The 144179-nt window shown below is 38.7% G+C and overlaps 4 protein-coding genes and 1 long non-coding RNA gene across 7 annotated transcripts in view; 2 read left to right on the top strand and 3 right to left on the bottom strand.

Annotated features, from left to right (window-relative positions):
- Positions 1 to 3935: 3935 nt before the first annotated feature.
- Positions 3936 to 6164, top strand: LOC311295795 (uncharacterized protein). Its single transcript, XM_084417312.1, has 2 exons — positions 3936 to 5374; positions 6092 to 6164. The coding sequence occupies exon 1, from the start codon at positions 4094 to 4096 to the stop codon at positions 5345 to 5347; it is 1254 nt and encodes a 417-aa protein (XP_084273438.1). The 5' UTR covers positions 3936 to 4093; the 3' UTR covers positions 5348 to 5374; positions 6092 to 6164.
- A 9919-nt stretch (positions 6165 to 16083) lies between these two features.
- LOC311296335 (stonustoxin subunit beta-like) lies at positions 16084 to 17459 on the bottom strand. Its single transcript, XM_084418041.1, has 2 exons — positions 17206 to 17459; positions 16084 to 17134 (listed from the first exon to the last, which is right to left on the bottom strand). The coding sequence occupies exons 1-2, from the start codon at positions 17225 to 17227 to the stop codon at positions 16590 to 16592; spliced, it is 567 nt and encodes a 188-aa protein (XP_084274167.1). The 5' UTR covers positions 17228 to 17459; the 3' UTR covers positions 16084 to 16589.
- A 937-nt stretch (positions 17460 to 18396) lies between these two features.
- LOC311305022 (protein NLRC3-like) lies at positions 18397 to 33400 on the bottom strand (the record flags this gene model as incomplete). Its single annotated transcript, XM_084432458.1, has 5 exons — positions 18397 to 18574; positions 24381 to 24554; positions 30668 to 30841; positions 31358 to 33295; positions 33396 to 33400. The coding sequence occupies 5 exons, from the start codon at positions 33398 to 33400 to the stop codon at positions 18397 to 18399; spliced, it is 2469 nt and encodes an 822-aa protein (XP_084288584.1).
- Positions 33401 to 71694: 38294 nt separating this feature from the next.
- LOC311295317 (NACHT, LRR and PYD domains-containing protein 3-like) lies at positions 71695 to 133099 on the bottom strand. Of its 3 annotated transcripts, none has more exons than XM_084416631.1 (11): positions 132998 to 133099; positions 131193 to 131551; positions 121608 to 121697; positions 118486 to 120390; positions 105553 to 105629; positions 105289 to 105412; positions 92368 to 92541; positions 88333 to 88506; positions 86171 to 86332; positions 73648 to 73703; positions 71695 to 72700 (listed from the first exon to the last, which is right to left on the bottom strand). In XM_084416631.1, exons 2-11 carry the CDS (start codon positions 131495 to 131497, stop codon positions 72141 to 72143), a joined length of 3627 nt encoding a protein of 1208 aa, XP_084272757.1. In that variant the 5' UTR covers positions 131498 to 131551; positions 132998 to 133099; the 3' UTR covers positions 71695 to 72140. The 3 variants fall into 3 exon arrangements, with proteins under 3 accessions (XP_084272757.1, XP_084272756.1, XP_084272758.1); XM_084416630.1 differs by having other exon boundaries at positions 105289 to 105478; positions 132998 to 133086; XM_084416632.1 differs by lacking the exons at positions 105289 to 105412; positions 105553 to 105629 and having other exon boundaries at positions 132998 to 133086.
- Positions 133100 to 134674: 1575 nt separating this feature from the next.
- LOC311296619 overlaps positions 134675 to 144179 on the top strand; it is a 13256-nt gene continuing 3751 nt past the window's right edge. Inside the window, exon 1 of the long non-coding RNA XR_014628638.1 lies at positions 134675 to 134771. This is a non-coding gene — a long non-coding RNA (uncharacterized lncRNA). The remainder of the gene's footprint in view (positions 134772 to 144179) is intronic.

The raw sequence follows: 144179 nt of genomic DNA, 5'->3' as shown, positions 1-144179 counted from the left end.
GTTGCGGAAGGAGACAGAGGAGTTGCGACGTCATTCCCATGAGCAGATAAAGAAACTTGAGGAGAGGAATGAGGCCCTGGAAGCACAGTTGAGTCTACTTACAGTGAGTGATCGTTCCAGTCGCCATACACAGAGTACATATTCCCCTGTTCCTCAACCCCGTGTCCATACTCCGCAGATCACTACTATTGACAGGCCCATCCCTCTGCCTAGATCCAAGCTACCTCAGAGACCAGTTGACAAACCAGCAGGGTTATTCAGACAAGATCGCCTGCATGATTTAGAACAGAGGCTTCAGCAGCTGGAGAGGACGTCACAGCCTAATTATGCCCGACCCACACAGCGTCAGTCTTTTCCACAGACATCTTACGACAGAGTTGATGATAGCCGAAGTGGTTACAGCTTAAACAGATTACGTATTCCTCCCAGTCAAGAGATTACCTATAGGGGACCAGCTCCCACCATCCCGAACTTCGTTAAGCCAGATCCTAGAGAGTTCTCTCGGCTGCGCATCGCTCTGGAGAACATTCTGCCAGCGGACGCTACAGAGAGGTTTAAGTACCAGATTCTTGTCGATCACCTGAAGTTTGAGGAATCACTACTGATTGCAGACTCATATTGCAACTCATTATTCCCTTTCTCAGAGACTATGGAGGCGCTTAATCAACAGTATGGACAGCCCCACCAGTTGGCACTCCAGCGAATAGCCGAGCTTATGGACGGTCCGAATGTCAGTCACGGAGATGTGAGAGCCTTCCGGATGTTCGCATTGAAAGTTCGCTCACTAGTGAGTATGCTGCAGCAATTGGGGAATAAAGGCTACGTGGAGCTAGAGTGTGGTTCCCATGTATCAAGACTGTTGTGTAAGCTTCCACATGATCTGCAGACAAGTTTTCGACGGTCTGTCCATCCCCAGCAAGTTCCTATACCCACTTTGCTGGATTTATCAGCATGGTTAGAGTTTGAGCTGCAAGTTCAAGAAGACAGCACCAGGTTCTATCCTCTATCAAGTAAATCTGTAACCATTCACAAGAGGGCACCCCAGCGAGACACGAGACAGCCATTCAAGGCCACGAGTATCTTCCTTGGCACTGAGAAAGATAACAGGGACATACCAGTTAAAGTTCCTGACCCTATGCCCAAAGACAGGAAGATATTCTGCCCATATTGCGATGCTCAAGACCACTACCTGAATGGGTGTGTTAGTTTCCAGAAACTAAACAGAGATCAGAAAGTACAGTGGATACAATCACACAAGAGATGTTGGCGTTGTGGACGAGCTCATCAAGCCGCACAATGTAACCTCAAGACACTCTGCAAGATTTGTAATCGCCGACACTTATACGTCCTTCACGAGGTTAATGATCGATCCTTTACTGAGAAACCTAAGATCGGACCATCAGAGAGCTGTTTGGTGAACACGACTGCAGAAACACTGTACCTAGATCGTCCCACTGACAGCCGGCGTGTCTTGTTGAAGATCTGTAAGGTACTATTAAGAAATGGCAACCACTGCTTAGAGACTTATGCCCTCTTGGATGACGGGTCCGAGCGCACAATCCTCCTTCATTCAGCAGCACAGCAGCTCGGATTGACTGGTCGACCAGAAGAGCTTGTACTACGTACAGTCCGACAAGACCTCCATATGCTACGAGGTGCTTCAGTCACATTCACAGTGTCGCCAGCGTCCCAACCTAAGGCCACATTCAGGATTCATCAAGCCTTTACTGCAGAGACACTGGGATTAGCTGAGCATACTTATCCAGTAGATGAGTTACAACGTAAATACAGCCATTTGCAAGGTCTACAATTGCCATATGTTGAATCCGTCCAACCTCTCCTCCTTATAGGGTCGGATTACCCTCACCTCATCACCCCAGTAGAGCCAGTCCGTCTAGGCCCACCTAATGGTCCTGCTGCCATCAAGACCCGACTAGGTTGGACTCTGCAAGGTCCCACTCAAGAGATCAAGCATCGCCTTCACAGCCAGCAGTGCCTCTTCACAGCTACTTCAGGCTCGTATACTGATCTGTTCAGACAAGTTGAGAAATTGTGGCAACTAGACGTGCTCCCTTACCGCAGTGAGAAACTCATTACCCGTTCGAAGCAAGATCAAGATGCTGTTTCACTGCTCGAGTACAAGACTACCAGAGTGACAGTAGATGGAGTAGCCAGATATGCCACACCCTTACTAAGAGTGAAAAATATGCCTCCCCTGCGAGCCTCCCCAGAAAACACTCTACCTTGCCTCCGAGGAATAGAGAGGAGATTAGCCAGGGATCCAGTACAAGCAGCAACCTACCAGGTGGAGATGAACAAGTTGAAGGAGGCTGGATATGCCAAATTGATACCTCCTGACCAAGTGGATCAAGCAGAAGAATCTTGGTATATCCCCCACCACATGACTCAACATAATGGCAAGAACAGAGTTGTCTTCAACTGTTCATTCGTGCATGGAGGGAAGAATCTCAACCAATTGCTCCTCCCTGGTCCCACACTAGGCCCTTCCCTGATGTCTGTGCTCCTGAGGTTCCGTCAACATACTGTCGCCTTGAGTAGTGACATTAGGGGCATGTTTCATCAGGTGCGACTACTGCCTGAAGACCGCCCACTGTTAAGATTCCTTTGGAGAGACCTCAACCGAGACAAGTCCCCGCAAGTATATGAGTGGCAAGTTCTTCCCTTTGGGACGACGTGCAGCCCGTGCTGTGCGACCTTCGCGCTCCAGAAGCATGTCATCGACCACAGTCAGCCAGGTGAAGACGTCCTAGAATGTATAGAGAAGTCCTTCTATGTGGACAACTTCCTTCAGAGTTTTAGTTCCCAGGAAGAAGCCAAGGTACTGGCGTCCAAGTTGCGAGATCTCCTAGCTACAGGAGGATTTGATCTGAGACAATGGGCCAGCAACGTCCCTCAAGTACTAGACCATATCCCATCAGAATCCAAGTCAAGTAGCCTGGTGTTGTGGCTGACTCAAGTGCAACCAGATGCGCAAGAGTCTGCACTCGGACTACACTGGCACTGTACCTCAGACACGCTGTCATACAAGCATCGTCCCATTGAATGCTCTGCCCCTACTATGCGTCATATATACAAGGTACTAGCCAGTCAATATGACCCCCTAGGGTACATTGTCCCTTACACCACAAGAGCTAAAGTACTGGTCCAGCGTCTGTGGGACAAGAAAAGGGAATGGGATGACCCTCAACTTCCAGACGAGCTGCTCCAAGCCTGGCGGTTATGGGAGCAAGAGTTACCAGACATTCAGCGCATCTCACTTCCCAGATGTTACTCCACGGTAGAGTTGGATAACCCAAAGAGTATCCGAGACATACACATCTTCTGTGACGCTTCCGAGCGAGCCTATGGCTCAGTAGCCTACCTCCGAACACTCAGTCTTCAAGGGTATGTAGAGATAGCTTTTTTGACTGCTCGATCCAGAGTTTCACCAAAGAAACAACAGTCCATACCTCGTCTCGAGTTGTGCGCCGCTCTGACAGGAGCCCAACTAGCCAGATTATTGAAGTCTGAACTCAGTGTCCCTATAAGTCAAGTCACACTCTGGTCGGATTCCACTACGGTGCTGGCATGGATCCAAGCTGACTCATGTCGGTTTAAAGTCTTCATCGGCACGAGGGTAGCAGAGATCCAGGAGTTAACTGACCCCAAGGACTGGCGTTACGTCGATTCCAAGTCGAATCCTGCCGATGATATCACGAGGGGTAAAACGTTAGCCGAGTTAGCTAAACCGAGCCGATGGAGTCAAGGCCCATCATTCCTCCTCCTGCCCCTAGATCAGTGGCCTCAAAGTCCTCTGCTACAGCTCCCTACTGAAGATACAGAACTGAAATCAGGCACATTTTGTGGACTTACAGTTCCTGTCACCAACCCAGCCTTACCAGATTGCAACCAGTTCACATCCTATAAACAACTGCTCACAGCTGGTGCCAGAGTCTTACACGGGCAGGCTAACCCTTCCGAAGCACTAACAGCTGAAGATTATCGAGAAGCCGAACTAGCCCTCCTTCAACAGGCACAAAGCCAAAGTTTTCCAGTTGAGGTGACTCATCTTAAGTCAGGTAAACCTCTACCAATGAGTAGTCGTCTCCTGTGCCTTGCGCCAGAGTATGATAGCACAACACACCTTGTCAGAGTTGGTGGTCGTCTCAGGCGAACAGAGCAGCTAGACGAATCCGCTATTCACCCCATAGTTTTGGACCCTAAGCATCCCCTGAGCAGACTGATTATCCAGGACTTCGATGAAACTCTACACCATCCAGGAGCAGAGAGGGTGTTTGCAGAAGTGCGTCGTAAGTACTGGATATTAAAAGGTAGAGAAGCTATTCGGCAGCACCAGAGAACATGCTTGGGTTGTAGACAGTTGAGAGGCCAGCCCAGCATTCCCCGGATGGCTGATCTACCTCCTGCGAGACTACGTTTGCTGCAACCGGCCTTTTACTCCACTGGAGTGGATTGTTTTGGCCCTTACCTCATCAAGATTGGGCGCAGACATGAGAAAAGGTGGGGGGTCATTTTTAAATGTCTGACAACGCGAGCTGTATACCTTGACCTGCTCTACCAGATGGACACAGATTCATTCTTAATGGCCCTCCGAAGATTCATCTCCCGCAGAGGCAAGCCATTTGAAATCATATCAGACCATGGTACAAATTTCAAAGGTGGCGAGAGAGCATTACAAGAGGATTTCGCTGAGCTCCATCCTTCCTTGCAGGAGCAATTAGCCAGCCACCAGATCAGTTTCAAGTTTAACCCCCCTGGTGCTCCCCACTTCGGAGGTTGTTGGGAAAGAGAGATAAGATCCCTGAAGTCTGCCCTCTGTTCTACTATAGGGGGACAAATTGTGACAGAAGAAGTCCTACGTACTGTGCTTGTTGAGATTGAAGGCATTCTCAATGCAAAGCCACTCGGATATACATCCTCAGACGTAGCAGACCCTGACCCAGTTACTCCCAACATGCTGCTCATGGGGCGGCCGGACGCATCTTTACCTCAAGTAATATACCCCGAATCAGAATTGCTGAGCAAACGGAGGTGGAGACACAGTCAGCTTCTAGCAGACCACTTCTGGAGACGCTTCCTCCGTAACTATCTTCCAGAATTCCAAGTTCGCCAGAAGTGGCGCAAAGAGGCAGAGAACCTGCAGCCTGGCACTGTTGTAATGATTGTTGATCATCAATTACCCCGAGCACTCTGGCCAGTTGGACAAGTGACAAAAGTCTTTCCAGGAGAAGATGGGAGAACCCGAGCTGCCGAAGTGGAAGTCAAAGGGAAATCCTATATACGTCCCATCACCCGTCTCATCAGCCTCCCAGCTCTACTGGACTGAGTACACCTTGGTACTATCCCTTACCTGGTATACCTTTTCTTATTTACACATTTACACCGCAAATGTGGGGGCGGCTGTTGAAAAGGCCAGCGATGCATATATTGAGACATTAGCGCCCCCTTGTGACTTTAAGACGCATTACTCTGATGACTCAGTAATTTTCCTTTTAACGGGTCAATATTGACCAGAAGCAGTTCGGAGAGCTCGTATAGAGACTTTGCTAGTGTCCCGCTGTTACTGTTGTTGTTGCAAAGTGCGTTCATATACAAGTGAGTGATTTGTTTTATGTTATTCATTATCTTTAAAGAGCTGCGTTTTGAATGTGAGATTGATTGTATCTGCGTTAGTTAGTTATAATCGCGTATGTACGCAACACGCATTGTCGATTGCATCATCCATATACGGCGCTAGTGAAAGCATACACAGACAGTTATATATTGATATTTACGTATTATATTGTAATTATGTGTCCCTTTGGGTCGTTTTGGTTATGTGTATGTTCTTGTTTACTTTGAAAAGGGAGATTGTTCATATTAATGAAACCATATGTATCGATTCCAGTCAGCTCACGTGTCAGAGAACGTGATGTCATTTTTCTTAAGTGCTAATATAGTCTCTACTTGTCTGAATCGATTGCTATGTGTATAATTATATACATAATGTACGTATAATTGACAGATTGTGTTCATTCTTGTTATTACTGTTCATGACTAATTTAGTATTATTATTTTCTGTTTGTTTTAGAACCACTCATACTACGTTACACTCCAAACTACTCTGTCATACCCTCTACTACTTGTACTGCAATTGTTCACTCAACTCAATTCTACGACTGTAATTGTCTCTACAAGCCTCAATCCATTAAAGTGTACTTCGTCTCTGACCGGACGACTTATGTCTGCTCAATATCCACCAGCACCACACTAGTCTACCCAACAATCACACTAGCAAGATTCTAAGTTCACTATCAATCAAGCTAATTGCAATAAACCATGTGATTTCCTTTAAGAGGCAAATCATATCCTGTAACAGGCACTTGCCACACTTTTCTATTCTGGGATGAATTCTGCTCTCAGCAAACTGAACAATGAATAATTGAGAAGAGAAAGTCTTTCCATCTCACTGAACATCATAAAACAGCACACACTATCCTGAAGAAGAGCATTTTGAAGCTGGTCAATTTCGTCATTACCAAAATATTCCACAATTCTCCAAAGTCAGTGTCTTTTTTGTTGATTTGTGTGGATGTCTTTTTTTCCAGAAGTTATACAACTACAATAAAGTAAATTGAATTGTATGTTTACTCAAAGTTTCACTGTGAGTTTTCAGATGGAAGATGAAAGAATGGAAGTGAAGATCTAAACTGATCCAAACACACATGCTGAGATGATGCAATCTAAGATGTGCAAGACTAAGGATTGACATTTCATACTTTTATAAGTGAAACCAAAGCTGTGTTAGAAATTGCCCCTATACCCTCATTCACTATTCCCTACATTACTCTACTAATGGGTGCCCCCCAAAAAGTTTCAGAAGTAATTAAAAGTGCCCCCCTTTCAAGAACAATACTGTGGTCAAAAAATGCATTTGAATTATAATGAATATGTGAATGTGTACAAAACAGCAATGAATATTAATACCTGAAAACGAAAATAGAATAATCCCCCTGTTTATAAATGCCGTTAGACAGTCATTGGTATAATGACGTGACGTCTCATGTAATGTTGCCATAAAGCGTTAGCGTTGATATTGGCGTAGCGTACTGTGTGAAAATAGCATGTAAACACGGAAACTTGCGTGATTCGTTACTGTTTTGTACAGTTAAGTACACGGTTTTATGGTGCTATTGCTTTTGTTTTGTACGCTCACCATCGGCAGATTTTTTAAATGGTTCAAGAGGGCAAGTAACCTACTCAACAAAGTTGTTAGTTACATTTCCAGATACAAGTTTGCACGCAAGCTCTAAATTAATGTTATAAAAGTAGTAAAGCCAAGATGCCAAACAAAGGACAAAAATGTGACACATAAATAATCCAGCGGCAGCACCTGGTTGACATCCCAAAGTACAATAGGTGGCGGTATTGCATCTTAACGGTGCCATTTGTCATAAAACAGAACGACACAGAACGAGAATATGACTCGTTAGACTCGTCGATCAAAAGTACGCGGAAAAGGGGTCAGACCACCAACTGGTTCACCCACCTCCGCGTCCATCTTCCTGCAGATTTCACCCCTATATAGAGAGTAAGCTGCAATTATTTTGCAAGTCCTGAAATGGGAAATGTCACATTAACCTGACAACAGCTGACGCCTCTCATCCCTTGAGGCTTTTAGTCAAAAAGTGTGCTCATTCGGATAAAAACTTATTTCTATTTAGAGAGGAATATTTTTGTTGTATTTATATCCAAAATAGGGCAATATGAGCATTATGGAACGCTAAACTCTAAGACGTAATTTGTTTTAATAAAGGCTTTCTGAAGCGAAGCCATGTGTTTATGTAAGAAAAATATCCATATTTATAACTTTTTAAACTGCAATCACTAGCTTTCGGTAACGTTAGTCCGCGCATCACAAGAGAGTCGAGTTCTGACGCATGACGTAGGATGTAGGAGTAGCATAAGCTTAGGTGAGAGTAGACACCTCACCAAACATATAGGGCTGGGCAACAAACTCAAGCTCCTCCCACATTTCTTGTTAAAAATTTGCATTTCTAATTCATGAACAGTGTTTTGTTTTTCTCTATCTTCTGCGCCTCCTCGTTCCTCAATACATCATGCGTCGAGTCAGGGTTCACTCTTTGGCTAGAACTTCAGAAGCCAGTGATTTTAGTTTATAAAGTTATAAATATGGATATGTTTTATTAATTCATCTTTTCTTAATCCGTCTGAAGCTGTATGGATTACTTTTATGATGGATGGATGCGCTTTTTGGGCTTTATTTTTCACTCCCATTATAAAGCTGGGAAGAGCCAGGCTGTTTTTTAATATAACTCCGAATGTGTTTGGCTGAAAGAAGAAAGTCATATACACCTAGGATGGCTTGAGGGTTGAGTACATTATGGGATATTCTTCATTTTTGGGTGAACTAACCTATTTTAAATATAAAACTGAGGCACGTCGCTCTATACCCTGCTGTTCACATTGAATATTACGCTTCACATTATTATGGTAAGGATAAACCAAGCTGATGCAGAATGATCTGACAGCTGCGCTCTGTAAGTCTAAAGGACCTGTTTGAGACATGCCTAAAACTCATAACATCCGAATCCTCCCAAGATGTCAGTGTTTACCACGCAAACAATGCATGGGGTTCAACATCACAGGACTGCGATTCAAGAAATGTTTCAAGAAACACGCAACATGTAGGCTACAGTATTTCCTCCATGATGTAAATCACAGCCTTGCACGTGCAATGCCATTTTTATCACTTTAGGCATGATGAAGCAGATATTCAAGCGTGTGTCCTACCGTAGCTCTCCTCATCCATCTTCAGCTGACAGACACTGACGCAGGAACAGTGAAGGAGCGTCAACAATAATGTGGAGGGATCCAGCTACTCTCTTCTGTCTAGCCCATGCAGTCTCTCTCTCTCTCTCTCTCTCTCTCTCTCTCTGCTGCAGCTCTGCTGCTGTTCAGCCTCAGACCGACTCCTCCTCAACAGATGAGATGACGTCACTCACAGCATGTGCGCGGGAGCACGGCTATCAGACTGTCATACATGTTGAATATCTCCAGTGGTGCTGGAATAAATATTTAGACAACACAATTAGGTGCAAACCAAAGCTTCAACTCTCGGACTGGGAACCTTCTTGCTGTGAGGAAACTGTCTTGGTCACAATGACATAATGAGCTCTAAAATATTAGGCTACTTTTAAAACAACTTTAAAATATGAATAATATATTTACATTATGTCCATTCATGAATGAATGTGAGTTGTGTTAAGCAAGTTGTCGGGCTGGTTGTCTGTTCAAAGGTTTTGGTTATACTCTTGTTTATAGCATATATATATATATATATATATATATATATATATATATATATATATGTTGTATAACATATATGTCATATATAACATGCTATAACACATTTAAAACACTTTTACGGCAAATTTTGCCTGAATGACTTTATAGGATATTTCAACATGATATTTCATGAGCTGAACTGTGGAATGTTCAGCTCATGAAAAATGGGGGCAAAAACAAAAGTGTTGCGTTTATAATTTTGTTCAGTGAATATACTGGCCCTGATAATCAGCATATTTACTTCCCACTAGCTCCGTTTCAGTAAATCAGTTATGGTGAATGAATGACTCTCTCACCCGTTGCTTTGGTCTTCGTCAACAGCCGCTTGCACCTCCTGCTGGTGAGCCGACTAACAGCAGATGGAGTTCATGCATCGGTAATCTACTGCTATTCCTGCAGTTGCCAGATGTGCAATGTTGAATTTTCTTATGAATTTGAACCACTGAATTTGTGGAAGTGAATATTCAGGCAGAATGGACTCCAAGAAGTTTTGCCAATATGCTCCCAGACACTTTCTCTCTCTTTTTATCACTCCTACTTTATAAAGACTTATAGATGCTCTAAAATAGGGACTCTTTTTATCCATTGGGATTTAATGTACATATTGTAATTACTCAGTTATCAGAATATTGACAGGTATTTTCTCCAGGGTTTGGTCTCCTGTTGACTTTCCTCCTTAATAATACACTGTATTTTTTATTTTATTTTATTTTATTATATATATATATATATATATATATATATATATATTAGGGATGGGACAGTATGAAAATTTCATATCACGATAATAATGACCAAAATTATTGTGATTATCAATATTATCACAGTTTTGTTGAAACGAGATGAAAGTGTTCAAATGTAACTGATGCTCACACTGAAAACATTTCAACAAGTTTTATATTTGAAAATCAACAAACAACAAATAAAACATGCAGCTATATGCACTTTTTAAAGCAAGATTCTATTCTGTGGCCTTTCCTTCCTTATAATGACCGTCGTCAATAGCAACGCATTATAACACAGCGCACATCCGTATCACAACGGACGCGCTCTCTCGTTTCATTCAAATACAACTTGAATTTCCATCTCCATTTTTGATATTGAAAATGAAATCAGAGTTGATTTATTGTTTACAGAGTTTGATCATATTTTTGTGATCATCTTGTCTGGACGATTGTTTGGTACGCTGTACAAAATGAATTTATAAACAGGTAAGATTTAAATCATTAATCTCAATTCAATATGTCCCCGTAATTATGTGCTAAAAAAATCTGTGTAATAAGTCTACAATGAATATACATTATTATCCCTTAAATGTCACTCTTAATAGTCTTGTTTGAACTTGTTTGTTCATCTTTGGCTCAAAGCCACTTGCTGCAAACTTTTCTTCGCGGAAGCTTCACGTTTATTTGAAGTGAGTGAGATAAAATATTTTAACTCAAAACAACATTTTGCGCCCAATTATTTCCCAGACGTAGTTTTGGTATTGAGGTCAAAGTTAACTTGCCTTGCGTTCGCTATACAACAGTGGGTGATGGTCGCACAAGAAAACTCGGCAGGTTTGAAGTGTTTCCCCCCATTGCAGCGACTTTTTTTTGTGCGTGTTTCCTAGGAGTGTTAGTAACGGCGCCAACTGTGCAACCCTTGATGTACCGGGATATATCCTGAGGCATAGTTGGCCACCAGTAACGTTGACGAAGGAGCGAGAGGGTACGTTGGCTACCTGGGTGTCCAAAGCTCGAAGAGGTGTGAGCTGAGTCCAGAAGGAGCAGGCGAAAGGTGAGTGGAACATAGAGGAGCCCTTCTGGACCTCCCGGTGGAGCAGGGTTGGAGCAATTAGCTTGGGAGATTTGCTTATCGATGGCCCATTTTACTGGACTGACGATCATGGCTGGAGGGAGGATGGTTTCAGGAGCAGGGTTGGAGCAATTAGCTTGGGAGATTTGCTTATCGATGGCCCATTTTACTGGACTGACGATCATGGCTGGAGGGAGGATGGTTTCAGGAGCAGAGTCATCAGGAGCAGGTTGGTAAAGATGTGATAAGGCATCTGCCTTATAGTTCTTATCCCCAGGTTGATATGAGACGGTGAAATTGAACCTGGTGAAGAATAAAGCCCATCGGGCTTGGCGAGGATTGAGTCTCTTAGCTTCTCTCAGGTACTTGAGGTTGCGATGGTCAGTGATGACCTCGAACTTGTGATGTGCTCCCTCCAGCCAGTGTCTCCATTCTTTGAGAGCTAGTTTAATGGCGAGCAGCTCTCGGTTTCCGATGTCGTAATTCTGCTCCGCCGGGGAAAGCTTCTATGAATAGAAGGCACATGGATGGAGTATGGGAGGATCACCCTGCCGCTGCGAGAGGACTGCTCCGACCCCAGTGGAAGAGGTATCTACCTCAGTGATGAACGGGAGATCAGGATTAGGGTGGACCAGGATCGGAGCGGTTTGGAAGGCCTGTTTGAGTTTCTCAAGGACCTGTGTTACGTGAAGGCGATGTTCGGCCAGGTTCCGGGAGTATATTAGGATGTCGTCTATGTAGACAACGACGAATCGGTTGAGGAAGTCCCGGAACACCTCATTCCTATAGCCTTGGAAGACTGCAGGTGAGTTGGACAGGCCATACGGCATAACTCGGTATTCATAGTGACCTGAAGGAGTGACAAAAGCAGTCTTCCACTTATCACCTCGGCATATATGAATGAGGTTGTAAGCGCTCCTCAGGTCCAGCTTGGAAAATATGCGTGCTCCACGGAGTTGCTCCAGAGCTGCCGGGACCAGATGAAGTGGATAGCTGTACTTGACTGTCTGAGAGTTGAGGTGTCGGTAGTCGATGCACGGCCTCAAGCCTCCGTCCTTGTTGGGAATGTAGATGGTTGGATGAACTGTTTCTGAAGTGCCCCCTGGATATACTCCTCCATGGCCTTCTGCTCCGGGATGGACAGTGGATACACTCTACTCTTGGGTAGAGTGGCCCCAGGTAGCAGGTCGATAGCACAGTCCCATGGCCGGTGTGGTGGAAGTTGGGTTGCCAACTGCTTACTGCTTACGTAATGCAGGCATCTAATGCGGAGCGTCATTGTGAGAGAGAGGTGTCCGATTCTACCACGCCCCAGCGGTTCTCCTTGGATGGTGTGGATTCTTAGATCCTGAGAGCAGCGTTTCTTGTGGACATTCAATTTCTGGAGGAGTTGGACTGAGATGAAGTTCCCCGTGGAGCCAGAGTCGATGAGGGCTTGCGCAGAGACACAGATATGGGGGGTAAGAATATGCACAGTGGTACGAGACAAGAAGGTTATTTGAGGTGGAAGTTGAATAGTACTCACCACGGTGCGTGGTGGTCGAGCAGGACAGGTGGTGATGACATGACCTTCTCTCCCACAATATAAACACAGTTGATTTTGGATTCTTCACTGACGCTCCACATGTGTGAGATGATATGAATCCACCTGCATAGGTTCAGGTGCTGGAAGGGCGACTGATGGTGCAGAGGGCGGAGGATATGCAGCGGGATTTAGGAGAGAACAGGTGGTGAGACGTTGAGAAACCCGGATGGTCTTTTGGATGAAGTTTTCTATTCCCATAGCATCGTCATACACCATTGAGCTGGCAGATGTTGGCATTGAGTCCCTGACGGAAAGCGGTGAGTAGTGCAGTCTCATTCCAGCCGCTGGTGGCTGCCAGTGTGCGAAACTGGAGGGCGTAAGCACTGACAGAGTTATTGGCTTGTCGCAGGTTGAACAACTGGTCGGGAACTGACAAATCTGAGGCAGTTTGGCCAAACACTTCTTTAAAGTGACTGAAGAAGGTGGATAGTGAAGAAATGATGGATGCGTTGGACTGCCAAAGAGATTGAGCCCACTAAAGCTTATGTCCAGACAGCAGGGAAATGACAAAGGCTACTTGGGCGCGTTCGCTGGTAAACTGGTGAGACTGCATCTCGAAGTATAGTGAGCATTGTAACAGGAACCCGCTGCAATCCTCCACCTCTCCGGTGAATGTCGCTGGTCGGGCCATGGGACTGGCGGGTATAGCGGGTGAAGCAGTGGGTGTGGAGTGCAGGAGAGATTGGCATGCAGCGTGAAGGACATCGGGTTGTCAGACAAGGTGGGCAGAAAGGCGGACTGCACGACAGCATCTTGAACAGATGCACAGAGTGGAACAGCAGATGAGACTGGTGAGTATGCAGTGGAGAATCAGAACAGGATAATGAACTTAGCTGTCTGTTTGCAGATGGCGGGACAGGATATGGCAGACTGATGACTGGAGACAGAAGACAGAAGACGGATGACGGACATTCAGAGATTCGAAGGTGAAGTTCAGGTAAGTGCTGACAGGTGAAGTGGTCTACAGGTGAGTAGAGGAGTCTGTACGTCAACGTAAGGACGAGACCAGACAATGAAGTGAAGGGGAAGTGAATCAGAACTCCGGGGAGAGTGAACGAGTGGGTGGAGTGTGCAGATCTGTTGACTCCGTGACACCAGTAGATTACCGTAAAATCAAGGAAAAACAGTAATATACTGTAAAACGTAACAGTCAGATTTACTAAACGAAAGAATTTAATTTCACTGAAATATTAGGGAAAGTTCATAGAAAAAAGTTATGCAAAGTCAATAACTGATAAGGAGAGTAAATATTAAACTGAAGTGTTTTATGTGTTTTTGCACAAGAGGATACAGGAGAGATCTGTTAGTTTAATTAATTAGTTTTGTGGGTCACCATTGTGCTGGAGTGTAGAGCCTGCGCTTCAGTCAAAGATGAGCAGAGAAACACTGATGTGATGCTGCCTGTTGCTTTATTTAAAAGCATTAACTGTGTAGTTGCTGATGCAGTGACAATCTCCTTGCTAAGTATATTAGCACATACATGTATTCTAATGTTCGCTAAATACGAACTGCAAAGATTTTAGTTAAAGTCATGTTTTTAATTAATTCACTATTACACATTAGGTGTTTGCAGTTTTATATCAAGAGATATTAATTTCCAGTGGACTCAAATGAAGTAAGTTCACACTATCAGTATAAATACTAGTTTTTAAACTCGAACTGTTTGAAGCAATCGGTTTTCCAAATGATATGAGTTACCTTCCATGGTATTTTTATGGTTACATACTGTAAAAAAGGAGAGCTGTAAATTAACGTTAAAGGGCTGTAAATTAACAGTACATTGCTGGCAACAACAGCTGCCAGTAGATTACCATTATTTTACAGCGCAATTTTTTACAGCTTTATGTTTGTATATATCGCTACTGTAAATAGAGCCTCGATATTGTACTTCCAGACTACTTGTCATTTCCATGCCATTGTTTATCCATTTCTGTGTTTGTTGTATGTCTTTTATTTCAACAAGATTTTAAAAAGAGGGAGAAAGTGTCTGGGAGCATATTGGCAAAATTTCTTGGAGTCCAGGCAGAATATTCCGAATATTATAGGTTGTGTTTTTAAACAGACAGAATATTTTGGAATTGAAATCTAAAAAGTGAATTTGGATTGTTCAATTTTAGATAACTAATATATGTTTGAAATGTTTTTACCCAAAGCTAAAAATGCAAGCCCTAAAAGAACAATGTATTAAATTCAAGCATGGTTAATTGCAATGCATATTTTATTAAGCTTACTAGTTTATTAAGCTCCTCCAGATCTAATTTAAAATAAACTAACATGGAAAACATAAACAATGAGCTTTTTTATTATTCTGATTTAAAATGCTAAATGCTTTTTTTACTTTGACTTTGATTATTTGTCCCAGACTCATTTACTTTCCTGTTCAACAGTTCTTCTGTATTAGATTCAATCCAAACTCTCTTTTGATGAAGTCAAAGTCAAGTCAAAACTGGACATTAACGTGTAAAATAGTGAAACTCAGGGTGACAAACGTTTATCATGAATGAAAATAACAGTCAAAGATCAACAACTGAAGAAACATGTTCAGACTGAAACAGGAACAAGTGTTTATTGACCACATTAACATGATTAAACTTGAATAAAACATGTCATGTGAATTAACAGCGAAATTCTGGCAGCAGAGGTGACAGTAGTTTAATATTAAATTTATAGTTATTTCTATGATTATACATATGTCATGTTATTAATTTCACATTGATTATAATAATGCTTTGATTCTACAGCATGAGATCCAGCAGTGTTTTTATCAGATAATCTCAAGGTTTCCAAAAACATATTGTGCACAAAAAAGAAAAAGAGACACACAGAGACATCAAGATTTAATCAATGAATATTAATAAACGGCCAGAGTAGGGTTCAGTTTGGCACGGGCGTGGTACACATGTAGTGTGATCGCTAACAAAGCCAGAGCACAGAACAGCTACTCTTGTGTGCGCTATTGTCATTATTAAAACAGCAACATTTTCTGACTATTATAGTACACTTTTCAATTAATTAAATTAATTTGATTTATAACGGTTCTGGTTACCTTATTGATGAACAGGAATTGTAGTTTGCGAGTAAAGCTGCAAATTCCTCCATCAACTTCAGCTGCCTCCGTAATAACCTTCTAATACAGTGGTTCCCAATTCCAGTCCTCGTGACCCACTGCTCTGCCTATTTTGTATGTCTCCCTTATTTAACACACCTGAACCAGATCATCAGCTCATTAGGAGAGACTCCATGAACTGAACTGAGTGTGTCAGATAAGAGAGACCTACAAAATGTGCAGAGCAGTGGGTCACGAGGACTGGAATTGGGAACCACTGTTCTAATACATGCAAATACAATCAAGTTATAATCACTGCACAACATAAATGATAAATCGATTAGGCAGTCTGCTAGTGAAAGTGCTTTTCTTCCTGTTTTCTTCATAAAGTTGCATAATAAATGACTTAATCGTGCTCCGGCGCGGTATGTTGAGTGCAATGTAAATCACAGTGTGAGTACGCCCTAGGAGACCTTGAGAGGTTTAATATCTTCTTTTCTGTTTGTTCAGTGATTCTGCTTGTAATGTCTTCAATAATGTTCAATCATCATTTATTTATATTTATGCATATTTATGGACATCTCAGGTTAAACTTTGTGACATTTAACAAGGCCTGTTTTTTCAGTGATCTGAATATATGTATTTTTAGGGGAATTTAGCAGTTTTATTGTAATAATTTTTCAGCAAATCATTGTTAGATTTTACTCTGTAAAAAATACATTTATTTCCCAACTTTGAGATATTTATTTTATGGACATCTCAGGTTAACATTAATGTGTGTTTGTCAGTCATTCAGTCAGTTTGTGTGTGTTGTTTAATGTCACACAAAGACACTGAATAATAAACACTAAATCCAGCATAAAGTGGTTCAGTGAATGTGGTGTTGAATGTGTGTAAGTGTGTGAGTGTGTGTGTGTCAGAGACGCTGTAGAAGGACACAGTGCCGGCCGACACATCCAGATACACTCCTACTCTCTTACTGCCTAAACCAGCAGAAACGGCAGTGTCTTGCATATTGTGATAGACAGTGAATCTCTGATCAGTGCAGATCATACACCAGGATATCTTATTGTGTCCAAACAAACAGTCATGCCCTCCTTTCCTCTGGATTCCTTTATATGTCACTGATACATCACAATGAAATCCACTCCATTCAGCCTCCCAGTAACAGCGTCCAGTCAGACTCTCTCTAGACAGAACCTGAGGAGGATGCTCAAATCTCTCTGGATGATCAGGATACGACTGATTCTCTTCCACACGCGTCATCTTTCTGTTCTCCTCAGACAGAACGAGACGAGTGTTTGCTGTGTTTGGATCCGGTGTGAGATCAACGGCATCTGAACACAACAGCACACATTACAACAACAACAAAACAACAAACACTAAAACTGTGTATTTGGGGAATTACATTTGTGTAGTCTTGATGCCATCCTGAACTCTCCTCCATGATCCACGCTAGAAAACACACACACACACACATTGTTTTTTTTTTTTCATGTTTTATGGGGACTTTCCATAGACATCATGATTTTTATACTGTACCTGTCACAGATCAGCCTAATCATCATCCTCTGCACTACATTTCCCATCACTCTCCTCGGTTCCCACCTGCACGTCATTTCCCAATCACTCATACCTGCACCTCATAATCACCCTCATCACTGCCACTACACAGCTTACTGTCTGGTCTTGTTGATGCCAAGTGGACTGTTCACCGTCTCTAGCGCTTTCATTCCTCTGTGTCTCCCTCAAAATTGCTCTTTGAACTCTCACTTACATGCTCACCTCTTCAATGCTCATTTATTGTTCAATAAACTCACTGTTCACCTTCCATCTTCCTCTCAGTGTCTGCATTATGTAACAGAAGACCGGACCAACACAGAAAATGGATCCAGCAGTGCTCTTACTTTGCCTGGACCAAGACCAGCATTCCCTCGAGGCCCACACCGCTGCATTCCTCGACCTGGCGTGACTTACCTCCTTCCCCAACAGATCATTAAGTGTTGTTTTTTTACCATACAAGCCTCAATGCGGAGACGAAGGCACGCCTGCCCGGTGTGGGACCTCGGGAGAATTTTGAGGCTTTTGTAGAGAGGGTATTATCCCACTGTGGATCTCAGTTCACCATCGGCCTTTCCAACAGCGGTGAACTTGAGACCATTCCAGAGTCTCGTACCATCATGGCCGCCATTCCATTCGCATCTACCCTTACCGCCGGCTCCGCCCTGGCCGCCTGAACCAGCACATTGACCATGGACATTCAGTTTACTTTCACAAGACAGCATTTCAAAGCATACAAAAATGTGTTTATGCAAGTGCATGTAAGTAACTCTACCCTTTCATTTGTCAGAGTCCACCGGTTTTTGTTCCGCAGTTGTTGTTGTTCGAACAAGATCCGCAGACTAGCATATCATTTATCAGTAAGAATGGGAATTAAGGCTTCAACGGCACAGCATAATGCTCTCATAGACCCCCAGTAAAGCACAATGTTTGGACGGAACCTGACAGTGATGTTTAGAGCCTCTTGTCCAATGACCATGGAACTTTACTCCAGTTTTCTTAAAATCCACAAAAACAATTAAAACAGAGAGGTTCATTCTTATGGGTCAACATACTTTAGTTTGTCCAGATGGCTGAGTGCTTCGGAGAGCAGCTTCAGTCCTGATTCTCCTGGGTGATTGTAGCTCAGATCCAGCTCTCTCAGGTGTGAAGGGTTTGAACTCAGAGCTGAAGCCAGGGCAGCACAACCTTCTTCTGTCACCATACAGCCAGATAATCTGTGACAACAGTGAGTGTTCATGTTAGTGTACTTCATTTGTAGAGATGGGAACTGAAAATCAAATACTTGAGATCAGGAGTAGGATAACATTTTGATTCCTCTCATTGATTCATTTTGTGTGCATTTTAATGACTTTAAACCATTAACCCTCTGGGGTCTAAGGTGTTTTTGGGGTCCTTGAGATGTTCTGACATGCCCTGACATTTTTGCTTTTTTCAGTTGCTTATAAACATATTAATGGCAAAAAAAAAAATACACACTATTTAGCACAAACAGGGCTACCATGAAATGTGAGCAACAAGAATGTACATGTCTGCATTTTTGAGAGAATAATGTTTATGCGTGGTTATTGAACAAACTAAAAACTAAAGTTTCTGAAATAAGGCCATAAAACACATTCTAAATATGTGGCAATAAGACTTTTGTCTAAAAGATGTCATCGCCTAGTGTTTTTTCTTCAAAATGAAGTGAAAATCACCCTGCCTTATCATTCACATAACACAATACATTGATTTGAATTTTGCAAAGCACTTTCTGTTTGGAAAGGCCATATGCGGAGTGGGCGTCAACGGTCATGCATATATAGTGGTTCACACCTGAGGAGACAATGGGGCCCGCATACTTAATTAGCCATTCATTCAGGTGAGTCACTGAGCCACAAGAATGCAAGAGCAACAGTTGGAAGCATCTCAATTCTTTTTTATTTTTCCTCATATTGTGCTTGCAATTTGGCCTATAATATCCAAGGAAAACATGTCTAGTAATTGTGCAGTTAATTCTCATACTGTATTTTCAGTTTTGGAATATTTATGCTCTCCCCAAATTTGTCAATAATAAAACACAATAAAAGTTATTTAAAGAAAAGGCTTATATTTACCTTTTAATAGTTTGTTTACATCTACCTTGTAAATATATTTTTTTATTAAAAAGGTTACAATTACAACAACAATTCAAGTGTTATCTTTCTTTGTAAAAACTAAAGTATACATTTTATCATACATATTTCAAAGTTAAGGATTTGATTGATTATTTGATAACTTTATTTTTGACAAAACATATTATATTTAACATAAGCAAATATTGGCAAACAAAAGCTTATTTGAGGTGGCAGATATTTTACATTAAAAATGTATAATCTATCCAAAACTAATCAACGAAATGTTGTCTTTCATATGTCTGTAACATAGGTCTCTCATTTTTATTATAAGAAAGATAAATGTTAATTTGCAGTTTAAATCCAGGAAATTTGTTAATGAAAAAATTATTAAAAGTAAGATACAATTGATACAAAACGAAATTCGTTTTAAAGAAAGGATTTGTACTTTCTGTTTTGAGGTCTCTGTGAAAGTTTGAAAGTCTTTTAGTGATTTTTTTAGATCGCTCGCGTCCATAATGGAGAACTGTCACGTAATATTGTTTTTTCCTCATAAATGCGAACACGAAAAATAAAAGACAAAAGACTTTTAAGTAAAACTTACTCCGAAATTGTGTTCTCGGCGGAATTCGCTCTTCAAAATGCTGCCGTTCGCCGTCTGAGTTACAATCTTCCTCTGAGGAAAAGGTGCATTCTTCCTCGCCGTCCAGAATCATCTGAAGGGAGTCTTTATTACCGGAGAAGCGTGTCATACTCAAAACGCGATGAACTATCAGTAAGTCTGATGAAGAAACTTTTTATGGCATTGATCGGGGGGCGGGTGCGCTGCATACTAGATCATCTAACGATTTACATGTGAATCGCGCGGGGGGCGGGGCGGGGCGGGGCGGGGCGGGGCGGGGCGGCCGCAGCTGATTATAGAGATAATGAGGCAGAAGGAAAAACGGTACCTCTCCTTGCTTTCAAACGGATTACATGAGTTGAAAACATTTGTTTTTTATATAAATTACTTCATTTAAAAGAGGAGATTTCAAGCTTCATAAAGACATATCTCACGTGCCAGTGTGAGAAGTATTCGCTGAGTTATGATTCATTTTCGGACGCGTTTCAGAATGGACTACACGGACAGAGAGAAGGCAGAACTCGCTTCGTGTTTATTTTTCTTTATTTGGCGAAAAGCACAACACTTTGTTTTTATTGTGAGTGTACACAAAAATAATACACACTTAACAGGATAGATTGATGTATAACACAAGCATATAAGATAAAAATTAATATTTTTATTTTATTATTTTTTTGCACTCATACGGAAAAAAACTAGCCTATCGCGCCGGCGCGATAGCCGACCTCAGGGGGTTAAAGCGCTAGACCCGTATGTTGTTTTCTGTGCTGAACACACACCCAAAGCACGCTCAGAGAAAAAGTTATTCAATGGGATTTTAAACCATTCACATGCAAGAAGACTTGTGTGCTGTATTAAGACCTACAATTAATTTGCCTTGCCTAATTTCATAATGGCATCATCACATAACCACACTTGCGACACTGACATGCACGGACTCCTCAATGAAAATGTTATTTAATATAGACTACAAAACTAGGTGATCTATTCACAAATTGTCAAGACTGCTTGTTATAAATCATTTTTCATCATTCTGATAAGTATAGTTGTTGTTTGATCCATGGCGAAAACGGCATTGTTGTTCGTCATGATTTTCTTTTGTTTCCATAATTAGCACATTATTGTTATTATTGTTATTATTATTACAACAATTATATAGGCCTAATAACATTCTTTAGGTCAGAACACAGCATAATCAGTCATAGATGACAATAAAAACCAGCTTCATATGAAGACTTAAAAAAAAAAAAAAAAACTTTTAGCAAGAAATATTGATTCTTCTAATTTTTTTCATTATCACTAATGTATGGTCCACAAGAGAAACATTTAGTCATTAAGATAATTGATATACCATTATCAGTAAATGTTGAGGTAGATTCAGCACTCATCTGAGAGAATTGATGCACCGTGCAGCGTCAGATGCCAAAATTATGCCAGATATTCAAATTTTTCGAGTTCACTTTCGGCGAATAATTGATAATATTGCCCAACACTAATGCAACCATAATACTGCGAGTTATGCAAAGATCTAACTTTAAACTTTCACTTCAAAATACAAACTCTATTTTTACCCAACAAATGTGTCCACAAATGCCCTATTAACAAATAGAACATGTATATCCAATATAAGCGTGATGGTGTGCGTAGCAAAATTACGTCATTGCAGTGTGGGCGGTCATGCATGTTGCGTGCACAAGCCCCCATTTCGCGTAGCAGTGTGCTCTGCATTTTTTGTAACTTGGTGCATGGCTCCAAAATGCACAACTTTGAAGCGACTCTGGCTCTGCAAGTAAATTGCTTACATTTACAAAAATGGGCCTACAATAGCAGAAATTTGTCTTTTAATGAAAATAAAGGTCCACCGCTGCTTCCTGATGGTTTAGCGGACAATAACTCAGTCACCCCCTGTCAAGTATAAATGCCTAGTCTGTTTGGGGAGGTACGTGCACAGTCAGTGGAGGCTCGCAGTACTGAACCAAGCATAAACAAGGCTTGAGGGACAGACACAGCAGTGCAGATCGCACATCTCTCTATATACTCAAGTAAATGGGAGTGGGAATTTCCCGCATTATGAACATGGCACTTGCCGGAGTTATTAACATTGTAAGCAATACCCACAACCTTACACAAAATTGCAGGCCTTGTAGCCTATATACAGATAATTTAGTAAGCAGAAATCCGAAATTCACCTTAACATGTTTCTTCAAATTAGAGTAAGATGCAGATATCTCGATTGAATTGATGCTTGAAGAATGCACTTCCACAGCAGCCATTATTAACAGCATTTGGCACCATCTACTGCTATGGATAAAGTTTTCAATGCAAGATTTTATTTGACGGAAGTCACAAGACCGATTACTCTCTTCCTAGCCAATCATGTTGATGGATAAACATAAAATTTAAACAAGCATGTAACGACCACAAATGGAGGGAAAATAGCAGAGTAAAAGTACAGATACATCACTTAAAATGTACTCAAGTATAAGTACTACTTAAACTACTTTAAAAAGTACAATTTCTTAAAAAGCAGGCTGCTTAGGTCCCATACCCGTCTGTGGCTGCTGCACCACAAGGGTACTGGAGAACAGTGCTTCCCTGACAGACATCTGCAGAGAGGCAGGCTGGGCTACATCCAATATCTATGCGAAATTTTATAATCCAGAATTGATAGTTTCGTCTTAAGTGTTAGTGGGCACAAATAGGTAATTGTCAGTCAACCAGTTGGGTGTATCGCTTGCACTCAGCGCCTTTCCCCTCTCTGAGGTGATAATGTGCACTTTTTTGTCCATGTTTTTTGGTCCTATTCTCCAGCACTCATTGGTAGCTGAATTTGGCGGATGAATTCGCTACCAGGCCCATTAGTCATGGCATGCCCCTTTTCAGGTGAGCCTGTGTACTTGGGTTAAGTGCTCCAGATGTGCTGATTCCCTAACAGTAAACTCATTTGATGCATTTTCACTTTTTGGTTTCTCTGTTAGTAAACCCTGTCTTGGTAGAGCCTTACTCTGCCACCAGTCACTGTGGCTGTAGAGTTTCTCCCTACTCAGGCAGAACCCACCACAAAAACGTCTTCCATGTGAAGCACTTCCCACTAGGGAAGTCCATGTGATGTATTCTCCACATGTTAGCCTCCCTTCAGGCATGATGATATCTCTGAGGTGTTCTTTTTTCTGCATAAGAAAAATAACACTCTCCCCAGCGCAAACTTCTGGTCTGCACAGCTGGATGTTTTTATCTTTTATTCAAAAAAAAAAAAAAATCAAAGGGCTATTTTTAAGTACGGTCCTTTATCACACCCCTTGTGGTACAGGCTACGGCAAATTGAGGTGTTGGGAAGGTTACGACGTGGCCTGGGTGCACTTGTCATTAGGCAATTCAATGCAAATTCCACTCGTTCATTTTCATTGGCCTTTTCTGAAGTTTCAGAGGTGTTTAGAGCTCTCAAAGGCATCCCCTAATGCCACTAAATAAACACACCGTCTCGTTCCCTTCATCAGGAAACGGAGGTTACAATAGTAACCAAGATGTTAGTTGACATGTAGTTGCAAAGTAACCTATATTTAGTAGAATATCTAAAGTGGAACATTGAAATAAAGAGTAACATTTATTATTACAGTGAGGACTATGCAGTGTTTTGTTTAACATTTCATTATTTAATATTTGTATTTCTAAACTGAATGCTCAAGTTAGATGGATCTGCTTTTGTTCTTATTTTATTACTAACCTGTTATCAATAATTAATTACTTGAGAACTTTTTACTTGTGTAAGGTAGGTTAGTATTAGTTTTTTCTGTGGTATTAAAATTGGTACAGAGAATTGTTAAATTTCACTTGCATCTAACATTTTGGTATTTGGTATTGTATTTCCAGCAGAAAAAAAAGTTTCATTTCATTTAATAACGTTAGGCAGTTTTGATTTATATGCTGTTTAATGTTGATGATCGTGTTATTTTACATATGCATATGCCTACATACTGTATATCACTTGTTTTTGCATCTCCTTTGCATGTGTTTTGATCGGGAGATTCAGTACTCTTTCAGAAGATCCATAATAGCGTGTGTAAAAGCGAAAACAAGGAAATCTGGAAATTTCCATCAATGGAGGAAAAGAGTTAAGAATAAAGAAAAGCATCACACACAAAAACAAAAACATTTTTTCTTTTGTAAAAAAAAAAAAGGTTGTAACTGGATATAATAACTGTTAGCCTAACATGTGTTAGAAAAGTCAGTTAATAAATCACTGCATTTATTGGCTGAATAGTTGATTAATCATTCTAAAAGTCATTAGTCTATTATCAAAATACATACCTCAGTATATTGAGTACACAGTTTGGACTCTTCAGTCCAGCACAGAGCAGCTTCACTCCTGAATCCTGTAGGTCATTGCTACTCAGGTCCAGCTCTCTCAGGGAGGAGTTTGATGATTGTAGAGCTGAAGCCACATTTTCACAGCACTGATCAGTGAGATTACAGAAGACCAATCTAAACAGGGTAATGAGATACAATCTATTAGAGATGCACCATATAGATACAAACTAATGTTTGCGGGAACTGTATGCACTCATAGTCAGCATAGTATGGAAAGGCTTACATCTCACTGTGATGCTCACAGTTATCATGTAATAATAACAACATCACATGGATTAAATAATAAATAAGCAAATTTCAGATTAAGGAAAATGTATCTAATGTATTTAAATGTGTAAGACAAAATACATATATGTAATAATATGCTTTACATAATTTTAATAAATTATCTTAAATTTAAAAAATAATTAATCGCTAACAAGAATTGGTCAATACTGAAGCCACTTTTTTTTTAAACTCTTCATACAGTCTGCATTGACAACATAATTCTTGACCAAAATATATCTTCTATTTTATTTCATGATTACTGCTTTTTATATATTAGTATTTACATATATTTTCCATATACAACATTTTCTATATAATTCAATTTAATTATACTAAAGATACTGCAGATACTAAATTTGCCATCATTCTGTTTTTAATGTGTTTTTACAGTTTTCTTTCACAATCGCTAGGACACATTTATCAATACCTGGGTCGCTTTTTCCAAAACTCTTCAAACAGTGAGCACAACACCAGTATATGGGCCAGATTTACTAACAGCTTGTGTCAGCGCAAACCCTCTTTGGGTGTTAAAAAACTACTTTCAGGAATTACTAAATACACGCAGTGAAAAAATAGTGCTGAAAAGGTGAGGACAGTTGTTCTGCAGCTGACCTTGTTTCATATGCATTTGTAGGAATTTCCCTTTCAGATGCAAAATGTATGGGAGAAGAGTATTTAAATGAATCACTCAAGGTGATTTACTAAGGTTTGCGCTTTTCAATTTACTGGTCTTTGCAGCATTATTTACCGCCCCAAAAAAGCACGTCTTAACCCTTTAGAACCTGAAGCTAAAATAGGTGTTTTTCACATAATTTGATTTTTTTACTGTAAAATTCTAAAACAATGTGCTATCTTCATGTGCAAGGTGTCATCTTTTTCAGAAAAATATAAGCTTTCAACAAATTACAGTTATTGACCATTATTGTGTGTGGTGAGTTTGTAAATAGAATTTAAATAGACAAAATAAAAAAAAACGAGAATAAATTTACTGATTTTTATTTAGAAAAAAAAACAGAAAAAATCATGAACGAAAGACGAAAGAAGCTAACACTTTAAAGTTGAAAAATGAACTATAATAATTTTTTTATTGTATTTTTTTTACTTTTATATTTTATTATATAGTTTATTATAGTTTTATCATATTTTATTTTATAGTCTATTATATAGTTTTTTGTAACATTGAATTGCACAGTTTTCATTTAGGACACTTTTTTTCATACACGCACACATACAAATGCACGCACTCATAGGCACGCACACATACACATACACATGCACGCACTACATGCTTAGATACGTGAAAGAGTAACGGCCATACGCCTCCAAAATTTCATTAAAAATCATCCGAATCCCCTCTTCTGCTGTCTAACACTTCTTTCACCATTTGTTCGTTTCTTTTATTATTTTATGCAATCCAAAACACTCTAACCTGCCGTGCGTCGTATCTCTCTATTCAAATCCTTCCTTCCCGCGCTGCTGTCATTTGCAGACAGAAAGCATGACATTACCGTAATAAGCCGTATATTGGTGAAAAGCGCATGTTGTCTACTTTCAGGAACTATTTGAATTATTTTGATAGTGCAAACGGTTGAAGAGTTACAGTGACATGAATACAGCTTGGTTGGCTGTGTCGTCGATGACACATCCGGTTTTAAAGGGTTAAACCAGACGTTCATTTGTGCTGCTCCTGGTAGAAATAGTACAAGGCATCAGTTTACTGTCAGGGATTTTGTGTTGTATCGCCCATTCGCGTCCAGTGTAGACTGAAACATTTACACTTATAATTAGTTAAACTGAAACATTAAAAATATAAACAAATTTATATTTATTTATAAATTACCAAATTTTGTGTGACGACTAAGCCTGTTTTTGATTCACTTTAACCATTTTATTATCTCTGGTACTCTTGATTTTTACAAGCCATCCGTTCATTTTGTTTTTAGCTCAAATACAGTTCTGAATTAACAGGTGCTCACACCCCCCTAGGGTGCCCCACAGGTTGAAAACCCCTGCTGTAGCCCATGAAAAAAGTTACTTGAATAACCTATACTGCTATATAACTATACACAGCCAAGATGGCTGACACGCCTGAGCCCTCAGACAAGATGGCTGACCACGCCTGAGCCTGTTACTGAGAGAAAGTTTCCCAAGCCTGTTCCTGAGAGAGAATTTGCCGAGTCAGAGTCCAGTGAAGGCTCCAGCTCCTCCTGACCAGAGTCCAGTGAAGGCTCCAGCCCCTGACTAGAGTCCTGTGATGGCTCCTACCCCAGACCAGAGTCCTGTAATGGCTTCAGCCCCTGACCAGCCCCAGAGTTCAGCACAGAGCTCCACTCAGTGCACACTCCAGCCGCTGAGTTCGCTCCAACCCATGAGCCTGTTCCAGAGTCCTCCCCAGCCCAGAAAACTCTCAAGAAAATTTTGGGAGTAGGGGGGCCAGGGGGCTATACGTCCCCGGCCATAGTGGCCAAGCCTGGCTCCCATGGCAAGGCCACAAAGGCTGATCCTCCCTGGCCTCCTGAACTGTCAGATCCGCCCTGTCCCCCTAAACTGTCGGTACCGCCCTGTAGGCTCCCTGTCCCGTTAACCCACCCCTGTGAAGTCTTTGCGGTGTGAGGACACGCCTTCCATTGAGGGGGCATTCTGTCACTGTGTCTGTTTGTTTTGATTTCTGTTCATGTCTGTGTTTGGGTAATCTGTTAATTAGTTCAGTTCTGTTTTTCTCCGCCCCCTGCCTGTTTTTTTTTACATGGTTACTGGTTTAATTTGAGTTTCAGTTCAGGTGTGTCTCTTTAATTAGTCTCATTAGTTCCTCTTTTTGCTGTCTATTTAATCCTTGTGTTTCTTTCAGTTATTTGTCAGTTCTACGTTGCGTTTAGTTGGTTGTTCTGTTCATGTTCCTGTGATTCTGTTTTGTGAAGTTTGTTTTTGAATAAAGCTGCTGCACTTAGATTCTGTTTCATCTCTGCTGCAACCACCTTGTAACATATACAATATTAGCCTGCATGGCACATATATTGTTATATCTTATCTCAAAGATTATCATAGACTAATATGAGCCATAATTTTATTACTTAATAATAATAAGGGAGGAGTTTACTCAAAATGGTAGTATAATTGCCCAGGCTAACCAAAAGCAGCAAATATATCATGAGTATTATGCAGTGTCCTCTGGTCTGATCCAAGTCTCTGTCAGGGACAATAGGCTGAGATATGAATGACTAGAATTAGATGTAATGAAATCAGCTTTGTTTACAGTGGACTGGCAATTCCAGAGGACACTGCAACACCTGTTGCCCTCTCCACTCTCTGACCGGATGGGGTGGAGGTACTGGTCTTCTCATCTCAAACGATTGAAAATGTTATCCTTTATCAACTCAATTACCATCACTAGGCCTATTAAAATCTATGTTGTTGTTGTTTATCGTCCACCAGGTCAACTTGGCAGTTTCTTGGAAGAGATTGATGTGCTACTCTCATCCTTCCTTGAGGATGGTACTCCTCTCGTAGTTCTTGCAGACTTCAACATCCACCTAGAAAAGCCTCAGGCTGCTGATTTCCACACTCTGCTTGCCTCATTCGACCTCAAACGAGTATCTACTGCGGCTACTCACAAATCAGGTAACCAACTAGACCATATTTACATGCACTACTGCTCCACTGACCATACACTGGTCCCTCCACTGCACACCTCTGATCACTTCCTCCTCACTCTCAACCTCAACCTGCCTCAGAACACAACTCCTTCACTCTCACCCTCTCGCCTATCCTCATTGGTCTCATCCACACTTCCTCCGCCTGATCAGCTCTCAACATTAGATACTTATAGTGCAACTGATACTCTTTTCTCCACCTTAACATCCTGCTTGGAAAACTTCTACCCCCTTTCCTCCAGGCCAGCCCGCGCCACCCCCTCTGCCCCCTGGTTATCTGATGTTCTCCGCGAACAACGTTCGAAACTCAGGGGTGCAGAGAGGAAGTGGTGCAAATCGAAATATCCTACTGACCTTGTTCTTTATCAATCCCTCCTCTCTTCCTTCTCTGCTAATATCTCTACTGCTAAAATGACTTACTATCACAACAAAATTAACAATTCTTCTGACTCTCGCATGCTTTTCAAAACATTCTCCTCTCTTCTCAACCCTCCTCCTCCTCCTTCATCAACCCTAACAGGGGACGATTTTGCCACATTCTTCATAAATAAAACAACCACCATCAGCGGCAAGTTTACCAAACCACAAACAGACACACACCAGCTAACTTACCAGCTAACACACACATTCTACCCTTCTTCTCTCTGCTTTCAGAGGAAGAAGTCTCCACCCTCCTCCTTTCCAATCACCCTACTACCTGTTCGCTTGATCCTATTCCCACTAATCTGCTTCAAGCCATTTCTTTCTTAGTTGTGCCCGCACTCACGCACATCATAAACACCTCTCTTCACACGGGTACTTTTCCCACAGCATTAAAGCAGGCTCAGGTAACCCCACTGATTAAGAAACCCACTCTAAATCTAGCACATCTGTAAAATTACAGACCGGTATCCTTTCTTCCATTTGTCGCTAAGACACTTGAACGAGTTCTTTTCAACTAGATCTATTCCTTTCTTACACAGGACAACCTCCTGGAAAACAACCAGTCTGGTTTCAAAAGCGGACACTCAACTGAGACGGTCCTGCTCTATGATGTCTTTCACAATTTAGCCCTTGGACCTGTATACCAGGTCTCGGTACCTATCCCTAGTTAATTTCTCAAAATTACAAACATGCACATACATGTTGCTCACATATTATTGTAGCAGTGCTGAATATGGTGTAATCAGACTTTATCCATTCAAATGTTCATAAGCAACTTAAAAACTGCACAAATGTCTCAAAACATCTCCAGGGCATATACACGAAAACCCATTTCTCAATGCAAACATTTGTCCTAAATGAATAGGGTTGGGAATCAAAAATCGAATACTTGAGGTCAGGAATCGGATACTTGTTATAAAAGTAAAATTTTGATTCCTCTTATCGATTCTTTTGTGAGCATTTCAATATGACTTTAAACAACTGTTTTCTGTGCTGCACACACATCCCAAGCGCACTCACAGAAAAAGTGATTTTTAACCATTAAACCGCGAGAAGACCCGCGCACTGTTTTCTGTGCTGGGCACATATATAAAGCGCACTCACAGAAAATGTGATTTTATGTACTGTACACACATCCAAAACATGCGCACAGAAAAAAAATATTTTAATGTGATTTTAAAACATTCAAGAGCTGTTCTCAGTGCTTCAGGTATGTGTAACTATATTGGGCAACTCTTAAAGTGACAGCAACTACCATCAATAACACTAATCAAACAAAGAAAATTCAATTGTTCTTGACTGAAAAACTTTTGTAACTATATTTGTAATGTATATTTTATTTATAAAGTGCAGTGTTATTTTACATTTGATTACAGTTTCTGTACTTGAATATTTGAAAATCTTTAAACTGTATATTTCAATCGTATCTTTGTTCAATTGTATTTATTTGCTGCGATTGCTAATTTTTTATTTGTTCTTTTTTAATTAATGAGTGTTTACTTGTCTTTAATAATGCTTGAAATTTATATTAGTTAGGATAGTTGTTTTTCTATGGTATTTCAAAAACCACAGGCAAACGTTCCTTGAGTAAGTGTTCTTTAGCCTGTTGATTTTTGTTCATGATATTCAGCTACAATTAAATGTTTTGCAATAAGACTACTGTTTTAAAGTTTTATCTAAGTTTTTTTTTTTTTTACCTTATTGAAATTGAAATTAGGAATCATTAAGAATCGGAATGCATAAGCAGAATCGAAATTGGAATCGTTCAAATTCAAACAAAGGTAAAACTGAAGATTATACCAGCACTAGAACCAACAAACGCAATGGTTAATTAATAATACATATATTTCCCTTTGAGCTAATTGCTACACAATGTGAAACTCAAACCTCAGTATGTTGAGTTGACAGCTTGGACTCTTCAGTCCAGTAGAGAGCAGGTTCACTCCAGAATCCCGAAGGTCATTGTTACTCAGGTCCAGCTCTCTCAGGGAGGAGTTTGATGACTGTAGGACTGAAGCCACAACTTCACAGTACTGATCAGTGAGATTACATTGTGCCAATCTGAAAAAATTGAGGACTCTGGTTAAAGAGGTATACTGGTGTGCTGATATCCCCACCAAATTGCAAGATTTCCTTGATTAACCAATTTTTAGCATACAGATAAAGATGATTTTTCCCTCTCTGGTCTTTACAGCAGAAGGATCCAACAATTAAAATAATTACAGTATGTGACATTTTATGAATATTATGTCACATATTATGTGCAAGCTTCAAAAAAACTTTCGTTAATTTAAAACTTTATTGTAAAAGGTCTTTTTAGATGAATTCTGTTATTACATGTTTTTAATAGACGTTTAATATCAGAAACTTAATATCAGAAACTGGTAATTGGCTGTGATTTTTTTTGTGATGTATTAATCAATAATTGGTTTGAAAATGAAAACAACACTTAACTACAGTCATTTGTGTTTTATGACCGTGAACAAAATTCCAGAAAACATTTATCAAACCTTCATTACAAATTTTGTTAAACGTAACTATGTTCATATTGTAATATCATTAGATCATCACACTCACAGGGCTTTTCGGCAGTTCCTCACAGCAGGTAACAGTCTCTTTTGACCTTCTTTTGATTTGAATGCATAATTTTTAAGGTCAAATTCATCCATCACCTCCTCTGACATCAGGATCATGTTTACCAAAGTTGAACATTGTGCAAGAGAAAGGTTTTTGTTTTTTGTTTCAGATTTGAAAAACGACTGCATTTTTTCAACAACAGAATTTTTCTTCATCTCAATCAAGCAGTATGACAGATTCATCCATCTTTCAGGACTGATATTGTTTTTTTGACCTCGTTTGAGGTTTTGGATTATTTTCTTGATGCTCTCTGGGTTGTTCTCTGTGTGAATCAGGAGATCCTGTAAGAGTCTCTGATTGGACTCCAGCGAGATGCCATGAAGGAATCGAAGGAAAAGATCCAGGTGTCCGTTTTTACTTGTCAAGGCTTTATTGATTGCTCCTTTAAGAAACACATCCAGTGGAACATTCCCAGACTGAGTTCTGGACTTTCCTGTAAGGAATATTTTCAGAACTTCATTGTTTTTGTGTAAATAGCAGAAAAACACATACAGTGCAGCAAAAAACTCCTGAAAGCTGAGATGTACAAAGCTGTAAACCTTCCTGTGATAAATCACAGATTCCTCCCTAAAGATCTCAGTGCAAATCCCAGAATACACTGAGACGTCCATGACGTCTATGCCACTCTCAATCAGGTCCTCCTCATAGAACATCACATTGCCCTTCATCAGCTGATTGAAAGCCAGTTCAGCAAGTTTCACAATCACTTCTCTGTTGGACTGCAGGAGCTTCTCTGGATCTCTCTCTTCATACTTCTGGTTCCTCATACTAGTCTGAATGAGGAGGAAGTGTATGTACATTTCAGTCAGAGTCTGAGGGATTTCTGCACTGAGATCTTGTTTCAGGATGTTTTGAAGCACAGTGGCTGAGATCCAGCAGAAGACGGGTATGCGACACATGATGTGGAGGCTTCTTGCTCTTCTGATGTGTGAGATGATTCTGCTGGCTTGATGCTCATCACTGATTCTCTTGCTGAAATATTCCTCCTTCTGAGGGTCATTGAATCCCCGAATTTCTGTCACAAGGTTGATGTATTTGGAGGGGATCTGATTGGCTGCTGCTGGTCTGGTGGTGATCCAGATGAGAGCAGAGGGAAGCAGATCTCCTTTCATGAGGTTTGACATCAACACACCCACTGATGAAGTCTCAGTCACATCAGAAACTTTCTCACTGTCTGAAAACATCAGTGTAATTCTGCTTTCATCCAGACCATCAAAGATGAACACAACTTTACATTCATCATAAATCTTTGGGTCCAGATCTTGAAGTTCAGGATGAAAGTCCAGCAGAAGTCTGTGAAGACTGTACTGATGATCTTTAATCAAGTTCAGCTCTCTAAATGGAAGAACAAACATGAAATCTACACCCTGATTGGCTGTTCCCTCGGCCCAGTCCAGAATGAACTTCTGCACAGAGACGGTTTTTCCAATTCCAGCGATGCCTTTGGTAAGAACAGTCTTGATTTTGTCCTTCTTCTCTCTTCTCTTCTCCTCATATCCTAGTTCAGGTGAAGGATCAAAGATGTCATTGCAGTTGATTGGAGTGTCTTGGAGTGTCTTGTAACTTTTCTCCATCTGTAGCACCTCATGTTCTTCATTCACCCCTTCACTCTCTCCCTCTATGATGTACAGCTGTGTGTAAATCCTATTCAGGAGGGTCTGATTCTCTTGTAGTTTGAATCCCTCAAATAAGCTCTCATACTTGTTCTTCATGCTGGTTTTGTGCTGGTCTTTGACTCTCTGCAGATCATCATGCACTGGCTGGTGAGAATCGAGCTGCAGGGCTGCTTCTGTGTCATGATGACTGATGTGTTTCTGACAGGAGGAGGATGTGCTGGTCTGACAGGACACATCTCTGATCTGGTCAGCTCTCACACCACTGAAAACACATTAAGACGAACAGAGAGACAAAAACAAACAGAAAATAATAGAGACATGTATTATATATTTAATATGAAATTTCTGATTTGAAATCATACCACATTCTAGAAAGAAGTGTTTATTAATAATGAGTCTCCTTTTAAATATAACATGATTTATATTTATTATAGCCAAATAATTTCTTGACATCCCATATAGAGTTTCCTCAAGGTTATTTTTAGGACCGATGGTAAGTTAGTAAGATACATGTTGCCCCCATTTGGGGTAGATAATGACCAGCATATGTAAAGGATTGTTTGAATATGATATTGATGCATCTAAGGTGACAAAAATAAGTTCAGTGTAAATAAACATGTAACAGAGAAATTATAGAAAGAAGCATAGAGCCCATTTTACACTAGAAGCGTAGCAGAGCAGAAGCAGCACAAAAGTTGTGAGTATGCAAAGATGAATTAGTGCATTCACACTGTGATTTCAGGACTAATCGCAGCATTTCTAGAGTCAACTGCAGCTGATGGTGTCAGTAATCCATTTTCATTTTGATCATGAAAAATGCACTGTTGCTTTAAGTGAGCGTGAACAGCACAGCAAAAAAAAAAAAAAAATAGACTCGACACAGAATCGTACACAGCACCACTGCTTTTGCTACGCATTGTTGTGTGCCTCACCGTGCCGTGTGAAAGTTCTAATCTGTTAACATGGATGTTGAAAATAATATGCACTGTTTACCGTTCTGGTGTCAAACAGACCTAAGAAAGCACACATATGCACATAACAACAACAGTATAATTAGTTTGTCAATAAATGACAATATTTATTTGTGATTAATCTAATACTGAATCAGTTCCTAACTATAATTATTATTATTAGTTATCAGGGGTGTAACGGTGCACAGAAGTCACGGTTCGGTACACATCTCGGTTTTGGGGTCACGGTTCAATATATGAGTTCAGCACAACAGGAAAAAGCAATAAATCCCCAATGCTAGTTTCTTTTCATATATTTTGAACAGACAGTGGTGCAAATTACAGTTTGTTCTACCTAGCAGCATTTAGTCTCCCCTGATGTAGCTGGTACAGTACAGCCTCCTTTAGTGTATGAAGCACTAAACAGTAAACAGAACGCACTCTTGCTTAGGTCATATTTTTTGTAGGACTGATAAAAACAAACAAAAGGTAATTGGTCATAATCAGCTACAAAAACTGAAAAGCACTTCTTGTGTTAAGTACAACATAAATAGAATAATGGAGAAAAAATAACTTTTGCAGAGATTAGTTTGCTTTGCGTATGAGAGTTCATTAACATGCAGTGACAATGGCAGATGCACAAAGTTCAAAATTATGCTTTTTCAAGAAATCATGGGCTGCGTTCGAAACCGCATACTCAATGAGTAGGTACTTAATTTCAATAAGTACTTACTTAACGAGCGCTAAAAGAGTAGGTACTTAATAGCCAAATCTCGTTGAGTATGAATGCGGTTCGGACGTCATCCGCCGTGTTGACGTTATCATGTGACCAATGACGTTATCACAAGCGCAACAATTTAAAAGTTATGAGCGACAGGTGTGCACCACCGACATCTGATTGCATCAGTACCACCTAACCAGTCCAGAACGGTTCAGGGTCTGAAATGGTTGGCATGTCATCAATAGTTAGAAGAATAATTTGTGCACAAAGGAGACATCGGGCAGCTGCTCGAAGATCTCGCCTTTGGAGAAGGTTGATGATTTTATATTCAAACAAGGCAAGTATTACTACTTAAAAAATGAAGACTACCCCAGAATGAATTGCATTACTAGCCCACCCCAACACTTATGCACAATACTAATGACAAATGCTGACCAACACTTATTTATATAACATTTTCTGGTAACACTTTACAATAAGGTTAATTTATTAAACATTAGGCTAGTTAATGTATTAACTAACATGAACGAACAAATAGCAATACATTTGTTACAGTATTTATGAATATTTGTTAATGTTAGTTAATAGAAATAAAGCTGTTCATTGTTTGTTCATCTTAGTTCACAGTGCATTAACTCATGTTAACAAGATTTTAATAAATTATTAGTAAATGTTGAAATTAACATTAACAAAGATGAATGAATGCTGTATGAGTGCAGTTCACTATTAGTTAATGTTAACTAATGTACCTTATTGTAAAGTGTTACCCATTTTCTTAATAAAAAATGATCTATTTTGGTAAAACAAGCAAACTGTTGTATTGTCATATGACATAGCTATGCATGAATACACACTAGACAAATGCAGCTGATGTGAATAATACATTTTTATTCAAGCAATGATTAATGCATGAAATTAATTGTTTTATTTACTGAAAACAATATGAAACATGAATAAAAATAAGTAAATGACTAAAATAAATAATCACAATAAATAAATACATATACGATTCAATACTACATGAAACAATACTACATGAAACATCGCTTTATTCAAGCTTTTTGTTCTAACAAACTATCATGTTTTTACAGGCAGTGAACCCCACATCATACTGCCATCTCAATGGAGCTGTTCCAATTCTGCAGTTTTATTTTGATGAAGCAGCTGACCACCGTGCCCACCTTCGCCTGTCTCTTCCATCCATCAGGTCCCTGATTGGTGCAGTCAGACAGGAATCTGACCATGGATGGGAAAGGGACATCGAGGTGCTTGTGTTCCTGCACTGGCTGGCCCATGCAGCATCTTACAGGGTGGTGTCGCAGGCCTTTGATATCCCCAAGACCTCTGTGCATGACATTGTGCACAGAGTAAGCAAGGCCATCATAGGAATTTTGAGGAGGGTGATTTGCTTTCCAACCGGTGATGACCTGGAGGCAGTGGGAGCAGGATTTGCACAGCTGTCTGGATCACCAGCTTTTAGCAGAGCAGTTGGTGCGATAGACGGCTGTCATATCCGTATTAAACCGCCAGCAAATAACTCCCACTGTTATTTCAACCGGAAGCTGTTTCACTCCATCCAACTCCAGGCCATCACTGATCACCGGGGGAAATTCCTAGATGTCTTTGTGGGATATCCTGGGTCTGTGCACGATGCCAGGGTGCTGAGGAACAGCCCTGTGTATGCTGAAGGCCTTTATCCACCTGCAGGCAAATGCATCCTCGGAGATGGAGGCTATCCTTGCCTGAGTGCACCCATCTGCCTCATCACACCATACAGAGAGCCTGTACAGAACCCTGTGCAGGCTCGCTTCAACAGCAAGCACTCCCGTGCCCGTAACATCGTGGAGAGAGCTTTTGGGATGCTGAAGACACGCTGGCGCTGTATCTTCTTCAAGGCCTTGGAGGTGAGCCCTGCCTTCGTGCCTGAGGTTGTTGCGTGCTGCGCTGTGCTTCACAATCTCGCTCTGGTCAATGGAGATATTGTTGAGCCAGAGGATGAGGATGACCATGATGACGGCCCCCCTGAGCCCCGCAACCTTGCAGCAAGAGTGGGAGATGATGTGCGGAACAATCTGGCTGCTGCGGTGTCTGCTCCAAACATCCCTGTGCCTGCTCTCCATGAGCATGACTACCTTTAAAATATTTAGGAAGATTAAAATGTAATTTTTTTTTTCAATTCATGTTGTCAGCATTCCGTTTCTTGTCAAATGTCATTTTATACACTGTTAAAAAAATCTGTAGAAATTACAGTATTATTGGCAGCTACTTGCCAGTAACTTACTGTAGATTTAAATTGATGTTATTTACTGGCAACAGTTTGTTCAAAGTTAAATGAACATTAAACATTAACAAGTCTTTATCTTTACAGAATAAAACTAAAATAACAGCCTCATGCAAAGCATTCTGGGAACCAAAATCTGAAGGAAAATAACAGAAAAAGGTTGATGAAGATTTCTGGTTCCCAGAATCCTTTGCATTAGGTTGTTATTTTATAGTTTTATTCTGTAAAGACAAAGACTTGTTAATGTTTAATGTTCATTTAACTTTGAGCAAACTGTTGCCAGTAAATAACATTGATTTAAATCTACAGTAAGTTACTGGCAAACAGCTGCAAAACTACAGCAAATTTTTTACAGTGTAGGTTAACAATTACATGCAAATATTTGTTAGAGCTTTACTACCTTTGTGGTGGAGTGGGCTAAACCACTGAACTGGTTAGCAGAAGATTGCTGGTCGATCAGCAAGGCTCTTTACTCCAGGTTTGTCGAGGGTCATTGTCCCTGTAATAAATGCATTTAGTCACTTTGGATAAAAACATCTGCCAAATGCATAAATTTGATGGATCTTTGTAAAGAAACCGTCTCGGGCATAAACGCTCAAAGCTGCTTATTTTCTTCAAGGTATTACTACAAAATACATACATTTACTACAATTTCTACTTAGTGGGAAAAAGGGTTAGTTCACCTCAACATATAAATACAGCCATTATTTGCTTGGGTTCACAAACCCCTTTAGTCACTATTTTACAGTGGGTAGTTAATGCAAAACTTAAGGTAGTTTGTGTAAACCGTCTCAAGTTCAGAGCTTTCAACCCTAATTATACACACCTGAATCAATTTAAACAATTAATAACAAATTACAGACAGGTGTGTTGGAACTGAACCCTCCATGACCTGCCTTGAAAATCCCTGCATGAGCTCTGAATGCATTTAGAAGTCATTTAATAAATTCCAATAAAACTGTTGTTTTAAAGTGTGTTTTGTTTTTTTTTACATTACACCACACATTCACTAATGATTCATCACTTCATAAATATTTAATTTATGAATTTTATCAAACTAAAAGTATGACTAAATTTATAGAAGTCTATAATGTACTGTGACTGCCTAGAAATAGTTTGTTTTACATAACATTGTACAAAAGTCTTAGGCCACCATTTGTTGTTGTTGCACAGTACTGTGTGTATATACATATATATATAAATTGTATTCACATTAACCCAAATGTGTAAATGACCATAAGAAGTTTTTTTTTTTCACAGAATTTATTTTTTAGCAAGGATTTCAAGGACAAATAAAAATCGTTCATCCCTTTCTGCAACTTCTCGTGCTCTCCTTTCCTCCTTCTCAATTGCCTCCCGGTGCCATCTCTCCTCTCTTTCTCTTACTTCTCTTTCTTGTCTTTCTTCTCTCTCTCTTCTCTCTTGTTCTCGTCGTTCCTCCTTCTCCTCCATTTCCCTCCAAAGCCTCTCCTCCCTCTCAGCAGCTTTCCGCTCTCTCTCCTCTTCTCTCTCCTCCATCTCCCGAAATAATGCCATCACGTCATTAGGCCTTTTCCGGGCTCTTGAGGGCTCTGGGCTCACCGAGGACGAAGATGCCACAGCAACATCCTGCCCACATGAGGCAACGAGGGCAGGAGGAGTGATGGAGGGTCTGCCCCCAATTGCCTCATCCATGGCAGTGTACCACTTCCAGGATGCTGCTGTGGTCTCTCCATCCTCAGTGCCCCTTCCTGTCTGCGGACATTTCAGATCCTGCAAAAATGCACAAGCATGATACAAAAGCATTCATTTTAACATCACAATATTTAAATTCTGTATTAGAAGTGACAAAATGATCTTACTTTGTATTTCTGTTTAAGGTTTTCCCATTTTTTTTTTACAAATGCCGCTGTCGCCTTACCATGTAGGTCCTGCTCAACCACAAAGGATCTGCAGCAAATGCAGAGAAATCAAGAATGAAAATAGTGCTGCAATATCTCTGTTTGAAAATACAATAACTGAAATATACTACAAATGAACAATTAAATAGATTTTTAATCATTTCTGTATACTCACTCAAAGCCTTTGATGGCAGCATTACGCTTTCCGGTGAAGAGTGCTTCATGAGCCACTCTCCACCGGATAAGTTTGCGTGTGTGTTCATCTGTCCCTGTAACATCCAGACAAGATTCACGTTACCTCTGTGATTTATGAGCTCAATACTACATTTACATGTTGAGGTTGTTGCTGATAAGTAACCTAGCTTTTTACCCATCATAAACGTTCCACAATTGTTCAACAGTAGGCTACTAATGGACAAATGAAATAGATTACTTATGTTTAGTTACTTAATCTAAATGTATTAAACATTCGTCTAATGAAAAAAAAATATTCTCCTAAACAATAGTACACATACATCACTCAGACGTCTATTTCATATTTATTAGACGTAGTAGTTATCTGCAATTCTTATAGAATATTTTCTTGCCAGATATTTAATAGACATTTAGTAATTTATTTAAGATGTATAGTTTAAAATGTATGCAAATCCACTTTGGAGACGTATGTGTCCTTACTAGAGCTCCTCTGTTAGCTATAGATAATAAAATGTAATTTACAGCAAAATCACAAATGAACCATATTATATAGCGTCTTTACACCTTCAACAATTCAACAGTTTACTGTACAGTATTCAACACATGCGATTTGGTTTGTAGGCTAATACTCACATTTGAAAACACTCTCCATTTGTTCAGCCATGTTTGAGTATGACGTATCTTTTTCTTCTTCTTCTTCTTCTTCTTCTTCTTCTTTTATGACGTATCCTCTCGCGTGGCCTCCTGGGATAGAAAAGTATCCATGGTGGAGCACTCAAAAATCCGGGCGGAAGTAGTAAGCCATCCGGGAACTTCTCGCCTACTCTTTTATGAATACTGACGTTTCGAACGTACTGCTTCCTTCACATACTGTTTTTGCCTACTATATAGTAGGAAAGTAGGCATATTCGAAAGCACTATAAGTATACGTACGTCCGAATCTCGCGATAATTAGTACGTCACCCAGGTAATTCTCGCCTACTCTTTTATGAACACAGAGGACTCGTACATACTTTTTCGCTCGCCTACTCTTTTTACCATACTATATAGTAGGGAAGTATGCGGTTTCGAACGCAGCCATGGAAAGATGAGTGAGAGGGAGAATATGTGCCATCTACATCTGAGCCTACTTCACCTTTCCACAAGGAGGCAGCAAATGAAGTGACAACTGAGGCTTCCCATTTCAAGAACATGCATGTTTCATCACAGGACTGTAGTGAGACTTCCACGAGTCACGACACAAATCGGCACAATGCCAAATGATTGTGTGTCATTATAACAGCAGAAACTACTTAAAATACTCTGTCATTTAAGGTCATACTGATAAGAGTAAGAATTCTTTTGTAAAATAAAAAAAAGACAAACAGGATGGCGCTTTCTGCCTCATAAAGGTCTTCCTCTATCCTTTACGGTAATGTTCAACCAGTGCTCTGCTAGAAACTCTTGTCAGTGTGTGTGAACAAGGACTCTCTGTGGTTCTGATCAGTTCTAATCACCTGTGAAGATTTTTTTGAAGATTTTATATTTAAAAAATATAAAACATTAAATGTGTAAACAAAATTTACTCAAATTAATTTAATCAGACGAGTAAACAGTTTAACTTTTACAACCCTATAAATAATTTTTCACATCTAAGAATAACTTCCTCATCAGCTCTCAGTACTGATTATCAAATGACTGGATCTCTTCTGAGGATAGTATTGGGTGAATATTTCTTGAGGCCGAAATGTGTTGAAGCCGGGGACTTTGGCACAGTGCACTGCACAGTCCACATAGGTCTTGTTTTTAATGATTCACCGAGTACTCAGCAATAAAAATGTAAAACAGGGCAGGGCTGTGCGATAAAGTTTTGCATGTGTGTGAGACAGAACCCCTTGTTTGTGTGAAGTGAGAGTTGGTTGTGTGTTTGTCTGTATGTGAGGTTAATCTAGGTCTGTACTATTAACCGAAATTAAACAAAAATCGTGATTTGGCTTAGTGCGATTATGGAATTAATTAATTAATAACTTATTAAATTAAATACAATTTCATGGTGCATCGCAGCACTGTGATCAAAGTGGATCAATCAGTAAATGTTGTTCTATCTCTACAAGTGCTGTGAATTTAAGTCACTTTTAACATGCATTTGAAAAAGCAACACGCGCCAAACATCTTCCCAAACTTGTGAGTAGCTTTACAAACCGAGTGTTTGACATTCCTTTTGTGGTCTGACGATGCTTCATATTACAGAATGAGGCAGAATACTATTATTTTATAGTATTCTATACAATAGGGGTGTAAAAGTACACAGAAGTCACGGTTCAGTACATACCTCGGTTTTGGTGTCACGGTTCGATGCGACTTCATTACTTTTACATGTCCGGCCCCCCAGATTCCTGCTTCCTTCAAATAAAAAATCAAGGAGTTGTTGATTTGTTACTCTAACTGATAGATTGACTAATGCTGTGGGGTAAAATGCAATGGCTTTTTCAAACTTATTGGTTTGATTAACGTGTTGTGCATAGCCTACGCTGTCATTTTCTTTACGTGTGAGAGTTAATTAACATGCGGATGAGCGAGACGGTGAAAAGGAGCCTACTTCACCTTTCCACAAAGAGACAGTGAGTGGAGCGGCACCTGAGGCTTCCCATTTCCCGAGTCACGACACAAATCGGCACAATGCCAAAGTGATTTTGTCAGCGTAAACAACTTAAAATACTTAATCATTAATGGTCATACTGTAAGGCTCCAGCTTGTAATGACTTTCCCTGCCTGTAGTTGGCGCTGACCTGTAATGACTCTCCTAGCCACTAGGTGGCCCCAGCTTCTGTAAAATTCATTGTGTTGCCACTCATTATTATTTGATTTCTCCCACATGTGGGATTCATTAGCTTGTATGTGTTGGCCTATTTTAATTTTTCCTTGTCAAGAAAGCTAAGTCTGTTGCATTTTAGGATTTGCCTTTTGCTCATCTTTTGTTTCTTGGATTTTTTTCTGTGGAAGCTTGGCTTCCTTTTTGTTGTACTTTTAAACTTGGACTCTTCAGTAAAAACACCTTTTGTTCAGTCATTTAAGTCTGCAAGTTATTCTTCTGCTCTTGGGTCCATCTGCTGTTTGTCGCCCAGTGGTAAAGAAGCTGTTCAGTTGACTAGAAGACCAACAACCAACAAACAAACATTAATCGAAGCTCTTGCGTGCCATCTAAACTCTTGTTTTGGGTTGGTGCATAGATCGCCTCTTTTTCCTGTTGTGGTGGTTAGCAAACAGCGTTGCATTACCGCACACCCCCTTCTGGATTAAAGTGTGGATGGCCTGTGACTGACTGTTGTTGTCGTCAGACTCTATGACGTCCGTACCATGGCAGTTCAGGATGAATACATGTACCGTTACACCCCTACTATTCAGTGATAAAGGCTATGCCGAATCCGATTAGCATTTCATTATATAAATATACTTTATTCTTATGAAGAGATGTCTACAAGAACACAGATAAACCATATATTTTTTGCAATTGTATGTGTATTGTCTTCATGTTTCATTAGTCAAAGCGTCTCTGCGTTTTATTCTGCTACAGTGATAGCTGGATGATTTTGTCCATATAAGGGATTTCCTGGAACTTTCCGACTTCTATGAATCTCACTTGTGGACTTTCTGCATTAGGGCGCCCTCCGGCTACGAGTATGAAGGAAGCATACGTTATATCATGAACTCACTAATGCTCAAAAGATCCTATTTTGGGTTAAAAATAATAATAATTATCGTGTCTGTTTTCAGAGATTGAAGCAAACATTTTATACTTGTGCTACAATTGTGTGGCTTGTGCTACAAAACTTTTAACCTCTGTAGCACCAGTGCTAGGTGCAAAAAAAGTTAGTGTACAGCCTTACAGCTCGGTGGTTCATTGTAGATTGTCTACAAACCGGAAGGTTGGTGGTTCAATCCCCGGTTCCACCTGACCAAGTGTCGAGGTGTCCATGAGCAAGACACCTAACCCCAGCTGCTCCCGACGAGCTGGATGGCGCCTTGCATGGCTGACACCGCCGTCGGTGTATGAATGGGTGAATGTGAGGCTATGTAAAGCGCTTTGGTGGCCATAGGTCTGTGAAAGCGCTATATAAATGCAGTCCATCATTAAAACATGTGACCACGTCACATTTCTATTGGAAACGATATCCAGTATGTTTCGCAGTGAAACACCACCTACTCGTCGCACGCTCACCTAACACATGAGTTATGATCAATCACAGATGATCCCTCTTTATCCTTATCACTCACTTACTTACACTTTCACACATAAGCCGACATTATTATCTACATGATGATACTCACACAGGGTCAATGTTCACTGCACTATCAATGAGATTACGGGGATCAATCGTGGATCTGTTACTCTTCATGGACACGCAATCGGATACTTGAGAAGCTGCTCTCTTTCTCTTCCTTTTGATGATACTGAGAAAAAGACAGAAATATTTCAGATGGATGCAAATGATCTGTCTTCACTGTAAAACCGAACAGTTTATTAATACAGACAAAATATGCCATTATGAGCATGTTGTCTTTGTTGTTGATACTTGGGTACTTACTGTAAAGTTTGGAAATCTCAGGCATCTAAGAGTTAAGGGAAAAGCTCAAATGTATTTCCTCCTTTTTTTGAAGATAATAAAAATATAAATTGAGTCTTATCATGGTCCCATTTAGTGCTGCATGAGTGAATCGTCACTGACTTCAGCTGCTTTACAGCAGAATTGAACTCTGTTTACATCTCTGAATCCTTTCTTTCCTGTTTATCCCTGTAAATCTGCTTTGAAACAATCTGTGTTGAATAAAGCTCTACATAAATAAGGGTGAGTTGACTTGACCAGCGCTAGGGTGCTGTCGCAGATACCCAAGCCTCAAAATACCAGCTATACCACAGTATTTACCATATGGAAGTAAATATTCTCACATGTAATGCAAGAGCTGAATTCAGTTGCGGCTGGAAGTTGCAGAATAAAACGAAACATGGGTTATAATGTGATTTAATGTCATTGTGATACTTTAGCAGGTTTAAAGCTTTTGTAAGGGTTACACCTGCCCATTAACATGTTCTTATACCTTAAAATCCCTTTGAGCACCTCTCATTACTGAGCATTATATCTCTTTATCTAGTGTTGTTACTGTCCATATTAACTCCTTGTGAGACATCCTTTTCTATTGGGCCCTTTAGTATAATATAAGTGTGTGAAGTAAAAACATATCTGTGTATGAGGTTCAAAGGGTTCTGAGCTTAATGGGTTTATTAAGAACAATATGGATCAATGGTGCTGTTCCTTACAAACCCACTTGACAATAACATAATATTTCTGGATTATAATTACAGAGAGATCATTCAATGTCATTGTTACTCTAGAGGATTCCTAAATACTTTTATTTAATATTTTTTGTTGTTGCATACAGTATCTTTTCAAATACAGAATATTGCTTAAAACTGGCAACAAAATAAACCAGGCTACATTTCATTTACTAACTATACTATAAAAATTGCATGTTTGGGGGGTGTTTCAAATTTTTACAGACCTTAACATTTTCTTCATTTTTTTTTCTTTTTTCATTTACTATTGTCCACATTTCAGAGAAAGTTACTTCTATAAGTGATTCACCACGTTAAGTAATTTCACATCCAAGTTTCACTATAGTAGATAGTTCAGCAGTTTCATGATACTCACACAGGGTCAGAGGTCACAGCAGGTCCATCACTGAGATCAGGGAGGAGATCCACCTCCTTCTCTCTCTCCTCACACACACTCATTTTACAGGTCCGGTTCTCCTCCTCTGTCTCCTCACACACACTTATTTTACAGGAAGTCTGCTTCTTCTCTTCCTCCATGATGTGAGACTTGATTTCAGACCTGTGTGTGGACACAGAGGACAAACGTATCGGGTTACGACTGTAACCTATGTTCCCTGAGAACAGGGAACGAGACACTACGTCAGAATGACGCTATGGGGAACGCCTCAGGCGTGACAGGTGTCTGAAATCAAGTATCAACTCACAGCAATCATGTTGACCGGCGACAGCCCGTGCATCATCAGCCTAAATGATGAGCGCGCAACCCGGATGTATAAAAAGGGCGCCTTGAAACCATGACAACACCCTATCGTCTGAAGGGACTGTTGCAGGCAGGCCCCGAGGCATGGCAGGAAGACGTAGTGTCTCGTTCCCTGTTCTCAGGGAACATACAGATGGTGGACAACCAGAATGCCTATTACCGATCACCGCGGCAAAAATAAACCAGCCGCATTTCAAAGTCGTTCCCGAAATGACCGCCAGGTGGCGCAAAGGGACATTGTGCAAAACAGCAGCAATTGCCGTATTTTAAAATGTAAGTGGGTTAAATATAAAACCCTAAGCCTAATAGGCATATTTTTCATATATATAAATAGGCCTATTAGGCTACAACAGAATAGAACCAAAGATAGAATAAATTTTAGAACTGAAAAAATAGAATCAAAAGTAAAAAATAGAGACGACATTAGGAGCAATGACGCTGAATATTTTTACTATTCTATTGAGGCATAGATAAATGAAGAGCTCTCGTGAGCGATACAATTGCATAGTAATTTATAGTGATTTCAAAAGCAGTCCTTAAAAAAAAAAAACATGGAGTAGTGTGGCATCATTTTTGAGAGATTACGCGGATGCCCTTAATGTATGTAGGCTAGGCTGCTTAAAAAAAATGTCACAACGCGTTTTGTGATTGTTTTGAATTAAACATTGAAGTTTAAAATGTAGTGTTTTGGCACACCAGGCCGAGTGGCGTTACGCATTGTTCAAAAATCAGGTTTTATTCTGGCATGTTGAATTGGCGTTAGATTTTTTTTTTAGATTCAGATTTTAGATTTCCTTAGATTTATTTTTCTCATAACAGCTAAAATAACTTAATATATGCCTTGTCTTAATATGACCTACTTAATATAGGCAATAGGCATATAATAGCCTATATAATAAATTAGCAAAACTTGGCCACTAAATATTTAATTTTCAATTATTTTAATTATCACAATTAAAGTTTTAATTTAATTAAATTGAACAAGCGCAACAATCAGCATTTAATCAAATATTCTAAAAGATGTATTATTAATAATAATAATGTTATTTCAACATAATATTTCGTTTTTTCGACATAATATGTGTGCGTGCAACAAGCAAGATGTGTATTTATCCGGTGATGCGTGCATTGATTTTTATCAATAAACTAGTGTTTTCTGACAGTGTCGACTGCAAAGATTAAGTTGACGATCGCCATATTTGTAGTGAACCCTAGAGAGAAATGCACATAAAGACATAATCAGAGAGTAGCCTTTTTCTTTTCGTTTTGAATTATTTCGTTTAAAGACATTTTAAGCTTTGTGTATTTGATGTATTTCTCATGTCTGTGTGAGGCATACGCTGAGTTTCGTTAAGTTAGGAGGGTGAGATGCGCTCCAGTTGACGTGCAATGCAAGTGACCGCGCGGGTGCCTCCATGATTAGTGTCTGTTATATTTGCTTCTCTTACTTATTAAATCCAGGCAAGGGTTGATGAAAAAATTATTAAAATTAAGATACAATTTATAGAAAACGAAATTCACTTTAAAGAAAGGTTTTCTACTAAACAAAACTTAATGAAGTGGTCAAAATCATGTCTGACCCACTCCATATCCATCTCTCGATATAATGCATCCTATCTTACTCGTGCTGTTCACTTTTCATATTCAACATAGATGGAAAAAAATAACATTAGAATATTTTAACAAATATGATACTAAATGAGATTATTTAATGGCTACAACAGTATATGCCTACAGACTGTATTTGTACAAATTGCTGCACATTAATTTAATTAAATGAAACCTTGTAACGAATTCACACTGTAGGGTAGACTGTGTACAGTTGAGACACCTTAAATAACTTGCGTTCAGCAAACACAAGTTGTGATTTTTGCTGTGCACTTGTCAGCTGAAGGAAATATACCAGACCTCTTGGAACTTTAATTGAATACATAGCGTTGGTAAAGCATACTGAAATTACATCCCTACAAATTTATTAGGCCCTACTGAAAATAAATGTATCGAATTTAAGCAAAGTAGCCTAAATGTTAAGAAGATAAAATGATGCCATAAAGTATTGCATGCGCAGGGTAAGATTTGTGAAAGTGTACATAAGATTGCAAGCGTAAATTAAATTTGCATGCGCAAGAGAAGATTTGTAAAGGTGTAAATCGCCTTTCAAGTGTAAGAAAAAAATATTTGCAGCATTTCACTGTTATTCGTAAGTGTAATTCATATATTGTGAAGCTGCAGCTTCATGCTAACGCAAAATAAATATGATCTGTATTCCTCTGACTTCCATTTTTCCGCGCTTACACTTTTGGCACGGTTTTACGCTCAAATACGGCCAAAAGTATTGCAGGCCCGTGAACAGCAATTTGCGACCGAAAACAACAGAGTTAGGAACTGCAAAACAGATTCACTGCATAAAATCAAACTTTGTGTAAAAACTAAACTGTTGCAAATGTCTAAATGTGTGCATAGGGCAACAAAGTTCCCGAAATAACCCGATTTGTACAGTTACGTCTTTCTTTTACCTGCGCTTCCAGTTTTGGCACGATTCTCTCACTCATTGAGTTTTGCAAGCGCGAAGAGGAGGGCGGGACCGCCTTCATCATTTAGCCAATCAGATGAGCTTCTCGCTGACTCTAGGTTTACTCGTATCTGATTGGTTCAATAAACACGCCAGTCACCAGAACACATCTTTATCTTCATTTGGCTCAGAAACCTTCTGGTTGCCGAAATGGTACTTTTAATGCACACATACATGTTAAATAAATAGATAAACAAATAAATAAACAAATAAGTCATGATTGCTTAATAAGCTGTGCACCATTAGGATGACTATATGAGTCCATACTGAATTTCGAGCTGGTGTGTTAAGAAAAAAAATGTATCTGAACTACTGCATGCATAATTTCACCTGTCTACTGATTGGGAGGATTCCACTATTATCATGTTACAATTATATTTTTTTCGTGTATTTAAGAGCATCTCTAAATTATGCACCATTTATCACCTGCAATGCCATCGTGTAACCACTAGATGGCTGTATAGCCCTATATATGAACATATCAAGATGCTGTATATTCCCTGTTGCTGGGTTTTTATTCAGACATAATTAGTTACTTTTTGTCAAAGTTGAGTTTATGTTGATTTAGTATCAGTTTTTCATTACAGTCAAATCTGGACACAGAGAAAGCATTTTGTTATTTATACTAGCTATACTAGCTTGATCAGTCACACGAAAGTAATCACTAAATCAGAATCAATATTGACAGTGCTACCAAGACAATATTTCAAAATATGTAATTGAGTGTTAAATGCCACGAACAGACATGATGTGAAAAACACTGCATCAGAATTGTATTATTACATAAAGAATGGGTATTAAATGTTTTGATTGTAAAGTTTAACATCTGCTCAGTGGTGTAACAGATTATATAATATATCAAATTTCAATCCAGTAACGTTAACACCAGCTTGAAATTCAGTATGAATGTTAGTCAGCTTTAATCAGCCTAATGGTGCACAGCTTATTAAGCAATCATGACTTATTTGTTTATTTATTTGTTTATCTATTTATTTAACATGTATGTGTGCATTAAAAGTACCATTTCGGCAACCAGAAGGTTTCTGAGCCAAATGAAGATAAAGATGTGTTCTGGTGACTGGCGTGTTTATTGAACCAATCAGATACGAGTAAACCTAGAGTCAGCGAGAAGCTCATCTGATTGGCTAAATGATGAAGGCGGTCCCGCCCTCCTCTTCGCGCTTGCAAAACTCAATGAGTGAGAGAATCGTGCCAAAACTGGAAGCGCAGGTAAAAGAAAGACGTAACTGTACAAATCGGGTTATTTCGGGAACTTTGTTGCCCTATGCACACATTTAGACATTTGCAACAGTTTAGTTTTTACACAAAGTTTGATTTTATGCAGTGAATCTGTTTTGCAGTTCCTAACTCTGTTGTTTTCGGTCGCAAATTGCTGTTCACGGGCCTGCAATACTTTTGGCCGTATTTGAGCGTAAAACCGTGCCAAAAGTGTAAGCGCGGAAAAATGGAAGTCAGAGGAATACAGATCATATTTATTTTGGGTTAGCATGAAGCTGCAGCTTCACAATATATGAATTACACTTACGAATAACAGTGAAATGCTGCAAATATTTTTTTCTTACACTTGAAAGGCGATTTACACCTTTACAAATCTTCTCTTGCGCATGCAAATTTAATTTACGCTTGCAATCTTATGTACACTTTCACAAATCTTACCCTGCGCATGCAATACTTTATGGCATAATTTTACCTTCATATAAGACTGTAAGCCCTTTGCTTTTTAGTAGCCTATAAAGGACTCTTATAGCCGACTTTGTGTTACTTTAATTTGTAGAGGATTTTTTTAACTCAAACATTAACACTGAAATAAATTAAACTAAATGATTGTAAATTTTTTGGCACACCACGACGAGTGGCGCTATGCATTGTTCTAAAGCCAGGTTTTATTCTGGCATGATGAATTAGTGTTCGACAAACGCGGCGGCGCGTTCATTTGAATGAAGAGCGCTTCTCGCTTTGCGAGCAAACACACACTGGAACGTTAGGCCATGTCGCATCGAGTGAATCGTGGCCGAGTGGTTGAACTTACGTTACGATCCAGGGCCGTGCACAGACCTTTTGAGGGGCATGTGCTGAAACTGAAAAAGGGCACCCCCCTCCCTTTTTTTATATCAAAATTATTTAGTAAGCCTACATAAAAGGAAGAAATGGTCACGTCTTCATGACAAATTCAATAACACAAAATAATAGTCTCAAAAGCTTTAGATTTATTCACGATTAATAACAACCATAATAATAATATAGATAATATAGATAAACAGGGTTTTAAGGGCCTCTTAACCTAAATACAACAGCAACCTTCTGTTGCTCTTGTGTAGCCTACTCCCTCTTTTTTAAATTGCATTTATAGAAATATATGTCAAAAATACTTGACTCATACATAAACATGTTAACCAAATAATACAAATTAGCTTACAAAACCAAACAGAATAGCTAAAAAATTCTGTTTTTTTTTATTGAACTTTATGCACTTTTTTATGAACTTTGCAGAGAAATATATATATATATAGAGAGAGAGAGAGAGAGAGAGAGAGTTCAGATGCAAAAGCCTATAAGTGCCATCTGAAAATTTCTTCTAGAATGATCATTTTTATCAAGCTCGTATATTTAAGTTCAGTAATTTCACTTAAATGACAATTAATAACTAATTTTCATTGCCATTTAAGTGAAATTACTGAACTTAAATATATGAGCTTGATAAAAATTATCATTCTAGAAGAAATTTTTAGATGGCACTTAGAGGCTTTTGCATCTGAACTCTTCATATTCTCTTTTTTAGCTATTCTGTTTGGTTTTATAAGCTAATTTGTATTATTACCATGATTATGTATGACATTGAGAAGAGGGGAAGGTAGAGCAATGAGTCAAGTATTTTTGACAAACTATTTTGAAATATAATTTGAGTAATTATGTCCAAATCAATTCCAGATTATAAGAAACTATAGCCATACCATTACTATATCCAACATGTATCCGCCTACCTGGCAAAAATTTGATACTGTGCTGTGGAGGACAAGGGATGTTGGTCTCTTGAAGGTCTCTTATTCACTAAAAATTTCACAATATTACTGTTTTTGCTGTATTTTGGATCAAATAAATGAAGCCTTGGAATGAATTACATCATGAATTACATTCTGCATGATACAATATAAAGATTTCACAGTGATCTTCTGTAATGTTTTTTTTTTTTTTTTAGTTACTACTACAACATTACTGTAGTAAAACCATGTTTTACTACATTTTATACATGTGAGGATGAGCGGAGAGTATAGAATAATATAGATTAAAAATTAGCTAGATAGCGAATACATGCATATTAACAGCCTTGAATTAACCATAATTGAATATTATTACCATAACATGATTATCCTAAATGTTAATAAATTAAGTGTATCAGCAATAATAAATCAAAGAAGAAATTTCTTAGAAATATGTTATCTAGGTGATGAGGATCGCTTTGTGTAAGTTCCAGTACGAAACAGCGCGGGGGCGCACCTGTTATGATTTTCCGATGGTAAAAACAAATTATATGTTGTTGTATTACTTATCAATATATAGTTTTTGACCAGCGAATGTGTGCAAATGTGCATTTTTTGTCCGTCATTAAAACGGCGCAGACGGTATCACATTACATTTTCATCAACAGGTTACAAACTAGTTTGTTTTTCCTGTTGTAAAGTACATTTGGCCAAAATCGCATTTTATAAAAGATGAAATACTACTGTATGCACAGGATATTTAAGTTATTTGCGTTAGGCTATGTATTGGCTATGACTAGATGGCAAATGCTAGCCTAGACCTCTCTCTCAGGCGTCCCACATGTCTCAGTCAGTGAGTCATCAAATAAATAAAATATGAGCCTTTATAGACATAGTGTTTAGTAGTACTTATTCAAACAACAAGATATTTATTTACCCTTCGCAAAACTTCGTTCAGCTGCTGTCTACTGTGCGGCTGCTTGTGGAACTTCAGTTGATTCAGTGAATATAGAGGAGGCGGAGTTATCAGCTTATGACAGCTTGAGGATCGAATAAGATTTACACAAGCTCGGTTTAAGAACTTTGATTGGCTAAATATTTGTAAAACAGACAGACAGACGTAAAGGATGACCAATAGCATTGATTTAAAAAAAAAAAAAAAAAAAAAGGGCACTTCGGAGTGTGAGGGCAATAAGGGCATGCGCTCTGCACAGGTTGAGCCCTACCTGTGCACGTGCCTGTTACGATCATTTAGATGACACGGGTTCGAATCCCGAACTTACTAGGACTACTGATTTTTAGCCTATTAATGCATTTTATAGTCTATTGTTGACGCAGAGAGATTTGTCTAGTTCTAAAACATAGTTTTTTTTTTGCTTATAGTCTATTTACAAAATAAAATCACCATGCATTTCCATTTTACACTAAGGAGCAAATATTATACAATGACTTTACTTCTGTAGCCTATAATAATTCCAATGGTAATTTCAAAAGCAGTTCTGTTAAAAAAAAAATTATATATATATATATATATATATATATATATATATATATATATATATATATATATATATATATATATATATATATGTGTGACGTTTAAACGACAAACAATAAAATCAGAACCAGTATTCTGTTGCGTTCATAGTGGCAGTAATGCATCCACGGCTTTTCAAAATGTCACAAAGCGTCTTGAGATTGTTTTGAATGAAATATTGAAGTTTATAATTAAGTGTTTGGGCACACCACGACGAGTGGCAAACTCTTTGTTTTGTTTTGCAAACTCAGCTAGCCTGTGGGTAGGTTTGGAGAAGGCAATAGTTGCTTTATCGTGGGGGTGCAGGACAGAGGTGTTAATGTTCCTTCTTTCATATGGAGAGTGTCGGAGCCAGCCTGTTGAGCAAGCAAAGGCAAAATTCTTTTAAGGATTAATCTCAAAATCTCCAAAAGTCCATAGCCTATGTGCAGTAGGCCCTATATCTTATTAAATTATATATTGTAGTTTTATTGATTGTATTTAAAGGTTTTCCACACACAATTTCAATTTAGCAGATACAGAGCTCTTTAATTCGCAACCCACCTCGTTTTATTGTAAGGTGAATTCAGCAAGGCATGTTGTATCTTTGAAGGAACAAAAGCTATTTGTTACAGTTTTTTCTTTCGTGATTTGTGTGGATGACACACAGCGACATATACAGTATTATCAGCTGTATGGTGTTTTTTTTTACGCTGAAATGCTTAATTTCGATAAAGACCCGCCGCGCGCAGTGAGGGAGACCAAACTTACTAAAAAAATACAGAGAGGCGAAGATAAACGCCTGTTCTTAATTTATGTTGCTTTGAACTTTTTTCGTTTTGTACCGTTTTAATTTTTTAATTTAGCTGCAATTTCTTTGACAATAGAAATTTAAAATGTTGCAAGAATAAGATTCTGTGTTTCTTATTTTGCATCACAAAGGGAATAAAATCGCATCGATGCAACCCTGTTTAAATAAATAAACTTTCCCGACACTTTATTCATACCTTGAAATGTGCAATGGGTTTTCAAACTTAATTAATTTTCTTTTTCTTTTACATTTTCATTGTTTATTTTTTAATTGAAAGCAATACTGTACTGAAAGTATTTTTCTGATTTGTTCGATCTGTTTTGAAAAATGTCTTCCGTTGCTATGGCCGGGTATAACTGTCAGTCATCTCAAACTCGTGAATGATTCACACACACACAAAAATAATTTAGCAGATTAAAGACGAGCTTCATCATCTTCATTTTCTGGTGCAATCGGCTGACAGTCTTCCTTCATCTGATGTGTCGTCTTTGCAGCGGCTCAACTGGAATGTAGCAAATTGATGTTGTAATGTACAATTGATAATTAAACAAGATGATTGACTTTAATAAACAGATGCATATTTAAGCATCAAGACCGGAAAAACATAAACCCTGTCGGCTACACTGAGATTCGATCTCAGATTGTTTGAAGCTTCGAGAGGCTATTGTTATTGCATTGACCACAGAGCTATCGTCTGAATAGCCTAAGTAAACTATTTTCTCTGTTTTAAAAGTTTGTCATATTCTTTTTTATTTGTTTATTTTTTTAACATTGGCAATTTACTGTCTCGAAATTATGTGTCGAAAAATTTTTAAAAAGTGTTTTTACCAGATATGTGCTGTTTGTTTGTTTATTTATTTATTTATTTATTATTATTATTATGCAGATGTTAATTCAGCCATTCTGTTGGATAAAAATTGTCCCTAATGTAAAATGGAAATTAATGGTAAATTTATTTTATAAATATAAAATATTTAAAATAGGCTATGAGAAAAAAACAATAGGCTATGGTGTAGCAATATTTTAGAACTATCAAATCTTTCTGCATTAATAATAAAAAAGTAGCCCATGTTTGTTCGGGTTTTGAACGTTATAGCCTACCACTCGGCCACGAATTTGTTTTGTTTTATATTGTTTGAAATGTATTTTTACATATTTTGCTTTCGTTAATGTTAACCAATTCTGTTGTAGCATAATAGGCCTATATTTTTTCCCTAAAAGTTTGTTTTATTCTCTGCTTTGTTTGTTTATATTTTTACATATTCAATTAGTCTCATTTTTGTTCAAATAATGAAAAAAGTTTTTTTTTTTTTTTTTTTTTTTTTTTTACAAGATCTTGCGCCATGTTTTTTTTTTTTTTTTTTTTTTAATAAACAGATAGGAAACTTACCTTTTAAAATGCCGCAGTTGCTGCTGTGCGCGAACGACTTTGAAATTCGGCAGTAGGCTAATAGCCATTGTGGTTGATTATTTATTAAAGAATTCAAATGATAATCATAACAACATGTAAGCCTTTTTAATTCTGAATATAACAAAGAATGCTTAAACTGACTAACATCGGGTAACTGCAAGTCCTGAAAATGTCTTAATTTTACGGTAAATTATTTTAATTTATTTCACTGTTATGTTTCAGTTAATAAATCTACAAACACATTAAAATAACACGAAGTAAGTAACCTATTGACATAGCCTTTCTAAATTATAGAAAAACTGGGCACACAATGTTAACGTGTGTCTACTTTGTTTAAATTTAATGAATTTGAATTCGTTTAACCACAATATTTATCTTGAATTTATCTGCGACCTCAGCTCAGATTACTGCCGCGGCAGATTACGTCATAAAGAGAATAAACTGACACTTTTGAAGTCTGTGATTACAGCGCCACTCAGCGGTAAAAGGCAGCAAATACACATCCCAATTTTGCCGCCGCGGGAACGGCGGCGGTAAAAGTCTCATTCTGGTTGGCCACCATCTGTAGGTTACAGTCGTAACCCGAGACGTTCCCTTTCGAAAGGGAACTCTACACTACGTCAGAATGACGCTATGGGGAACGATATACCAACGCCACCATGCTGAGGGGAGTGCATGCCCAAAGGCAGTGACAACTGTCCGAACCAGTAATCAGAAACACTGGAACCACTCACCCTTAGGTCACATCGGGCTGTCAGTGACAGCACTCCCTACCGGTCATAGCCCAAGCTAATGAACCAAGAAACCGCCAGAACATAGTTAGTTGGGGGTATATCTGGGCCAGCTCAAAGGCTTAGGACCACAGCTTCCAATAGAAGGGGTCCCTTCTAGGGAGTGTGGCTAGGGGACCCAAGGGACTCCAAGCCAGTCACTATTCAGGGGAGCATGCCTCCTGAAATGCCACCAGGCTGGCCTGGTGATCTATACTAAGACTCACAGTCTGGCCATTGCCTGTCTGTCCAAGACAGAGCCTCTGGAAGTTGCCTTGGATAAGGCATCCAGAAACTGAAGGCCTGTAAAGCTGGCAGAAACCATTCAGTTCCGGATCACAGAGACGGGATCTCCCGGAGAGTGTGACTTAACCTCAAGAAACGACGGAAGTCGTCCACTCAATCCACGGGTCTACCCAGTGCTCGATCCGAACACTGGGGAAGTAAGAGAGGGTTCAAACCCAGGAAGGTCTACTGAGACCTAAGACCTGATGACCCCCTCATGTGGGGAGCTCCAGTACATGAGGGCTCATATCAGGAAGGCCGGTGAGGCCTGAAACCTGGTGACCACAGCATGTGGGAGCTCGTATTCAGGAAGGCCGGAGAGGCCTGTAACCTGGCGACCACAGTAAGTGGGAGCTTGTATTCAGGAAGGCCGGAGAGGCCTGTAACCTGACAGCCACACAATGTGGGGCTACCTTCAGAAAGGCCTAATGAGGCCTGTAACCACAGAATGTGGGAGATAGCCTGAAAGGGAAGCGCCTGTCGTAAGACATTGCGACAGAAGACGCATCTAGAGTGGGACCCAAGGTGAAGAACCGGAGTCTGAGCCACGTAAAAAAGGGAATGAAGTGGACAGCGCATAACCCTTACCATAAATATGGATTTTAGAAAGTACACGAAACGAAAGTGCGTGTACTTAGCCATTCTGAATCCAGGAAGGCCTGGTGAGGCCTCTAACCTGGCGACCACAGTATGTGGGAGCTCATACTCAGGAAGGCCTGTGAGGCCTGAGACCTGGCGACCACAGTAAGTGGGAGCTCGTATTCAGGAAGGCCGGAGAGGCCTGTAACCTGACAGCCACACAATGTGGGGCTACCTTCAGAAAGGCCTAATGAGGCCTGTAACCACAGAATGTGGGAGATAGCCTGAAAGGGAAGCGCCTGTCGTAAAACATTGCGACAGAAGACGCATCTAGAGTGGGACCCAAGGTGAAGAACCGGAGTCTGAGCCACGTAAAAAAGGGAATGAAGCGGACAGCGCATAACCCTTACCATAAATATGGATTTTTAGAAAGTACACGAAACGAAAGTGCGTGTACTTAGCCATTCTGAATCCAGGAAGGCCTGGTGAGGCCTCTAACCTGGCGACCACAGTAAGTGGGAGTTCGTATTCAGGAAGGCCGGAGAGGCCTGTAACCTGACAGCCACACAATGTGGGGCTACCTTCAGAAAGGTCTAATGAGGCCTGTAACCACAGAATGTGGGAGATAGCCTGAAAGTGAAGCGCCTGTCGTAAAACATTGCGACAGAAGACGCATCTAGAGTGGGACCCAAGGTGAAGAACCGGAGTCTGAGCCACATAAAAAAGGGAACGGAGCGTACAGCGCATAACCCTTACCATAAATATGGATTTTAGAAAGTGCATGAAACGAAAGTGCATGTACTTATCCATTTTGAATCCAGGAAGGCCTGGTGAGGCCTCTAACCTGGCGACCACAGCATGTGGGAGCTCATACTCAGGAAGGCCGCTGAGGCCTGTGACCTGACGACCACAGAATGTGGGAGCTTGTATCCAGGAAGGCCGGTGAGGCCTGTAACCTGGGAACCACAGCATGTGGGAACCAATGATCAGGAGGCCAGACGAGGCCTGTAACCTGATAGTCACAATGCATGGGAGCTCACATTCAGGAAGGCCTGATGAGGCCTGCATCCTGACATGTGGACGCTCACAGTGAGGCCTATACCCTAGCGACCACAGTAAGTGGGAGTTCACATCCAGGAAGGCCTGGTGAGGCCTGTAACCTGACATGTGGAAACTCATAACCAGGAAGGCCTAGGAGGCCTGAAGCCTGGTGACCACTGAATGTGGGAGCTTAACACTCAGGAAGGCGGAGAGACCTGAACCTGAAGACCACAGCATGTGGGAGTTCATTCTCAGGAAGGCCTCACATTCAGGAAGGCCGGATAAGGCCTATAACCTGACAAGAGGAAGCTCATAACTAAGAAGACCTGCGACCACGGTGTGTGGGAGCTCATACTCAGGAAGGCCGGGTGAAGCCTGTAACCTGGCGACCACAATATGTGGGAGCTCACATTCAGGAAGGCCGGTGAGGCCTGTAACCTGGTGACCACAGCATGTGGGAGCTCGTATTCAGGAAGGCCGGAGAGGCCTGTAACCTGGCGACCACAGTATGTGGGAGCTCATAACCAGAAAGGCCGGATGAGGCCTGTAACCTGATGACCACAGTATGTGGGAGCTCACATTCAGGAAGGCCGGATGAGGCCTGTAACCTGATAACCACAGTATGCGGGAGCTCAGCTCACTTACAATACGTTACCTGCCCACAAAAACATGTCCCAGGCTCCGTACAGGAGATGAGTTCTGAAAAAGAAGAGAAAGAACATGTTATTTGCGCACAAAACATTTTCACTCAACATAAAACCTGCGGCATACAGAATGAAGCACGCCAGGGCTCAGAAACTCAAAACAAAACCTAAGTACTACTGCTTTTTTTTTTTTTTTTTAAGCCTAGTAGGAAGGCGCTCCTATCAACCAAGCTGAAGCGGGCCATCAGAGAATTCTTGAAGTCATCATAGGCCCTGCCCCAGGCCTGATGTAGGAGGAGCCTGGGAGTGATGGTGGTTAGGAGGCAATGATCCAGGGAGGTGATACCTAACGTTCAGACTGAGAACGTTTACTCTGGATCACCTCCCTGAGATCCTGCCTCCCGCGGGAGTTACGCCTCCTGCGCACCCTGCTCCCTCTTCTAGGAGGAGGGGGTGCACGGGAAGCGACACTGGCCTTCTGGGTCTGTCTGTGATCCTCAGACCACGACGGACCAGGCCCTCCCGCCTGCCTGGGCTGGGCCGAGGACCTCAGCGGTATACAGCTCTTAAATGCCGCAGAGCGCGCCCTCGCCTCCCTGAACTTATCGACCACCGTCTCGACGGAAGGTCCGAAAAGCTCGGAAGGCGAAACCGGCGAATCGAGGAGAAAAGTTTTTTCTTTCTCCCCGATGTCAGCCTGGTTGAGCCACAGATGTCTCTCCGTGGCCACCATAGCTGCCATCGCACGACCGATGGAAACAGCAGACTGTTTGGTGGCCCGGAGAGCCAGATCCGTGGTGCGGCGCAGCTCTGCGACCGCATCAGGGGGCAGGCCGGCCCCCTGATCGAGGTCCCGCAGCAGGTCGGCTTGGTAGGCCTGAAGGACCGCGAGGGTGTGCAGAACCGCACCTGCCTGACCTGCTGCCGTGTACGCTCTGCCATTCAAGCGTGATGTTGTTTTCAGCGGCTTGGATGGCAGGGTCGGAGCTCCCAGTGACGATGGCCGACCAGAGGCGAGATAGTTAGCCAACGTCTCGTCCACTGGTGGCATCGACACATACCCGTGCTCTGCGGCCCCCTCCACAGCAGCGAAACTAGCCCGCTGGTGCAAATGAAGGCGCGCAGAGAACGGGTTCTTCCATGCCTTCTCGATCTCAGAGTGGAGATCGGGAAGGAATGGAAGGCTCATCCGAGCCGGTGGCCTATGGGTGGGGAGGAACCGATCGTCCAAAATACCACGAACAGGTTCCTCCCGGACGCGCCTCCACTGCAGCTGCAGTCTGTTGGTGGCGCGCCCCATAACGTCCACCAGCTCAGTGTACACTGGGCAGGAGGGCTGAAGTGGTTCAGTCTCAACCAGACTGACCTCATCAGCAGCCGACTCCTGCCCGGCCCGAAGAGAACCAGTTACAGATCCGTCAGAAAGAGATAGAACATCTTCTACATTGACCTGTAACTCACCCTCGTCAGCTGACAGATCATCCGCGAGGTTAACGCCCCTCTCCAGCTGATCTGCCAGCTCCATCTGAGAGCCCCACGAACTCAAGCGCCGCTGAGCCTCAGCCCGAGCGGGACCGAAACCACAGACGAGAGCGGAGCGTCCTCAAAGAAAAACGCTCGCAGCTCGCGCAGGCAGCTCCCTCGAGAGCTCCCCACGCGTGCTCTTCGCCCAGACAGAACACGCACAGATCGTGTGAATCCTCCGGTGTCAGATATCTGGGACACGGGTCGGCACACTTGCGGAAGGTATTTTTCTTCTTATCTGTACGCTTCATTTCCAATTGCACTAGAGAAAACACTCTCAGACAAACAAAACAGTCCCTGAAGACGAAAGGATGTTGTCATGGTTTCAAGGCGCCCTTTTTATACATCCGGGTTGCGCGCTCATCATTTAGGCTGATGATGCACGGGCTGTCGCCGGTCAACATGATTGCTGTGAGTTGATACTTGATTTCAGACACCTGTCACGCCTGAGGCGTTCCCCATAGCGTCATTCTGACGTAGTGTAGAGTTCCCTTTCGAAAGGGAACATAATTCACAACTGAAGTAAATTAAAAAAAAAAGTTTTTTATTAAATTAAATTTGAGAATTCAAAAATGAATGTGAAAAAAAACATTTGTGTGCGCTGATGTGAGTAATGTGTGACACCCAGTCAAAACTTTACCTTTCACTGATTCTTGAGATAAGGGGCAAACATGTTTTAGAAGTTAGTTTTTATTATTTAATAATACATTATTAATAATTTATATATTTGTAGACAAAGGTCTCAGCTAATGAACCGTGTAAGGGAACAGGTTTTTCTAAAAATGTACATTTATTCACTTCATAACTTAATTTGTCAACTCCATCAGATGCAATAAAAAGCAAGTTATTTTAATTTGATTCACCCAACAACAGTCTAAAGTCTTCAATTATCTAGTAAGGGTTTTCAGTAAAGGAGCTAAGTGATAAACTACATTCTCTAAAAAAGTTTTATAAAATTTATAAAAAATTCCCTGGGTTTGGGTTATAATGAAAATTCCAGTTCCTAAATTCCTTAATACTTTTTCTTCTTTAATATTAAACATTTATATTATCAATGTCCTTAGGCAAATCAGACATAATATCATGTAGTTCAGTTGATGTTTTAACACAATAAATGGAAAAAATAATAAAATATTTCTTTCAAAATTAACAGAAACCTTCATCTGATAGTGTTAAATACTGACTGAGTTGACAAAGGTCCAACTGAGGTTACAACTGATTGACAAGATAACAAATTAAGACAACTAAGGGTTTGCTATTGCTGTGATCTCATGTGAGTCACATGTTGTAAAAAAATGATGTGCACAAATTAATTATTTATAATAAGAACTGCAATATCCCTTAAAATTAGAATTATCAATTTAGATTTCAAAGTGACAGTGGATGTAATGATGCTATATAAGGCAAGTCAATTGTAAAGTGTTACCATCATGAAGACAGAGTTGTCATGTTAAAGCTGTGACTGCAGAGACTTCAACATTGTTTGTAAATATAAAAATATAAAACTTTCAGGACTATGTGTCCTACTATGAGATCTTCAGAGGAAGATGACCATGATGACATTGCCTGATTTATGCAGAATTATATGGAGAGAGAAAAAAATCGATGAATTGATTCACATTGAGGACACAACTTAGAAAATATAATTCAATATTGTATTGTTTGATATATGACAGATCTCTGTTTTTCGATTTAAATGTATATTTTTTTAATTTGTTGCTTGTTGCATTTTTAAACACTTTGTTTAGCATTTTTAATGTGTGACCTCATGCCGAAGACATGTATATTTTCCAAGTATAGCATGTATTTAAAATAATACTAAAGAAATTGTTTAAAAATAAAAGCAATGAATGACCCTAGTATCCAGGTTTCCTTTAGATGCAACTTTTTAAGTATTTGTATTCTGATGAATTTCTTTATTTTTAACATAAAGAGGGCGTTTGTGTGCTGGACATGTTTTGTCCTTTATCTCAAGACTAGAATAAACTTCACTAGGATAAATCAATGCAGTCACTAATGCAAAAAATAAAAAAAAATAAAAATGTACATTTCATTTTACCAGTTTTGTCAATTAATAAAACAGTTCAACTTATAATAAAACATCTCATGACATTGACATTACAATCACGTGTTTGAGTTTGAACACGTGTTTAAAGTTAAATTTGCTCCTTATTGACACTACAGCTTTGAAACGTTTTAACGAACTTACCGTAACCTATGGAGACATTTCTGTTTCTGAATCTTCTGAAATGACTCCTACAGCCATCATCTGCCACGACTGCTGTGCTTTCGGTTTCATGCGTTAGTCTAAAAAGCTCCGCCCCAAACTGAGCTGAACGTGATGACTCTGAACTGAAGGCTACTATGGCAAGCCGCGTTTGCATTAAATACCCGACTGTACGAGTCAAAATTTAGTTTTGACTACTCAAAATCAATATCTGGAATTAACATTCATTCCAGTCAAAATTACTTTATAGATATCTTAAACATGCATGCAAATACACATTTGCTAAGCCCCACCTCAAACATTTCATTTAACCAATCCTACCTTGGAAATTGCTGTCATTTGCTGTTTTGTCTAGGAATTGTATGATAAAGGTCCTGCGTCTTTGGGTCATTTTAAACTGCTTTATATACAGAAGTAAATCAAAATGAAAACAAAGATGTAGCTGGGGCACGTGTAAAAGTGAAGTATGCAGAGAAGACTCAAGAAGGTTTTGGTCCAATTCTATATCATAAAGTAGGATCATGTTGAGATGCTGTGGATTCAATTGTGTTCCATTGTTTTTCACTCTTGTCTTTTCAAAATATATAATAAATAAATTCAGACGAGCAGTTTGCAGACATCTGTCTTTATTGAACATCACACTCCAGTTGGTCTGTTTTGCAACATTATTCTATTAAAATCATAGACCTTTTGAAGCAGTGGCGTAGGTTTGATTTTGAAATTGGTGGGGACGGGGACATCAATATATAGGCCTAAATATATTTTAAGTTTTGATCGAAATTATTGCTAGGGATATATCAGTGTCACTGGATATTATTGGTAGGATGTCCCTATAGCGTCCCTACTAAATTCTACGCCCCTGTTTTGAAGGCATCCAGATATTATTTAATAATCCCCATGAAGTAATTCACCCAGAAGCTTTTCTCTCACTAACGTTACTGTTGTTAGCAGTTAGCCTAGCATTGGGCAGGGAGGGGCTCAGGTGAGGGGGAGGAGTTAAGTAAATGTAGTCTCACGTCACACAACAGCAGATTCAACTAGGAGAAAATACATTTCAGATATCTTAAAATATAATTGTGACTAGTCGAAACTGAATTAGAGATACGTCTAATTACCTTTGTGTATGTGTGACGCATCAATTGAAGATATTTATGATGTCATTACAGATATCTTCAATGGAGATTTTACTAGTCAAAATGTATTTAAAGATATCTCAAATCAGATTTCTTAATAGTGAAATTATATTTGCAGATATCTCTAATTATCATCCTGACTAGTCAAATTATAATTATGACTCATCAAAATGCAAACATATCTATTCAAAATATATTGATGAATAGTCAAACCATAGTTTTATATGCTAAAACGGCTTGCCATAAGCCTACATCATCATCTACTGCGGGTCTGAGTGACACTTAAACATGACATGAAGGAAACATTTGTCAATGTATTAATTAAAAAGTAAAACATGTACATGGATATATCACTTTTAAACCTGCCAGATAAACCATATTACCATGAGCTTATAGTTGTCCATTGTTCTCAGTCACAGGAGTTTATAGGAAATCTCTCTCTTTCTGTTTAATGAGTGCTCTGCTGTTTTTCCTTTTGTTTAATTTTACAATATCTTTCTGTGATAGTTTTTATAGAATATTAAATGTCAGTTTGGTTTCAGTCTAAAAATCTTCTTTATAGTCCATTTAGGAAACTCTCAGGAATCTAGCCATAATATCTCATAGCCTATCTTTTATCATCATCGTCATCGTCATCATCATCATCACCATCATCATCATCATCATCATCATCATCATCATCATCATCATCATCATCATCATCACAATCCTCCTCATAATCAGCTGGAGTTTTCATGTTGTTACTTTATTTTCTGCCACATTGTTAAAATGTTCAGATTCCGATTTATCAGGTTAATGCTCCTCAATTACATATTCAACTAAGAGCAGTGAGTGATTTAGGCTATTTATGTTCCTTGGTAATATTAGTTTATAGATTTTTCAAACATACCAGCCGGATGTTTTCTAGTGTTGAAACATGTTCAGAGCATAAAAGATCTGGATAACACATCTGTATCACAGGCCTGAATCTCTGATGTGTAAGTGACCATGAGCTCGGTCTATCAGGACTCTGATGAAGATTCAACCAGTTTACTGCATAATTCATATTTCATGTTGATATGCCAGTGGGGAAATACACTAAAAAGTATTTTTAAGCAACAGGGCTGATGAATAGGATTTCGGATTCGTTTTTTTTATCATACATTTATTATTATTAATAATAATATGAATATTTCAGCAATCTTGGTGATGCACACTTAAGCCAGCAGAGGGCGGACATTCAGAGCAATCTTGCAGGACATCAGACAGATCGTATTATTCCATGTACATACACTCATCAATGTTCAGTACATGCTGTAAATGTTGTACATGTAGTGTTTGAGTTTGTGTGTTGAGAAAGTGTGAGAGTTTGAATTCACCTGATAAATGACGAGATGAAGACAGGCATTCAAACAAGAGTAAGTCCATGTGAAAACAACTGAATTCTGAGTGACACAATATTGATGAGTTGTTCTGATGAATGAAACATGAAGATACTGATGAACGAAGAGCTTTGTGTCCATTTTGGATTCTTCACTTTTGGTTGCAATATGCAATAAACAATATTTACTCTAAATGTGTCAAAAATAATCAGTCTAATTTTCAGCCTTTAATTTTTTACGTGTTTTGTCATCTGACACTCCAGGAATTTTAATATTAAGTTATTAAAATAATAAGATATTAAAAACACTTGCTGGATCCCAGGTAGCAAAGAATTCTGGCCCAGATTTGGCATGAAGCCGGCACAGCTGGCATGAGGCATGTGAACCGTCTTTAAGGTGGCAAACAGGATATGGGCCAGTGGTTAAGTGTATTATTTGGCCCACATATAAAATATAGAAATGTGGCCCACATATGTGTGGCCAGACTTATCCCATAGTTAAAATGTAATTTCAGATATTTCATAATTAATAATATTTTCATACACACAGCTGTTTCCCCTATTCCTGTTTGCAGCGTGGGTTTATTCTATCTATCAACAGGGTTTAATGAATAATTATGAAACAACATAAACTTTAAATTTACATTAGGCTACATTTAATCATTTAGCAAACACTTTTATCCAAAGAGGTTTACAATAGAGGACAACATAAGTAAGCAATATTGTGTGTTAGTGTGAAAGGTCAAAGCAAGATAGAATAGAACTTTAATTGTTTGAGAGTCTCATTTCATGCACAAGATAAGACCAATTTGCACACATTTCTTCGGTCTTAAAATGTCCTAATATGGCACAATTTTTTTTTTAAAAATACACCAATCAGGTCGCATCTAGAAAAGCGCGCCCAGATAGTGCGCCTAAAACGCAATGCTTCATGGGTTTGTAGTTGTACATCATTGTAGTCTTTATACTCAATCTTGTACTTTTTCCTTTTTTTCTTTTTTAAAAAAAAATATTTTATCTTCAATTGAAACAGTGTAATCTTGCGATTTAGCCGATTTAGTTAATGTTTTAGAACACTTCAACCCAAATTAAAAAAAATATATATTGATACTTCCGGATCCAGCGCCGCCGCAGTTTAAGAAGTGGGCGGGCAGGCAGTGGCACTGATGCACTTGAGGCTGCACTTCACCAGAGAATGTCTGGAAGAGAATTGGCACTCTCTGGTTACTTCCGGTTTCTGGATTGGCTGCAGTAACACGTCTCTGTCCATGCGGGGGCGCTCGCAGGCGAGTGCAGAATGAATGGAGGTCTATGGCGCTATACCAATCAAAATCCACTTTTCTCATGATATAATTTTTTGTCTAGTAATTTGAATGTTGTATTCGAAAGGAGATGCAAAGAAATTACACATTGCTGGGTGTTAGATTTTTTTAGAGTCACTTATTTGCTTTAAAAAGTCTTTTAAAGTGTCAATGACGTCATATACATGTACGACCAGAGATACTGCTTTACGGCAATCCTTCAGTCACTCTGGTGCTTTCGCGCTCTGCACTTTTCTCTCGAGGCATCGACAACACAGCTGACAGAGGTAAATACACGCGCTAGAAGAGTTTTTGTTTTGTTTATTCAAGCGTATGTCTGGTCGTAATCAGTCCTTCACTGACCAATCAGCGTTCATTAGCAGAATGCTAGCGTTATGGGCAACAACAACTCAACCTGTAAGAAATTGAAAAGGACATAAGTACTTGTTCATTCAACTTTCGACCTATAACCCATGCTGAATTTGCAAAACCTACAATAAAATCTGAGATTTCTCAACGGTAGTCGGGTGAAAGAGACAAATTTAGCCGTCTAGCCCCATAGACTCCCATTCAGTCTGTACTCATGGGCGATCGCCCCCAGTGGAACTCTGGTGGAACTACAACCACAATTCAGTACAATAGGACTTAATAGGGAGTGGGCAGGCTCTCCATAGACGTGCTCTGACTTCACTAACGGTACGTTCACACTGGGCGTCAGCGTCAACGCTTGACGGAAGGCGTGGCTGAAGTTTGGCACTGACGCCATGGTCATAGCAGCGTCAGCCAATGAAATTAGACAGGAACTCAAATTTATCCTCAGTTTGCTGCTCTTGAACAAGATGAACATTATTGGCTGCCGCCTGGCTACTGTATTTGCATAGAGCGATCCTGATTGGCTGACGCTTCCGTCTGCCACAATGTATAATCATAGATGTTATTTAAAATGTTGTAATTCACTAAATGTGCTTCGATAACATTTATCGTTAGATGACATCAGACATCTTTATTTTATATCACAGGCTCAGCCATTTATTTATTTTAATTTAAGTGACTTACACTGATGGATTAACATACAAAAATGTGTAGCAGCAATTCCCAGCAAACACAGAACGTTGGCACAACGTACCCAACCTTCTAACAACGTTTTAACAACATGGCCAGAAGGTCGCTATAACTACATTGTGTGGTGAAGGTTGTTACGGCGCTGTCACAATGTTGACATTGAACTACTGTTCAGGGCCGTTAAGGTTGTTATTAAAAATGTAATTGTCAGAACGTCGGCCGTTTCTCAATACCAAGTACGCAAACTTCTGACTTGCGTCCTTGGTAGTTTTGCACACATTCAAAGCACTCACACACAGACAGCCACATCTCAGATGCACGCAAATACTGAATTGAGTTCTCTTCTGCTTCTTTTTGTGCTTGGATGAACAAATACAGACAAAATTACATCAAAATGGTAATCTTTTCTAACAGACGGATGTCATTTGTAATGTATTTTGTGTGTGTGTGAGAGAGAGAGAGAGAGAGAGAGAGAGAGAGAGAACTCTATGTTACCAGTGTCACCTATAGCATTCGTAGCATTTCATGATGTATTAAACCATTGCTTTTAAAAAAAAAATCATTATGATTTCAGGTACACGCACTGGCTCTCAAAGGTGGGGTGGATGTTCATGAGTGCATTTGGAGGATTATGCATGGACTGGTTACTAATGATTTGGGCAAAAAAGTCAATATGAGAGGAATAAATGGAAAAATTGGTTTCCAGCGCTTGCGCTTATGGGATGTTGTGATTGGTAAGTTTTACTTAATGCCATAAGAGTGGTTTAAGTTTTAAGAATAATTAAAATGTATTTAAATTCAGGTTACAAGGGGAGTAGAGGAAAAAAGCAGAGGAGAACGAGATGATGGAAATGTGAGGGATGGAAAGGGGGAGGGAGAAAAAAAAGCAGAGGAAGAGGAGAGGGTGGAGAAATTGAGGGATGAGGAAAGAAAAAGAGGAGAGGAGGGGACATGAAGAAGGTATATGTAGAGGAGGTAGATGGGGGAGAGAAGAAAAACAATTCTGTTATTCTTTATTTTACAGTGTCCTTGCTACATGTTACATGTACTTACTGTAATAATAACAGTGAATTATGAATAGTTACATGCAGTAACTTTAAACCAAACCTTAATACTAACACTATAGTAAGTACATGATACATAATTTTACTCTGTTCTTAAATAACAATTACAACTGTGTAAAAAGGACACTGTAAAACATAGTGTAACCGACAATTCCACTAAAACCGAACCCCGGACATTCTGGTGTGATCTATACATACATAAACCAGTTTAAATTGAAAGTGTAGACGTACATGATATGACTGGTTCACATGATTCATAATGTCCTTATTGTGTTGAACCAATCATAGCATTGCACTAAGCACATATATTTTGCACATATATCTGTCCTTATTGAATTGCACATGACTCCGTAAAAAGCAACTGCTTAGACTGGATTTCTCCTGGAGTCATATTGAAACCCGGTAGGAGGACGGTGCCAGACTCACTACTGATCTGCATCAATTTACAGTCTCTGTGTAGATGTTACATAATGTCTGTCAATAGGTTCTGTGTTCAGTTTTAATGTAATTGTCCTTTAAAGGGATAGTGCACTTTAAAATGAAAATTCTGTCATCATATAGTCACCCTCAAGTTATTTCAACCCTGTATGAATGTCTTTCTTCTGCTGAACACAATGGAAGATATTTTGAAGAATGCCAGCATACAGGGTTGAAACAACTTGAGGGTGAGTATATGATGACAGAATTTTCATTTTAAAGTGAACTATCCCTTTAAAATCCAATAGCCATATTTTCTTTTGATACAGAAACTAATTTCAGAGCATGTATGTTTCAGCGGCTGTGAGGCGCAACCACCTGACGTCTGCGGCCACAGAAAAGGAAATCGATTCCACCAAGAGATGGCTATATCTGGCCCCGGATAGGGATGGTGGCAGAAGAGAAAGGATGAAGAGAAAAGAGCGTCAGAAGAGTACAACAGGTTAACCGACTTGCGACTTAGTGCACAGTGCCTCATGTTCATGAACTGAATCGTTGAAGTGTGCACAGTGACTCTTGTTCATGAACTGAATCAGATGTTGAAGTGTTCACAGTGACTCTTGTTCATGAACTGAATCAGATGTTGAAGTGTGTACAGTGACTCTTGTTCATGAACTGAATCAGATGTTGAAGTGTGTACAGTGACTCTTGTTCATGAACTGAATCAGATGTTGAAGTGTGTACAGTGACTCTTGTTCATGAACTGAATCAGATGATGAAGTGTGTACAGTGACTCTTGTTCATGAACTGAATCAGATGTTGAAGTGTGTACAGTGACTCTTGTTCATGAACTGAATCAGATGTTGAAGTGTGTACAGTGACTCTTGTTCATGAACTGAATCAGATGTTGAAGTGTTCACAGTGACTCTTGTTCATGAACTGAATCAGATGATGAAGTGTGTACAGTGACTCTTGTTCATGAACTGAATCAGATGTTGAAGTGTGTACAGTGACTCTTGTTCATGAACTGAATCAGATGTTGAAGTGTGTACAGTGACTCTTGTTCATGAACTGAATCAGATGTTGAAGTGTGTACAGTGACTCTTGTTCATGAACTGAATCAGATGTTGAAGTGTGTACAGTGACTCTTGTTCATGAACTGAATCAGATGTTGAAGTGTTCACAGTGACTCTTGTTCATGAACTGAATCAGATGATGAAGTGTGTACAGTGACTCTTGTTCATGAACTGAATCAGATGTTGAAGTGTGTACAGTGACTCTTGTTCATGAACTGAATCAGATGTTGAAGTGTGTACAGTGACTCTTGTTCATGAACTGAATCAGATGATGAAGTGTGTACAGTGACTCTTGTTCATGAACTGAATCAGATGTTGAAGTGTGTACAGTGACTCTTGTTCATGAACTGAATCAGATGTTGAAGTGTGTACAGTGACTCTTGTTCATGAATTGAATCAGATGTTGAAGTGTTCACAGTGACTCTTGTTCATGAACTGAATCAGATGATGAAGTGTGTACAGTGACTCTTGTTCATGAACTGAATCAGATGTTGAAGTGTGTACAGTGACTCTTGTTCATGAACTGAATCAGATGTTGAAGTGTGTACAGTGACTCTTGTTCATGAACTGAATCAGATGTTGAAGTGTGTACAGTGACTCTTGTTCATGAACTGAATCAGATGTTGAAGTGTTCACAGTGACTCTTGTTCATGAACTGAATCAGATGTTGATGAGTTGTGTGCACAGTGCCTCATATCATTCAAGTTTTTTTGCTAATTGTTTCATTTAAATGTGAAACAATAAATATTTGTTAAGAATACTGTTGTTTTTCTGGCATTTTTCATTTGGGCCATGGGTGTGTATAAAGTGGCTAGATCAAGGTTTAGTTGAGGCTGACATGTAGAATCAATTGTTTGGTCCTAAAAAGGACCAGAATAGGGTATAGTCATACATTTGGCTGAGATATGGCTATGCCATGGGCCATATGTGACCCGAGTTCTGGCAACCAGACCTGGTCCAGTCATGTACCGTAATTCATTGCTGTATTTGGGCCAAATGAAAGTGGATTGTGTGGCCCATCAGTGGGCCAAACCAATTTTGCTATGTGGGATTTTGTTTGCATCACTAGCCTTTGTTTATGTTTGTGGCTCATACAGTGCCAACCTGAGGACACATTCAGGACAAGACTGAGCAATCACACTCTGACTGTAGAGACGGGCAGATACAGTGTGTGTGTGTGTGTGTGTGAGAGAGAGAGAGAGAGAGAGAGAGAGAGAGAGAGAGAGAGAGAGAGAGAGAGAGAGAGAGAGAGAGAGAGCGTGTGTACATTTCTAAAAACTTGATAAATGTTTTTTTTTTTTTCAGGTTTTTTGGAAACACTTTATTGTACAGTGTCATTGTTACACATTATATGTATTTACTGTAATAATAACTATAAACTCGAATGTACATTTCCTGAAGAAAATGTAAGTGGTGCTTGCAGTGGCAAAACTCGGCCCTGGGCAGATGCTAACACAATTAACAATGTTGTGATACCATGATATACCACGTTCTAGCATGATTTACTATGATTAGCATGTTGCTAGAATCATGCTAGCATGATTAACATATTGCTAATACAATTAGCATGATGCTAGCATGCTTAGCATTTGCAAATATGTTTTTATCAAGATGCTAGCATTATTAGTATTTTGTAAGCATGTTTTTAACAAGATGCTAGCATTATTAGTATTTTGTAAGCATGTTTTTAGCAAAAGATGTTAGCATGATGCTAGCATGATTAACATGTTACTAGCATGATGTTAGCCTGATTAGCATGATGTTAGAACATTTTGAGTTGTTTTTATCATATTAAGCTAATTGCAGTTAGCATGTAGCTATTCACAGCTAGCATGTGTAGCATGTTGGAAGTCCTGTTTGCTAGCATGAGTCAAAATAGCCAACCACCATCTCTATACAATGTTCTGATGCAGAGATATAGGTCTTGCAAAACGGTTGCTAGGGTGCTCTATTTGGTTGCTAGGGAGTGGCTTAGCAGCTGCCAATGATGAAACTCCAAAGGCTGCTTGTCCGTGTGAATGAAACCAACTCCCACACCTCTATGACATTCAGAATGGAAGATATCCCTCTTTGGATGTTGGTTGCTAGGGTGCTCGACAATGGTTGCTAGGGCGGGGCTAGGAAGTGTTGAGGTGATTCATGATTGGCTGTTTGCTGCCCCTAGTCAAACAAGCCCACCCTCATGTTTGTATGACACTTCTATCCGGATATCCCTTTGATCTCTTTCAATGGAACTTGTTGCTAAGGTGCTCTAAATGGTTGCTAGGGCGTGGCTTGATAGCTTCACAATGATCCTGAGAGACTGATTGGTGGTCTGAGTAAAATGAGCCCGCCCCCTTGTCTCTGTGACACTGTGATCCAGAGTTATGTTTACAAAATCCCAATGCAATTTACCATAGTAGGAGAAACGTGCGTTTTATGGGCCGTCCTTCGCCATAGTAAGTCTATAGGAAACTTATGATTAACCATAACTCTACAGTAGATACATGTACTTAATATTACTCAGTATTTAAATATATAATTACACATTAAAATAAAGTGTTTTTTTTACTTTGACTTTGATTATTTGTCCCAGACTCATTTACTTTCCTGTTCAACAGTTCTTCTGTATTAGATTCAGTCCAAACTCTCTTTTGATGAAGATTCATAAAGTGATTCAGTCAAAACTGGACATTAAAAAGCAAACGTGTAAAAACTGTGAAACTCAGGGTGACAAACGTTTATCATGAATGAAAATAACAGTCAAAGATCAACAACTGAAGAAACATGTTCAGACTGAAACAGGAACAAGCGTTTATTGACCATAAACTACAATAACATGATTAAACTGTAATAAAACATGTGAATTAACAGTGAAATACTGGAGGTGACAGTAGATTAATGTTCATTTTACAGTTATCTCTATGATTATATAGATGATGTGTTATTCATCTCACATTATTGATTATAATAATCCTGTGAGATCCAGCAGTTTTAATCAGATCATCTGAAGGATTTTAATAACACATTGTGCACAAATAAAGTGTGTGAATATCAATAACGGTGATAATGCAGTAACACACACAATCAGTTACACAACTGGAGAAATGGCAATTTAGTGAGTGTGTGTTTGTGTGTGTTTATGTAATTTCACACTTCTGATAAAAGTTAAAATGTGTTAAATGGTTCCACATTTTCTTTGCAAAATTTTTAAAGTGTGTATGTGTGTGTGTGTGTGTCAGTCAGAGTGTGTTTGTTGTTTAATGTGACACAAAGACACTGAATCGTTAACATTCCAAACTCTAAATCCAGCATAGAGGGGTTCAGTGAATGTGTGTGTGAATGTGTGTAAGTGTGTGAGTGTGTGTGTGTCAGAGACGCTGTAGAAGGACAGAGTGCCGGCCGACACGTCCACAAACACTCCTGCTCTCTTACAGGATCCTGGATCAGCAGAAACAGCAGTGGAGTTACGATTGTGATGGACAGTGAATGTGTGATTATAGTAGTTCAGACTCCAGGACTTCTCATTATATCCAAACGCACAGTCATCAATAAATCCTTTCCTCTTGATTCCTTTATATGACACTGATATATCAGTATTATATCCACTGCATTCAGCCTCCCAGTAACAGCGTCCAGTCAGACTCTCTCTAGACAGAACCTGAGGATACTCATCAAATCTCTCTGGATGATCAGGATACGACTGACTCTCTCTCACACGCGTCACCTTTCTGTTCTCCTCAGACAGAACGAGATCAGTGTGTGCTGTGTTTGGATCCAGTGTGAGATCAACGGCATCTGAACACAAGAACACACACATTACAACAGCAACTAGTGATGGGTCGTTCGCGAATGAGCCGGATCTAAGAGCCGGCTCTTGTAGGTGAACGACGGGAGCCGGCTCGCATATCTGAAGAGCTGACTCTATTTTTAAAAATATAGTCTATAGAAATTAAATCATTATGTAGGCTAATAATGAAATAACGAATGATTTTAATTGTATTTAAAATGATTGACTAATTCAAAGACCAACAAAAAAATTATTAATAGGCCTAAAGGCGCACACACATTTGTTTCGACTGTCTGGTCAGCCTCACATTCTGTTCCTGTCAATCATACACGCGATGTCAACCAATTAAACTGCATGAGGGAGGGCCGAGCCAACACACACACACTCGAGATGCGGATAAACCGCGGATCGGGCGGATGATGTGACGAAAAATAATATTTCTCGTAGATGAGACTGCCTGGGTTATTTTGTTTCGATATTAATTATTATATTTTAAAACAGCCAATCGTAGCCTACCACTTGTGGAATAGGCATTTAAAAGAGAGATAGTTTATGGTCTGATATGACTCAGAAATGACATCGTGCAATTGCAGCGCAAGATGTTCAGAAGAACACAAGAGCTAAACTTCTACAAGCTCAATAACATCCATACAATTTAAAAAAAGAAGGTAAGAAAAATAGTCAGTCATAACTTTGCCCATTAATTAGATGTGCAAGGCAAGCAGACACGTTTTTGGGTTGTTATGGACAATTAAAAATATGAATATTCACGTTGTGTGATGGACTTTCAGCGAGTTAAAACATATATTTTTAAAGAGCCGTTTGTGAGTCAAAAGAGCCGGCTCTTTTCAGTGAGCTGAGTCAAACGAGCCGGCTCACGAAAAAGAGCCGGATTGCCCATCACTAACAGCAACATTTACAACAACACACACTAAAACTGTGTTTGAGGACTTACATCTGTGTAGTCTTGATGTCATCATGAACTCTTTAACTTCTGAACCGTGATCCACACTAGAAAACGCACACACACACACGCACGCACGCACGCACGCACACACACACACACAATAATTAACACAGATATAAATAATAAAGACACAAACAAAACATATAATTCAACATAACTTAAATTAAAGTTTAATTAAACCTGTGTATGTATATTCAATATTAATAAATTAGAGATTTCTTGTTGATCAAAAAAATATATAATGTAAAGGAATCAAAATCAAAGGAAAATAAACTAATTAAAATTCAAACACTAACACACACACAACCTCACTCTCTCACTCGCGCTCTCTCTCTTTCACACTCATTCTCTCTCACACGCACACACACACTCTCTTTCTCTCTCTCTCTCCCTCACACACACTCCATCCCTCACACACACACTCACTCACACACACACACACACACACACACTCTCTCTCTCTCTCTCTCTCTCTCTCTCTCTCTCTCTCTCTCATGCACACACCCTCTTTCTCTCTCTCTCTCTTTCTCTCTCTCACACACACACACACTCTCTCTCTCTCTCTCTCTCTCTCTCTCTCTCTCTCTCTCTCTCTCTCTCACACACACACACACACTCTCTCTCTCTCTCTCTCTCTCTCTCTCCCTCTGACACACACACACATACACCCCTTCACCTGGACTGTTCCCGCTGGAGAAATAACTGATATCTCCACCCGAGCTGCTGTCCTATAACTTCAAGAAACCACTGAAGAGGCATGTTTTTCAGCAACACTTGATCCATACATACTAACACTTTCTTTTCTCTTCTATTCTATATCTATATAAAAAATGACAATGAAATAAATTACGTATATTGTGTTAGACTAAACTGGGAAGGGTCACCCCTCTCTCTCTCTCTCTCTCTCTCTCTCTCTCTCTCTCTCTCTCTCTCTCTCTCTCTCTCTCACACACACACACACACACACAGTTTAGAGCGGTGTTTCTCAAACTTTTCCTGGCATTCTCCACTTTGGAGGTAAGGAAGGAAGGGTTAATAAAATGTATTTGTTTAACATCACATTTTAAAAACATAACATCAAATAACAGCACTACAAACTTTCAAATAGAGAAAATAAAAGTGATAAAATGTAAACTATTTTTTTAAATAAAAAAATATTATCACTTTGCATGAAATAAGACTTTGTTCAAAAGTAAATGATAATAATAATGAAATTGTGTTTTGCCTATGATAACATCAAATTAAAATAAAATAAATAAGTGTGGACTAGTTGTGCTTGCTTCATTCTGTCACTTTGTTCAACTGCATGCATAAAGAACAAACAACATTGTTTACTATTTACACTTATTTACTATTTTTTTTCAAAGGCGACCGTTATTTAGAACGTAGTCTCGCGTAGCCAGACCTTCAGACTGACGGCTGAAGGTCTGGAATTCATAGCAGCTTTCTTTGGCCAAGGCCCGCCCATAAGGCCGTTTGACCGACATGTCAAACAACCAATTACAGTTAGTTTCGTTCAGCGTCACGTTTCGCGGCGTGGAAATGTCCCCACAACAACAGACCGGCGTGCAACAAGTCAGTCAGCATGGAAAATCAAAGAAGGAGAAGAAAACAAGCAGTAAGTCATTGATCTGTTCGTGCACGTGTACTTTTGAGAATCCTATTAGCTGATCTTGATAAATGCTCATTGTCACTCATGTAAACACAACAGTTTTTCTTCCGCAATCACACGTCTGCGCTTTGTTTCCCGGCTGACCGAAAATAAACGCGACACTCGCGCCCCCCGGAAATCCGATAAAATTCAACCAATCAGATGACGACTTCGACATTCCTGAAGTGTTTCCAGTTAAGTGTACCATATGCATCAGACGTTTAGCCAACGTTCCGTGGGCGTGACGTCTGAGGCTGAGACTATTTAGAACGTATCACTTTATTGTTTCCATGGTGACGCGTCATTGCTAGTCACGTGACACCGCGTCCGCAACCACAATAGCGCCAGAGAATGTAGACGGACTCTGATAGCGCTGAATGACTGATGATCTGCTTCTATTTCCTTTTCCCTTTTTTAATCAAAATATTCACAAATTTGTTAGCAAAAAATGTGTACAACAATCGCGTTAGTTTGAGCTATAGCGTTAACGTTATATGCACGATGCCGCCATGTTAGTTTGTGCCAGTTCAGAGAATGAGTGTGTGTGGTTTACATGAAGCATCTAGTAGGGTTTCACTGAGGAGGAAAAGTCCCTGAGGAAAGGGATTTCTTTAATAGTCCAGTCATTTTATGAAAAAAGGTCGAACAAATTGCAACAGAAGCAAACTCAACTGATTTTGTATCCTCAATATGTCCTGAGTAAGGAAAAAAAAAGCCCAGAAGAATCACATTAGGGGAAAGTTTTGAAAAAGACCCAAATATAGCCTATTCGTACGCCTATTCATTCTTTTTCTTACATGAATAGGGTCAAAATTTTAACCTTTAAATATCACCATGAAAATTACTGAGTTGATTACTTACATCAAGACAAACAAAAAATGTATTACAAGTTTTTTTGAAATTGTTTGATAACATGGACAAACGGTGTATTATTTAGAAAAAATGACCAGAGTCTCAGATCTGTTTAACACACGCGGGTCTCCACTTTTTATTCTTCCACAACCCCCAAACCCACAGCTTCACATACCCTCCGTTCACCCACTGCCCCCTAGAGCATATATTCAGGAACTCCCTAACATATATGGAATTACAAGTCTTTATTCAAACTTGAATATTACATCCCCTTTCTTTGAGAGCTTGGCATACTATGTCAATGAACAAGATATGGCAACAGTGCAACTCTTTAAGATATAACATATCAGTGCCACAACCAGCATAAAGAACGAAAAGTAAACAACATAATTATATCAACGATAATGACAAATTATTATCATTATATATATATATATATATATATATATATATATATATATATATATATATATATATATGGCAGCGATCCGCCTACACCCTTTACAGTTATAGATCAAGGACGACTCTTGGTTTCACTTCACGTCCGGATCTGGTAACGTAACGTGGAGCAACAGAGTCAGTGTTCTTTGTGTCTGTCAGCTTAGGTTGATCCATAGGCACTGTGTGCTGAATGCTTGAAGACATTCCAGGCTCGGCAGTAGTAGGTTGTGCTCTATCTGGCAGAAGGTGACGACGATTCCTGCGGAAGACTTGGCCTCCTGCAGTACTCACATGATAAGACCTGAAGGTATCAGCAGGTTTAATGACTACAGCAGGCTTCCATTTACCCGACTCCTGAATTCGGACTTGGTCCCCAGCCCTTAGTGGTGTGAGTGGTTTTGCTGACCTGTTGTAGTACTTTGCTTGATGTTGTTGCTTTTGCTCACGCCTTGCATGAACATCATTTCCACTGACAGTTACAGGCTGCAACTGTTGGCTGGTAGTTGGTAAAATGGAACGAAGTCTTCTGCTCATCAATAGTTGGGCAGGTGATCTGAAACCATCCACTGGCGTGTTCCTGTACTCCAACAGGCTGATATATGGGTCTTTCTTGTCCGCTTTTGCTTTGTCCATTAGTGATTTAGCAATCTGCACTGCCTTCTCACTGAGCCTATTGCTCTGTGGGTAATGCGGACTACTTGTGACATGCACAAAGTCCCATGTCCGAGCAAAGTTCTCAAACTCTTTTGAGCTGAATTGAGGCCCATTGTCTGAGATGACCTTTTCAGGAATCCCATGTGTTGCAAATACTTTTTTTAGTTTCAGGATTACTGCAGCAGCTGTGGTGCTCTTGAGCTTTTCCAAATCAAAGTATCGGCTATAGTAATCTACCACCACGATGTAGTCGTCACTATTCCAAGTGAGTAAATCAGTACCGACAATCTGCCATGGCCGGTTTGGTATAGGATGGGAAATGAGAGGCTCTTTTGCATTTGACATACGACGCTCAAGACAAATGGAGCACTGTTCGACCATGCAGGCGATCTGTTTGGACATGCCTGGCCAGAAAAGAATGTCCCTAGCGCGTTGTTTGGATTTCTCGATTCCCATATGGCCTGCATGAATGCGTTTAAGCATCTCTTCTCTCAGCTGCATGGGAATTACAATCTTTTCTCCCTTGAAGACCATGCCGCCCATCTCAGATAACTCGTCCCTATGATTCCAGTATTCTAGAATGGCTGTAGGGCATTGCTTTCTTTCAGCAGGCCATCCTTCTTTGATCACTTTCTTTAGCGTGGACATTTGGACATCTCTTTCAGTTTGTTCTTGAATATTGCTGAGCTTCGCATCACTAACAGGGAGAGCGCTGAGTACGGTATGCACTTGCACATCCATCTCCTCACTAAGGCTGTGATCGGCGCAAGGCAATGATTTCCTTGACAGCGTGTCGGCCACTGGAATATTTTTCCCAGGAATGTGTACAATGGTGAAATTGTACTTTTGCAATTGCCAGATCATCCTTTGCAGTCTTGGTTGTGCTGCAGCTAGTGGCTTTCTGATGATCGATTCCAGGGGTTTATGATCGGACTCCACTGTTACGTGCCGTCCATAAACATATTGATGAAATCTTTTGCAACCCCAGACGATGGCCAGGAGCTCTTTCTCGATCTGAGCGTATCTTATTTCTGAGTCTGTGAGTGACTTTGAGGCATATGCGAGTGGTTTACCTTCCTGCAGCAACACTGCACCTAATCCATATTTGGAGGCATCCACTTGCAGTGTGAGGTCTTTGCTTGTGTCGAAGAATGACAACAAAGGTCCTGGTTCCCTGATAATGATATCCTTCATCCTTTGGAACGCTGCGTCATGTTGCTTGTCCCATACGAACTCATTGTCCTGCCGCAGTAGCTGTCTAAGAGGTGCATTTATGTCTGAAAGGTCTGGTGCAAATTTTGAAAGATAATTGACCATTCCCAGAATTGTTTCTAATTCAGCACGATTCTTAGGTGGAGACATCTCTTTCACGGCCTCCACCTTGTGAGGGTCCGGTTTGATTCCATCTTTGGAAAGACGGTGGCCAAAGTAGCTGACTTCCGGGACACAAACAGTTCTTTTCTCAGGGTTAAGGCGTACCCCTTTTTCTCTGGACCTTTCCAGCATCCTCCTGAGATTATGGTCATGTTCCTCTTTTGTTTTTCCGTAGACTAAGATATCGTCCACAATGGCCACAACTCCAGGCAGACCTTCGTAAATCTCATCTATTTTCTGTTGAAAGATGTCCTGGGCTGAGACAATGCCAAAGGGTAGACGACGGAATCGGTATCTACCGAATATCGTATTGAAAGTGGTCAGTTTTGAGGCTTTTTCAGAAAGCTTGATTGCCCAGTAGCCGGATCTAGCATCCATTACACTGAAGTAACGGGCTCCTGACAACTTTGGTGTGATGTCATCTCGCGTAGGCATAGGATAGTGTGGACGCTTTATAGCCCTATTAAGATCACGTGGATCCAGGCAGACTCTCAGCTTACCAGTTTTGGGCTTTTCGACCACGCACAGGGCATTTACCCAATCTGTCGGCTCTGTCTCTTTCACAATTATATTTTGCTCCTCCATGGAGTCCAGCTCCTCTTTCAGCCGATCTCGCAGGGCGAAAGGAACTCTCCTCGGTGGGTGAATGACTGGCGTGGCTGTTGGGTCCAGCTGAATGTTGCATTCTCCAGGAAATAGACCAATGCCTGTAAACACATCAGTAAATTCATCTACAATCGACTCAGAATCTTTCTCTGGGGAGGATACAGACAGTACCAGCTTAATCATGTCTAAGTCCAAACATGCTTTTAATCCAAGCACGGGTGGTGACTGGGTGTCCACAATGAAAAATTCTAGTGGCATGGCATTCTCTTTATATTTGCAGTGCAGTTGGCAGGTGCCTTTAACTGACAATGGCTGTCCACCGTATCCTGTGAGCTTTTTGTGAGTTTGCTGCATCCTTGTTTTTGGTGCAAATTTTTTGAAGTCTCTTTGAGGTATTACATTAACCTGAGCACCCGTGTCCAGTTTGAATTTCAACGGCAAACCGTATTCTCTTATTTCAATCTCAACAAAAGCTTGCTCTGATGAAGTAAATGTGTTTGCATTTGTGACACAGTCAATAAAGAATTCACTACTCACGTCTGGGTATCCATCTTCATGTTTGTTTTCACTTACACAGTGCACAGATTTCGATTTTGACTTGCAAACCTTTGCGAAATGGTTCCACTTTCCACATTTCGCACACTGCTTTCCCTTTGCTGGACATGTCTCTCTCCTTTTGTGTTCTTTCCCGCAGTATCCACATATTTGGAGGCGTTCTATGTGCACATTGTTTGTTTTTGAGTTTTTCTGAAAGCTCTGACACGTTTTTGCATGCTTTCCAATAGTGTGTGCACTTGTTGCGCATGCTCTGCATTTGTGCTGCCGGTGGCCATACTTTTCATCTGTGCCTGCGCAATCTCATGCGATCTGGGAATGTCGATTGCTTTTTCTAATGTTAGTTCGGCACCCTGATTAAGTAATTTCTCCCGAACATTTGGGGAATGTATGCCGAAAACGACACGGTCTCTCACCATCTCATCTGGATTAGTGTAGCCACAGTCTTTAACAAGCAGTCTGAGTTCAGTGACAAACTGATCAAATGTTTCCGTGGCGCACTGCGTTTTCTCATTAAACTTGTATCTGGCAAAAATTGGGTTCGCCTTTGGTACTACGTAAGCTTAAAAATTGTCGTAGTAAGTTTTGAGCAACTTAGCTTCATCCTCAGTGAGAGTCCATGTGTTATAGATATCCCGTCCTTTCTCTCCAATCCATAAGAGCAGGTAGCTGCATTTCTCCGTCTCCTCCTTGCGGCGAAACGGCCCCGAAAACATCAGTTCAACGTGCTGTTTAAACTTTCTCCATGCATCGGGAAGATTCTGTGACTCCCAATCCATTCGCGGTGCAGGCACTCCGGCAGCATCCATCTTCGCGATTCACTCTGACACCATGTATTATTTAGAAAAAATGACCAGAGTCTCAGATCTGTTTAACACACGCGGGTCTCCACTTTTTATTCTTCCACAACCCCCAAACCCACAGCTTCACATACCCTCCGTTCACCCACTGCCCCCTAGAGCATATATTCAGGAACTCCCTAACATATATGGAATTACAAGTCTTTATTCAAACTTGAATATTACAAACGGTGCATAATCTAATCACGTATGTGCTAATTTGCATAAATACCACAACAGATCTAAACATTGGGTATCGCCAGGTGAAAATGTCTTGTTGAATCTTGTTGACACATAACAGTAAAATATTTAATGTTAAGGTCTGAATGGAACCTATTTAGGCTACCCATGAGCATAAATACATAGAGGCAGGAAGAAGTACTTTAGAAACCAGCCTTTATTCATTTTTAAGAGATTGGGTTTGGGGCTGGGTCCGTGGGACTGTTTCTGGGGATTCACTTTTTATTTTAACTATACCTTTTGTCTTTGGCATTCTCCTTACCATTGTCTCCTGTTCTTTCCTCAGACTCGTCCCCTGCTGTGGAGAAACAGTTGTCGTACTGCTCTTGTTTAACCCCCTGAGGTCGGCTGTCGCGCCGGCGCGATAGGCTCGTTTTTTTTCCTTATCAGTGCAAACAAAATCAAAATTCTAATATTAATTTTTATCTTATATGCTTGTGTTGTACATCAATCGATCCTGTTAAGTGTGTATTTTTTTTGTGCATACTCATAATAAAAACAAAGTGTTGTGCTTTTCGCCAAATAAAGAAAAATAAACATGATGCGCGTTCTGCCGTCTCTCTCAATGTGAAACTCATTCTGAAACGCGACAGAAAATGACCTGTAACTCAGCGAATGTTTGTCACACAGACTTAAAACACATGTCTATACAACGCTTGGAGTCTCTATTTTTAAAATATGTAAATTATATAAAAAACAAATATTCTCTGTTTAAGTAATCCGTAAGAAAGCAGCGACATGTACAGTTTCTCAAACACATCCTAATTAACTATAATGTGACCACACCCACGCGCGCACGAGCGATTGACATGCAAATGATCCACGCGGCAGAACGCAGACCTGTAAACGCCCTCATCACCTCAAAACAAAGAATAAGAGACTTCGGTAACTTACTCCTCTCTGCTTTTCATCGAGTTTGAAGATGTGCTGTGCTGTGCTGTTTACCTTGTGCTGTGCTGTGCTGTTTACCTTGGGATTTACCTCAGAAGAACGCGATTTTTAAGGTAAGACATGTTAAACTGGTCGTGCCAGATTAAAATGTATGTTATGAAATGAGTTTAGAGTAAAAACATGAACTAAGCCTAATATCGTACATGTATATGCATCTATAAATAGACAGAAACATGTTAAAATGTGAACTAGACTGGTAGGCAACCTTTCAGTGCTAAATTTATATATTTCATATATATTTCACTCAGTTTTGATTAGCTTATGACACTGAAATAATGCTAAAATACTACTTTATGCGTAATGTAGCTTGTTTGCGAATATCTACTAATGTGATTTAGTGCAAATATGTTTCAGCCTCCGGTAAAATATGTGATATAGCCTACTGTCTACATTATATTTTTATATAAATGCTCGATTTTGGTTAGCCTAAGACACGCTTCAATACTGCCTTATGCACAGATGTTTGTGAATACAGGTGTAAATGTTTGAAATGTAGTGATGTGTGTCGTTCGCGAACGATCCGTTCATTGCGTGTGTCACTAAATGCGTGCGGATACCCATCAACAGATACTCGCGGTGACGCAGTCTATGGCCCATAAATAGATATTTCTCCGTTCTATGGCCCATCAACTATACATTGTTTGTCCATAACCATCACTTGCTCAGCAGTTTACTTTGTATAATGTATGCTAAAAGTTTTATTTTGATGTTGTTTTTTAGGAATGTGAACCTTCAGTTCTCAGTGCGATCGAGAAATCATACCAAGTGCATAGACGTAATATTTTACAGATGAAATGTAGCCTAATTGTGTTTACATCGTCATAGTATAAAAGTAGCCTACCTATTCTTGTGTGAAATGACAAAAACCATCCATTCTGCTTATACAGGAGACACTGCGCAGATGAGGGTGAAAACACAAGATACATGGAGGACAAAGACATTTCCATGTCCTGCACCTGTGACTGCATAGCCTACAACAAACTCATGGGGGGTGTTGACCTGTCTGATCAGCTGATACAGTACTACACAACACAGCACATAACCATGAAGTGGTACAGTAAGATTTTTCTACACTTCTTGGACATTGCTTCCACCAACTCTTTCATTGTGCACAAAGAGCTACATGGTAACTTGTCCCATAAAGAGTTTATGGAGCAACTTATAACAGAGCTCTGTGGTGTGTCACAGAAAACGGCAATGAGTTTTAAATCAGTGTTGGAAACCGTTGTGCTGCTTAATATATATTTTTTATAACCTGTAATAGTTTTTTCAGGATTCTTTGAATAAAAATATTTTTTTATAAAAAAACAAAAGTTTGGTCTTTTTTTCTTTCTTTTTTGGAAAGGATGTAAGTGATAGTAATAACTTTAAGTCTTTCCATTGTTAGAAAAGATTTCTATTTTGAATAAATGCTGTTCTTTTTAACTTTTTATTCATCAGTGAATCATTCTTAGGTCATCATTCTTTGTTCAGGCTGCCTCACAGCACCTTGATGGCCCATTAGCCATGGGGGGAGTGTCTTTAGTCACACCCCTGGTGTGAATCACATTAATATTCATGGCCCACGCATACAGCAGTGCTGACACAAAAACGGACATGCAAAATTAAAATCGTTATATTGTTGTTTGTGAAAGAGTGGTCAGAATGATTTTCACCTCATTTTGTAGAAAAAATTCTAGCCTACAAGAATAGTAATTCCAAAGTCTTATGGAAAACTATTCAGTATGTGTTAAATGGCCTTATTGCAGTGACAATGTTTTTCCCAAAACATACTAACCACGCATAATATTTTTTTTCTATAAAATGCAAACATGTACATCCATTTTGCTCACATATTATTGTAGCAGAGTTTGTGCTGAATACAACAAAATTACATGTTGGCCAATAGTATGTTGTAAGTAGCTGAAATAAGCACAAATGTCAGGTCATGTCAAAACATCTCAAGGGCCCCAAAAACACCTCAGACTCCAGAGGGTTAAGAACTTATTTTAGCTATTTTAAGGCATGAATCCCAAAAAACAACAACGTTTAACCCTCATAAGACCCTCGTTTACTGTTTACATTGCTGGTCTTTGGGGTCTACATTAGAGGATGGCTACCCGACCCGAGCCCGACGGGACCCAACGGGCCAGGCCGGGTTCGGACAGATATTAAGAAATTATTTTCGGGTTCAGGTCGGGTTCGGTCACGTCAGCGCGATAAGGCATTGAACATTTTAAATTTAAAACAGCTTATTATGTAGGTAGCCAATGTGCCTGATGCTTTCACTTGATGCAGACGTTCGTTTTTGTGATAAAAATAACGTTACATGTAAAATATTACCATAACATCTGTCTTTTTTGTGTGCGGAAATTTGTTTATGTAGCCCAGCCGTGACAACGAAACACGTGCATGCACGTTTGTGTTAAGTGCGCTTGTTGCTCTGTGCGCGCTGATGTTTCCGAATGTTTCTGATGTTTCTGATGTTTCTGACATTTCCGAATGCCTTCCTACAGTTGCTTAATAAAAGCGAGCTTTCCACACAAACAAACGTACATGTGTCATTAGTATGAGAAAAAAATGGGATTTTAACTGTCGGTCTCGGACATAAATATCTTTATGTCTGTCGGGCTCGGGTTGGGTTCGGTTACTGCTCTGTCGGACGCGGGCCGGGCTCAGACAGAAAAATTCGTCCCGATCCGCACTCTAGTCTGCTCTCCGTCATCACAGGCATTTGTCGACCATTTTGGCCGCAGTCAGGAGCCCTGCAGTGGTTCTCAAACCTGTCCTGGAGTAACACTATTTTAGTATTTTGAGACATTTTGAGACATTTTGTATGTCTCCCTCATCTATCACACCTGAATCAACTCATGAGCTCATTAGTAGAGACTGCAAGACCTGAAATGGGTGTGTCAGATATAGACATACAACATGTGCAGGGCTGGTGGCACTTCGGGACAAGTTTGAGAACCACTGCTTTAAATAAAGGCAGTAATGCGTTCAGTTCACGTTCGCCCAAAATATGAACGAGTTCATGAACTATCGTTCAATGAACGCGTTCAGGCACAACACTGGCGGGAGTATTAGCTTCGAGGTAAACATGGGTAATGGCTGATACTTTGCAAAAAACAAATGACTGAGATCATCATGAACTCGGCTATTGTATATTGATTGCCTAACGCTTATACACTGGCTGGGGAAGCCGGTCGCGGCCAGGTCGGGTTCATTCACAACTTGCGCCATGATGTCATTTTAGAATAATATGCTAAAGCGTTACCTGCGGTGTCAACCCCCCTCCTTCCTGCAACCAATCAACGTGCCCCTCATTTGCATTATTAAAATGACCGTCCACGACCAAAATATCGCATCAGATCTCGCGAGAAAATAATGCCTTCAGAAATAAGGGTCTGAGGAGCTCTGAGTTTATTTTTTTTCCACTTTTCTTTTTTAGAAGGGCCTGAAATACTATAATACAGCAGAGGTATCCAAGGTAATACTAGGTTATGACTCCTTTAATTCTCAACAAGAACTTTTGTACATGTCTGAAAGAAATAATCGTAAACTGGTTTGTAAACTGTTTTCACACTCTGTGGCTGGAAGTCAGTTGTAGTTCTTGTGTTTCTCTTTTTTCTGTTCTTGTTTCTCTGTCCTTCAGTGATTCTGCTTATCAGGTGTTCATCAGTGTCTCAATTCACTCAGTTCTTTTTATTCACTCTGTCATATATTAGTGAAATAATGTAGGGAAGTGATTGAAGGTATAGGGTGTGATTGGGAAAACAGCCTCGGAGTGTCGATTTTGAACACTGTTAATTCACAGTATATTCCTGTAGGCTATTTTTGTTTTCTACGGTATATTACTGTTTTAATGTAAAATGGTATGAAATTGTCAGAATTTGGCCTTTTTTTACAGCAAGGGTTAACAGTGTGCGTAACCCGAGAATAACTCTCACACATTCTCACACATCAAGCAAGCATGTCTAAGCTTCCTTTTAACATACCTGATGTGTGCGTTGATGAATTTTATATGTGAATAAAAGAGTCAATTAAATCTGTTCATCATATAAAGTGATCATGTCTCTACAGAAAATTTGGATTAAACTAAATTCAAATAGATCGGTTTTCACAATCTCTTTATGAACTTTTTGAAGCGTTGAAGTGGTAGCACTGTCAATGGAGGGACAGAAATATCTCAGATTTTATTAAAAATGTCTGCAATTCTGTTATAAAAATGAATGAAAGTCTTACAGGTTTGGAATGATATGAGGGTGAGTAAATAATGACAGAATTTAAATTTTTTGGTAAACTAACCCTTAAAAAAAAATAAAACCAATCACACTAGACAGGATTATTGTTATATTACTTAACATACTTGAGTTTTTCCAGATGGTTGAGAGTATCAGAGAGCAGCTTCAGTCCTGATTCTCCTGGGTGATTGTAGCTCAGATCCAGCTCTCTCAGGTGTGAAGGGTTTGAACTCAGAGCTGATGCCAGAGCAGCACATCCTTTCTCTGTCACCAAACACTGAGATAATCTATAACAGTAAGTGATCATGTTAGTGTGCTTCATCTACTGGTGGCCTCTGATTTATTTAAATGAAATAACAGAGTTGTAAAATGTGCAAAACTCAGCCACAAATTATCTTAAAGATTTAATTGTAAGGTATAATTTCTAAATAAAAAACTAAATTTTTACCCATAAAATCTAAAAGAATTAACCCTCTAGGGTTACAGACATACCGGTGCCTTTTGGTGGATTTTTTCTAGTGGTGGGCCGTCATCGGCGTTAACGTGCTGCGTACTCTTATCGGGCGATAAAAATAAATATCGCCGTTAATCTATTCTCAAAATTGGGTTGGGAGCTGGGTCTATACTACGCAAGCTATGATGACTTTCACCTTGATAGTTTAGCACGGATGTATACGTAGCCGAATTCGGTTCGGTGTTCGGTACGCATTTTCAAACCGAACGGTTCGTTGGACCATTTTTCCTGCTGACCAAAATTTCGTTATTTCAAATGTAGGCGGGTTGCACGTGGTAAGTGCGCTCATAATGTAAGAGCTGCTGGCGCGACCACAACATTCTCGACATCAAATGGCAAACGTAATGTAAGCGGAACGAAACTGCGCTACTCGTTATTGTGTGGTTGACGGACGGTTGTTTATCGGTTTGGACCAAAGTAGCGCGGGCCGATCTTGATCAAGCGACTATATTACTACACAGCGCTAAGAGATCCAGTAAAGAAATCATTTGAATTCGCTACTTAAGTAATAACATTGCTGCGAGATCTAGTGAGAAACATTCACATTTCTCCGTTATTAACGGATCAATCAGTGCGTGGAAGCCAGGAAGAAACATTATGCCATGAATGAACTATCCAGTGTCCACAGATCTGCAACATTTACCATATGATTTACTGTAGTAACACTAACTGCAACAATGGAAGTTTGGCAGGAATAGTAGGCTATAATGCTTTCAAGTAACATTACATTGGTTTTATTTTGACATTATGAATAAAATTGCTGCCCTCTAATGTTAATCTGAAATAAAAATAGACCTTTGTTTATAACTACTACAATATTAGGCTACATTTCATTTTTTCCAAGGAGCTGTTTTGTTTTATATGCTCAAAAGAAGAGTCTATTATAGCTCCCTCATTGCTCAAAGTAAAAAACAAAAACAAATTACATTATTGTGTTATTTTTAATAAAATAAAACAAAATCTCTGGCATTTCTTCACAAGAAACACATGTCCTTTAGTCATTATTTGGGTAGCACACATAGCCTATTCTGAATGCCTTCGTCAGAATTCAAATGAGCCATTTCAATCTAGATTAATCTAGATTAAATCCAAGATTACAGTAAGATTAATCTAGATTTAAAAAATGAATCTATGCCCACCACTAATTTTTTCACATAGCAGTAAACAAATTAAAAGACAAATTTATGTAATTTATGGTAATACGGTTATACAGCAACACATCATTCGAAACTGTAAAAAGTTTACTTTCATTTGTGTCCAATGTTGTGTTGAAAGAAAGAAAAAGTCAGAATTTGTGAACATTATGTTTTGTTGTATGTAACAGGTGGTTTACTTGTGCTATCCTGGGTTTATTTTAACTGGCCTACTCCTGTCTGGCACCCGAACGATTTGATTTAAAACAAGGTATTTAATTATTGATTTAAATAGTTTTTTTTTTTTGGGGGGGGGGGGGGGGGGCGTCTCAGGCCACAGACAAGGGACACCCTGGACAGATGGCCAGTCCACCACAGGGCTCACACACAGACACATATATTCACATCTATGGACAATTTACTGTCTCCGATTCACTTATTGGATTGTGTGGAAAACCGGAGAGCAAGGAGGAAACCCACACCAGCACAGAGAGAAAATGCAAACTCCACACAGAAAGGCATTTAAGTACATATGCATAATGACGTTTGGAGTATAGATTGATGTGAAAAAATAAAGCTTTTCAGATAAGTTTGCCAGTATATGTCCTTGTGTGGTTATTTTTCACAGACCCTCAAGTACCTCAGTATGTTGAGTTGACAGTTTAGACTATTCAGTCCAGCACAGAGCAGCTTCACTCCTGAATCCAGCAGGTCATTGTTACTCAGGTCCAGCTCTCTCAGGGAGGAGTTTGATGACTGCAGAACTGAAGACACAATTTCACAGCACTGATTGGTGAGTTTGCAGTGTGCCAACCTAAATAGGGGGGAGAATTAAGAAACAAATCATTACAAAAACAATAGTATTAATACAGACTGGTGTTTTAGGGCACTGTATGCATTGTCTCATGTTTTTGAGAAAGGGTCTGCAAAGAACATGAATGTAAAGGCCCTGATATACTTCTAGGGAAATCATTCTCTCCAAAAAAATCTATTTATTTAAATCAATAACAATTTCAGAGATCACTACTTTTTTTTTTTTTTGGTTCTCTTTCACACATACAAAAAAATACATAAGCAGTGAACCTGTGCAAATATGTCAGTTGGTGGTAACAAGGTTTTCTACAGTAACTGGGAAATTTGGGATGCAGTGAGAAATAATCCTGGAAGAATCTACCTCAGAAAAAGACCGAAACTGTGGTTTCGGTTTCATTTTGAGGGACTTCAAAACATCCAAGGATATAATTTATGATGAGCAAGTTATTTATTTTTACATTAGAAAACAGGCTTTTTTTTCACATAAACATGCACTATAAAAAAGCGAATGTGCAGTTGTTGCTTTAAGGAGGTATTTCTAACTGATTCAGCCTATATTTTCTAATTTTGTTGTAACCTAATTCAATCAGGTTTATTTAACATAAAACAAGGGAATGCCGTTTTAACTTAACTGAGTTACATTGACCCAATATACACTTTCCAATAAAGCTCAGGATGGACACATTCGACACATGCGCACTATGACTGCACCAGACCTATAGAGGGCAATATAGACATGACTAGTTTCCGCTACAGGAAATCTGCTCTGAATAACAAAGAAGGAGACAAGGTTTGTGTTTGCCTGCTCCTTGTAATTGGCAGATTTTCCTTCGATGAGAAATTTTGATTTGGGGGTTATTATACTCATTATGTTGCATCAAAGTGAAAATCACAATTGACATCATTCAACAAACATAGACTCAAAAAAAAATCTGTTTTGCCTCTTGTTCAGTTTAATTAATTAAAATGAGCTAAAGTAACACAATTTAACTTAAAGCATCGTAAGCCTAAATAGATTATATAGCCATTGCTGCCAATTTGGAAAAATATTCATGCCCCTTATTTATTTTTCATGTTGCAACCTTATGCTGCCTGTAGTGTTTTATGTTATTTTTTTCAACATCAATCTACACTATATAATGACAAAGCCAAAAAAAAAAATAAATAAATAAATAAAATAAAATAAACAGATTTGTGATACTGAAATATTTACTTTGCTTAAGTACACAAAGCCTTAACTCAGTACTTATTTAAAGCAACTAATGTGGTGCAGATTAAAGATTAAAGTCTTTTTGGGTATGATGCCACAAGATTTGCACATCTGGATTTGTACATTTTCTCCCATTCTTCTTTGCAGGTCCTCTCATGCTCTGTGAGGTTGGATGGGGGAACCGTCTCAGGCTACAGACAAGGGACACCCTGGACAGATGGTCAGTCCACCACAGGGCTCACACACAGACATATATATTCACACCTATGGACAATTTACTGTCTCCAATTCACTTATTGGATTGTGGGGACACCCCGGAGTGCAAGGAGGAATCCCACACCAACACAGAGAGAAAATGCAAACCACACAGAAAGGCATTTAACCCTCTGGGGTCTAAGGTGTTTTTGGGGTCCTTGAGATGTTCTGACATGCCCTGACATTTTTGCTTTTTTCAGTTGTTTATAAACATGTTAATGGAAAAAAAAATTACACACTATTTAGCACAAACAGGGCTACCATGAAATGTGAGCAACAAGAATGTACATGTCTGCCATTTTGAGAGAATAATGTTTATGCATGGTTATTGAAAAAACTAAAAACTAAAGTTACTGAAATTAGGCCATAAAACACATTCTAAATATGTGCCAATAAGACTTTTGTCTAAAAGATGTCATCGCCTAGTGTTTTTTCTTCAAAATAAAGTGAAAATCACCCTGCCTTATCATTCACATAACACAATACATTGATTTGAATTTTGCAAAGCACTTTCTATTTGGAAAGGCCATATGCGGAGTGGGCGTCAACGGTCATGTATATGTAGTGGTTCACACCTTAGGAGACAATGGGGCCTGCATACTTAATTAGCCATTCATTCAGGTGAGTCACTGAGCCACAAGAATGCAAGAGCAACAGTTGGAAGCATCTCAATTCTTTTTTCCACATATTGTGCTTGCAATTTGGCCTATAATATCCAAGGAAAACATGTCTAGTAATTGTGCAGTTAATTCTCATACTGTATTTTCAGTTTTGGAATATTTATCCTCTCCCCAAATTTGTCAATAATAAAACACAATAAAAGTTATTTAAAGAATTATTTCTATTTTTACCTTATATATTTACCTTTTAATAGTTTGTTTACATCTACCTTGTAAATATATTTTTTTATTAAAAAGGTTACAATTACAACAACAATTCAAGTGTAATCTTTCTTTGTAAAAACTAAAGTATACATTTTATCATACATATTTCAAAGTTAAGGATTTGATTGATTATTTCATAACTTTATTTTTGACAAAACATATTATATTTAACATAAGCAAATATTGGCAAACAAAAGCTTATTTGAGGTGGCACATATTTTACAGTAAAAATGTATAATCTATCCAAAACTAATCAACGAAATGTTGTCTTTCATATGTCTGTAACATAGGTCTTTCATTTTTATTATAAGAAATATAAATGTTAATTTGCAGTTTAATACGTTGCTTATACAAATACATTTTATTTCAACATATTTTAGTCGATATTTACTGAGTGTAGCAATACAGTTTGCTAAAACCGAAACATTCATACACAAACAGAAACGCCTGACTGTAACGTTGTTTTTATGAAATATTAGGGCATATAAATGTTAATTTTCAGTTTAAAACGTTGCTTATACAAATAGCCTACATTTTATTTCAACATATTTCTGTCGATTTTTACTCAACTCAGTATAGCAATACAGTTTGCTAAAACATCATCATTCATTCACACAGAGACGCAATTTAAATTTAAACTGTCTTTTTCCGAGCTGTGATAAACAGCGCGCATCTCTGCGGCTGCCATTCATTCACAGAAACGCGATTAACTTGAGAAGGAAAAAAAACTTACTACATATTCGGATCCTCTCTCCTGCAATACCCGCACTCTGAGGTAGATTTTCCATTATTAATATTTCTCACAGCGCTGCCAGATGGTGTAAACACGTAGGCTACAATGATCTGAATAAACTTGTTTTCTCGAGCTGAGATGGGGGCGTTCACAGGTTTGCTTGGATTGCCTCAGTAGTTTGCGTTTGAATAGCACGCGCTCTCCGTAGGCGGAGTCACATTACCTTTGAATTAGCTCTAATGAGCTCGACTGGGATCGCTCTCTTTTAACACAGATTTCACAAGATGAGAATATTTGTTTTTTATATAAATTACCTCATTTAAAAGCATAGAATTCAAGCTTCATGTCTGTGTATCTGTATGTCTGTTTGACTGAGTATTCGCTGAGTTACAGTTCATTTTCGGATGCGTTTCAGAATGGACTACACTGACAGACAGAAGGCAGAACTCGCATCACGTTTATTTTTCTTTATTTGGCAAAAAGCACAACACTTTGTTTTTATTGTGAGTATACACAAAAATAATACACATTTAACAGAATAGATTGATGTATGAAACTTGTTTTGTAAAATCAAAGTCAAAAGAGTATTTCGGGTCTCAATTCAACTCATAAGGAAAAAAGCGAGCAGATCACGCCGGCGTGATCTCCGACCTCTGAGGGTTAATCACATATGCATAATGTAATTTGAAATATAGATTTGTGTGAAAAAAATAAAGCATTTCAGAATAAGTTTGCCACGATATGTCCTTGTGTGGTTATTTTTCACAGACCCTCAAGTACCTCAGTATGTTGAGTTGACAGTTTAGACTATTCAGTCCAGCACAGAGCAGCTTCACTCCTGAATCCAGCAGGTCATTGTTACTCAGATCCAGCTCTCTCAGGGAGGAGTTTGATGACTGTAGAACTGAAGACACAATTGCACAGCACTGATTGGTGAGCCTACACTGTGCCAACCTAAACAGGGGAGAAATAATAAACAAATCATTAAAAAAAGATGTGTGACTGTTCAAGTCTCTCTTTTGAGATCAGTGTGCTCAATAATGGGCATTTTTGTCCTTCGTTATGTATATTTGGATTGTGTTGTCACAAAAAAATACAACCAAAAAGCTATTATTTTAATCTCCTCCCATTCAGCTGATAGGGCAATTAAGGGAGGAGTCTTTGTCTTCCCAGGAGAGAAACAAATTAATATTCATGATGATTAACACCCTCCCCACACAAGCCTCACTTACACAAAACATGTCTTACAGATTTTAAATCAATATACCTGTATTGTTTCATGGGAATGTTTAGGCAGGATGATTTTCACATCGATTTGAAGCTAAAATTCTAGGCTACAAGAAACATTTTTCAAAAGTCTTGAGAACCAATATTCTGTATGGGTTTTATGGCCTTATTTCAGGGTCTTACATTTTTTGTTTTGACACACCACACATAAACGTAATTTTCTCAAAACTACACACTTTTACATACATGCTGCTCACATATTATTGTAGCAGAGTTTGTGCTGAATAAAGCGTAATCAGACTTTAGCCATGAAAATGTTATAAGTAACAAAAATAAGGACAAATGTCAGGGCATGTCAAAACACCTCCAGGGCCCAGAAAACAAATCAGGACCCAGAGGGTTAAAATTACTCATATCATAAAATAAGACTTTGATCATATCACCCACCAATAATCCTGTTAAATAATTGTGATTTCAATATTGACCAAAATATTTGTGATTATGATTTTTGACAAATCAAGCAGCCCTAATTTATATGTGAAGGTGCATCTCAAAAAATGTGAATATCGTGTAAAAGTGCAACATTTTTCATCAGTTATTTAATAATGTGAAAATGTAATATATATTTAGACTAATAACATGTAAACTAAAATGTTTCAAACCTTTGTTTATGCAAATGTTGATAACTACAGACTACAGCTCAGAATAAAATAAAAACCTTTTTATCTTAAAATATTAAAATATTTAAGGAAGTCTGCTGACTTGACAGTTGTCCAGAAGACGATCATTGACACAAGGAGGGTAAGTCACTAAAGGTCATCGCTGAAAAGGCTAGTTGTTCGCAGAGTGCTGTATCGAAGCATATTCATGGGAAGTGACTGGAAGGAAAAAGTGTGGAAAAGGTGCACAAGCAACAGGGATGACCACAGCCTTGAGAAGATTGTCAAGCAAAGCCGATTCAAGAACTTGGGAGAGCTTCACAAGGAGTGGACTGAAGCTGGAGTCAGTTCATCAAGAGCCACCACTCACAGACATCTTCATGAAATGGGCTACAACTGTCATATTCCTAGTACCAAGCCACTTCTGAACCAGAGACAACATCAGAAGCGTCTTACCTGGGGGATAAAGAGAAAAAGAACTGGACTGTAGCTCAGTGGTCCAAAGTCCTCTTTTCAGATAAAAGTTAATTTTGCATTTCATTTGGAAGTGTCTGGAGGACGAGTGGAGAGGCACTTTACTGGAGAATCCAACTTGCTTGAAGTCCAGTGTGACGTTTCCACAGCCAGTGATGATTTGGCGTTTCATGTCATCTGCTGGTGTTGGTTCACTGTGTTTCATCAAGTCCAAAGTCAATGGAGTCATCTACCAGGATATTTTAGAGTACTTCATGCTTCCATCTGCTGACAAGCTTTATCGAGATGCAGATTTCCTTTTTCAGCAGGATTTAGCACCTGCCCACAGTGACAAAACTGCTACTGACTGGTTTGCTCGCTATGATATTACTGTGCTTGATTGGCCAGCCAACTCTCCTGACCTGAACCCCAGAGAGAATCTATGGGGTATTGTCAAGAGGAAGATGAGAAACACTGACCCAACAATACAGATGAGCTGAAAGCTGCTATAAAAAACAACCTGGGCTTCAATAATGCCTCAGCAGTGCCACAGGCTGATCGCATTTGTTTGTGGTAAAAATAAACGATGCGCAGCAGAAAACGTGGATGGAAGTGCTTTTGAGTACCAAGATTTTTGGCATGTTTGGGGACCGGGACACGTTTACTTACTGAAGTAGGATTTTCTCCATCTCTGGAAAGATATTAATCATGATGATACGTGTGTTAATTAATTATTAGTTGTTAAATGTCTTTTTAGTTGGCTTTTTTCTAGGGCCCTATGATTTCTGCAATAAAGAAAACGCGGACAGAATGGTAGAACTAGTCATAAAAAATACATTTTCTGTATAATGCGAAATTTCACAGAATTTGTCAATTTTTTGATGAATAAATAAAAAGCAGGTCAGTACACTTAAATCAAATCATGATATAGACTAAGTGTCTGTGAATATTTAAACGCAAAAAGACCTGCACAGAATCCTGCATGTTCTGCGTGTCTGTGTGAATGAATGACGTTTTATTTACAACACACACACACACGGTGTTTGCGGTGTCTCTCTATACGAGGACATGAATGCATGAATTTGATCTCCAGAGCCGCTCAGAGTCACTTCATGAGCATTTTACCGTTTCATTTGAGAAAAAACTATCATCATATCATAAACACACAGAACACTCAAAGGTCTTCTTGGCAACCAGTCAAAATAAAAGTTTGGTTTAACTTGACAGAAATATATTACATTCACTTGTCTAAGATAACATCAGAGACATTTGACCCAAAGCAAGCTGTTTTTGGGTCACTTGTGGATGCAAACAGCAAACCGTAGGCTTAACCAGGGAGAAAGAAGCAGGCCTACATCATCATCTTCCATGTTCAGGAGAAAATAAGATAGTGAGGAGAGCAGTCAGGAGGAAAGTTATGATGACAGCTTGTAGGATAAGTGTGCCATAGGATAAGTGTAGGATCTCTCATTTTTATTTTTTTTATCTATCTGTTATTTTTATTTTTTTTGTAATTCCTATGTATGTCTGCACTATGTCTGTATTCCCTTCTGCACTGGAAGCTCCTGTCACCAAGACAAATTCCTTGTGTGTGTAAAAATACTTGGCAATAAAGCTCTGTGATTCTGATTCTAAAGAGATATATAAATAAACGTGACGTGACATGACATGACTTTACTGGAGTGCCGAATTGCAAAGCTTATGCAAACATCCACATCACTGTGATCAGATGCTTCTTAACTACAGTTACACCGCTGTCTTTTTAAGCAAGCAGTACTTATTAACATATTCATCTAAACACCACTCTCAGCAGTGTGGGCAGCGCCAGGATGTTCGCTAACAGTATATCGCTGGACATTGATTTAGAACTTTTTACCCCTAAATGAAGAACGGAAAATAACTTTGCTGTGACTCGTGAGTATTTCAGGGGCTTAAAGGATTAGATCACGTTTTGATGCTCACAGCTATCTTGAATAAAGGTAATGATTACAACTTGTGGATGAAATAATGATGGATCATCGATAATGGCCACATTATCACACTGTTTTCATCTTATTCATTCATTTTCATTACCTTATGATCATAAATCAATCATAAATCAGCATACTGTAACTAATTACAGGTGAAGGAAAATATCTATACACAGGACAAAACATACAATAGTCTGCTTTTTATAATTATATGAGTAGAATATGTACATATATATTATTATTATTCTTGTCCTCATCCTCCTCTTACCCTCATTCCTTCACTTTTAACTCTTGCTTCACTTTTTTCATTCAAAATGGCAAAAGGTCATCTATGTCCTTTAACCCTCTGGGGACCAAAAACGCACCTGCGCGTTTTGTTAGTTTTTTTTTTTAGCAATGAAAAATAAACACAAAATGCTCTGTTAATTTTGATCTTTCATTTTCGTGTAATACATCAATCGATCCTGTTCAGTTTCTATTTTTTTCTGTATACTCACAATAAAAATAAAGTGTTTTGCTTTTTGACAAATAAAGAAAAATTAACATGATGCGATTTCTGCCTTCTCTCTGTCAGTAAACTCCCATTTGAAACGCGTTCGAAAATGATCTATAACTCCGCAAAAATTCAGTCAAACAGGCAAACAGACCCACGGGCATAAAGCTTGAGATCGCATCTTTTAAATGAAGTAATTTATATAAAAACAAATATTCTCAGCTTCTGTAATCTGTATAAAAAGAGAGCGACTCCAGTCGACCTCATTACGAGATGATTCACAGTAATGTGGCCACGCCCCGGAGAGCGCGTGCTATTCAAACGCAAATTCTGAGAACCATTTCAGATCTGTGAAACGCCCACATCACCTGTAAACAAAGTGCGTCGCGAGTGAGACATAATAGCCTACCTTATGGAGAAAATATTCCTCAGAACAGTGCTGATATGAGGAGCAATATCTCCTGATATGAGGAGCAGATCTCGCTTGAGGACTGAGGTAGGCTGTTTTCGTTTCTCAAGTGTTTTTTGTGGAATAACGTAATAACGTTAGTGTAGGCCTATGTAAACCGCAAAAAGACGAATCGCATTTCTATAATATGACTCGCCTTTCTGTGAGATGAATGAAGGGTACATATTTGTAAAGACTGTTTAGCCTAAATATGAATCGCGCGTCTGTGTGTGAAAGAATAAACTGCTTTGCTATAGCCTACTGAGATGAGTAAAAATCGACTGAAATATGTTGAAATAAAATATCTAACGTTATATATATATATCTGAGATGAGTAAAAATCGACTGAAATATGTTGAAATAAAATATCTAACGTTTTATATATTTATATATTTATATATATATATATATATATATATATATATATATATATATATATATATATATATATATATATATATAATACTATTTTTGTCAAAAATAAAGTCATAGACTAAGATGTTAGATGTTCCAATGTTGGCTATATTCAAACTCATGAATACATATGATAAAATGTAGGCCTATAATCTTTTTTTTTTTACAAAGAAAGAGTACACTTGAAATATTGTTGAAATTGTAATTATTGTTGTAATTGTAACATTTTTAATAAAATAGCAAAACATATTTACAAGAGAGATGTAAGCGAAATCTTAAATGGTCAATATAAGTCTAAATACATCTTTTGTCCTTGCATTGTGGCTCAGTCAGTGTCACACCTGAATGAATGGCTCATTAGGCAGAGTCATTATGCAGAGTGGGTGGGACACTGTAATCTAAGGTGTAAACTACTCCTCCTTCTCGCATATTGGCTTTCCAAGCAAAACCTGTTTTACACCATTTAAATCAATGTATTTTTTTGTGAACGATAAAGCAAGACTATTTTCACATTATTTTGAAGCTAGAACTCAAAGGGAGAACATCCATTAGTCAAAAGTCTTGTGGACACATATTTAATATATGTTTTGTGGTCTTAATTCAGCAACTTTCATTAATATTTTTCCAATAACCACACATAAACATTATTCTCTTAAAAATACAAACATCTACATACACGTTGCTCGCATATTATGGTAGCCCTGTTTGTGCTATATAGAGTGAATTTACATCTTAGCCATTAACATGTTTATAAATAACTGAAAAAAGCACAAATGTCAAGGCATGTCAGAACATCTCAAGGACCCCAAAAACAGCTTGGTCCCCAGAGGGTTAACTGTGCTAAAGCTCTGGGCCCGGTTCCCCAAAACGTTCTTATCGCTAAGTAGTTCTTAACCTATTCCTTAACCCTCTGAGGTCGGCAAACGCGCCGGCGCGTTTTCTTCACATTGTCGCACTATAAACTTAAATTACTCCGTCATTTATGGTCATACAGAAAAAAGAAATATAAAAAAAGAATCTGTGATATTTTTACTTTTGTATGTGTCCACTTACAATCAAATCAAAACATTGTGCTTTTGTAAAATAAAAAAAATAAACTGGGTGTGCGTTCTGCCTCTCCGTCGCGGTGAACCTTTTTTTTCTTGAGCACGTCTATTAACTGAAACAAAACTCAGCGAATACTTGTCACACATGTATGAGCCATATACCTTTATAAACATTTAAGTGTGTACTTTTAAATGATCGGATTCAAACTGAAAACAAATATTCTCTTTTTAAGTAATTTGTATAAAACCAACAAGATGTGCAGCTTCTCAAAAGCTACCTAATTATTTTTAATTTGAACACGCCCACTCGCGCAAAAGAGATTGACATGCAAATCTCCACGTGGAACGCGATCGCGCTCATTACCTCAGAAACAAAACACCAAAACACTTCACAAGTCTCCGCTTTTCGTCGAGCGCCTTGAGCTTACATTGGAATTACCTCAGAAGAAGAAGAACGCGATTTGAAGACAAGAAAGAGGTAAGAAATTCTTACATATTAGTTTGTTATTGTTGCATAAATTTCACATTGCAGTTGAACTGTTGCTAGCCTATATGGTGAATATTATAATATTTAGACCCGTGTTTACTGTTACTGTGTTTGTAGGCTGCTATGGTTATTGTTATTATTATTTTATGCAGCACTGCTCATAGCCTATACCTACAAGGCACAACAAACCTAATGTTCATTATATTATATATTGTTGGAAACATTTATGTGTGTGTGTGTATTCTGTGAATTTTAAAAAGCAATTTTAACCAGAAAAATCTAAAATGTATTCCCAAAATCGAGCAGGCCTTTCTCTTGATACCAGTATGTTCACTTTTTTTTTCTTTCAGGGCCCAGATGCCATTCCTGCTGACTTCAACATTCACATGAGTCTCTGTACATGAACATGGTAAAGTGAAAATCAAACACCTTGGAAATGAAAGGTATGTACAATGTTTTTAGGAATGGCACAAAGGTCTCTGTCTTTGGATCAGTGTGTTCAATACATGCTTTTTTGTCATTTGTTTTGTATCTTTGGATTATGTTGTGTTGTAAATAAATCAAACAATCTAAAAGCCATTCTTTTTTAAATCTCCTCATTTACAGTATTGTGCAAGGTTGCTCAGAATGATAGGGCCCTGATAGCTCCTAATAGGGCCGTTAGGGGAGGTTCTTTGTCTTTCTCAGGTGAGAAAAGCTTGCATATTAATGAGCTTCCGCATCAAGTCAAGTCAAGTCAAGTAAAACTTTATTGTCCCACGAAGGGAAATTTGTCTTGGGCCATCACCCATGCTGCCATCAGTATACACTTAACATACAACAACTCGCAAATAACAAACCAGACAATATTAGTAATAGAAATTGCGTAAATTACAGCTCCATACCACCACTATTTAACATCTTTATAGACGCTGGAATAAATGAGTTTTGGAATCTGTTCAATCTGCAGCGAGGAACTCTAAACCTCCTCCCAGAAGGCAGCAACTCGTACTCTGTGTGCAGAATATGCGACGAATCGCACACAATCTTTTTAGCTTGCGTTAGAGTAGCCTGTTCATAGAGAGTCTGCAATGATGTCTGTTCTTTCACTCCAATAATTTTCCAAGCAGTATGGATCATCCGTAATAGTTTAGTTCTACGTGCTACGGACAGATTACCAAACCAGGCTATAATGTTATATCTGATTAAACTCTCGAAGACTGCCTGATAAAAAATTATCATAAACCTTTGATCCACACCATAAAGTCTAAGACGCCGTAAAAAGTGCAACCGTTGTTGTAATCTACTGCAAAGAATATCTACATGGATATTCCATGTCAGTAAATTATCAAAAGAGACACCGAGATATTTATGTGAGGGGACCTGTATAATGGTTTCACTGTGGATAATCACAGGCCTGTGATCACCAACTCCTCTGGGGTCGAACACCATTTCATTTGTCTTATTGACATTCAGAGCTAGGTGGTTATCCTTGCACCAATTCACAAACTGTTCAATCTCTGACAAATATTCAGACAAGTCCTCTGTCTTCTTCGATAAACCTAAAATTGCAGTATCATCTGAGAACTTAATGATGTGGTTATTAGAATAACTTCTGCAATCGTCTGTATACAAAGTAAACAAAACCGGTGAGCTAACACAGCCCTGAGGGGCTCCTGTGCTTAACGTTCTGAATTCAGATAGTGTGCCATTAACGCTAACCTGCTGCCTGCGATTGGTCAAAAAAGAATAATACCATTTTATAATAAGTGGATTAACTTTAAAATCATTCAGTCTTGCAATTAAAAGATGTAGTTGCAACATATTAAAAGCTGAGCTAAAATCTACAAATAAAAGACGTGCATACGCGCCAGGATCCTCTAAATGCCTATTTATGTAATGTGTTATAGCTATAACAGCATCATCTGTACTTCTATTGCTCCTATAGGCAAACTGAAATTGGTCTGATAACAGGTCTGAACAGACTCACGTCTGTTCTTACAAAATTAATCATAATTTTCTCCAGACACTTCATTATTATTGAAGTAAGTGCTACTGGACGATAATCATTATTCTCCTTACAGCTAGCCTTTTTTGGGACAGGGATAATGGTGGAGCTCTTCCACATAGAGGGAACTGTGTGCGTGTCTATAGATTTCTGATAGATAGGGCACCAGGCTTCGGCCAGCTCTCTACTACAAAATTTTAGTAGCCGCCCAGAGATGCCGTCCGGCCCAGAAGCCTTGTTAGGACAAACCTGTGAGAACAGTCTCTCCACCATGTTCTGATCAATAATTGTTTTAGGACTGTCCAATCTAGACAAGGCATCCAGTGCATTTACCTGCTCCTGTGAGAAGTCTCTTACATCAAATCTACAATAAAATACGTTCAACTCATTTGCCTTTGCCCCCTCATCTGTCACATTGATAGATCTTTTTGCTGGAGCCATGTTTGTCATATATTTCATAGAATCCCATATTTTTTTGGTATTCATAGTCAAACAATGAGCCTCAAATTTCTCCCTCTCCTTTCTCCTAGCTTTCCTTAATTTACGATTCAGGTCCTTCTGTACGTCTTTCATAGCTGCAAGGTCTCCTCTCCTAAAAGCCTTTTTTTTCTGTACTATGCACTCCTTAATTTCCTTAGAGATATAAGATTTATTGTTTGGATATATAGTAATTATTTTTTGATCTAACACATTATCTTTACAGAAAAGTATATAATCTGTCATGGTCTCTACGGCCTCCTCTAGATCCAAACTTTGAAAGACGTTCCAGTCAGTGCAAGAGAAGCATCCTTTTAACGTTTCAATTCCATCATCATTCCAAACATATACAGTTTTAGTTTGTGGTTTACTGCTCTTAAGCATAGACTTATATGTCGGAATTAAATGGACAGCATTATGATCAGAGGAGCCTAATGGCGATTTAACCTTAGCTATATAGGCATTCTTAACATTCCCATAACATTTGTCTAAAATATTTTTGCCTCTCGTATTACAGTCCACATATTGATAGAATCCAGGCAACACAGCATCAAGTTTACAATGGTTAAAATCCCCTAAAATAAAACAAGGTGCTTCAGGGGTACGACTTAATTGTCTATGAACACAGTCTGCTGTAAATTTAGCTGCGTTTGCAGCATTCCCACTAGGTGGAATATAAACAGTACATATTAAAATGTTCCCAAATAAAAACACAAGACAGCAGCACGAGGTATCCCGGGTCGCAACAGAGCAGCGCCACCGGAAGTTTCGGAAGGCATAAGGCTTTTTCACACAAAACACGTCGTAACATTTTTAAATCAATATATTGTCTTATCTGAATGAGCAGTCAGGGCGATTTTCACATAGTTTTGCAGCAAATATTCTAGGCTACGTCATACAATTTTCAAAAGTCTTGTGAAGAAATAATCAGTATGGGTTTCATGACCTTATTTCAGTGAAATTTTTTTTTTTGTATTTTCACAAACCACGCATAAATGTCATTATCTCAAAACAACAAACTTATACACACATGCTGCTGATATATTATTGTAGCAGAGTTTGTGCTGAATACAGTGTAATTAGACTTTAGCCATGAAAATGTCACAAGTAACAGAAATAAGCACAAATGTCAGAGCATGTCAGAACACCTCCAGGGCCAGAAAACAGCTCAGACCTCAGAGGGTTAACCTCTCTCTTAACGTTATGGCACGATTCTGGACACGTTCGTACGCTAAGTATATCTTCTGTAAGTCACAATTTCGTAAGGTTGGTCTGGACCACTCTTAGCTTTACCTTATCACTGTTGCAGGTCTATACGAATATAATTCTGAAGTTTTAATACACCCAGACAGTATTCAATTAGGCTAATTCAAGTGTTTTCATGCAAAGAATAAAAATTGTCATTACACTGATTGTTGTTAGATTTTTAATTATATTATTATACAGTATTATTAATTTAATTAAAAAGCGCGTTTAAAGGCCAGTGAAAGCATAGACTACTGTCAGTTAAGTCCTATTTGGACGCTAATATTGTTTCTCATGGGCTTGTATGGTATTTTAAACATTTATAGGGGTAAGTCTGTGATTTTAGTGCCGTCCGAATCCATAATATCAGTGTTTTTCTCACCCAACCCACTTAAAAATCCCTGTCCAAATTAGTAACTACTGTTTTTTGACAAACAGGTCGTGTGGTAATTTAATTGCCGTCTGAATCCACATCTCTGAGTTTACAAGAAGAGATTCAAAATTCACGGTTTAAATCCTTTTCGATCACTGCACCGTACGTAAGATGTACAGTGCCCTCCACAATTATTGAACCCCCTGGTAAATATGATCAAAATTGGCTGTAAAAAATAAATCTGCATCGATTATCCTTGTGATCTTTCATTCAAAAAATGTGCAAAATTCTAACCTTTCATTGAAGTAAAAGAATTGAAAGTGGGGGGAAATCACATTATGAAATAAATGTTTTTCTCCAAAACACGTTGGCCACAATTATTGAACCCCTTTTATTAAATACTTTTTGCAATCTCCTTTTGCCAAGATAACAGCTCTGAGTCTTCTTCTATAATGCCTGATGAGTTTGGAGAATAACTGACAAGAGATCAGAGACCATTCCTCCATACAGAATCTCTCCAGATCCTTCAGATTCCCAGATCCATGTTGGTGCTTCTCCTCTTCAGTTCAGCCCACTCATCAGGTCAGGGGACTGAGACGGTCATGGCAGAAGCTTAATTTTGTGCTCCACAACAAATTTTTGTTTTGATTTTGATGTTTGTTTTGGATCGTTGTCCTGATGGAAGATCCAACCACGGCATATAATAAGATTTCAAGCAGAAGGCGTCAGGTTTTGATTTTTTATCTGTTGATATTTGATAGAATCCACAATGCCATGAATCTGAATAAGAAGTCCAGAACCTCCAGCAGAAAAATATGCCCACAACATTAAAGATCCAATGGTATATTAAATTGTACACATGGGGTACTTTTTATCCTTGTGTTCACCAAACCCATCTAGTGTGTTTGCTGCCAAAAAGCTCTGTTTTAGTCTCATCTGACCACAGAACCCTGTGCCGTTTGAAGTTCCAGTCGTGTCTGACAATTACATTTGCTGGAATTTGTTTTTGGATGAGCGAGGAGGTTTTTTTTTAAACCCTCCCAAACAACATGTGGGGATGTAGGGGTTGTTTGATAATTTTTTTTTTAGGCTTTCTGACCCTAAGACTCAACTAATCTCTGCAATTCTCCATCTGTGATCCTTGGAGAGTCTTTGGCCACTCAAACTTTCATACTCGCCGTGCATTAAGACAGTATAGACACACGTCCTTTTCCTGGCAGATTCATAACATCTTTAGTTGGTTATAACTTCTTAATTATTGCCCTGATGGTCAAAATGGGGATTTTCAATTCTTTAGCTATTGTCTTACAGCCACTTTCTAGTTTGTGATGCTCAACAATCTTTTGCTACGCATCAGAACTGTATTCTGTGGTTTTACTCATTGTGATGGATGATTAAGGGGATTTGGCCTTTGTGTTTACTCATATTTAAACTTCTGTGAAACACGAAGTCATAGCTGGACAGTTTCATGTTCCTAGTCACCCTGGTGTACTAAAAAAGGTAAATATTAATGGGAATATACTTCAGAGATATTTTACTCGTAAAAAATTCTAGGGGTTCAATAATTGTGGCCAACATGTTTTGGAGAAAAACATTTATTTCATAATGTGATTTCCCCCCACTTTCAATTCTTTTACTTCAATGAAAGGTTAGAATTTTGCACATTTTTTGAATGAAAGATCACAAGGATAATCGATGCAGATTTATTTTTTACAGCCAATTTTGATCATATTTACCAGGGGGTTCAATAATTGTGGAGGGCACTGTAAACTTTTATTACTGAAATGCTGGAAAGTATTTACAAGAACAATATTTCATCGCAGCTCCACCTCAGCGAACAAAAATGGGAAAGAGAAGAAAGCACGTAAATTTTTTGAAAAGGTTATTGTGGCAGCAATATATGTTACAATTTTAAAATATGTAAGCTAGACTATTATAGGCTATTATAGTTTGGATTATTTTTTATAATATCCAATAGTCCTAATAAATGTAATTTCAACTATTTCTGAAGTGCTTCTTTAATAAAGAACACCACTTTCTCACATAAACAGCCCCTGCACGAGAGAATAATTGATTCTCGAGCCATCGATATCAACCAATTCAGCACCATCGCCACGGACAGCACCCGGTAACGTCGCACGTAAGAAGGTATATCTTAAGCAGCTTTCTAAGGTATAGTTCTAAATATATCATTTTAAATGTTGTACTTCATGTAGAGAATTGTGTGTAGTGTTTTTTTTTTTTTTTTATATGATATACAACTGAAAACTGAGTGTAAAGCAGGAAATGTAGTGCCAATTTTGCAGCCTTGGTTTAAGGACTTGGTACATTACAGTTTTTAAGTATTGGTGATTGCATTTCAAGTTCCAATTAAATATATCAACAATTTAGAAACTGTAATTAATAAATGTGAAACACAAACCTCAGTACATTAAGTTGACAGTGTGAACTCTTCAGTCCAGCACAGAGCAGCTTCACTCCTGAATTATGAAGGTCATTGTTACTCAGATCCAGCTCTCTCAGGAGGGAGTTTGATGATTGTAGAGCTGAAGACACAATTTCACAGTGCTGATCTGTGAGATTACAGTCTGCCAAACTTAAAAAAAGGAGAACTAATTAAAGGAGAACTTGGTAACTTTTTTAACTTAATAAAACTGTCTAGAAATCATTTGGATGGTTAAACAACCTGTTCTGGTGATATTGGTGACTTTCCCCGCTTCCCCCAGCGTTCCCAGGCGGAAAACCAACCTTGCAACTTGGGGACTACCGTACCGGCAAGATAGAAATGGGAAGTCTTGTGAGAAGCGAGAATGAGAACGAGCGCGAAACACGAATTGCTTTACGGCAATTCAACATAAACACACACGCATGTATGATGTATTACCAGATTACCCACCTCGGTAGACATAGCTCCAAACGATACAGTTGGCTTGCTCCGATCAAAACAAACGCACATGAGCAGCGGTAGAGAGGGGGAGGAGGCCGCCGCAAGTGAGCTTTTTACAACCGTGTTGTGACATATACGCCCCCCCCCCCCCACAGCTGTAGGGGGAGCTCGTGGGGAAAAATGTGACAACAAAACGGAAAATCAGTGAAGAAGTGACTAGAGTTCGCTAGAGTTGCCGAGTTCTCTTTTAAAAGGCATGCTGGTGTCAAGACCAACTTCAACATATAACATCACGCTGGTTGTCTTTTCAGCAGGAATATCCAGCAAATAAAATAAATATGTGATTTAAAATCAACAATCATGTTTCTTCTCGTTTATACAAAACGTTTTTTGAGTGTGCGCATGCAGAGAGAGAGGGAGGCGCGTTTCAGGTAGTGCTCAAACACCAAATTGATTCCTCTTACGCGTTTCCTTGCCCTTGAACGGACACAAAATTATGTCAAAATACCAGTCTAAATACCCGTCTCGGCAAGTTAACAGTCTAGAAAGAAACCGGCTGTTTTTCAGTTTTGTCGGTCCGTGCATTCGGTGTTAAAGGAATAGCACACACCTAATATTCCTACAGTTGTCTGTCATTAATGTTAATAAAACAACAAAATACAGCTTTAACAAAGATGAAACTATATTTAATTTCTACAGTGAACAAATAGTGTTATTTTTAATTAGGCTTCATTATTCATTTCTGTACCTGAATACTACTGTTAGACTTTGTAAATTTGTTATTTTGTATTCATCTCTCCTTGTAATTTGTGTATTTGTTATTTTATTACTGACTGTTCACTTTATCAGTTAGGCTAGTAGTTTTTGATGTGGTATCTCGAATAACTTAAAGTGAGCTTTAAGTAATAATTTAAAAGCAAAGCAAACATCCCGCTCCCATATATAAACAGTATATATATTATATATATATTAGTGATGCACCGAAATGAAAATTCTGGGCCGAAACCGAAACCGAAAATTTAGGATGCACTTGGCCGAAAACCGAAACTGAGGCCGAAAATGGCTTCTTTTAAAAACTTATATAGATATTGCTTGAATTTAATGGATCTGAAATGAAAAATCAAAATATAATAATCAAACTTTTATTAACAGTTACATAACAAAACATAAAATATTTTTAACAATAAATATAAATAATAATTATTCAAGTTTTATGTTCCATCAAATAATATAGTTTTTTAAAAATTGTGCAAAAAAATCAAAAATTTTGGAGATTTTTGCAGAACAAATGTTACATACTTTGGTGTCCTCTCGTATAGGGCTGTCATTTTTGTGAAAAAAAAAATCCTGTTCGATTTTTGAGACATAGGCAAAGTGTTCATTGAATCGTTAGTAAATTGCCTATATTTGGCGTTGATCTGTTTTCAACAGCAAATATAGGCAAATCCACGGACAACTAAACAGGCATTAGGGCGAACGTAAAGAGGGCGCTTGAGACGAGCACAAGTCAGCAATGTGGACTGCCATAACATCAATGAAAAACATTACTGAAGGCTACATATTATGCACTATATTATGCAGAAATAGGCTATGTGTGTGTGTGTGTGTGTGTGTGTGTGTGTGTGTGTGTGTGTGTGTGTGTGTGTGTGTGTGTGTGTGTGTCAGAACCTGCAGTTGCTGTGTGACGCGCATTCGCTGCGAGCGTATAGTGACGAGCTGGACGCGCTCCGAGAGAAGGCCGTTAAAATCGATTCCCTATTTTCGTTTTCGAAACTTGTGTTGGTTGGTCCGATCGATTGTGCAATAAGTGACAGCCATTTGACATGCTTAATCTTTGATAGGCAGACGCGTGATAACAGCTCGACCGTGAGTGAAACCTAAGCGCTTGCGCACGGATGGGAGGGGCGGGTGACATTCATTTTCGGCAGTTTTTTTTATTTCGGCCCGAAACCGATAATGCCATTTCGGCCGAAAATTTTCGGTGGCCGAAATTTCGGTGCACCCCTAATATATATATATATATATATATATATATATATATATATATATATATATATATATATATAAAATGTCTTTTTTTTATTATTATTATTATTTAATTTTTTTGCTGATCCGAAAAATTATCCGATCCGAGGCTCAAAAACCGTAAATGATCCAAACCGTGATTTTATTTATTTATTTATTTTTTTTATCGTGAACCGTGAATGTTGTGATCCGTTCCACCACTAGTCAATTTGGTTGAGAATGAAAACAACACACTGCAATCAGTGCAAGTAATTAATGTTTTATGCTTGTGAACATAATATTCATCAAACATCCATTACAATGTGTCACATGCAGTGCTGCCCTACTAAGGCAAAAGACCTTAACTCACCAGAGTGTGAAACTGAGAAAAATGACTTTAAAGTTATCTTAATGTCCTGGCAATTGAGTTATAGGTATAATATTGTAATTTTCACATGTTGTAGTGTATACCTTTATTAACCCATCTACAAAAAAAATGTTGAACTCAAATTTGACCTTTGACCCTTTTTCGGAAGTTACTGTATTCTGCCTTAGCATTGCCCACAAAATGACAATTGGTCATACCAAGGCAAAAGACCTTAACTTCTATTTTATAGCCAATGTTATGCTTAAAATGTAAGCAATATTAAAATTGGACTCACTATGATAAAAATGACTTTACATGTATCAACAACAAGTTAAAGTAGTGAGAATAGTTGGAAAAGTATGAATGGTTTTAATTAACATGAATTTCATAAAACAAAGTTGATTAACATCACTAAAGTATAAAAGATGTGGAACATTTAAAGTTTTTTTTTGAAAAACCTACTCTAAAACTGAAGAGTGTGTGTGTGTGTGTGTGTGTGTGTGTGTGTGTGCGTGCGTGTGTGTGTGTGTGTGACTCAGTGTGTGAGAGAGAGAGAGAGTATGGCGCTCGAAATGTTCCATTCGGCGTGACGAGTATGAGGTGTGATTTGTGCATTTACTTTGCAAACTAAGCAATCATCGTGTCAATCGTCGCGTACCTTGCCGTGACCAATGACGTATGATACCGTGCGTGAGAATGAACGTCTGGATATCGTATGTGTGGATAAACGTGTGGATGAACGCCTGGATAACGTACGTGTGGATAAACGTCTGGATTAATTCTTAGGCTATATTCTATTATCTTTACTATTGTACCTTTTTAATTTTGGATATGATCATAACACTCACGTTTTCATGTTTTTGTGGGTTGGGCAACAGTGTAGACACTATTAGTAATCAGTATAATAATAATAATTAGGCTAGTATAATTATATTTACCCAAGATTTAATATAGTAGGACTGCAACAAGTGTTAGCTATATTACTTAAGGCGGCCAGTTAGAAAAAGGTAAATCAAATAATTAAATCTTGCAGCTGGTATTTTACAGATTTTACTGCCTACAGCAATTTTATAAAACTAAACATTTAGTAAACATGTCTAAATGAAATGCCTAGGTTAAAAAAGGTGTTAAAAATGACCCAGAAACTAACCCAGTGATGTGTTAATATCACTGAACTATTGCTATGTTGTTGTGTTAGTATAGTTTTGACCAATAAATTTAACACAAATATAAATCGTTGGATTATTTGGCTAAAATTTTGCATTAACCAGTATGTTGTTGTTGTTGTTGTTGTTATTATTATTATTATAGTCGTGTAAATACTTTTCAAGTTCAGTGCACTGACAATATTTACATTCAGTAAGAAGTAGCAAACCATTTTTTTTTTTAAATGTATTGGTTGCAATTACAAACTAAGCAATGAAGACACAAAAAGAAACACGCTGAAGTCAAGTAAATGTAATTACAAACTCTGACAGTACAAAAGCTGACAGTGTGTTGAGGGAACACCTCTAGGAACAAACAAACACAGGATGAACGCCCAAAATGTAACAAGGCAAAAGAACAGGTAGCAGTCTTTAATTGGGCTTATTAGTACGGTGACGCATTGCTGCCACATATATAATTTTTTTCCACTCAATTATGTCGTAATAACAACATATTTTCTTGACCTTATAAGGACATGTGTAGTCATGTACAAAATACGCCTTTATCCACATAAAATTTAAAGCCAATAATTTTTTATCACTTCAACGTTCAAAAATCTGAAGCAATAGCAGCCCCCAATGGACATTCATGTTAAAATATCAAATTCTGCACACACCATATTAATAAACTATACTATCCTACAGAAAAGCAGATGAGCCCGAATATGAACGCAACGCATTTAATTACACGTTAAGCGTTTTCCTCCCATAGAAACCCTTTATTATAAAAGAAAATAAAGGTGTCTCTTAACGTGTCTTTCGAAGCCGGTGCACAGCAAATCCTTTAAATGGTATTCAATGTAAAAGAAAAATGAAAAACATTAGTAGGCAATAAAATAAACAAATTATTGTGGCATTTATTAGCCCTCAAACAATATTTATTTTAAAGCCTAAACGAATTTGTTTAAAGAAAAAAACACCAGCGTTGGGCGTTTATGTATAGGCTAAGTGTTTCAGCCACCCTTTTCAAACTGGCGCAAGAAAATACAACATAATTTGATTTGTTAAACATGAAGAGGACTTATCCGTCTGGCATGGCCGCTCGCTCTAACGTTAACCTATAAATGTTCGCTATTATTAAGCGCATATCCAGTGTTTGTGCGGAGTGTAGAGCGCACGCTGCATGACATAGAGGCGCCGGTGCCATCACTCGTATTTTCCTATCAACAGTGGAAACAACTTAAAATACTCCATTTATGGTCATACAGAAAAGAATAATACATCAGTCGCCACTACTTTTATTTGTGTAAACTCACAACAAGAAGAAAACGTTGTGCTTTTGTAAAATAAAATAAAACGAACAGGGCGCGCTTTCATGATCTCCGTGAATTGGAGCGCATCTCAAAAATAAACTGAAAAACAGTGTATAGACAAGCCTCACAGACATGAGAAATATAGCTATCTATATAAAGCTTATAAAAAATGTCCACCAACGAAAAAAATACGGTAGCAATCTGATTATGTAATCCTGTCCGTATGAAAGGCGCATCTAGGTTACATTACAGCGGAGATGTATGGAGATATGTTTGCTGGCAGCCTACATTGATTTAGAAAAGACTAGTTTATTAATAAACAGTTAAAATGCTTCGTTATTTTTTTCAGAAACATTTATTATCATTAGCCTACTTTTGCCGGTGCTTTGCGGCAAGTTTTATGCATGCGCTTGAGCGCGGAATATAGCCTATGCAGCCAGGATTGAATATAAACGTGCGATTAGTCCTAATTGCTTAAATGAATGACTAGACAAGTCTATGGCAACTCTAATCAATAACCTACTATTTGACATTATTTAATTAGTAGGTAATTAGTATCCAGCTCTTTACATTAAATTAGTTGAGTTAGCATAATTAGTTAATGAACTAATAAAATAATAAAATAAAGTTTAAATTAAGAAACTAACAATATATTTCTATAGCATTGCTTATTCCACCACACAAAGGACTGTTTAGAAGGTGACAATCCGGCATGTGAAGATTGTAGGCTGTATCTTGAAGATTTTTGTATTGTATTTTCTGTTATAAAGACGAATATTGACATTTCGTTAATTAAACAAAATAAGAACATAATGTTGTAAAAAATAAACAACTTAGGCTATTAAGTCCTATTAACAAAGGCCTATTAACAAAAATAAATCTTATATATAATATATTATATAAAAAAACTTATAGGCCTATATAAAATATATATTTTTAAAAGGGCCTCATTGATTAATTTGTTTAATTTGATTAATTGTTTGCCTCTGATTGGGGGCTGCTACTATTTGCTTAAGCTTTTTGAATGTAGAAGTGTGATAAAGGCGTGATAGGCTTTCAATCTTATGTGGATAAAGGCATATTTTGTACATGACTACATATGTCCTTATAAGGTCATTATAAGGCCTTATAAGGCCTGATTACTATGGGATTTTGGCCAGACGACTGGCGAGCGTATACACGTTAGTTCACCTCTCAGTTTGCTTCACGATCGCCAAAAAGTGCACAAATCACACCTCATAGACGTCACGTTCGGCAGACGCAAAGTCATATTAAAGAGCCGATCGGAATATGAGGTGTGATTTGTGCACTTTTTGGCGATCGCGAAGCAAACTGAGAGGTGAACTAACGTGTATACGCTCGCCAGTCGTCTGGCCAAAATCCCATAGTAATCAGGCGTCAGACGTAAGATATGAGACGTTAGATGTCACGGCCACGTGTTGGAGCTGCGCTCAAAGTGCGCGGTGACGTGGCAGCGACGTAGCTGTGTAAGGATTTTTTTTTACTTTGCATGTGGATAACTTACGTGTGGATAAACGTGTGGATAAACGCCTGGATAACGTACGTGTGGATAAACGTGTGGATATACGCGTGGATAAACGCCTGGATAACGTACGTGTGGATAAACGTTTGGGTAAACGTCTGGATAACGTACGCGTGGATAAACGTCTGGATAAACGTCTGGATAACACTGGCTAAATTCTATTTTCTTTAATTTTGTACCTTTTTAATTTGGGATATAATCATTCATAACACACTGTTTTCATGTTTTTATGGGTTGTACAAAAGTGTAGGCCTACACACTATTAGTAATATATCTCATGTATATATGTTTATATATTTATTTATGTGTATGTTTAAAGGTAATATTGTAAATAAAAAACAGAAGTAAGGTTAAAAAAAATAAAGGTAGCCTATTAATTTATTTTTAACTAGTCATTGACTGATTTTAATTTACCTGTTAAACGTAATGTTTTATGGGTTTCTCTGTCTGTTCTGTATATGCTGCATGTCTCCTCAATCAGAATAATCTGAATAATAATCAGCTCATTAATAGGGACTTTATACAAAAAGAATATGTTTTTCTCGTAAGAACGAGATGTTATGTCATTAAAACGACATATTTTCTTGACCTTATAAGGACATATGTAGTCATGTACAAAATATGCCTTTATCCACATAAGATTGAAAGCCTATCACGCCTTTATCACACTTCTACATTCAAAAAGCTTAAGCAAATAGTAGCAGCCCCCAATCAGAGGCGAACAATTAATCAAATTAAACAAATTAATCAATGAGGCCCTTTTAAAAATATATATTTTATATAGGCCTATAAGTTTTTTTATATAATATATTATATATAAGATTTATTTTTGTTAATAGGCTATACCTTTATTACCTAGAGATATAATTAAACAAAAAGTAGTCATCTAACTGAACATAGCCTAAGTTGTTTATTTTTTACAACATTATGTTCTTATTTTGTTTAATTAACGAAATGTCAATATTCGTCTTCATAACAGAAAATACAATACAAAAATCTTCAAGATACAGCCTACAATCTTCACATGCCGGATTGTCACCTTCTAAACAGTCCTTTGTGTGGTGGAATAAGCAATCCTATAGAAATATATTGTTAGTTTCTTAATTTAAACTTTATTTTATTATTTTATTAGTTCATTAACTAATTATGCTAACTCAACTAATTTAATGTAAAGAGCTGGATACTAATTACCTACTAATTAAATAATGTCAAATAGTAGGTTATTGATTAGAGTTGCCATAGACTTGTCTAGTCATTCATTTAAGCAATTAGGACTAATCGCACGTTTATATTCAATCCTGGCTGCATAGGCTATATTCCGCGCTCAAGCGCATGCATAAAACTTGCCGCAAAGCACCGGCAAAAGTAGGCTAATGATAATAAATGTGTCTGAAAAAAATAACGAAGCATTTTAACTGTTTATTAATAAACTAGTCTTTTCTAAATCAATGTAGGCTGCCAGCAAACATATCTCCATTCATCTCCGCTGTAATGTAGCCTAGATGCGCCTTTCATACGGACAGGATTACATAATCAGATTGGTACCGTATTTTTTTCGTTGGTGGACATTTTTTATAAGCTTTATATAGATAGCTATATTTCTCATGTCTGTGAGGCTTGTCTATACACTGTTTTTCAGTTTATTTTTGAGATGCGCTCCAATTCACGGAGATCATGAAAGCGCGCCCTGTTCGTTCTATTTTATTTTACAAAAGCACAACGTTTTCTTCTTGTTGTGAGTTTACACAAATAAAAGTAGTGGCGACTGATGTATTATTCTTTTCTGTATGACCATAAATGGAGTATTTTAAGTTGTTTCCACTGTTGATAGGAAAATGCGAGTGATGGCACCGGCGCCTCTATGTCATGCAGCGCGCGCGCGCATTTTCTTGTGCCAGTTTGAAAAGGGTGGCTGAAACACTTAGCCTATACATAAACGCCCAACGCTGGTGTTTTTCTTTAAACAAATTCGTTTAGGCTTTAAAATAAATATTGTTTGAGGGCTAATAAATGGCACAATAATTTGTTTATTTTATTGCCTACTAATGTTTTTCATTTTTCTTTTACATTGAATACCATTTAAAGGATTTGCTGTGCACCGGCTTCGAAAGACACGTTAAGAGACACCTTTATTTTCTTTATAATAAAGGGTTTCTATGGGAGGAAAACGCTTAATTATAATCGTGTAATTAAATGCGTTGCGTTCATATTCGGGCTCATCTGCTTTTCTGTTGGATAGTATGGTTTATTAATATGGTGTGTGCCGAATTTGATATTTTAACATGAATGTCCATTGGGGGCTGCTATTGCTTCAGATTTTTGAACGTTGAAGTGATAAAAAATTATTGGCTTTAAATTTTATGTGGATAAAGGCATATTTTGTACATGACTACACATGTCCTTATAAGGTCAAGAAAATATGTTGTTTTAACGACATTGCATCTCGTTATTACGAGAAAAAGATGTCGTTTTAACGACATAAGATCTCGTTATTACGAGAAAAGATAAAACGACATAAGATCTCGTTATTACGAGAAAAGATAAAACGACATAAGATCTCGTTATTACGACATAATTGAGTGGAAAAAAATTATATATGTGGCAGCAATGCGTCACCATACTAATAAGCCCAATTAAAGACTGCTACCTGTTCTTTTGCCTTGTTACATTTTGGGCGTTCATCCTGTGTTTGTTTGTTCCTAGAGGCGTTCCCTCAACACACTGTCAGCTTTTGTACTGTCAGAGTTTGTAATTACATTTACTTGACTTCAGCGTGTTTCTTTTTGTGTCTTCATTGCTTGGTTTGTAAATTCAAACAATTGCAACCAATACATTTAAAAAAAAAAAAAAAAAAAGGTTTGCTACTTCTTACTGAATGTAAATATTGTCAGTGCACTGAACTTGAAAAGTATTTACACGACTATAATAATAATAACAACAACAACAACAACAACAACAATAACATACTGGTTAATGCAAAATTTTAGCCAAATAATCCAACGATTTATATTTGTGTTAAATTGATTGGTCAAAACTATACTAACACAACAACATAGCAATAGTTCAGTGATATTAACACATCACTGGGTTAGTTTCTAGGTCATTTTTAACACCTTTTTTAACCTAGGCATTTCATTTAGACATGTTTACTAAATGTTTAGTTTTATAAAATTGCTGTAGGCAGTAAAATATGTCAAATACCAACTGCAAGATTTAATTAATTGATTTACCTTTTTCTAACTGGCCGCCTTAAGTAATATAACACTTGTTGCAGTCCTACTATATTAAATCTTGGGTAAATATAATTATACTAGCCTAATTATTATTATTATACTGATTACTAATAGTGTCTACACTGTTGCCCAACCCACAAAAACATGAAAACGTGTGTTATGATCATATCCAAAATTAAAAAGGTTCAATAGTAAAGATAATAGAATATAGCCTAAGAATGAATCCAGACGTTTATCCACACGTACGTTATCCAGGCGTTCATCCACACGTTTATCCACACGTACGTTATCCAGACGTTCATTCTCACGCACGATATCATACGTCATTGGTCACGGCAAGGTACGCGACGATTGACACGATGATTGCTTAGTTTGCAAAGTAAATGCACAAATCACACCTCATAGTTTTAGAGCCGGTAGCAAGTTTTAAAAACTCGTGGTGGATGTAATGGATTTGCCTTCTCGTCGGTTGTTTGACATGGATTTTAACCAAGGTTCAACAAAAGGTAGGCTCTAAATTATTCCTGTTGCTGGTGTATAATGTGTCGTTGCGGCTCCAACCAACCAACTCGCGTAGTTTTCAGTCAGTGGACTGTCATCAGGCGAGAGCTAGACTATGAGAAGCATATTTTATTTCAGTTGTACATGTAGCTTTGTATTACGGGCTGTGAATTAAGATATCATACAAGCCTGCTCTATTCAGCGCTTGTTACTGGATAAATTGTTGATTATGGCTCAAAAAGTGTTTGTGTCTAGTTTGTGAAGTAGTATCGCTAGCTTAAGGCTACCGCTAGCTATTATTGGATGTTAAAGATTCAAAGCCATCTCCACCATCATTTTCCCCCGAGAGTATGCCATTCTTCAAACCAAACAAAAGTAATCACTGTGAAAAATTTACATGTGTGTCTGAGGTGATTTAATTGCTACATCATAAGTAACCCCGTAACTCCAGCGCGGCAATACTTTGCCTTGTTCTAACCGACCATCAGAGTGCCGTAATTTCACGGCAGCGCACCCGTAACTTCATTCGAGTGTTCAGGCGCAGCGAGAAACGAAGGCATAAAGCCGTAACTGTCATGATTCTGCACTCGTGTCCGTGATTTTCTTTAGTCTTGAGGCAGAATCATGACAGACCCGTGTTTTGTGTGCAAGCACATGGCCTTTTGTTTGTGCCATGTGCTTGTGTTGTCTCGTTCTCTTGCCCCACCCCCTTGTTATCCTTGTTTAGTCATCATTGCTTCACCCTTGTCACCTGTTTCCCTCATTAGTTTCTCCCTATTTAATCCCCTCATGTTTTCTGTCCTGTTTCGGTACATTGTCAAACTTAGTGTGTGATACCTTTCATGTTAAAACGCTGTGAGTACTTTGTCTGAAGCCTGTTTAATCAGAGTTGTGAGTTTGTTTCCTGTCATCGTCAAGTAATAGTCTAGTCGTTGTTTATTTTCTTGTCTTAGTCAAAGTTACCTCTCCTCAGTCCTGTTTTGCCCCCTCGTGGGTTTTGTTTTCTGTTTTGTGTCTAAATAAACCTTTAGTGTCTGCATACCCTCTGCTTTTGGGTTCATTCCTGCCATCCACATAACAGTAACTGACGTTACGGGCTTCTACCATAGTTTCCCCTTGGCTTTTTGAAGTTACGGCAAAAACATAATCGTATTCCACCCAAAAAACAATCGAATTGAAACTTGATGTTTGTCTATATGATAAAACTTATGTTTATTGTCCTAAAAATTACAATAACTAATTTTCGCCAAAAATTTAAGTTACGACCTTTTGCCTTAGTGCGGCAGAGTGGTTAAAGTGGGATTTGGCAGGTGGGGGAACCCTCAGGGAAAAATTACTCACCGTGGGACAACGTATTGAGTATCGTGGTATAGCAATACTTTTTGGGGCAAGAGTGTCACTGTGGCACCAACTATTCCAATACTTATTTACTTGATATTTTAATGGTTGTATTTTGGTCCATCTACATCTACACTGGTATGATGACGATACTATGTTAAAATTGACTGGGCTAAAAATGGAAAAATTCAGCTCTGGCACTGTAGCCACACCAGCCCACATTACCATCCACAGCCCCACACACAGACACGGGCATTCAAATGTTAGGTAGTTAGGGGGGGGGGGTCGGGGACCCTCTGGTGTTTTCTTCCCTGAGAAAATTTGGATTTCTCTGACCTACATATGTGCAATTTTTTTATCCAAAATAATGGATAAGAAATAGCTTTAAACCATGTCAGTGGGCATTATATTATTTGTCAATACCTGCTCTCTCCTCATCTTCATCTTTCTTTTTATCTCAGTCTCCTTATACTGCCCTATTTCTTCCCCTCCTAAAGCTGAACTTTGACTGATAGTCTTTTCATTTTCGTCTGTGTCAGTGAAGAAAGTAAACATAGGCTCAACTGATATTTATGTTTTTATGCATCATTTTCTTAGACAAGTTAATTTACTAAAGGCTACCAGGAAAGCTGTAGCCTAAGTCAGTATTTCCAATAGGAACCTTCTACTAACTTTGGAATTTGAAAACATCTGTTTTTAAATGTCAAAAGTAATTTTAAATAATACAAATTATAGGCTGTTTACCGCAGTTGGTGTACTTGGCAGATGTTCCCTTAGACATCATGCGCTGTGGAAACGCTTCAAATCATTCTCAGGTATAAATATGCAGCTATAACGCACGTAGGTGATTTTGAATGAATATTTCATGTCGATATACAATGGTCACATAATGTTAAAACTAATCCTGCTATTGAATTGAATTGAATTGTAAGACTGACGACCCTATAGAAGAGTGAGAAGGGCAAACACATGTCCGGCGAATATCGAACCTAAAACTAACTTTAACTAACCGCGCTCAACCACCGTGAGTGCATTTCACTCATTTGTGATCGCTGGTGTTCAGCGGGGTTCTGTATGCGTGAACCGGCATAGATGCACTCAAATTAGACAGGAGAACCGTGACTGAGAACATAACGTCAGGAAGCGTGTTTGCGTACAGCCTACCATCGCGCTATCATTGATATTTATTTATTAATTTATCTGAGGTGCCGGAACACAGTTTCAGACTGTACCGGCCCACTTTAACCCCTGCTCACATGTAATTGTGTTATTAGATCTTCACACTCACCAAGCTTTTCTGCAGTTCCTCACAGCAGGTACCAGTCTCCTTCGACCCTCCTTTGATTTAATGTTGTACTTTTTAAGGTCAATCTCATCCATCACCTCCTCTGACATCAGGATCATATTTGCCAAAGTTGAGCATTGTGCAAGAGAAAGAATTTTTCTTTTTGTTTTAGAGTTTAAAAACGCCTGCATTTCTTTAAGAACAGAATTATCCTTCATCTCAATCAAGCAGTGTGAAAGATTCATCCATCTTTCAGGACTGACATTGTTTTTTTGACCTCGTTTGAGGTTTTGGATTATTTTCTTGATGCTCTCTGGGTTGTTCTCTGTGTGAATCAGCACATCCTGTAAGAGTCTCTGATTGGACTCCAGTGAGATGCCATGAAGGAATCGAAGGAAAAGATCCAGGTGTCCGTTTTTACTGTTTAAGGCTTTATTTACTGCTTCCTTCAGAAATACATCAAGAGGAACATTTCCAGATTGAGTTCTGGAATTTTCTGGAGGGAATATTTTCAGAACGTCATTGTTTTTGTGTAAATAACAGAAAAACACATACAGTGCTGCAAAAAACTCCTGAAAGCTGAGATGTACAAAGCTGTAAACCTTCCTGTGATATATTACAGATTCCTCCCTAAAGATCTCAGTGCAAATCCCAGAATACACTGAGGCATCAGTGACGTCTATGCCGCTCTCAATCAGGTCCTCCTCATAGAACATCACATTGCCCTTCATCAACTGATTGAAAGCCAGTTCAGCAAGCTTCACAATCACTCCTCTGTTGGACTGCAGGAGTTTCTCTGGAGCTCTCTCTTCATACTTCTGGTTCCTCATGCTAGTTTGAATGAGGAGGAAGTGGATGTACATTTCAGTCAGAGTTTGAGGGATTTCTGCACTGAGATCTTGTTTCAGGATGTTTTGAAGCACAGTGGCTGAGATCCAGCAGAAGACGGGTATGTGACACATGATGTGGAGGCTTCTTGCTCTTCTGATGTGTGAGATGATACTGATGGCTTGATGCTCATCACTGATTCTCTTCCTGAAATATTCCTCCTTCTGAGGGTCATTGAATCCCTGAATTTCTGTCACACGGTTGATGTAGTTTGAGGGGATCTGATTGGCTGCTGCTGGTCTGGTGGTGATCCAGATGAGAGCAGAGGGAAGCAGATCTCCTTTCATGAGGTTTGACATCAACACACCCACTGATGAAGACTCAGTCACATCAGAAACTTTCTCACTGTCTGAAAACATCAGTGTAATTCTGCTTTCATCCAGACCATCAAAGATGAACACAACTTTACATTCATCATAAATCTTTGAGTCCAGATCTTGAAGTTCAGGATGAAAGTCCAGCAGAAGTCTGTGAAGACTGTACTGGTGATCTTTAATCAAGTTCAGCTCTCTAAATGGAAGCACAAATATGAAATCTACACCCTGATTGGCTTTTCCCTCGGCCCAGTCCAGAATGAACTTCTGCACAGAGACGGTTTTTCCAATTCCAGCGATGCCTTTAGTAAGAACAGTCTTCATTTTGTCTTTCTTCTCTCTTCTCTTCTCCTCATATCCTAGTTCAGGTGAAGGATCAAAGATGTCATTGCAGTTGATTGGAGTGTCTTGGAGTGTCTTGTAACTTTTCTCCATCTGTAGCACCTCATGTTCTTCATTCACTCCTTCACTCTCTCCCTCTATGATGTACAGCTGTGTGTAAATCCTGTCCAGGAGAGTCTGATTCTCTTGTAGTTTGATTCCCTCAAATAAGCTCTCATACTTGTTCTTCATGCTGGTTTTGTGCTGGTCTTTGACTCTCTGCAGATCATCATGCACTGTGTCATGATGACTGATGTGTTTCTGACAGGAGGAGGATGTGCTGGTCTGACAGGACACATTTCTGATCTGGCCAGCTCTTACACCACTGAAAAAACATTTGTGAAAATAAAGAAAATAATTAAATATGTTTAATATGAAAATAATATCATACGAGTAGGGTTTACAGACAAATTTCTATCTATTGTGGCCAACTGGCATCCTAATATCACACATGGAGTTTCTCAAGGTTCTGTTCTAGCAATGATATTTTAACCCATCAATGTTTCCCATTCATTAACTAGATTGTGGCCGCCCTCCATAGTCTTATCTGTCCCGCTACAGTTTCATAATAAACCAAAAATATAACTAAACTTACCCATTAAAGTTCAGGCAGAATTGACCAAATTTTGTCTTTGTGAAATTTGCACACTGAACATATATAATGACCATGACCATAAATGACCATAAAGTTTAAACCAGAAACCATTATTTTAAAATATCACAGAAGCACTGATATGGAGAAAAAGCAGTATTTATCTTAAATGATTACACTTTACAAGTAAATGATGACTGACGGCAGATGAAAAGACACTTCAAATTCAGCCTGTTTCTGCATTTCCTTGTTCCACATACAAGTCCCCTTTGCCACAAGTGAAGCATTTGAAAAGTCAGAGAAGATTTTAAGATTCACAGATTTCCTCTAATCTTGATCAGATAATGTGGATCCTGATTTTTTTTAAAGTTCTTTTATATATGCTTTATATAAATGCTTTATATATATGCTTCATTGTCTGGTTTGAGCAGTCATGCATTTGTGTCATCAACATAAGATTACAAGTTTAGAGACAATCAGTCGATTCATTGGAAGTTATTATTGGCTGATTTATGGCAGTTCGATCAGTGTATCCTTACAAAACACTTACATTTATATATTTAAAATATTGGAATGAGCAAAGATTTTGTGGCACCTCCAGCAATTTAACATGACAACCAGATTGGGAACCACTAATTTTATTTATTCTTAACCAGACTTTTCTTGTTTCAGATTTATTAAAATTAATAATTTCAGTGCATCACTTATTTAAATTGTCAATATAACACTGATGCAACACATGTAACAAAACTCATTCCTGTGTAAATGGAGGTCTAACAGAGAAATGGCAGAGAGAAGCACAAGAAAACACTATTTAACAATTAATTTCTTTGCATCTTGACTTCCACTTGTTAATTGTTAAAGAACTTTAGCCATATGAAATGTAAAATTTTCTGAACCTTTGTGCATTCTGTGTTAATGTGTCTCTCACCCTACATGATGATACTCACACAGGGTCAAAGGTCACTGCTCCATCACAGAATTTTGTGACCTTCATGGACAAACAGTTGGATCCTGGAGAAGCTGCTCTCTTTCTTTTCCTGTTGTTGATAATGAGAAACAAAAAAACAGAAATATTTTAAATTGTTTCTTTGCAGATTTTTTGGCCAACAAAACTGTAATTTATAGAGCAGTATGTGTATTATGCTAGACATTTGGCTGATTCTTGATGTTATCACTTATAGCAGCGCAAAGTCAATTCTGTGCTTAATTAATCTAATATTTCATGGTTTTAAAATGTTATTGATGTACATTTTTTTTTTCGTTTCTTTTCTCTTTTTTTTGGGAATCGCTACAATTATTGAATATATTTTGAGATAAAGGTCTTGTAAACGATTTTCGCTTTTGTTCAGGGTAATTTAAGCAACAGTTTTTCTGAATATTACGTGAAGTTTGGTAAGTGGCCCTAATGTTGAGGCTACAGGCACAATAATTAAAAAAAAAACAATTCAATAATTAATAGCTGGCTGACTTTTCCATTTGTTCCCCCATATTTATAAGGAAACCATCATATTAATCATATCATATAATAAATTATCAAAAATATTGTTACTACTGTAAAATAATTTTTTTATGGGATCTCAAAGTTTGCAGAATCTTTACTTTTTTAAATTGAATAGTGTTTTTTTTTTTTTTTTTTTTTTAATGAATAGGCTATATTTTAATGACCAAATTGCATTTCATTTCTTTATCAAAATAAGCAGAAAATAGTACAAACTTTGGGTACAAATACTCTGAGGTACGATATTTAATCAAAAGAAACCACTTGGTTTGGTTTATTTTACCAAAATGCGTTGACCCATCAATGTTCAATAAAAACATTCACTGTCAGGCCAAAAAAAGGCAAAAGAGTCTCTGTTTGGATTTAAATTGGCAAAAGAAATTAAAGCTGTTTTATGGAAGACATCATGTATAGTACCAGTGCCTAAGATAACAAACCCCTCAGAGTTCTCACACTACAGGCCAATTGCTTTAACAGCGCAGTTGATGAAGGTCTTTGAGAGATTAGTATTACACCATATTAAGCAGGTAATGAGTGCTGTGCTGAGGATAAACTACAGTTTGCCTATAAAACTGGTCTTGGGGTCGATGATGCAATTATTTATCTCTTACACAAATCACTAAGTCATTTAGAGACTCTGGATTACATCATCAGAATTACATTCTTTGATTTCTTGAGTGCATTTAATACTATACAGCCTTCACTACTTAAATGGAGAATGGAGAATGATGGAGATTGAGAGCATCAGAGTCTTGTCATTTGGTTAACCAATCTCTTAAACAGACCACAGTATGTGAGAATGCATGACTGGTATCTCAAGTAGTGAAGTGCAGTACTGGAGTCCCTCAAGGAAAGGTTTTAGCTCCTTTTTATTTACTTTTTATACATCAGACTTTCAGTGCAACTCTGAAACCCGTCACCTCCAGAAATGTTCTGATGACTCAGCAATAATTGTTATAATAATATATAATATAGTAATATTGTTGACTGTATAACAGACCATGATGAGGGCGAGTATAGGGAGCTATTCGAGAGTTTTGTGGATTGGTGTAAGCGGTCTTACACTGTAAAACTTTACTGTAAATTTACAGCGAATTTCCTACAGAATTGTACTGTATTTCCATAATACAGTATTAGGCTGTATATTTTACAGAACAGCTGTAAATATACAGCACATTTCTGTTTTCAACCCGATAAATTCGTAATACAGTATCATACTGTAAAAGCACTGCATTGTGGGATTGATTTCTTTCGCGCTCAATTCAGTTCAAATGAGACGCGCGCCGACAGTAGCTACTACAGGCAAACTTGATTTGTCAGCGGGATTCAACTGAACAAAATAATCATTCCTGTTAACAAGATAAACAGTGTCTGCGAATCTGTGAGCAATTTTTAAGCTTTTGTGAGCTTCGGTTCGTGTTTCAAACATTAGTTGCCTGTGACGCAGCAAAAAATGGGCGACATTAACGTGCTACATGAAGACGGATGGAAGAATTTGTCATCTGAATAATCTAACCTGCGCCTGTGACGATTAGTGGGATTTAGAGTTTGAGAAGATGGAAAATTGTTCAACTGAGTGATACGGTAAGCCAATATATTTTGTTTTTTTTGCGTTCGCATTTCTACATTGTTTTCATGAATGCTTATTTGGTTTGATTTTGCGAACGCGGTTTACTACCGCGGCCGCGCAAACAATTCACTCTGTTCCACCTGTTTACCAAGTAACGTTAACGTTAACTTCGATATTTCACATAATAGGCAACATATACCATGTTATTTGCATGACCTGCTTTTGATATATATATATATATATATATATATTTTTTTTTTTTTTTTTTCGTTTCAGGCTTTGTAGTTAATCTGATGACGGTCCAGTGCTAATGTAAGTGCTTTTAAGTAGTGTTACAGTTATAGTATAACGTTATGTGGTAAAAAAAATAAAAAAAATAAATGCTATCAAATGCTGTGTCAGTTCTGTGATCGTGCTTTTGAATCGTTGTCAGAATTTTGCTAGCACAAGAAAATCCATGTTCCCATTAATCTGTAATATGTTTTATGTTTTGGTTCTGTTGATCATGGTTGTGCTGAAGATGAATACATTTTTTTTATTTATTAATTCTTTTTAAAAATTGTTTCAGGAATTTGCAACTCTGATGTCCAGCAATCTACATTTGCCAGAGAGTCCACGCCTTATTTGGTATGTAAACATTAAAGGTTTAAGTTTAAACCTAAAATGAAAATCCATCATTTACTCACTCCACTGCAAAATATGTTTTTCTTAATTAGTGTTTTTTTTCTTGTTTCCAGTCCAGATATCTAAAATTCTTACATGAAGAAGCATTTAATTGACAAGTAAAAATTGTCTTGTTTTCTGAAAGAATAAGTCAAAATTTAGTGAGTTTATGCTTAAAACAAGCAAAATAATATGGCAGTGCGTTTTAGTGTTCTAACCCTAATCAATTTTAATTTTTAGGTGAAAATTTTAATTTATAGAACTATGAACAGATAGACAACTACATCGAACCACAGTGGAACCCACAATAGTTATTTTAATTATTAATATTATTTATTAATTCTTTTTTTTTTTTCAATTACAGGTCAATCTCTAAGCAACCAGTGCTGGACATTACGTTTGGAAGGTCAAGGTGTGTGTGAAAAGGATCACAGCCTCTTCATCCCTGGCCTGGTCTGACAGCGTGGTTTGCCTCCTCCTAGAACTTCAGCTTGCAGTACCAGGAAGAGGCAGCACCTTGAGTTTGTTCAGAGGTTAGTTATTAGCATATTTGCCATTCATATAAATATTAGACTGAATTGTGACTTGTCTTGACAGTATTTATTAAGCTGACTACTGGTATGAACAATATGGCCCTGGTTTCCATACTGGACTTAGCTTAAGCCAGGTCTAGGCCTTAATAAAATTAGGGTATTAAAGCAGCTTTTATAAAAAATGTCTAATAAAAAAAAAAAACATTACTGGTGTGCATCTTGAGACAAAACAGTGGCAGTCACATATTTAAGATATGTCAGTGCAAGTTGTTTTCAGTTGAAGGATTAGTGAAAATTCTATCATTAATTACTCACCCTCATGTCGTTCCAAACCTGTAAGACCTTCGTTCATCTTCAGAACACAAATGAAGAAATTAGGTTTCTGAACCAGCCATAGACAGAAACGTCTTTGCAACTTTCAAGGCCCAGAAAGGTAGTAAAAACGTTGTTTAAATAATCCATGTAACTACAGTGGTGAAACCTTAATATTATGAAGCGATGAGAATACCTTTTGTGCACAAAAACAAAATAACGACATTATTCAACAATCTCTACTCTTTCACGTCATTCTCCTACGCTGTTGATGTAGTGTAAACAGTGTCAAGTCACCTTCATTTATATAGCGCTTATAACAATATAGATTTTCAAAGCAGCTTTACAGTGATAATAGGAAATTACAGTAACATAGATTGTTTTGGCTTTACAGCAGCTCTAGAATAAAGTTATTAGATCGACTATTTTTGACTGTCAAAATGGCTTGATGGTGTTTTAAGCCCCCAATGGCTCCTTAGAGGCAGCTAACCCTACCCTCAACATTAAACCTACCCATCCCCTCGCTGCCTGGAAGGCGCCGTTGGGGGCATAAAACACTAAACACCGTCAAAATGCCGGCGGACACAGCTTCAGCGAGTTGTTCAAAATCTTTCTTTTTAGTAAACTCTGTGTACACAAACAATGTTCTCAATGCTGGAGTTCATGTGTAGAGCCCCTGGTGATTCTTCCAGCACAGTTTCATGTTGTGTCGAGCCTCCTTAGTGTTTAAAAAAATAGCGATTTTTAATGCTATCATAGTCGTGCCCCTAGCACTCCCATTCAAAAGGCAATTTGACCGTAAACGAAAATACGGTCAAACTTAAAAGTGGTGTTTCCATCCTAATTATGCTTTTAAATGGAAGTTTGCCTCGGGTAGATTAACAAAAAGACCCTAGGTTGCATTTTGGCAAGAGTTATCCTTTAATACGCTCCGGCCCACTCATCCTCACAAAACAGTGTAGGAGAATGACATGTAAAAGAAGAGATTATTCAACAATGTCGTTATTTTGGGGTTATTTTGCGCACAAAAAGTATTCTCGTCACTTCATAATATTAAGGTTGAACCACTGTAGTTATATGTACTATTTACCAATGTTTTTACCACCTTTCTGGGCTTTGACAGTTGCAATGACATTGATGTCAATGGAGGGACAGAAACCTCCCAGATTTCATCAAAAATATCTTAATTTGTGTCCAGAAGATGAACGAAAGTCTTAAGGGTGAGCAATAATGACAGAATTTTCATTTTTGGGTGCAAACATGCATTTTAGTCTGGTAAATGTCATGTTTAACATTATCATGTAGTCATGTATGCAATAAACATTGCAAGGCTTGCAATTAAAGTTAAATTATTTCTGTCACAAAGGTTTGGGCTGGATTCTGGCAATGTGTGCTCTAAATAAACAGAGTCTATGGCTGCCTTTCCACTGATACTCTGATGGACCTGATGAGGGGATGATATTAAAAGTTGTAGAATAAAACTTTAAATCTGGCAACCCCACTTCCAAAAGTTTAGTTAGTTGACAGTGCACATGTAAACAGACACATTGAATTGATGTATTTTAACCAGGGCAGAAAAAATATCAGTTATTGATCACGACATCCAACATTGCATTTTTTTTCATGTTGTTCAGTTTTATCCAAACAAACTAGTCGTTAAAAACGTTATCTGGTTTCTATTTACACATCTTTTGTGCTGTCTCTCTCTGTCAAAATATATAAACTCAGTCCATAATATTTCATTGTTTTTTTTTCTTTCTTTTCTGCCTTTTAGACGCTTTCTTGACATCAATCCTGAACGTGGATCAAAAACAAAGAAAGGACAAGTAACTTCAAAGAAAACTGGCCAAGTTGTGCAAAAAAAGAACACTGTAAGCCTACAGGTGTCCTCACTTCTGCAAAAACTTGAAGACTTTGAATGGGATTTCGTTTGCACTTGTATGGACTTCAAAACAGAAACAGCAATTCACTGTCGTTATAAAGCTTTGAAGAGCCAGGACATTTTTTAATAGAACTCCGATTGTATTCGTCTGAAAGAAGAATGTCATATAAACCTAGGATGACTTGAGGGTGAGTAAAACATGGACTAATTTAAATTTTTGGGTGAACTATCCCTTTAATTAAGTGCTAAGTGGTACCTGTTTGTTGTTAAGTGTTAAAATTGAATTTTATGTTTAAAAAAATTCAGCCAACATGTTCACAGAAGGCAATTTTCTGATCTTTGCTTTTAACCAAAATAAATGTTTTAAAACCCAGAAAATGTTGTTTTCTTTTTCCTAGTGTGACTACTATACAATTTATTGCTGTAGACAAGTTTAATATTGTAAAAGTATGTGGTATATACTGTATTTGGTAATTACAGTGGAGTACTGTAAATGCTGTTTACTGTACTAGTGCTGTAAAAATACAGTATGTGGCTGGCAACCCAGCTGCCAGTATTTTACTGTAAATTTACAGTACAACATTTTACAGTACAATACTGTATATGCAGTTTACAGTACTAGTTCTGTAAAAATACAGTATGTGGCTGGCAACCCAGCTGCCAGTATTTTACTGTAAATTTACAGTGAAAAGTTTTACAGTGTAGGCTAAATGCTAGCAAATCTAAGGAAATTGTGGTTGATTTTAGTAGATAATATTAATAAATATCCTTAGCAAGTTGTACCAGTAAACATACGAGGGTCGGAAATTGAGACTGTAACATCATATAAGTACCTGGGTGTAAACTTGAATAACAAGCATGATTGTTCTGATAATATGATACAAGTCTTAGAAGGGTCAAAGTCGTATTCATCTGTGTAAATTTACGACTCTGGGGATTAATAAAGTTTATTGAATTTAATTGAAATGCTTAAGAGTCTATGACTGGATCATTATTGTGTTTCTAGCATGGTATATGTTTGGCAACAGCAGAGGTGTTAACACAAGGGGTCAGTAAGTAGAAGTCCTGCCATTAGGAGGACTTTAACTTTCTGAACCTGGACTTTACACCTCTGGGCAACAGTTCTTCTAACCCTAATTGATGAAGTGTGTAGCTTTTCATTTCTTAAACAAACATGTAGGAAGACACATCATGGCCATATTCCAGAATTATAATGTCAAGATTCATCAGGCTCAGATTGTGAAAGAATGGTTGTGAGGAGCATGAAGAATCATTTTCACACATGAATCGGCTCCTCTGAGTCCAGATCTTAAATTCATTGAAAGTCTTTGGGATGTGCTAGAGGAGACTTTACACAGTGCTGGACTAACAATACAAGATCTCAACCAACAATTAATGCACCTCTTGATGGAAATAAATGTTGTGATGATATCAGTTGACCACTAGTGGAAACTTTTTCATTTCATTTACATTTAGTGCAAGTTCAGTGTAGAACTTTTTCTGCACAAAAAGTATCTTAATTTATAAAACAGTTAGTTCCAATCCTTGATTCTGATAAATATCTGTGCTTTATTCACGATAAAACACGGCTATGACCACTTCATACACTACAACACCCCTAGCAACCACTCTTAGCAACTTAAACACATGTGCGATCTCATTGATATTGTCCATTGAAGCTATAATGGAGTATTGTGAGAGATCTAAAAAGCGATCTCTCACAATAAAAAGCGAAAGTGTAAATCACTAAATGGAGTTTGAATGTCACCAAGCGGCCATATTGGCTACTGCGCCTCAAACTCCCAGAGCATATTGATTGTTTGGTACAAACTTGAAAGTCAACTTGGTTGGATTTACCGCTTTTTCAGTTTTACGTGCCCAGGCAAAGGATTTATATTTAATAGAAAAGAAAAATCAATGTAAAGCAGCACATTAAGTTCAGCAACCATTTAAGTTTGGATTTGTGATTTTCCAGTCTATGTTCAAGAATAGGGTCGCAAGGTGAGAGGCTAATGATACTAATTATCTAGATTCCAAGACTACACTCTAAAAAATCTTGGGTTATTTTTTCTACCAAGATCCTGGGTTGAGCCTTTTGGGTAATTATTTGAGGTTATTTTTTCAGTATTTAACAACCCAGGGATTGAGTTATTTATCGCGGGCTTTTTGCGACCTCTTCAGGAGAGAGCAGTGCAGCTCCATCAAAATGGTGCATGTCTTCGGTAAAATACAGGTTTGTGTACATTTTATTTTATCTATAAATTCGTTATTGTGCTGTATATCGTTTAATTTTATGCAAAGCAACATAAAGGGTCGTGATGTGAATCACCTACACTAACTACACTGTCTTTTCACGTGATGGAAACGCCTGCATGATGCCTTTCAAAAACTATATGATTTTATTCAAAAATATACAGAATATAAATACGTATGATGTTAAAATGTGTTCTCAGAACTGTACATTGTTTGTTTATGGCCAGGTTATGGAGCCAGTCGCCGCATATTTCAGGTATGAGTGAAACACAGGGCGGTGGTCTGAAGTTCCCCCGCTGAACACGACACACAAGTGCCGGCACGAGATCCAGCGCCGTTACGGTGGAAACGGGACAACAGAGACTGGTCTAATCGAACTTCATTTACTTATAAATGTTCCATTTTTACTGATAATATTTGTTAAACCAGCTTAAATGTTGGCAATATGAATTAAAAATGATATAAAATATACTATATACTGTAAAACATGCAAGCCAGTGGTTGTGTCGAGTATTTTTTTTATTTATTTAGAGGATTTAAGTTCATCAGTAGACATTAATTCATGTATGAAAAAAAAAAAAAAAGTTAAATAAATATTAAAAATGAATCAACTATGCTGGGTTAAATCAACCCATTATGCTGGGTTAAATAAACAACCCAATTGTTTTTAACCCAGTGTTTTTTAGACTGTATCATCTATAGCAGGCGTAGCCAACTTCAGTCCTGATGAGTGTTGCTCCAACCCTGATAAAAACTCACATGTCTGTAGCTTTCTAGTGACCTTAATGCAGAGTTTCCACTGCACGATTTTTAGATTAGTCGGGTCACTGTTTTTTTCACCCTGCGGGACTATCCGGGGTATCATTCAGTTGCTGCTGTGTTCACATTTCACGATGGATCGGTGACAGGGGGTTTCACATTGCATAACTTTACAAAAGAAAGAATCGCGACAACTTCTGTCTGGTCCACAAACTATATTTCACAACCAAACACACGCAAGACTGAAATTGTTATTAAAAATGGTAGCCTTGAAAAAAAGCTTGCAATCCAAATTGTCTGTGCGCTGATTTGCAGTGAAAAGGAGAAAAAGAAAAACAGATTATGCAGGAGGAAATGGTTGGGGAGACAAGGGGAGCAAGGACTGTGTCTTCTGCAATGAGAGTTGGGGGTAAATAAATTATATTTTTAATGTGCTGCTGGTCAACCAAATGTTTGTGCTTTGTTTGATATAATTGTAATGCTTGTGATATAATTGTAAAGCTTGTGATATAATTGTAAAGCTTGTGATATAACTGTAAAGCTTGTGATATAATTGTAAAGCTTGTGTGTTCTGATATTCTGGTCAATAACTTCTCCCTGAACTTCCCGCTGCCCTGTATCTTGATCTGTCATTGGCTGTAGATTATCACTGATGTAATTTTCAGTCAGAACACATTTCACACAGCAAGATTTTCCAAATATTTAGCATGCCAAATATCTCACAACTAATCAATGATTCTCTTTTAGATCATGTCTTTGATAATGCAAACTGCATGTTTGTCACTCGCGTGAACGAGCACCGATTTGCCTCTGATTTCGGGCATTTATCAGTGATTTCGCAAAATTTTGCAAATGAAAATCGGTGCTAAAATCGTGCAGTGTGAACTCGGGTTTAAGAACATTATTGTGTATTGAGTTAAAAATAATTTTTATAGATCTTTCTACATTTTTTCATTACAAAGTGATTTACTAACATTTCTGAGAAAGTTACTTCTGTGATTTTCTCACCAAGATATGTAATTTCACATTCAAGTTTCACTATAGCAGCTTCATGATACTCACACAAGGTCAGAGGTCACAGTAGGTCCATCACTGAATTCAGGGGGTTTCATCATGGAGGCGTTACTCTTCATAGACACACAGCTGGATCCTGGAGATGGTCCATAACTGAATTCAGGGGGTTTCATCATGGAGGCGTTACTCTTCATAGACACACAGCTGGGTCCTGGAGATGGTCCATCACTGAATTCAGGGGGTTTCATCATGGAGGCGTTACTCTTCATAGACACACAGCTGAATCCTGGAGATGCTGCTCTCTGAGTGTGAACAGACGCCGCCTCCTCATCTCTCTCGTCATTCACACTCATTTTACTGGCAGTTCCTCCTTCTCTTCCTCCTAGATGAGAGACTTGATTTCAGACCTGTATGTGGATACAGAGAACATACACAACTGAATTTGACACACTGAAGTAAATACAGTTAAAATCCGTTAAAAGTACAGCAGCCTGTCTATATTTCTGTACTTCATCCAATAGAGTGAAACACCGCCAGAATAAATCACAGCTGTCTCTAATGCATAAAGTAAATTTCACAGTGTAATTGGGCTTCTTTCAACACAAGCTTCAGCCGTCTGACCTCTTGTCCATTTCATTGCCTTTCCCACTTATAGTCAGTTAATAAAAACAGGTCAGTTAACAATTTCGTTTTATTTTATTTAATTTTTTTATTGTCTTGTGTGCGTGAATAACATGTTTCATCAGCTGATTACCAGATACTTATTCCAAAAAAGTGTTCAGTTTTCAATGTATTTATCTCCTAAAATGCTTTTGAATATTGTGTGATCTTTAAAATAGATAATTTTGTATTGAAATCATTTGTTACTGGATAATTAAGTGAAATCACAAGGGAGTTACAAAAGTTTTAAAATCTTCAATAGAAGTAAATATACAATACTGTCCCAGACTCCCAGGTCTGATAAATGCCAAAGCTCAGCGCCACATTAACACACACTAAATCCACACACTCTAATATATCCCATCGGAGCAGTATTTGAGGCTAAGCATATCCCATCATGTTCAGGAATTTGCGTTGAAAAATTGAGAGATGTCAAGAAAAACTTATTTTCCTTTTGAAAGACTAAATTAATTGGATATTATATCATTTGGTTGTAAAATGTAAAGTGTTGCATAATTAATGGGTACCGAGATTAGTATGTATTTTGCTAAATAACCTAATTTATCATGACCTAATTAGAACCACTTCAATTAATCAAGTATGTCTTCTCTCACACAGGAACTGCTGAACAGACAAAGATGATTTTCGTACAAAATATTGAAAAGTAAACACATCTAAATACATAAAGTTACTTGTATTTTATGTGTTTCCAATAGGGTATGTAATCAAAAGTTCCCCACACACTTGACACTTCCGGTTTTCACACATCAAGTGCAAAGACCGTGGGTATTGGGACAGGCCCCCATTTATAGGCTACTTTCTTCATATTTTCAGTGGTCTAAATATATTATATTTTTTTGTCTCAAAACATTTATGTACATCTAATGCTATGTTTACGTGTTTATCTCCCAAATTAGTTCTTATAAGGATTAACAATTCACATAATAAAAGTCAAATCAGGATCGATGTAAATAAGAATACACAACATAATATTACAAAATAACATAGCCTATTAAATGATCCTGTTAAAAATCGATGATTATTATCAAACATTGCTCACTGTTTCCGTGAAGTGAGTTTCGATTGTATATCGATCAAACTGAGACATGTGACCTTGTTTGAGTTTAAGTTCGACATGTTTAGAGTAAATGCTCCGCATTAATACAGCTTATAAAATGTTTAAACGAACTTACAGTAATCCGTGAAGACATTTCTGTTTCTGAATCTTCTGAAATGGCGTCTACAGTAGCTGACGACTGCTGTGCTTTCGCTTTCATTATATGAGTCACGTGAGTTCCGCTAAAAACAAGCTCCGCCCCAAACTGAACTGAACGTGGTGACGTGCTACACGATCTACTGCAGTGCCAGTAAAAAAAAATATATATATCTATATATAATAATAATAATAAAAAAATAGAGGTTAAAAATGTAAATGATTACATCACTATTAAAACTATTAAACAATACATCCATGAGAATTTGGGAAAAGCTTATTTAAAGCTTGTTAATATTATGCTATAGTTATGTTATAGTTGTCCAATGATTTTAATCACATGAGTTTAAAGGAGAACTCCGGTCAATTTTAACATTGAGCTAATTTTTTTGGCAATTTGGAGTGCTGTCAATACAGAGAACAATTACAAAAATCGGTGTTGCCTACACCGTGTTATCCTCTTTTTAAAATTTGCACCCTGATGACTTCAATAGAGCAAGTTTTAAACCTGCTTTTAGCCTCTTAACATCCTTGATGTGTCTACAAGTGCACAGGTCATGTGAGTGATTCCTTCAGCGTGAACACGGGTGAATCTGACTGCAGTAGATGTGAAAGATATGGATAAAAATGATGTTATTTAAAGCAGCACTCAGTAGCTTCGGGATTTCTTCGCTGTATTCTCGCAGGTTTCTCTCTAGAGCTCCCCCCACAGCTCCGGAATAGATATTTGACAACACTGTTGTAAAAACTCGTTGGTTATTCTCAGACACCAGAGGCTATAGATCAACGACATCAAAGCAGATGGGACATTCTTTAAAACGTCTTCTTCATTCGGGTTCGAACAGCGTGAGGGAGCACAATAATGACAGCATTTTAGCAGATTTCTTTTGGCCGTAAAGCAATTGTTTACATCGCGAGACCTGATATCGCGCGAGACTTCCTGACGCGGCGGCCGGCGGCCCGCCGGCTCAAAGTTGCAAGTGCATATTTTCCGCTCACGGGCACCAGGGGGGTGCGAAACGACCACCATTCAACCCGAAATAAGTAATATATCCATTCCAATGACTCCGAAGCTGTTCAGTTAAGGTAAAAAAAGTTACTTAGTTCACCTTTAAGCCAGCGCAAATACCTGTATTTACATCCTGCTTTCGGTTGAAGTCCAAAGTAGTCGATTGCCGAGTTCACGCGCGTGATCATAGTTACTAAACCTATGCGCGTGAACTCGACAATCGATTACGGACTTCAACCGAAAACAGGATGTAAATACAGGTATGTGCGTGGGCTGCCATTCACTGTTCTCAGAAAGAGGGCAGAATAAATTTAATTATCTCACATACTCAAAAATCAAACCCAAAAATATTTACAGCACTCCAAATTGACAAAAAAAAAATGAGCTCAATGTTAAAGGAGAACTTGGTAGCTTTTTTAACTTAATAAAACTGTCTAGAAATCATTTGGATGGTTAATGTTAATAAGGTTCTGACTTTATCTTATGTTTGTGTTATTATAGTTATTATTTAGTTTACTGTAGTTTCACTTTCCGCTTTCCGCTTTCCACGTGCCCAGCAACAGTTAGGCCAATCAGCAATCCCCCTTATTTTTCTCCACCAATCAGACAGTCTCTACTAGCGCAACTCCGAACTGTTGTCAGTATGCATGTAAATCTCATCGGAGACACTCGCTCCATTCCTGATCCGATATATCTAGAGAAAATATCTTTATTCTTCAGTTCTGCTTCATGCGTCCATGAGAATGTGAGTCTATGTAAATATTGTTATCTTTTCCTTGCTTAGATTAATGGTGTATGTGTACGATTCCGTACACATTACTTTGCCTATCGATGTGTGCTTTCCTGGAGCTAAATAACCAAACCAAATTTAGGCTACATGATAGTTTCACACTTTCCCATTTCTTTGATAATGTTTAGAGCGATTTCACCGTGTTTTTGGCTGTGCGCATCGTAAGCTTTAACTCTGATCACATGACACCAGCATACGCTCTCTGCATGTTTTCGGATGTGGCGCGATTTAACCCCTTCTTAGCTAAATGTTATAGCGCTGAGTTTTTGGTGGTTTCCAGCTAACCAGGCAGTTTAATCATTTATGTCTGTGCAATTCAAGATAGTATTGTATGTGCCATCTGTATATGTACTAGTTGTATAATGTTTGGCACTTTTGAGATTTGTTTATTGTTATATTCTATCCATTGTAGCGATTTAGAAATCTTCTTTTCATACCTCAATTGCATTTAATGTTATAATGGTGATGAATACTTATTATTCATGAGTCCACTTTTATTTTCTGTTTTATTTTAGAAACCATGAACAAAACTCACATCGTCTATGTTAAACTGTTTCATTAAAGAGTGGCATGAGAGTGTAAAATTCGTCCTCATTATTGTTCTGACCGGACAACCTGGGGAGATTGAAGATTTTGTATTAACCCTAAGTACAATCCTTCTCAGAGGTCACAAGTTTGGGTCTCTTTCCTGACACCTCTTTTATAGTTAAGCAACCTGTTCTGGTGATATTGGTGACTTTCCCCGCTCCCCCCAGCGTTCCCAGGCGGAAAACCAACCTTGCAACTTGTTCACTACCGTCCCGGCAAGATAGAAATTGGAAGTCTCGTGAGAAGCGAGAACTGGAACGAGAACGAGCGCGAAACACAAATTGCTTTACGGCAATTCGACATAAACACACACGCATGTATGATGTATTACCAGATTACCAACCTCGGTAGACATCCCACTAAGCAAAATGATGTCCAAAAGACGTCTTTTCAACGTCTTTGTCACAAAAATCGGACGTTGAAAAGACGTCCACTGAGGGTCTAGAATGAAAGTTTTTATGACGTCTTATTTTGACGTGTTCTGCACGTCCGATATAGACGTTCATCGAACCTTCGTACAAGGTTAAAACTAGTTCAGATGTGGCCATTGTGGACATAGTTCAACATCATTTATTGTCTTATTTAGACATAATTACTTTGACTATTGCTGTCAGATGATCTCAGTGAGAATTAACAGAGGTTTAGATGTTGATATTTGTTTAATTTGAAGTGTCACCATTGTGGTGATCAATGTTTGCTTTAGTTGGGCTCTTGGTCCCCGTTCCTTTTACTTTAACTTTTATTTGACTGCTTTAATTGTGTGTTTGTAAAACACAAATGTTATGGCAGAGAAAGCTAATAATAAGTAAGATCAGCTGGTTTCAGCTTATGGTTGATAATGAAATCACCACAAAAAAAGCATATAGTGTTGTCAGATGTTTTGGCATTCATAACCACCAACGTCGTGGAAATGCAACATTGGTGCGAAAAGCATTAAAATGATCACTTATTTGAAGGTATATAAAGCATGTGCACATGATGTTTTGAGCAAATGTATCATATAGTCACACACAGACATCAAGATTTTGGATATGATTCACAACAACGGTGACAATCAAAACAAAAAAGCTTGAGAATCAAGGATGAGTTTTGTACTATGAAAGCTACCCATCATGCATTGCAGCATGAAGCTTTTTTTTAATTGTCACCATTGTTGTGATTCATGTGCAAAATCTTGATGTCTGTGTGCGACTGTATGATACATTTTCTCAAAACATCATTTGCACATGCTTTATATACCTTCAAATAAGTGATAATTTTAATGCTTTAGGCACCAATGTTGCAGTTCCACAAGGTTGGTGGTTATGAATGCCAAAACATCTGACAACATTTGATGCTTTTTTTGTGATGATTTCATCATCAACCATAAGCTGAAAACAGCTGATCTTACTTATTATTAGCTTTCTCTGCCACAACATTTGTGTTTTACAAACACACAGTTAAAGCAGTCAAGTAAAAGTTAAAGTAAAAGGAACGGGGACCAAGAGCCCAACTAAAGCAAACATTGATCACCACAATGGTGACACTTCAAATTAAACAAATATCAACATCTAAACCTCTATTAATTCTCACTGAGATCATCTGACAGCAATAGTCAAAGTAATTATGTCTAAATAAGACAATAAATGATGTTGAACTATGTCCACAATGGCCACATCTGAACTAGTTTTAACCTTGTACGAAGGTTCGATGAACGTCTATATCGGACGTGCAGAACACGTCAAAAAAAGACGTCATAAAAACTTTCATTCTAGACCCTCAGTGGCCGTCTTTTCAACGTCCGATTTTTGTGACAAAGACGTTGAAAAGACGTCTTTTGGACATCATTTTGCTTAGTGGGATAGCTCCACGCGATACAGTTGGCTTGCTCCGATCAAAACAAATGCACATGAGCAGCGGTAGAGAAGGGGAGGAGGCCGCTTTAAGTGAGTTTTTTACGACTGTGTTGTGAAATATACGCCCCACCACAGCTGTAGGGGGAGCTCGTGGGGAAAACATGCGACAACAAAAGGGAAAATCAGCGAAGAAGTGACTAGAGTTCGCTAGAGTTGCCGAGTTCTGCTTTAAAATTGACCGGAGTTCTCCTTTAAGGTCCTGCGGCCGGTTGCATAAACATAGCCATAATGTTAAGACAGTGTCTTAAGTTCTAGTATGACCTACTAGCAGTTAGTCAGGGGCAGTCAGTCTTAGTTTTCGGTATCAAAGTAGGCTTATCTACGTTTTTATGTAACTGATTTAAAAAAGCTATGAACCGTCTTAAAGAAAATAAATTGATGTCTAACTTGTAAGACTCGTCTTAGAGGTTTATGCAACCGGCAACAGATGTGATTGAGAAAATCTCTCTCTTTCTGTTTAATGATTGCTCTGCTGTTTTTCCTTTTGAGGCCTATGTTTTAATTTTACAGTGTCTTGTTGTTGTGGTAATTTTTTGAATAATATATGTCATTGTTTTTAGCCTATCAGTAGTGATAACCCTATACCACCTGTCAAAATGATTGATGACTTCCGGTCCCGCCCCCAGATATGACATCTGGTCACCGCCCTTCCGGTTGACGCCCTTTCTGGCGTGTATTGATAAGGATATGGATTGTCCTATTGACCGTTCGATCATGCGTTTTGACCGTTCGATCATGCGTTTTGACAGTTTTATCTACCGCATATGTTGTTTTTTATCTATTATCTTTCCGGCATATGTTGTTGTTATGGTTTGTCCTATTGTCCTAGCTAGTCGTAGATAATGTGGTTTTGTCAGAAAGTTTGAAGACTGTGTCACACAACCATTATCTCTTGTGCACACAAGCTGGGTGTATTTTCTGTGTTTGTGATAGACATCTGTTTTTGACAGAAAGTTTGAATTTGTTGTCCGGTTCAGTTATGTGTTTGTGTGTATGTGTGTGTGTGTGTGTGTGTGTGTGTGTGTGTGTGTGTGTCTGGGTATATGGCATCACAAGTGCTGTTAGGAAATGTGTCAGCATCTGATATGATCCCCTCCACATTCCTGAGGTAACAGCAAAAGTGAGAAAAAAGAGAGTTGTCCCTAATCATGTTTTATATTTCACACAAATGATATACAATAATATCTTAGCAAAAATCTACTGAAACCATTTAATTCAGTTTTAGAGAAACAAAAGAATAAAATGAATAAGGATTTGACTAAATACTAAAGCCTATCACAAAAAAAAAGTTGAAAACATACTGTTCTTTAAAAAGTATAAATGAAAAGATTCTAAAATAATTTAACCAAGGTTGAAAACCATTCAGTTCTTTATAAAAGTATATAATGAAATGCTTATAAAATAAATATCTTATTGATCCAATTGTTTTAGATAAACAAAAGAATAAAAATCATATTACATAAAACATTCTGTTCTTTAATAGTATATACAATTAAAAATCAACTGAAATTTCATTTTTAGATAAAAATAAAATTAATCTAAGTCTGCTGACTGAAGATTTCATGAAGCACCAGCCAAATGGTGTGTGTGTGTGTGTGTGTGTGTGTGACAGGTTCCGGTAAATTAGCGTGCCGCCATCTTTCTGAATTTATTTCAAAGCATAATCGTAAATATAATCTTTTAAAAGACTGTTTAAATCTTTAAAGTTTGAATACATACACATCTTCTATTTAAGATTACTGTAATGATTTTGTTTAACGGTGACCTAAATTATAATTGTTATTAAACAATGTCTGTTCAAAAACTTTAGATGGTTGAAAAACTGTACTTCATCTTAAATCTCATTTATATGAAAAGATTCAATCAGCATTTTTTGTCCATGCGGGGTTTAAATTTTTATGGTGTGGGCTTTCCATAGCCATAATGATTTTTGTACCGTAACTGCATATTCAATCCCGTAGGCATACACCTAAACACAACCATCACAGAAAACTACATTTGTACATTTCCAAAAATGAAATAAGTAAATAAATAATTTAATAAAATGTAAACAAAGTTCCCTTTCGAAAGGGAACTCTACACTACGTCAGAATGACGCTATGGGGAACGCCTCAGGCGTGACAGGTGTCTGAAATAAATATCAACTCACGTCAATTATGTTGACCGGCGACAGCCCGTGAATCATCAGCTTGATTGATTAACGCGCAACCTGGATGTATAAAGGGAAGCCTTGCATACATGACAACATCTTTTCGTCTTCAGGGACTGTTTGTCTGTATTGAGAATATCGCTGAAGCGCGCGGGAGGCTCGCCTCTTGTGCAAACTGTGAGCGTTTTTTATTTAAAAATGCTCCGCTTTCGCGGACCCTTTTCTCGAGGGAGGAGGGTTCAGCATCTGAGCTGTGGTACGTGCGATCTGTGAAACAATACTGTTTGGGTACGAGGCGTTCACAGTCAGTTCCTGAGGGTGCTGGCAGTGTTCATTAAGAAATATCTCGGCGCGCGTGAGAAAGAAAAAATCCGTCCGCTGTCGGATGTTTCAACCTCGCACCTGTTGACTTTCTTCTCGAGGGATGAAAGCCAAATATTTTTTACGGCTCTTTTCTCGCGCTTGCCGAGGCAGTGTGTAGATTACGAGAACGTATAAATGTTAAAACAGTATTGTCTGGTGAGTATGGCTGCATTTAATTCTATGAATTAAAATGATGGAATATTATCTGACTTTTAAGAAGTTAGATATTTAGTAATTCAGCCTATCATCCAGATCGCGTTATCCAGTGTTTTTGGCTGCATTTTAATTGAAAAATGAGCAGTGAACAAAAAGAGCAGGTGTAATTCTGGTCTTTTTGTAAAATATGAAATTAACATATTTCTGTTTCTTTTCAGACCACATCTCCTGTTTTAGAGTCTGGGGCAAAATGTTATGGGAGTAAATCTAAAGATTTTTTCGATGGTCAGGTAGTAGGTCTTAACAGGCCTCCTTGACCAGACAGTCCCCATTTTGCAACCGGACAGTGCTTGGGCCTCCCTGAGGTGAGCTCCCAGGAATTGACGGTCAAGGAGTAATGTGGTTATCAGGTTATAGGCCTCACTAGGCCTTCCTGAATATGAGCTTCCACATACTATGGTTAAATGAGCTCCCACATATTATGGTTATCAGGTCATAGGCCTCACTAGGCCTTCCTGAGTATAGCTCTCACATACTGTGGTTGTATGTGAGCTCCCACATACTGTGGTTATCAAGTTATAGGCCGCTCCAGGCCTTCTTGAATATAGCTCCCATATAATGTGGTTATCAGGTCATAGGCCTCATTAGGCCTTCCTGAAAATGAGCTCCCACATACTGTGGTTGAATATGAGCTCCCACATTCTGTGGTTATCAAGTTATAGGCCTCACCAGGCCTTCTTGAATATGAGCTCCCACATACTGTGGTTATCAAGTTATAGGCTTCACCAAGCCTTCTTGAATGAGCTCCCACATACTGTGGTTATCAGGTCATAGGCCTCACCAGGCCTTCCTGAGTATGAGCTCCCACATACTGTGGTTATCAGGTCAGAGGCCTCACCAGGCCTTCCTGAATATGAGCTCCCACATTCTGTGGTTATCAGGTCAGAGGCCTCACCAGGCCTTCTTGAAAATGAGCTCCCACATACTGTAGTTGCCAGGTTACAGGCCTCACCGGCCTTCCTGAATGTGAGCTCCCACATACTGTGGTAATCAGGTTACAGGCCTCATCAGGCCTTCCTGGTTATGAGCTCCCACATACTGTGGTCGCCAGGTTACAGGCCTCATCCGGCCTTCCTGGTTATGAGCTCCCACATACTGGGATATCAGGTTACAGGCCTTACTAGGCCTTCCTGAATATGAGCTCCCATACACGGTGGTCGCCACGTTACAGGCCTCGCCAGGCCTTCCTGGTTATGAGCTCCCACATACTGTGGCGCCAGGTTACAGGCCTCACCGGCCTTCCTGGTGATGGGCTTCTACATGTCAGGTTGCAGGCCTCACCCGGCCTTCCTGAATGTGAGCTCCCACATACTGTGGTCATCAGGTTACAGGCCTCTTCCGGCCTTCCTGGTTATGAGCTCCCACATACTGTAGTCACCAGGTTATAGGCCTCACCAGGCCTTCTTGGTTAGGAGTTTTCACATGTCAGGTTTCGGGCCTCGCCGGCCTTCCTGAATGTGAGCTCCTACATACTGTGAGCTTCCACTTACTGTGGTTATCAAGTTATAGGCCTTACCAGGCCTTCTTGATTATGAGCTCCCACATACTGTGGTTGAATATGAGCTCCCACATTCTGTGGTTATCAAGTTTTAGGCCTCACCAGGCCTTCTTGAATATGAGCTCCCACATACTGTGGTTATCAGGTCATAGGCCTCACTAGGCCTTCCTGAGTATAGCTCTCACATACTGTGGTTGAATATGAGCTCCCACATTCTGTGGTTATCAAGTTTTAGGCCTCACCAGGCCTTCTTGAATATGAGCCCCCACATTCTGTGGTTATCAGGTCAGAGGCCTCACCAGGCCTTCCTGAATGAGAGCTTCCACATATTTTGGTTGAATATGAGCTCCCACTTACTGTGGGTATCAAGTTATAGGCCTCACCAGGCCTTCTTGAATATGAGCTCCCACATACTGTGGTTATCAGGTCATAGGCCTCACTAGACCTTCTTGAGTATAGCTCTCACATACTGTGGTTGAATATGAGCTCCCACATTCTGTGGTTATCAAGTTTTAGGCCTCACCAGGCCTTCTTGAATATGAGCCTCCACATTCTATGGTTATCAGGTCAGAGGCCTCACCAGGCCTTCCTGAATGAGAGCTTCCACATATTTTGGTTGAATATGAGCTCCCACATGCTGTGGTTGTCAGGTCACAGGCCTCACTAGGCCTTCCTGAGTATGAGCTCCCACATACTGTGGTTGAATATGAGCTCCCACATACTGTAGTTGCCAGGTTATAGGCCTCACCAGGCCTTCCTGGTTACGAGCCTCCACATGTTAGGTTACAGGCCTCACTGGCCTTCCTGAATGTGAGCTCCCACATACTGTGGTGAATATGAGCTCCCATGTTATATGGTTATCAGGTCAGAGGCCTCACTAGGCCTTCCTGATTTGAGCTCCCACATGATGTGGTCGCCAGGTTAGAGGCCTCACCGGCCTTCCTGAGTATGAGCTCCCACATACTGTGGTTGTATATGAGCTCCCACATACTGTAGTCGCCAGGTTATAGGCCTCACCAGGCCTTCTTGGTTAGGAGCCTTCACATGTCCGGTTACAGGCCTCGCCGGCCTTCCTGAATGTGAGCTCCTACATGCTGTGAGCTTCCATTTACTGTGGTTATCAAGTTATAGGCCTCACCAGGCCTTCTTGAATTTGAGCTCCCACGTGCGGTGGTCGTTAGGTCACAGGCCTCACCGGCCTTCCTGAGTTTTAACCTTCCACAATTAGTGGTCACCAGGCTTTAGGCCTCTGCGGCCTTCCTGGTTATGAGTTCTTTCATGTCAGGTGGCAGGCCTCACCAGGCCTTACTGAATGAGAACTCCCACGTATTGTGTCTATCAGGTTGCAGGCTTCTTCTGGCTTTCCTGATTATAGGTTCCCACGTACGGTGGTTCCCTGGTTACAGGCCTCACCAGGCCTTCCTGGGTTTGAGCTTTTACATGTCAGGTTACAGGCCTCATCCGGCCTTCCCGAATGTGGGCTCACACATACTGTGTTTTTAGAGTGATGAAGTACGAGCAAACCTTTACTTCATTCCTTTTGGTACATGCGTTCCGTACCTTTTTTAAACCATGCTTATGGTAAGTCACACGACTTATGTCTTGTGTATTTTCTAAATCCATTTTCTATGGTAAGGGTCATGCGCGTATCGCTTCTGTCCCTTCCTATGTGGCTCAGACCCTGGTCTTTCACTTCGGGTCCCATTCTAGATACTTCCTGTCGTCACTTTATTACGACAGATGTTTTTCTCTAGCTAACTTCCACATTCTGATGAGCTCCCACACACTGTGGTCACCGTGTTACAGGCCTCACCGGCCTTCCCGAGTATGAGCTCCCACATGCTGTGGTCGCCAGGTTAGAGGCCTCATCAGGCCTTCTTGGGTTCAGAATGGCTAAGTACATGCACTTTCTTTCATGTACTTTCTATTTCCATTTTTTATGGTAAGGGTTGTGCGCTGTACGCTTTATTCCCTTTCTGAAAGTGAGCTCCCACATCCTGTGGTCGCCAGGTTAGAGGCCTCACCGGCCTTCCTGATATGAGCTCCCACATGATGTGGTCGCCAGGTTAGAGGCCTCACCGGCCTTCCTGATAGGAGCTCCCACATGCTGTGGTCACCAGGTTAGAGGCCTCACCGGCCTTCCTGATATGAGCTCCCACATGTTGTGGTCGCCAGGTTATAGGCCTCACCGGCCTTCCTGATAGGAGCTCCCACATGCTATGGTCTCCAGGTTAGAAGCCTCACCGGCCTTCCTGATATGAGCTCCCACATGTTGTGGTTGCCAGGTCAGAGGCCTCACTGGCTTTCCTGAAGGTAAGCTCCCACATATTGTGGTTGAATACAAGCTCCCCCATGTTGTGGTCGCCAGGTTAGAGGTCCTACCAGGCCTTCCTGGAGGTAGCTCCCTTTAGGCCCTCACAGGCCTCCTCAGTGTTTTGAAACACAAACACTGGGTAGATCCATGGATCGAGTAGAGAGACTCCCCTCGCTGGCAAGGGTTGTAAAGCACTATGCTGAGTCATACTCTCCAGGATGTCCCGTCTCTGAGATCCGGGCTGAGTGGTTCACTGCCGGTTTTGCAGTCCCTCGGGTTGGATGCCTTCTTAAGGCAAGTGTCCAGAGGCTCTGTCTTCAGACAGACAGGAAGTGGCCAG

The sequence above is a fragment of the Rutilus rutilus genome (assembly GCF_951802725.1).
Source record: "Rutilus rutilus genome assembly, chromosome: 1".
Lineage (NCBI taxonomy): Eukaryota > Metazoa > Chordata > Actinopteri > Cypriniformes > Leuciscidae > Rutilus > Rutilus rutilus.
This window is presented reverse-complemented; position numbering and strand designations above follow the sequence as displayed.

Excerpts from the sequence above, each read along its gene's own strand:
- LOC311296335 (XM_084418041.1), bottom strand. The coding sequence starts at position 17,227 with ATGGCATCAAGACTACACAAAT. Across the intron at positions 17,135-17,205 it reads GGCATCAAGACTACACAAAT|ATGCCGTTGATCTCACACCG; the intron begins GTAATTCCCCAA and ends TGTTGTGTTCAG.
- LOC311295795 (XM_084417312.1), top strand. The coding sequence starts at position 4,094 with ATGAGTAGTCGTCTCCTGTGCCTTGCGCCAGAGTATGATAGCACAACA.
- LOC311295317 (XM_084416630.1), bottom strand. The coding sequence starts at position 131,497 with ATGAGTGTGAATGACGAGAGAGATGAGGAGGCGGCGTCTGTTCACACT. Across the intron at positions 121,698-131,192 it reads ACTGTGACCTCTGACCTTGT|GAAAAGAAAGAGAGCAGCTT; the intron begins GTGAGTATCATG and ends TATCAACAACAG. Across the intron at positions 105,479-105,552 it reads CACCAATATCACCAGAACAG|TTCTCCTTTTTTTAAGTTTG; the intron begins GTTGTTTAACCA and ends TCCTTTAATTAG.